Source organism: Zonotrichia leucophrys, chromosome 6 (genome assembly GCF_028769735.1).
Source record: "Zonotrichia leucophrys gambelii isolate GWCS_2022_RI chromosome 6, RI_Zleu_2.0, whole genome shotgun sequence".
NCBI classification, from domain to species: domain Eukaryota; kingdom Metazoa; phylum Chordata; class Aves; order Passeriformes; family Passerellidae; genus Zonotrichia; species Zonotrichia leucophrys.
This window is the reverse complement of record NC_088176.1, coordinates 19,397,222-19,513,633: the sequence shown is the minus strand read 5'-3', so window position 1 is coordinate 19,513,633 and position 116,412 is coordinate 19,397,222. Positions and strand designations below refer to the sequence as shown.

The 116,412-nt window shown below is 42.1% G+C and overlaps 4 protein-coding genes across 4 annotated transcripts; 2 read left to right on the top strand and 2 right to left on the bottom strand.

Annotated features, from left to right (window-relative positions):
- Positions 1–7,417: 7,417 nt before the first annotated feature.
- On the bottom strand, positions 7,418–49,563 carry TM9SF3 (transmembrane 9 superfamily member 3). The gene is made up of 15 exons (XM_064716255.1): positions 49,421–49,563; positions 41,253–41,448; positions 37,654–37,776; positions 32,826–32,986; positions 31,417–31,494; positions 30,369–30,500; positions 29,693–29,859; positions 27,236–27,330; positions 24,736–24,866; positions 17,099–17,238; positions 15,484–15,552; positions 15,246–15,392; positions 15,005–15,088; positions 14,820–14,896; positions 7,418–10,341 (listed from the first exon to the last, which is right to left on the bottom strand). Exons 1-15 carry the CDS (start codon positions 49,496–49,498, stop codon positions 10,274–10,276), a joined length of 1,746 nt encoding a protein of 581 aa, XP_064572325.1. The 5' UTR covers positions 49,499–49,563; the 3' UTR covers positions 7,418–10,273.
- A 3,963-nt stretch (positions 49,564–53,526) lies between these two features.
- On the bottom strand, positions 53,527–87,657 carry PIK3AP1 (phosphoinositide-3-kinase adaptor protein 1). The gene is made up of 17 exons (XM_064716254.1): positions 87,523–87,657; positions 81,514–81,930; positions 70,877–71,025; positions 69,879–70,023; positions 68,228–68,370; positions 66,953–67,085; positions 66,075–66,271; positions 63,699–63,888; positions 61,261–61,356; positions 60,568–60,747; positions 59,733–59,795; positions 58,861–59,066; positions 57,237–57,309; positions 56,749–56,904; positions 54,934–55,004; positions 54,642–54,751; positions 53,527–54,253 (listed from the first exon to the last, which is right to left on the bottom strand). The coding sequence occupies exons 1-17, from the start codon at positions 87,533–87,535 to the stop codon at positions 54,199–54,201; spliced, it is 2,397 nt and encodes a 798-aa protein (XP_064572324.1). The 5' UTR covers positions 87,536–87,657; the 3' UTR covers positions 53,527–54,198.
- Positions 87,658–91,117: 3,460 nt separating this feature from the next.
- On the top strand, positions 91,118–102,056 carry NOLC1 (nucleolar and coiled-body phosphoprotein 1). Its single transcript, XM_064716985.1, has 14 exons — positions 91,118–91,309; positions 91,393–91,448; positions 91,523–91,644; positions 92,655–92,770; positions 93,547–93,688; positions 94,198–94,301; positions 94,948–95,098; positions 95,655–95,789; positions 96,184–96,273; positions 97,521–97,667; positions 97,893–98,453; positions 99,149–99,261; positions 99,639–99,719; positions 99,966–102,056. The coding sequence occupies exons 1-14, from the start codon at positions 91,199–91,201 to the stop codon at positions 100,122–100,124; spliced, it is 2,088 nt and encodes a 695-aa protein (XP_064573055.1). The 5' UTR covers positions 91,118–91,198; the 3' UTR covers positions 100,125–102,056.
- Positions 102,057–103,361: 1,305 nt separating this feature from the next.
- LOC135449503 (2-hydroxyacylsphingosine 1-beta-galactosyltransferase-like) lies at positions 103,362–116,195 on the top strand. The gene is made up of 6 exons (XM_064716588.1): positions 103,362–103,457; positions 109,768–110,615; positions 113,340–113,479; positions 113,650–113,726; positions 114,116–114,335; positions 115,258–116,195. Exons 2-6 carry the CDS (start codon positions 109,770–109,772, stop codon positions 115,571–115,573), a joined length of 1,599 nt encoding a protein of 532 aa, XP_064572658.1. The 5' UTR covers positions 103,362–103,457; positions 109,768–109,769; the 3' UTR covers positions 115,574–116,195.
- The last annotated feature ends 217 nt before the right edge of the window (positions 116,196–116,412 follow it).

Here is a 116,412-nt window from a genome sequence, read left to right as displayed (position 1 = left end):
TTTCCCTCAGGCGGTAACTTCAGGGGCTGCCAAAGAGAATTAGCCCGTCCGCCGCCGGGAGAATCAACGTTTCACATGGCAGCCTTGTAACCCCCGTGTAAGTGGAGTTGTCACACCGTGGATGGAGAACGGTGGGGAAGAAAAAAAATCACTCCAAACTAAAGAATGGGAGAAATTAAGAAAGATAGGACTAATCATCAAGATGTGCATTTATCCCTCTCACCTGCTTTTCACAGGCAATTAGGCTGTTACACTATTAATTTGAGCTTTGGGATTATCCATATACTACAAAGCCTGGGAAATCAGGAAGATGGATCACGTGCAAGATGCTCAATTGCTTCAAAATCTACACCTTGGTATCTGATCTAGTGGCTGTCGGAGCCTGTACAGTATCTTGGACAGCTCTAACAGCACAGCATGGGATAACACACTGGAAAGCATCATACTTTTAGGGCTGCTGGCTTGTGATGGAGGTAGATCACACAGGCACGGTGACTCTGCACAGTGACAGGGAAAGGGCAGAGACCCAAAGCCCAGCCATCTCACTGGGTGCTGAATCATCTTACAGATAATCTCACAAAGGCCAGCCAGGGGGTTCCACGTGAATTCAACACTGCCTGGCACAGCCTCTGGGCTGGCAAGATGCTAGGCTGAGGCTGCAGCAATATTTCCAGGTGGTCCCCTGTGCTCGTGCTGCTGAGCAGGCACAGCATTAGGCAGAGAGGGCTCAGCTGGCATCCCGGTGAGCAGGGGACAGCTCACAAGGGTACAAGTTCAGTGGGGTGAACGTGTATACACAGTCTCCTGGTGCCAAAACTGCTCCTTCAGCTGTGTACTTCCCAGCTCCCACCGCAGGATTGTCAAGCAGCATTTCCCAATACAGCACGGGCTCCAAGCCCTCCCTTCACTCAGACAGATAATCATTTGCCATCCATAAATTTGTCCCTTCTCTCTTGCAGCCTACAGCAATGAATGATAACTCAGCACAAAAGGGCACAACGTGATTCTGGCATCTCCTCAGCAGCAACGCAGTCTACTGCAAACTGCTCCTGACTCTTGTCCCCGCCACTCATTTAATATTTAAAATTGTCTTCAAACCTTCACAGAAGCCAAAAAGGCTGCATCAAACTCTAACATGAGTGGTGAACAGCTCTGCTACTCAAACATACAGCAGTTTCTTACAGCTAGTGTTCAATGAACCAAGGATGATCTAGGTTTCAGGCAAGCTTTCTAGCAGTGAAACAGGAAAGATCTGGAGCAGATTGCCACAAAGAACTATTGTCATCATATTGCAAAGCTCCCATTCCTTCTTGGTGACTTCTCATGGGCAACTCCTCACAGCACAGCCAACAAACTCCAGCCCTCTCCTCACCCAGCTCACCCACTCTTTTGTAGCACTCGTCTTCTTATTGGACACAGCTGTGGCTTATTAAGGGCAGGGCTGTTCCTAATCTTTGGTGATTGGTACAGCTGCAGCTCCTCAGGTGTGAGACTGCCTTCTGCACTATTTTCTTACATTCTATCCCTCCACAAAGAACCAGGGAGTTTCCATCATTGTAGGTTTTTGAAGAGTGTAGACTAACAGCCATCAAGACTAAACTTAGTAAGGTAACTTTATCCATTTCCTGAGTTTTATACTGCCCATTTACACACTATCTACTTTTTCTTTTTTTGTATTAGGTTGCTACTTTCTCTGATTTTGTCAGGTGGAAGAGCAGTCTAATGGTTATTTTTAAGAAAAAATCTTTAAAAGAAAAGCTGATCACCTCTCAGTGCTTCAGAACTCCCAGTGGGATGAGCACTAGCTGCTCTTTTCTCTCGGCACAAAGCCTGGCAATAAAACTTTCCGACGCTATGGGAAGCCGGAAAACAAAAGCTTGAACCTCGTAAGGGTGGTCAACATCTTCACTGATCAGGATCATGGACCCTTGTCATCCCTGTGGAAAGCTGGGCTGTCACCCACTAAGAACAGTCATTTGACCACGTGGAAACTGCTTGTTAAGCTCTTCCAGCATGACAGTTTACACAGGGGAGCCTGACCCCTTCTGCACACAGAACCTCCATTATAGATGTGGGTGGATGGATGGATGGAGAAGAGGACATCCTACAGCTTTGAAGGAGGAAGAGAGCAAATTAAAATATGGATCCTTAATTGTGCAATTAGAGTGAGTCTGTGAGGGAGTTCAGAGAAGTCTGTCAATATTATCCACACACAAAAAGTAACATTGCCCTACTACAAGAAACTCTGGAAGTCTCTAACATGAGAACTGTTCAAACCTTCCAGAAATAGTTCTCAGTAACAATCCTGGAACTTTGCAACTGGCAGCCAAGGCAGTGTACCCAGAGCAATGACTGCTCCAGGTACACTACACCAGGTGTTTAGGAGATCAGCTCATGTCATCTTGATTGGCAGGGCCACATCAGTACAACTAAGGAACACAGCCCTGTGAAAGGATCTTTCTCATCTGAGCTGTTAAAAGTCAGTGAAGTCTCACAGCAGCGAGCAACTCGTGACACCAATAGTTAATTATCTGGAAAGAAAACAATCCATATCCATTGCTGTCAAAGGCAGTCTTTTCCTTTGCAGAACCCTCTCCTGCCCAACACACACATACAAAATCCACTGTCCTTTCAAGCCTCGCTGAGCAAGAATGCACACAGCTCTTTCTGAATAGCACCCATGAGCAAAGCTATGTGTGAGCTACTTAGTGCTAATGGAATATCCCTGCACACAATATGTCCTGAGGCCAAAACACACACAAAGTTTGCTCGGTCTTCCACAAGACCAGCTTCTTCCCTCTTGCCAGCACTTGGGGTCCACCAATTCTTCTAACAAAGTGTCTGAGGCACCACTCCCTTGGAGCCTGTCCCACTGCTGATCCCACAGCTGCTGCCCAGTCTACCAAAAAACAAACACACCAAGGTGTTTGCATCACCAATGCAAGGGCAGATAGAGTCCTGGAGAGACGGAGCAGGACTCTGAACCCAGAACTCTTCTTCCCTCTGCATTTTTAGTGCCCCTCACTTCTCCTTTAGATTCTTTCATTGCTTCTCTTCATGGTAGGAAAGAACTCCTGCTGCAGGTGTAGCCCAGTGAGCTGCACCATGGGGCCCTCTGCAGAACCATCACCCTCCCTTTGCTTCACCCCTTCTAGCAGAGGCTCATTTACTCCTAGAACCATTGCAGGCTTCCTACCCTGACAAAACCTCACTTCTCCAATTCCCTTTTCCTCTGACTGTTTATATCTAGCAGTCTATTGCTCTCACACTCCTTATCACTCCTAGAGCTGACCACTCTTGGGACCTCCCTTCTTCCCTGAGCAGTCACAGACAAATCCAGGTGATAAAGTAAGGGTCAACCCCTGCTCTCTCTTCCTTCCATCACCCATTTTAGTTTCTTGTGCAGTAGATTGGGGGTGGGCAAATGTTTTATCAAGTTTATTGCCTTACCACCCAGGAAATACCTGCATAAGGTTAAATTATTTGCTGCCTAAAAGGAATCTTTCAAGATGCTGACACATACATGCTTAAATGTCCCAGGGGTTCTGAAATCCACTGTAGAGAGATCACTGCAGTCACAAGCACATTCACCTGTACATTAACAACTCAAAGTATAATTAACAACAGCCTTGTCATAACAGGCAGTGACACTTAGAGAAACTAGAAGTAAGCCATGGCTAGAAAATTCCTTTTTGTTCACCAAAGTAGCAGCAGGAAGGATTTGAAGTCACCCCACACAAAAAAGCACCAAACATTTTTCCCATCATTAATGCAATCCTTGAACTATGTGAGAAAAACCAAGATGCTTATGGAGTAATTTTGAGTTGTATAGGGACAAGCTGTGGGAGGCAGGGAGAGAAATCTGTCTTATCTGGAAGCATGAATTTTGGCTTGACCACTGTCTCCCAAACTGAGGCATGTCAAACTGATGTTTCATTACTTCACTTAAAATCCATTTTCAGGGTTCACACGGAAGTCAGTTATGCTTGGGAAGCATTGAGCAAAGCTGGTGGTTTTGGTGATCTCTGCTGCAAGGTTAAGAAGAAGGGCATGGGAACATCTTTGGAAAAGCATCTGCTGTTAAAAATTTGAAGAGCTGAATCCATTGGTTTTTCCAAAGTGCTTTTTGCCAAAGGAAAAGTTCTTTTTTTTTCCCCTCCTCTTTATGCAGATGAATAAATCTGGGAAAGTATAAACATATCTCCAATCCTCTGTTACATGATGGGATAATTGCATTTCCCTGCTCACAGGCAGGCATCCTTTACAGAGGCTGGACCATATGCTACCTGAGTTAAGGCTGCTTGACAAGTGGGTAGAATTTAATGAATCTCTCACAAAAGATGTTGCTCCATCAAAAATTGCCTTAGAGAATTTTCCCAGTTACAGCTTCTGCGCAGGATTTCTGTACAGAGAATAACTATAGTAACATCTTCATCAAAACCACAGACAGAGAACATGCAGGCATTCATCTTCTTAGGTAAGCAACACGTTAAAATAGGTTAATCTTACAGGTCACTCTTTGGATCACTAAAACCAGGAACAGTAATTTCATTTTTCATTATTTATTTTGTTATACACATAATTAAAAATTATGGTAATTTCAGCTTCAGACAAAAATGAGTGTTTGATCACTTTCTGGTAGTGAGATAAACAGAAAAAAAAATTCTTAACAAAAATCACCTTTTATCTTGCCAATTAAAATTACTCAAAATGATTCTGCAGAATCCAAATGCAGAACTTAACCTAACGGTATTTCTTCAACATTTTATTATACAGGTCTTCAATTCTTGCAAGTAAATGGGTGCCTGACTCTAAAACTGTCACATCTTTTTAAAGCAAACAGTAGGTAATGTTCACTATTCACCTGCTAATGTCTGGTCAGGCATTAACAAAATAAGGTGAATATTTCCACCCCAGTCTTGTAGTGACTCCTGTATAGCAGAGCAAGAGAAGCCTCACACTAAGTTAATTACATAATCCACTTTTCTCAGCCCAATAAAGTGATAAGACAAATTATTCAGAATTTAAAAACAGCATAAATTGAAATCCAAAGAATTACATATCTAGCAGCAGAGAAAACCACTGTACCTTGCTTCGTGCTCTAAATCTGAATTTCCTGATACAAACCTTTCAAAAATGAGAGCGAGCAGCCACAAAAGCTTCCTTGAATTCAGCCTCATATAATGTTCTCAGCCCTGTTTCGAAGCTGCTCAGAAAAAGTTACTACAGCGCTCAAAACATTTCAGAAACCAAATAAAAGCTTGTGACACACAGGGTTCAGGAAAAAAATAAATTCACTGTGTGGTGTCTAACTGTAGCGCCTTTTTCCAGGTTGAGCAGCTTGCTACACAGAACTGCTGGAGACTGGCCTTTCTCACCCAGATCCAGCATTTCCAGTTATGGGACTTAGGTCCAAGCTGGAATCTATCTAGGTAATCACCGCATCATATGGGTAAGCACACCTCACAGTATTAGGAGAATCCTAAAATAACAGTTTAGTAAAAATAGGTATTTTGTTAATTGTACATAAACTCCCAATCCTACAAATACATGTGTCTTCTGGAATGCTGTAGTCATCCAATGCCAGCTGAAGGATAAGCACAAGCTTGTGAAGGAATGCTTTGGAATGCTCCAAGCCCATGGTCCTGAAGGAGATCTGTGTAGAATGTAAAGAAAGTTCAAATGGGTTTGGTTTTCACAACCAAACAAGCCTCAGCATGGTAGGACCTCCAGAGAAATTTGACAAGTTGTTCTGCACTGTATTATTAAGAGCTGGCGAGAAAATCAATACATCAATAAGGCAAAAATGCTGGTACCAGGCAATATCACCCCCTAGTTCACAGCAGATGACTCCTTGTTTTTTTGCAAAAGCATTGCACTGTTGGCAAATAGACTGATGAAAATAAGAACACTCTAACTGGTACAGGGCATGACATTGTTAACAGCATATCTGTTTCAAGGTCTGCCTTTAAAATAGGTTACTCCACCAGATAAAAAAGCCATTTTCTTATCCTTTTCCTAAATGAATTCCTGCCCTTTAAAGTGATTCTCTCCAAGAACTACACAAAGCCTGCCAGATTCATGGGTCCTCCCATCATCTTTACAATTTCCCCCTACAACCCAAACTCCCAAAATTGGAAGAAAAAATTCAGAACCACTGAATGAAAATACTGAAAGTAAGGAAGAACCCCTTTCTTGAACTGAAAACACACTCTTGGATAAAAGCACACTACTTGCAGAATGCACATGCAGATGTCTCCTCTGCAATTTTTGAGAATTTTCTCACTGATGCCATTTAGCAGAATGAAAATGTTCCCTTGAAAGGCTTTGGAAAACAAATGGCACCAAAACTTTATTTTTTAAATGAGCTATGATGCTCCCAAGAATGCAAGTCATGAACTACTCCAACATTGCTCCAACACTTTCAAGTGTGGCTTTATTCCAACAGTCCAACAAGAGCAGGGGCTTTTGCTCAGGGCTAACCCTGGTATGAGACCCTGACCTTGGATGGCAGCAGTGCTAACAGCTATTGCAGGGCTACTCTGCCATAGAGCATTAACCTGGAAAAGATCCAAGGGATCCCAAACTGGAATTTTTCATCAATCTACAGTTCCAACAGACTTGAAATGAACCATAAGCTGCAGAGTCAAGAATTCATTCAAGAAAACAGGAGCCCTAAACTCCAGCTCCAGCCATTCAGTTTACTCATCCACAGACTGGAGGAGACTTGTCTTCTCCTGAGCTGATGCCTTCCGGACACATTGCAGTGGAGAAATTCCTGAAGCACTCACAGTTGCAGAATTTTGCTGTCTTCAGTGAAACTGTGCATATACACTCCCTTGGGCAAATCTGGCTGGACACTGGTGATGTTGAAGTTAGAGCAAAACCTAACTTTCTCATTTGTGTTAGCTCTGCAGTAATGATAGTGATAAGAATGTGCTATCACTTCTGCTGTTTTAGTGTTTTGGGTTTGTTTTTTAACCTGAAACTTGTTTAAAATAAATACACCTAGGACTATTCTACAAAAAAACAATTTTTGTGCCCTTTATACACTTTGGAATGTAATTTTGGAGAGGAATTAATAGACACTGTGGCTTCAAAACATTCAGACATCAAAAAGAGCGTAATGATTATTTACAGTGTCCATCCCCTCCAATCCAGCATTCATATATTTTCATATATGAATTACAAGAGGCACTTTCGATGTTGCACTCTGCCTCCCCTGAAAATATTTCCAATTATATTTACCTAAAACATTTGGTCAAGACTGGCTATTGCTTATGCAACTATTTACCCAAATCCCTGGCACCTGTATCAAGAAATGGGAAGAAAAGCACTGAGCAGCCAACTCAAGAGTTATCAAAAAGCCTGAATTCAAGGACCAGAAACTCTTAAGAAACAACCATGGTAAGAGGAGTATTGTCTGTAAGATCTTTATTTCTTCCATAAAAGAGGAAGGACTACATCATCTAAGCAGAGAGCTTCCAATTTCTATTAAGCAAGATGGTTCAAGCTATACCCACATTTTTGGGGAGGAGGGCAAGGAGGAGGAAGGGGAGCAAACAGCCTTGCCCCAAACAGCAACCATAAAGACAAGCTTTTGAAAACTGGTCACATTTTGCACTCCTTCAGAAACCAAAAGGGAGAAAACAAAGCAAACTCCCAACTTACGTGCTAGGGTGGCTGTATAAAAATGTCAATTATTTAAACACAGTACTTCCCCAGAGGAACCTGCTTGCAGAAACAAAAGCAATGCCTGTGCAGTAAGTATCTTTCCAATGTCACTTTAGAAGATATACAATCCTGTCTGGATATGCAAAAGCCAGTAATACCAGAGGATAGAAAAAGCAAGTAGGCAACCCACCATCCTGTGGCATTAAAAAGCGATTAAATGAAATTCACAAATGGTTTAGTGAAGTTTCTGATAGACTAATCACATAGCAGGGCTCTAAACAGAGAACCAGACCCATTATCATAACATTCCCTTTAAAAAAACTTTTATCTTGGCAGAGTACTTAATGTATTTATTATATGGAGAAAATGGCTTCTCACTTCAGATTTAGAAGGAAAAGAGGGCTTCCCACAGCAAGTGCTAGTACAAAATCCATTCTTTGCTTTAAGTCTCCATGTTTTGGAAGAAAGATGAACTAACTGTTGACCCAGTTTATAAGCTCATGTTAAAACTGGCCTGTACTTCAAAACAAAACAGACAAAAAATTATTCTGCTGTGCAGCAGAGTGTTCACCTACAGACACCAATGATTCACTTGAAGCAAAACTTAATTATTTTCTGACAGATTAGTTAAAATTGGCCAGGGAAATCAGAGCTAAAAGCTCAAATACTTTTCAGAAGCCATATGCAGCAAGGATGCACTGCTTCCCTCTATTACCTACCTGTACAGTTCACCAAGCTAAATACGGATGTTTCTCATTGTGGCTACTGCATTACCTGTACTTTTTATATTGAAACAGTACAGTGCTAATCAATACAAATATTTGGCTCATTTTTTAAATTCAGGGAGTTTCCTTTTACATGGCAGGTGCTCTATTTCAGATAGCCACATTGATGAAAACATTCCTACATGGCAGATATCTAAAAAAAATCCCATGAAAAAATCAAGCCCAGTGGCTCTCAAATCTGTCACAAACACATTCGGGATATTTCTAAGTAAATACAGTGCATAATTAACAGTCATCTTAGAAAGACTTAACCTTTATTTGCCCATTTATTTCAGTCCACACTTACCCCCACTTTTCCCAGTACACTGGCTGGATCACAAAACACTTTGCCACAGCCAAGAAGAATCTTTTTGGGTTGGTCACTCACTTTGGAGTTGTATTGTACAATACAGTTGTAAGCAAATTCTGAATTCAAAGCAAGGGGGATTGATAGATGAAAACCACGCTAACATTGTATACAGAAACTGGTGCTCAGCAGTATTGCCTTTTCAAACATTCTCCATTGCAAACTCATCTATTTTCACAATCAAAACATTTTGTCTGAAAAGTTTATTTTAGTTTTCTGAACACTCTAAAGCCAACTGTGCTTTTGATGTTACAAGTGTTCAGATAGGATTAACAAAAATTAAAATGTTCTAAATTACAAATTTAATTCCTGTAAGAGCTTGAGAAATAGAACAGAAAAGCATGACATACACACATTGTGAAGAAACCCCAACTTTTCATGCAATGGCAGGCAAGATGTAAAAAGCCACCCGAATTCACACATTTTTACACCGAATCATCAGAAAAAGTACTCTGTAGTAAATCTGTACATCCAAATACATTTGGGATCTACACCTAAGTTACATTATTTAATGTTATATACACTTATTACCCCTTGTATGATGTCTAAAGGAAAATCTTCATTCAACCCAAACCCAAAAAAAATATGCAAGACTAACTTGGAGAAAAGGAGAATCACTTTAGACATTCAGTTAAAACGTTGGTTTTGTTTTAATCTAGACCTCAGAGTGTTTATTAAAAAACAAACAATCCTCTTCATTTAACATTTTGCTTTCTAACTGTACAGTAAATTGCATTGCAGAGAACACATCCCGTCTTCAGACTGTATTTTCTTTGGATGGATTTAAGATGTAGCTGGATATTACTTTAAAGATAAATAAAGGGAAGTTGGTCCAACTAGAGCAATAGCTGATATATTACATGCATATGGGAGTTTTATATATGTTTAAATTATTTTTTTAACAAATGAGTGTAGGGTAGTTGATATTGCAAATAAACCAAAAAGCACCTGGAGTTGAAAATACAAAACATACCTCCTATCCTGGCAATGGCAGTAAAAATCAGAAGAGTAATCTTTCTGGAACAGCATTTTTACATAATTTAGAAATGTTGAGTACCAGGAAGACTACTAATCAAGTAGTTTTAGCAGCCAAGTTTCCCTCTTTATATTGAATGGAACAAATGCTTTAAACAAACTGTTTGTCCTCTTCACTGAAGAGAGCTAGTCTATTCATCTTTAATGAGCAAGGTTTTTTGTTTTTTGATGTTGGTTTTTTGGGGGGGAAAGATTAGCCACATACTGTAGTAATGCCTACTGCATATAATCCAAGCATTTGCTGTGAACAGTTGGAGAAAGCAGTCAGTAAGAACCTAGGATCAATGAAATAGATGTTACTTTAAGCCATCCACGAAACGGAGACCCATATAGTGCCCAGTGTTAAAACCCAAATCTCTTCTCGCGCTTTTTGCTGTGCAAATTCATCCCCAGGAAAACAGGAGCTGATCCATAGTTCAATTTTCTTATTTCCTTAGTCAATTTTCACATTAGTGTAGATTTTACGAACAAAGGCACTTGTTCCCATGTAACCAATAGCTCCTGCAAAAGAAACCAAAAACATTCCATGTGTTAGAGAGCTGATCATCAGAACAAGCCAGCGGCATAAATCACGCACACTTCAACAGAGAAAGTCACACAAAGCACTTACTCTGCACACAGAAACTTCTTACCTGCAATACTTGTTCTCTAACTCTAATTATCCATGTTCCCCCTGAAAGGCTGACAGGAACTTGCCCTGTCTAGCAATCCAAATCCATTAAGCCATCTTACCAAGAGGCCATGCTCACTTGGCCTTGATAAATATAGCAGCCCCCCTACTGCTGCCAATAACCAAGTCCATTTTTTCTGAGCAGAGGGTAAAAAACATACAATCACCCACTCTGCAGGGAAGGTGGATGGGAGGGCAGGTTTTTATTATAAGTTACATGCCTTCTGGATGACTGTTTTATTGGCAGATGGCTTCTTCCCTCCCACAAAGCACAAATAATAATAGATCCCCATCCCAGGAGTCTTACACTCCAAGGAGGTCTGTACAAAGACATTAACAAGTAGCAGTTAGTAGTTCAAGAAATTGCAACCTGTGGTTTTCAAATTAGTAAGAGTCATGAGCAAAGCATGCATTGTCACAGCAGTAATAAAAGAACAGGTCACTGAGTTTTTGATAGGGGCAACAGTTTATGCTAAACCCAAAATACTGCAGTATTAAGGACATCCAGAAAAATTAAAGAAATGCACTGGACTAAGGCCTCTTCTCAGAAAGAGATTCAGCAGCCCTCCTGGTCAAACCCAGAACCTCAGGTTTGCTAGGCTCAGTAAATACTGTGGTCTTACAACATCAGCAGGGAATGTCTTCATCTCTTCCAAGCAAAATGAGAGTAAGTCAATTTGGCTGATCGTCATGTTTGAAGTGAAGTTGAAAATCAGGCAAGAATTAGAGACAACTGCTGTCTGACTGCCAACACAGTCGTATTTTACAGAATGGATAGAGAAGTCAGGGTCTGTAAATCACTGCAGAGAACTCCTAACATTAAATGCTTGGATGCTTGGTAAAGAACACTCTTAAGAGAAAAAATATTTTTCCTTCCTTGAAGAAATGAAGAAAAGCCCAGAACAAAGCATTGCAGTGAATTATGATGCACCAGAACTGCAGAAGAAATGTTAAATATAGAAGTCTAACCCATGCTAAAGTTTTAAAGCCAAACTTTCCAGTAAAAATATAAAGTGGTTGTTTTGCCTTTACATATTAAATCTGTACAGACCTGCAGCTGGCATTGCTGACTATGGAATTATTCAGGTTCTGAAGAGTTCTTTAAATCCTGGAGACTGATGGGATAATTTATGAAGTCAGCCATTAAGCTGCCACAAAGTTTTGATTTTTAGACCCTCAAAAGCCCAATATTTATACCCAATCAAGAAATCTGCACAAAGCAAAACTAAATAACTAACAATAAATCATTCCAGCATTTTTGGAGCAGTAAGGAGCTTGTGGATTCAGCTTCTGTACAGGACTGCATTCCAAGTTGTATAAATATCATGGCAACCATTCCACTGGCCAGCAACAACTAACCTGGGCAAAGCAGAGTTCCATTAAAGCAAGTACAGCCCACACAAGATCAGGTTGCTGCCTGCAAGCAAGCTGGGGATGAAGCAGAAGGAAGGCCTGACTGTTCAAGGAGAGACCAGTGCAGCACTTGGACAGACCCAAGTGCAGGCTGTGAAGAGGTGATGAGAGCTTGGAGTCATACAGAAGCATGTGCAGACTTTTCTGCAGCTTGTCAAGAAATTAATCTTCTGTCTTATGAAGTAAATGAACAAAATAATGGCACTGGACTCCTGCTTTAAGACTCACCAGGCTTTTCCTGTTAAAGTAAACCCAGCCGACAGATCCAATGCCCATTTCCAGTGCTAAACTGAGATACACTCCAGAACTTGTTCTTTAAGAGTTCTTCTAGTGATGTGATGCCAGGTATCACAGAGATTTGAGAGAACAAAGCATTAACTGTGCTTCACTTGGGATCTAGAGAATGCATGAGGTGGAAGTGAGGGGGAGGAGCAGAGAGCAGCAGTCACATGAGACCACAAGCTGTCATCCCCATAAACAAATCATAACCTACTCTGAATCAGAGAGGTGCCTTAGCCAGCAAGGCCACTAATGGCCAATACCCAAGGCAGGGGTTAAGCCTCAAGGCTACTTCACAGGCATTGAATAAAACATGGGGCAGGGAGGCAGAAAACCCTGGGCAATGAGAACTAAATAACATCCTCCTAAGTCAAATGCAAGGCAGCTGGCTCATCTGAATTTAAAAAAAAAAACATAGTAAAGGGAAACATTTTATTTGTTTATTAAACACCTTAGCAGATGATATTTATAACCTGGTTATGGCCTATTTAGGTTCAGCAGAAATAGACTGCAAGCATATTTCAGCAGAACAATAAGCTTTTAAATAAACAGAAAAATCCAAATACTGAGGAAGAACAACCACGCACCAAAAAGAGAATAATTCCCATCTATTACTTCAAACCAATTACTATAGTTGTGACTTTGTAAGCACCAATTTTTTTTAAAAGCTCTTTAAGCACACTTAAATGCTGAAGTTTGGTATTGCAAGAGTTCTTTCTATGTTATGTAGCCCCTAAGCATTCCACTAAGTTGGGAAATGAGTCTTAACCTTTTCTGCCACTAAGAGGGAAACATGAGGAGCTCAAAAGGTTTGGAAATTCTCATGGGCTCCCTGCTGTCCGGTCCCAGAACTGAGATGCTCTGCAGAGAGCAGCAAACTTTGTGGATCAAAGCACCCCACTACATGTGGGATTGAGTTCACCAGGCATTGTCAAGGGCATTAAACCCAGAGCTGGATGATCCATTCCTGCAGAGAGTTTCCCTGTGGCTGCTTTGGGCCCCAACCAGTTCATCCCACATCCAACTGTGATGCCCAACACGCCCACTCCTGTGAGCCTCCAGAGAACAGCTCCACACCCTTTTCACAGACCTACAGGCAGTAGCACACACACTGCACAATTCTTTAACACAAATGTTTTTGTTAGACCTCAATGGCTGCAAGTTCCCTACACAAATGCTTTTTGACAGGGGATTTTTCTTCTCCACTCTACATGCTGAAAATGGCACTTCTCAGTAAAAAGGAATCTCACGGCTTCTCTCCCCAATCATTTAAAAAGACAAAAAGAAATTTCAATAGCGTTGTGGAAATAAAGTTTAGTGTGCTGAAATATTTCTGGTTTTAAAAAATTTGGATTTTACATTAATATTCCATCAAATAGTGTCCTACCATGAGAAGAAATAATTTGACAATCTCCCTTTTTTGTGTTTTAAAACACATTTTAATTACAGAAACTGGTGGACAAGCTTGGCTTCTGCATCACAGACATTTTAATCAATACTGGCCTGAGCACTTTTGAAAGAAAACATTAGAGCTGAAAAGTATAAGCCTATTAAAGAAAAAAAAATGGCTGCAAGACTACTGAAACAGCAGGGAAGTCTTGTAATGTGCCAAGAACCTGATGAAGCAAAATTACATTGTATGAGAGAAAAGAGGAGCAGGTACTCAGCTGTTAAATGATGAATTTCCTTCCCTTTTTATAAAGCATTGTGGTATTACCCACCCTTTTGAGATATCAAGAAATACATACTTTACAGAAGTAAGAAGTACAGAAGAAGTACAGAAGATATCTCGTGTCTCAAATATAACTCTAAGAAATCTTCCCACTAGCTATAGGACTATTCATTCACTGCTAAGAAGTATTAAATTAAGATCACTTACCAAAAAACCAACATTATAGAAAAGTGCAAAAGAATCAAGAAGCACTTGCTGAAGGTCATAAAGGAAATGATAAAAATAAAGTTAACATGTGAACAAGTTTTTGGCCTTAACAAATGACCTCCCTGCCATGAACTATGTTTTTGTCTAAACATCTGTCAAAATAGTACCTTAAAAAATAATGAAATCCAGCTGCACACAGGAGCACCCTGCACTCTCCTCACCTGTGAATATTGCAATACTTATTCTCAATAGTTACTGCAATAATTATTTTTCAAATGTTATCCTCCAGCTCTCAGTCCTCTGTCCTGCTCACCCTCATATATACATGCCACAAGACACACATGGCCCTGTCATCACTGATGCCTCAATGGGTGCACCTAGCTCCTTGTCTTGGGTGACAGTAAAAAATCCAAAGCAAAATGCTAGCATGGTCTCAATTTCATTTGGAATTTATTTTGCAGGATTTCTTGCCAAATACTGAGTCTTTCAAGCTTGCACAGAGGGTGAAATTCCCTGCACAGTATATAAATTATCTTCCTATCAGAAGACACAATCCACAGGAATCTCCTATATAAGGCAGGAACCAAGTATAAGCAGAAAACTCTTCAGATTCATCTTAAAGACTTTTTGAGCAGATCTTGCAGACATACACATTGTACCACCAAAACCACAAACTAAGGTCAGAAATATGAGTCTGAAAAAAATTGTTAGAAAACCTTCAAAATATCTGGAACTTACCACACATTATTCCCAGAGCTGTGCTAAATACTGCCATATAACCAAAGTAAAATGATGTTTGAAACAAGCCATACATCCTGAAAAAGAAAGATAGAAATTTATGCTAGCCGTTTCCCGTTTTTTATTAATACAACTGATTTGGCAATGCAGTAATCTGATATTCAAGCAAGAAAAGTATCACTTACTTTGTCTTGAAAAAGTAGTAGTAAAAGGAGTACATGTAAACATAAATCGCAGTTGATGCCGCAGAAAGAAAGCTTGTCCATTGCCTAAAAGCAAACACACATGTCCATCATACAACCAGCCAAAAGGCTTCCCAAGAAGATGCACAATGCACTTGGAAAAGACACATTTAGACTGAAGAAACACTGCTTTTCCACAAAAGTCTCCCAATGTGGTTACCTATGAAAACAGTGCAACACTTACCACCTGTAATCCTCTGCGTTTAGCAGGAAATACGTACAAACGATGGTCACACAAACTGTCACAATGCACAGGATAACCAGAACCAGCATCATAAAGCCATAAACATAGTAGATCTTGTAAGCCCAGAATGAAGTAAAAATGAAATACCTGAAGAGAGTAAACAAAATTTGCAGATGATATTGTAATTCAACTTAAATTGTAATTTTTAACCAAACTGGGAAACAGCTGAGGTACTCACATTTCAATAAAAATTGATCCAAAAGGGAGGATTCCACCTAGGCAAACAATAACAGCTGGTTCCATGAACCTGAAAGATATTAGGATTAGTTTAGGGACAACTGAAATTTTTCATTTATAAACATATTAAGACCAGATTATTAATATAGCACAGAAGATTGTTTAAAAGGCATGCTAACAAGAACACTTCTGTCTCATACCAGCAGATTAGAAAGATTCCCTCAAAAATGTCACATGTATGGATAAAACAAGAAATTACCCTTGGGGAAAGCTGAAACAAAACATGAGGCTGATGCCTATCACCTACAGGCATAAGATTAGCCCTCAAACCAGCCTTAAGGCCACAGAAATAATCTTTCTGGAGAAAAAGGGCCAAAGCAATCAAGTTCCATGACATCCACTAGCCCTGCAGGAAGGCAGTGAAAACACAGTGCTGTTGATGGCTACAGATACAGCAAAAAGCACAGGCAAAATTTCACAGGATAATGGTTATATAGATAAGAACCAGTGTTCATTTTTAATGCTATACTGAGTCATGAACATATAGTTAAAAATGAATACCCAGCTACCTGTAAAAGACACTGTCACTAAAAGGTGACCTCTCTTTAGCACTTGCAATGATGCTGAATCCAGCTAGTAACCAGTGATTTCATTTGCAGCTTCTTTTATTATTTATAGGGAGACTTGTCTAAGCTGACGGTGTGTTACTTCACCATCATCAAGAGAAGTATTTTTAACTGCCATGCTGATCCAGAAAAATCCATCAGATTTCCAATATAGTCACAATATAACTTAAATTCTAACACCTGAGCTGCACAACCCACCACTAACAAGAGAATCAGCATGCTGCACTTCTTGGACATTACAGGCGTACATGTTTCAGTGCCCCTTTCACTTCATCTGTTCCATTCCTCTGAACAGGGAAAGCAAGAAAAGTCTATTAAAAAAATCCTCTGAGGATATTTTAATTTCCGTAGCTTGCTGCTTTCACCTCAGAATTAAATTAATAGGAAAAAGTGATTGCATTCATAATTTTCCAAAAACCTAAGTATAATTTTTGAGACTAGGCACCACTTTGCATTCACATCAAAAATTATAAAGCCTTCTTCACAGTTCAAACCATATACCTGTAATATTTTAGGCTCTGTGCCATCAACAAAAGTACAGAATTGGGAACAGCATTGCAAGCTTCTCCCCACCATAACCCTGCAAATATGTCTCAGTTTGTGTTAGGAGACCATTAATCAGAGCAGTTCTGCCTCCAAGGCACACTCAATCCTAAACCTGTAAGAGGCATTAACTGAAGCGGAGAGGTTTTAGTGTCAATATATCCATACAAGAACTGAGTTGGCACCACCCCCTTCACACAGGGACTAAAGAACATTTCAGGAAAAATGTGAATCAGTGATCCAGGAGTGTAAAATCTGCTACAACTATTAACCATGGTGTTTTAATTCAAAAGAAAAATCATATTAGGAAAATGTCAGTTGAGCGGTTCTTCTAGGCATAACTCAATTTAAATTAAAAGGAATTATTCCATTAAAGCCGAAGACCAGAAAAGCCATTTTAAATGTATTGAAGTGAATATTTCTAGTTAACATTATGCTCGTCTTTACCATTTCTTCTCTGGTATAGGACGAGGCACTGCATTGACACGACATGGGAAATTAGGCTGTCCTGACAGATTTCGGCCAAGAATAGTCCCAACGAGGTTCAGTGGAAGGATGACAAAGAAACAAATACAGCACACTGCCACCTGCAAGCAAAAATTTACAGTTGCAATTAAAAAAACAGGTCTAAGACAACAATATAAGATAATCAACCAGTATTAGTCCTTAGTAGTTATTGCCGTAGAATCATACTCCTACTTATGAAGCATTAGTCACCATATATTTTATCAAATAGAAGCATTTTTTCCCCTGAGAAACTTTTTAATAAACATTATTAAGCCTATTTTCATCCATCAGTTGAGAGAACAGAACCATTACAGAATGGTTTACTGTTTCCACCTAATTATTATACTCAATACATTGCACAAGAAATAAAAGGAAATCTTCGTGGTAGTTCATAACAGAAAGTATTGTCAGCGTTTATTACAGTTTTGCAGAGAGCGCAAGTGGGAATTTCTCTGGGAATTAACATCTAGCAGTTATGTAGTTGCACACAAAATTACAACTGTTGGGTGCAGAATTTTTAATCCAATTAAAAAAAAACAAAAAAACAAGCCAACCAACCCAATAACAATCACAAAACTATGTAAGAATGCTACCAATTTTGATTCAATTTTGGGTTCAATGTTTTCCACTATGCATCAACCAGGCAACTAAGAACATTGATTGACAAAGAAACCAGTGACCACTGGTACACAAAGATACATAATTTAGAAACACAACAAACCTACTTACATATAGAAATCAAGTTTATGCACAATACAGGAAAGAAAGGTCAAGTCAATGCTCCAGCTCTTTCCAGTGGAACAGCCTCTCTAAAAATCTACCATGAATCTTTTTCTGCCACTATACTTATCTAGCTCCATTTTTTCTATTCCTTAAAGGCAACATAATTTATCTCCCAAAAATAGGAAAATTTCAAGTGTGAAGTAAGACATTCTGAATTCATAACTCTTCAGCACAAAAAGAGATAGCATTAGACAGTTTGGTAACTTTTTGATATTGATAATTAAAGACAGAACAGTTGCCCATAATGCAATCACTACAGTACTGAATATTGACCCTGTGACCTTTTCTATGCAAACATATGAAAATATTGCCTTTTAATGGCTTTGTTGCCTGAGGCTGTGTGTACACCCTGGTGCCTCCTGAGCAAAGGAGCTACATTTGCCTTCACTCCAGCAGAATGCAAAGTCCAGCAAATTAATGCAAAACAACAGAGAGCAGAACAGATCTAAGAGCACACATTGACTTGCTTTAGAAGCAGTTACTCAGAGGATAAATGAAAGCTGCTCATGTATGTTGTATCTAAGAAATCTACAGCAAGCACCTGAAAAGAAAGAATTACATTAGTTCAATACAAACTTAGCAATAGGTGAAACACACAAATTTAAGGCAGCATTTGACTAAAGTCAGTGGGTTATTCTTCTAGTAATGGCTAGCTTAGGTCAGATGTGAAGGGAAAACATTGCCTGGGGTTGGATGGAGCAAGCCTTCATGCTTCACAGGAGGGGTACACCAAACTGGTGGCTCAACAAGCAGAAGCACTTTCCACACTGCTCTGTATATCTTTGAGAAGAGGTTATTAAAGAATTACTTCATGAGCCACTAAAATACGAAGTGTCACTGGTAAATAAGGAGACGCTAAGTTGTACTTATACTTGAAGTACAAATAATATAATAACAATAAAGCAGTTTTTACACAATTAATTTAGTATCTCCCATTTATCTTCTTCCATTACTCAAAAAACACAGGTAGGTAAGCAAGCATAATGTTTTAAGTAGGAAACTGAGGTTGCCTAAGAAGAAATTTCAGGAGAAGCATACAACTCACTCAATGGATACAGGTTCTGCCCTTGAAAACTTCTCAGTCCAAATGAAGGAGCAGATGAGAATTTTCAGAGAAAAATGTCAAAAAGTATCAGAAACATCAAAGAACATCATCTTCAGTGCTACATTTATTAAAATCCTCATCAAAACGTCCCAGCTTGCTTTAGGTGCAGTGGGTAGAAGACATTTTCAAGAATTAAGGCTTGGATAGTATCCAAAAAATTTCTGAGCTGAACATACTGAAACCACTTCCATTTTCAAGGACAGTGTGCTCTGCTTCCTGCAGCAAGGCCCTCTGGATGTGTCAGGTGGTCCATCCAGCTCTGAAGTGGTGTTCCAGCAGGCAGCTTTCACACCTGGCTGAGGAAGAAAGCTCAGACCCAGGCAGTGTGAAAGGGTATCTGTACTGCTCATGCAGCCATAGCTGTCATTTATAGTGCAGGTTTTAAGATGACTGTAGCTTAATTTCTTGATCCTAAAATTTCACTTGACTGGGGACAGTGGTAGAAAGAGAATCCACTGCTTTACTGCATAAAGAAACTGCGCAGGAACTGCCTTGGGCTCTAAGCTCACCTGGAACAACACTTAGCATCTTGCTTTTGTCCATCTTGCAAAATGTGTCTATTTTACAGAATCCACACAGGAAGATTATAACCCTGGACAAGGAATCAAGCAAGGAACATCTAGGCCTTAATTACTGATTAGCTGGCAAACTCCTGGATGAAACAAGGCTGTCAGTAGCATTTCATTGCAGTGACACCCTCAGCTGAATGGCTTCAAACCAGTAGAGAAAGGAAAGGACTCAACTTGACCCAGCAGGGTTTGGCTGTTGTGTTATCCAGGAAACTGAATCAGCAGTAGCTTTGAAATCTAAAATGTTTATCTGCATAAAACAAGCTGAGACAGATCAAGGTCCCTTGAATAATGACTTCAGTAAGTACAGTCAAGGTATCTCTAGTACACCTATAATTGGCATCCATCAGAAAAATCTGTGGTTTCATTATCAGATCAGTCAAATTATGACTGATAATGGTGTAACACCTCACATTCTGTTATCCAGTTGGCTGAAAAATTAACTGATTTCAAACAGAACAGCCAGCATCTTCAGTGATACCAAGCAGCAACACTAGATAAAGTCAATATTTTGGTAAACAGTGAAATGCCACCTGTCTTAATGCTATCCTCTGTTCTGAGGACATGTGCAAGTGAAGTACATTTTTTTCCTTTTATCCTGGAGCCACTTCAGGAGTCTAGAAATTATCTGAGCTAAGTCTGGGGTGCAAGGAAGACACAACTGAGCAAACAAGGATGAACCATAGCAGAGGCTCAGGAATGCCTCCTACTCCCACCTGGCTCTGATAAGCTGTCCAGAATGAAGATGTGCATGTTCTTTTTACTGAGACAAGACTATTTGAGAGACAGCAACCTACTGGCCCTGGTGAGATGGCCAACAAAACCAGTACTGGTTGTACACACCAGGTTGAACTCAGCAGCATCTTCTTTCTTGCTTTTCACTCACTGACTCACAGGTAGTCTACCAGCTCAGATTGATGACTGGTAAAAACACTTTCTTCACTCTTGGCAATAACAAGCCTTCCCTGGATGTAAGAGATGACTGGAGATAGCTGGTGGTTTTCAGGCATGTTCCTCTTAATTACAGGGCTGAGGTAAAACCAGCGGCCCTCCTCTCAAATTACACAGGTAGTGCCCATAGCCACAGATGGCAAGGACAATGTTTGCAGGCTGGGCAATATCCAAACCTACAGAGTCTAAATCCCAACTGAAGCAAACACAGGCTACTGGGGTAACAAGTGTCTTAAAGGTGAAGTAACAAGACTTCTGCCTAAAAGGTTTCCAAGAGTAAGACTATAATGGGAAAAGCAGTTCAGGCACTTAATGGCCTCCACCACCACAAATGGAAAGGAGAAATGAAGACGAGACCAACACACAAACCTGCTCTACCCTCCTGCCAAAGTCATTGACAACATACTAAAAAATCCAATCCCATTAACAGCAGCTGTGTGATAGGCAGAGATAAGAAAGTTACATCTTTCTGAGTGTTTTAAGAGTTATTACTGTAACATCAGCCAGGGGGAATTCAGAGAACCGTTTTAACGACTACTTCATAAAGCACAAATTATGCAAAGAGGCAAATACATCAGATCTTCAGACCTGGTTTTTCATCAAGCAAACAAGAAGAGGTTCTCTCTAATCCATGTTAACCAAAACAAATTATGTGAGTTTTTGTCCCAAGCCACTACATTAAAAAATACTTCTTTGATTTTGACTGCTGCAATTTTGTTGTACAAAATATCTTATACACTAGCAGCCAATTTAGTTTGCAGGTTTTAGTTGCCATAGAAGAGACTGTCAACCTCACCAAGCCTGCATTCCTTCTAACTCCTTTTTTGTTTTGTTTTGATGGGGAAAGAATATTCTACTGCCCTTGACTGAATGTGCAGAATTCAGTTTTCCATATTTGAAAGAAAACATTGTGAAGAGGGATATAATTTATTTCCTAGTGCCACATGTTTCATATTTCCTGACAACTGTAGATTAAACTTCTTTCAAGGGTGATAATTAAAATTTTTATGAGCATATCTAATATTAAACAGCTACTGGCAGGCTATGGTGCCACGTCTGCTTAATGCACATGGAAGAAAAGCAATAAAAATTAACTGTCAAAGCAGCAGCTTGATCTTCCCTGTCAGCTACCAACATGCACTCTGAGTCATGAGACTCCCTCCCATATAGAGGTTACTAAATTTCTGTAACACAACAGTTTTCCGCAGATTGTCCAAACATTACAAGAAAAAGAATAAAAGGCTTCAACATAAAGTGTTACAAGTTTTATTACAACTAAGTTGTTAATCTAGACTGTAGTTTTGGGTAATAAATTGAACTGTTGAAAACGTAGGCAGAAGAATTAATGGGTGTCTATTTTTAGCAAAATGAAGGAGTCTGACCAATGGTTACACAGTCACTTTCTGCTGAATGCATGTAATAGGATTTTCTCCCTTTTTCAGTGAGGTATATTTCTTTATCTGGCTGAAGGCATGAAAATGGTTGACACTACCAGGTCCCCTTTTTTTAGTGGCAGTCAATAGTCATATCAACTCAAAGCTGTCAGGGAAACCTGCAGCTTGGATTAAGCTATCTGTTGGAGGAAACACTTTTTTCTTTTCAAAACAAGGTACAAAAGATGCAAACAGGGTCTCAATCCCAAGAGAAATACTGTGTCCTTAACCTTATTTAATTAAATCATTAAAAATGCACTGGAAACCTTAGCCACAAAGGAACCTACTGTTCAAACAAAACAAAAATAATAAATCTTAAAACGGTTAATAGAAGCTGCATAGATTTTGCAGTCAGAATATTACATTAGTCATAGTAGCCTTAATGGAAATCTTTAAATTATGCATCACTCACAGAACAAGGTAAGCAGTCACAACTTATGAAATGCCAGAATTAAAATGGTCCCTTCAAATTCAATCATGCTGTACTCTGTAGAAATTCTGCATTAGTCAGTATATCTGCACAGAACGAGTAACATACTCCTCAAACTTATTATGGAGCAATCACTTCACATACCATTATTTTAAAACTCTTCTTAAATCTTCCACACTCCATTTTTTACATATCACTCACACACACACAAATATAAAGACGATTGTTAAATATACCAGAAGGACTGATAAACATCAACAGACAGTAAGTCAAGATGTATAACAACTTCAGAACTCAATGTTCACTAGTAAGAGGACATAATAAACAAAATACACCAAAAAATCAAATTTGGACTCCATTGCATTCCTATAAAGGTGAAGGGATGAGTGAAAAAAGCAGATTTTCTATCTTCATATGATCCGGAAAGCTTCAACATTAAGTTTTAAAAAGGTCTCATATTTGAATAAAACCTGTCACATTCTTGATATTCTGAAGGGAAGGACAGCTGAAAGCTACCCCAAGGAAGAGATTAAGCCTTTGTTTATGCTCATGGCTTATTTCCCTGCAGAAGGTTTGGCATTCCACAAGTAAGATAGCTTGCAAGTATTTCTGAAAGGGCTAAGGGCAGAGTCACAAGAGTGAAGCCTGATTTCAGAAACAAACTTTCCATTTTCCCAAACTTTTCATCTTTAAGGAGATCCCAGACACCAGGAATGAGTTATACAACGTGAATGAAGTTTTGAAGTTCAAAACAGACTACAACAATGCACGAAGGTCTTGAAGAGCCCAATCCATTTGAGGACTCCAAGACAAAGTGTAGAAAAACAGATACCAGGCAGGTGAAAGACACAGAACTGAGTGTCAGTTTGGATGTCCTGGATTTCATTCTATCAGCTGCCTTTGCCTAAATTCCCTGGGAAAACTCCTCTGGACAGAAGAAATAAGTCACAGAGACTACTTAGATACTTCACTGGAAGTGGCAACGCAAAACTAAAGTACAGGATGACATATTTAAGAATAGTCTCTTAGCAACCTTTTTGCTATGGAACTTTTTTCAGTAACTCAGTTTCTGCTTTTTCCAGATTTATGGCAGTCAAGATGAAGGGGCAATACTTGCCAGCAATTTAAATCAAGGAGGATGGTTTCAAGACATGTCAGGGTAAAGGAAGTTATTTCTGTATTCTAATACATTTAGGTGGCAGAGGGTTTTTTTCCCCAAGAAAGCAGCAAATTTGCATTAGACAATTCTGGGAGCCTCTTTACAGTGAAAACAGAAGTGGAAAGACACAAAGGGATCTCATCCATAAAGCCAGAGGGCTTCCTGGGGACTTCAACCTGAAGCATAACATGGTAATTGCAAACAATTTCCATTTCCTCCTACAAACCAGCTTGTTGATTTGAAGCCATTAGAGCGTTGCTCATGCTGATGAAGTTTCCGATTCATAACCTGCTCGCCTGCTAACTCCACTCAAGTTTTATTGCCACAGTCACAATGATTCAAACACTTTCATAAAACCTGGCAAACATTAAAATCACTCTGTATGGAGAGTTCTAACATCCTGGTGAATTGAACCCTGAAGATTTATATATCAGTTTGCTTTTCCATGCACATGCCCACGGTCTTAAAATACAAATCAGTCGAACAGATTCACAAGAAAAACTTCAGTACACGTGGAATCGCCTTCCCTCAGCATTCCTGGCCTCCAAATGAGAATACAAGTGAGGAATGGGATACCATAACTGCTGGCTTAGCAGTAAAACAGTCTCTTTACACATATCAAAGATCAATGCTGTAAACTTTTATGACAATATTTATATAGCTGTTAGCATAGGAAAGAAAAAAATAACACAATATTGCTTTGGGACACATTGACCAACTAACACAAATATACTCAAAGACAGAATTTTAATCTAATTTCTCAAAGAAGAAAATGAGAAAAAATAAGTGAAGAGTTTATAAACATGTTTAGCTTTATATTACATTTAAGGGTTTTACAGAAATGAATTCGACTCGTAAAAAGCTGGTATTTAGGCGTGCTTTGAAAATACTACTAATGAGGAGGTGACTAGAATCAGCAACATCACTTTAAGCGTCACTTTAAGCAGAGATAAGACTGTTTTTGGCATCCAGTAGCTGTTGCTATTCTGATTAAACTTAATTATATTTGAAGAACCTTAAGCCCCCTCCCATGATAAACTTCTAATTAGCTAGCTCTAAACTATGACTCACAAATATATTTCTATTAAAAAAATAACATTTTTCTGTGTGTACAGTGGAATTTAAATTTGCCAATGAAACAACTCACCATGGTTGCAAAGGGTATAGCTCTTGAAGCATGGTAATAGATGGCAATGAAGTTGATGAAGAAGGCAGTTCCACACACCATTGCTGGAATAAGGAAGGCTCCGATGAACATCTGCTTTATCCATCGCCTTCCTGTAAGAAGGGACATTTCAATGGGACTGGTAAGATACAGCACATTGAAAAAAAAAGGACTAGCAAGCACTCCAGAATTTACATGTTTGACTACTTCTCCCAAAAAAGGTAAAAGAAGTAAGTAACAACATACTACATCAATACAAGAGCTAAGAGCAAACTAAGTTTCGGCTGACTCTGGTCACTCGCAAGATGCAGCCCATTACTCAATTTAGTGGGCCAGGTGAAAAGAAGAAAAGGGATACAGCATGAGAACATTTCAGCTGAAGAACAGCTTATGCAGACTAAGCCGGCCAAAGAACCTGGGGTGTGAAAGCTGAGGGTGCATGTAGCTGCAGATGAGAAGAGACAGAGATAGCAGAGCTGGCCCTGTGCAGCACCTGCATTAGACAATGCTTGAGGAGCACAGGAGAGCTCAGCACCGCTCCCAGCACAGCTCTGCACCGCTCCCAGGAGAGCTCAGCACCGCCCCCAGCAGGGCTCAGCACCGCCCCCAGCAGAGCTCAGCACCGCCCCCAGCACAGCTCTGCACCGCCCCCAGCAGGGCTCAGCACCGCCCCCAGCAGGGCTCAGCACCGCCCCCAACAGGGCTCAGCACCGCTCCCAGCAGAGCTCAGCACCGCCCCCAGCACAGCTCAGCACCGCCCCCAACAGGGCTCAGCACCGCCCCCGGCAGGGCTCAGCACCGCCCCCAGCACAGCTCAGCACCGCCCCCAACAGGGCTCAGCACCGCCCCCAGCAGGGCTCAGCACCGCCCCCAGGAGAGCTCAGCACGCCCCAGGAGAGCTAGCACGCCTCCAAAGGGCTCAGCACCGCCCCCAGGAGAGCTCAGCACCGCCCCCAGGAGAGCTCAGCACCGCCCCCAGCAGAGCTCAGCACCGCCCCCGGCAGGGCTCAGCACCGCCCCCAGCAGGGCTCAGCACTGCAGCTGCTTCCAGGCAGCTCCTGCTCAGGGCTGCCTCGGTCCAAGCTGGACCCAGCCAACCCAGACACACCTTCAGGATACATTAAGGAAAGGGCCACCCCAGCTAAAAAGCAAAATGCCACAGCATTTAACATACAGGAAAACTGGACTCTTGACATTTTTAACAGAAAAGGTAGAAAGAAAGTGATTTCTAAACTCCAATCATCAAGGGAACAGAACACCAGTTAGCAGTTATTACTAAATTTAGAGCTCCCTGAGGAGATCAAAGAAATCCTTTTGGGCAACACCTTAAAAATTTCCCCCATCTGTACTCTCTTACTTTCTATGCTCTTAAAAACTCTACATTTATACACTGTGATATTAACATGCAGTAAGTAAAAAATATTTTTAAAAGCATATTTTTTCAAGATAATCATATGTATTTTCACCATGTGCCCACATAATCAGCATTTAATGGTTTGATACATGTTTCCCTGTAAAAAAAAAAAAACAACTTATCTGGCTCAACTACAGATCACAATATATTACAGCACAGCAACCCCTTTCTAAGTAGATCTGGTTTTGTACAAATTTCTAGGTTTATAAACAAACCACATGAAAATAAACTTCCAACCTCCAAACTCAAAGTAGAGTTGAGATTGAACATTAACAGGTATATCATGCTAAAAAGATACAAATTTTCTTTTGTGAACTTACCAGAATTATTTTTTTAAGCACTCTAGAAGATAATCGATATTGATTATTCTTTTATTGCAGCATAGGGAATGGATGAAGCTAGTGCACTGCAAGAATCTAACTGGTCATAACTCAGAGGCATAGTGGAGAGCATTTGAAGACAGCCTGTTCAAATCTTCTGTCAATTTTACTTGGCTTCTGCTCTCTACTGATGCTTACTTTGATTTGCTAAGTATAAAGCTGAGCAATACTGGAAAGTAGAACAGCTTTCTTTAAAAGATGATATAAACAGTTCTCCCCATCTGCAATTAATGGTCTAGTAAATAATCTATACTTGTCGTTTTTGTGTTAGCCTAACACAACCCCCCTAGTACATAAAGAAGAGGACCATGTAGGAGTCAACTGGAGAAGATGACATGAGCTGTTTAACAACATGTTACACTAAAGGGAAAGGCTGTTATACTCTGTGGATGTCATGAGCCAAAAATCATATACAAGAGTATAACAAGCAATTTGGAAATCACAACTGTTAAAAGTTCTTTAGCTCTTTTAAATTAACCTAAGACTTCAGTTACCTTTTTAGAAAGCATAGCCAGTACTGAGTAGATAATATGAAAGTTAAATACACTCAAAATATTTCCTGTTTATTAAGAATCTAATGGATTCCATCTAACTCCAAGAGGACTCTTCTACATTGGTGCAAATCAGAAAACAATAACTTCTCAATTTAACAATGCAATGAAAATGCTGAAACATGAAAACAATTTACCTCCTTGTCTAGCATAAAGGCTTCCTCCAAAATATCCATTCACTGGTGATGTTGCAGCATAAACAAATATAGCTGTACTAAGCATTGATCCTCTCCTACAAGAAGGGATATTTTTGGTGAATTACATAATGACATACAAAACCAAACATGATTAGAGCAAAAAACCCCTGTATTTTTAGCAAAAGCAGTTATTTAATATTTTTATGTACTACAAATATTTAGAAGTGCTTAAACTGTAAAATCTGCGTAAGAATGGGAATTGTTTGTACACAAGGCTTTGGTCAAGTCTAATTCAATGTGGGAAAGAGAGTTTTGACATACTACAGTCTTTCCTAACATGCATTTATTTTAACTGGAGTACAGACTCTCACCTCTGATAAATATACCCTGACATTTGGATGTGTGTACTTTGTGCATAAATAATTATTTACATGACATCCATTAAGTGTAAGATTCAACTGCAGATAAAATGTCAAAAGGCCAGTATTAACAAAAATATACTAAGATTGTGAATAATGTTTCTGCCATCCCCCAGAAATTAACTTTTAAGATGGAAAGTGCTCATCTGGCAGAAAATTAGATTTAGAAACTATAAATACTATAATGAAGTCACAAATCAGCATTAAGTAGTGCAATCAGAAGAGCTTAGTAATTTTTAAATGTCACCCCATTAAATGTTGGACTACTAATTTTGGCATAATTTTTCTGAAATTTTACAAGCAAAGCTAATAATTTTAAATCAAAGAAGCCATTTCCAAATACATTTTAAAAGATCACATCTAAGAATAGGAAGATATAAATGTTACTCATTAATAGAATTGTTTCCCCACATCCCTCTGCTATTCTTCAACAGCAAATAACTGTAGGTTTTCAGCTGACTTACTGTACTTCCTTCAAATTAGTTGCTCTGAGAGATTCTAGTTACTGCCATTTTGGTTTGTGAGGAACCATTCCTGGATGCCTGCTGTACTCAAAGAAGCAATCTTTAGCACTTAAGCTTCCATGACAGCATGACCAAAGCAAATATACCTGCTGATCACACACACTGAAGGACTGTTCTACCAGTATTTGTTTTTTAGAAATTTCTTGTAACTTAAGACAATTTAGAGACACATGCAAAACCCCCAAGAGCAGGCACAGTCTGAGATGGCACTGCCACTGTGTAAATCCAAACTACCAGTAAAAACACCAGACTTGGTGCTGTTTTCCTAAACATAACAATTGTCTGCACCACATTTGGTCAATTATTCCACTACACACCCAGAATTAAATTCACTTTGAAAGTGACAGAAAGGCCTATTGCAATAAAAGACTAAGTGCACACACCTTTTCAAAAAACACTATTCTGATACATTTTACAAGTGACATGACTAACCTACAGCCTCCCTACAGGGCACATACATTCTGAAATGGTTTCATTTTGTCCTCTGAAGGGCTGATATGCTGCACAATTAAAATGTGTATGCATTCCTGTCTAGAAATACCACCATGAGACACAAGGAGGGGAATAACACCTTATGGAAAATGAAAATATGCCAAGATTCTGGTACTACAGAGCGGCTTTTTAAACACACTAAACTGAAAAGCAAGAGTTCCCTCCAGTGGCACATTAGAAGCATTACAACTTGCTAAAATCAAGTTACAGGTGATAGAGACCAAAGTCTAGTCACTGCTTAAAACAAATCACTTGTAAAAACCCCCCAAAACCCAAACACAAGCCAATAATTCCCTCCAATACCCAAAACACAATCACTACAGAAGCAGATGAAGTCCACCCAGTAACCCAAAAATCTCAATCAAATTAAGAGGTAAAGGAAGAAAACAGGTGAACTACAAGTAGTGTGTTAAATTTAAACTTGACTATTATTTCTTTTCTTTAATTGAGTCTTTCCAGTCAGGACCTATTTCTGGGGATTTTACATCAACACAGGCTGAGCACAATGTGTTCAAAAGAACTAAAAGAATTACATTTTCATTCCCAAGCAGACTTGTGATAAGACTGACTTAATACTGACTTGTTAGCAGAAAACAGGACTATTCACAACAGAGCACACTCTTATTTCAGTCTTCACAGGACATGGTGGGGAAATAGGGCCAGAAATATAGTAACATCTTGTCACTCTGGATGAAACCAGGAGTGAAATATGTACCTTTGAATACATATAATTCCCATATTATCTACTAGTGATTCTGCAGAACAACAAACTAGTTTCAAAATAAATCGTTCAAAAAGCAAGCACTAAAAGAGAAAATCAAAGGAGACTGACTAACGTGGTAACAGTAGGACAAAGTTTCATTACAAATTAAAAGAGCACTTCTTAATACTACATCTGATCTGCAGATTACTACTAGAGACTCTCAAACACTTTTTTTCAGGCCACTTAGAACAATAACTTTTGTAATTATTTTGTTCACTTAAACATTTATATATGGAAGACATGGGACAATTATACTTACTCTGTGTATAAATCTTCTATCATTGCAACAATAATAACTATAAGAGACACAGCAAAAATTTGACAGCCAGACCCAATAAGCGATGAAAATATTAGAGGATGACTGGATGGTCTAAACACATCTCCATGGACCTGCTTCCACCCATACTCATCACCTAGATCTCTGTCCTGGGAACAACAACAACAAATTTTAAGTCTAGTCATGACAATTCAAGACAAACACACAAGCTACATAAAAACAAAAGGTCTGATTTAATAAAGCAACTTCAAGTGAAGTGTGTCTTGTCTTCTAAATGCATCAAATCAAAAACTTTTAAGATGCTTATGAAGACAACAAATTACTACCTGAATGTATGACACAATAGAATCTACCAGAATCCCTGTCCCTAAAGCCTCTGAGGTGCTTAGGAGTATATCAGGCTTTTACTACAAAGTCAGAATGGACCTAGTTAATCCCAAGGTTGGATATGAACATTAACACAGTGACTAGAGAGAGATTTTTGGGTCGCAACCTAGAAGCATGTTATAAAGAAAACCAGTAACACTTCCAAGACACACAAAAGGCATTTTCTGTCCAATTGAAGAAAGCCATTCAGACCATCTAACACAATGAATGTACAACAGGAAAACAATAAGCCTTAAAAAAGGAGTTTTTAAAGCATGGATGCAGGTCTTACCATATCATCCATTTCTTCCTCCTTGCTGTATCTTGCATAATCTTTTCGCAAAGTTCTCATTAATATCATAGACACCAGGCCAACCAGAAAGATCACCATCATAAAAGAATTGAAAATTGAAAACCAGTGAATCTACAAAAAGAAAACACACACATAAAATTTAGAACTGTAAATATGTTTCAAATTGTTCCAATAAGGATAAATTGTTGCCTATAAGGACAGCTTGTCAGCACTAGCAAAGTAACACTACATTTTCAGAGAGTGACACTAAAACTGGCCTGTGAAACACCACTCATAAACCTTTATATCAGCCAGCCTCCATCAGGACCAAGTTATCACAACTTAGTTAAGCAACAGCAAAGTTTGAACAATTGGCTGTGCATGCTCCCTTGATAAGCAAAAGGCAACACCATGCACTGCTGCCTTCCTAGAGAAGAGGCTCAAGTAGAGAATCCAAAGGAATTACTGCTCTGCACAGGATGAAAACGTGCAGCAGCATTATTTTTGCTCTCAAAAGCATATACTTCTGGTTTTCACTGAGCTCCAAACAGAATGCAAAGTCCCTACTTTCAGAAAGCAGCGCAGCTCAGTACACTACCCTTAAGGAGATTACAACCTCAGATTTAAATACATCTGATAGCGCCACAACTGATAACTGGCTTAGTTAATGCTTTTTGCTCTGCATTTGCTTCAGAATAAAGTGTACCAATGGCCAACTGCATTTATTCAGCTTACATAGTTGCACAGTCCTGTCCCTGAAGTGTCATTGTTTCTGGCCACCTGAAAGGATTTTTTTGAACTACACTATATTTTCTGCAAGCTTGAGGCTTGCCTGCACACTTATGGAAGCATTCCAAAAGAACGGAGCCACCCTATTTTAGCAGCAACACTGCCACTTAAACAATAGTCAGACCTCCCTGCTTTACTGTTCCAGAGCACCTGGAAAATATGAAAATTCAATGATGTAATCCAACAACTGCATGACATCTAAACTAATGCAACCATTGTAAAGGGATGTATTGTAAGGCTGTCGTGGAACAATACATACTCTGTGCTGAAAGAAAGATGGGTCAAGGTACTTGTCAAAACGGTCTTCAAACTTCACATCTGATTTCTTCCATTTCACCTGAAGAGAGAAATGTTTATATTTGAAAAGGTCCTTACAGTATTTTTAGCTATACTCAATGCAGAAACCCAGAATACATATTAAAAATCATCCACTTTAGGGGTCTTCTTCAATATGAATGGGGTTTGGCAAAAAACAATGGAATGATATTCTTAAAGACTGGCACCTACAGGTCAGGCACAGAATGAACACCAGCCTCCTCTCCTCATGGATCTAATCTTGTACATGCTTGTGTTAAAGAACAAGGAAGAATTAGTCTTGTACTAGCTCAGTTCTCTCTAAGGGTTAATCTCTGTGACGTTAACCACAGATACAGATTTGTAGTTGTCAAATACCACAAACCTTTTTCATGATTATAGAATCTATACAATGTATATATACATAAGTATACACACACACATACACGTAATTACTATGAATCTAGACACTTCAATTGCCAATAAATTACTATGAAACCAACTGGAAAAGTATGTGATTATGGACAGACTATCACAGGGTAACAGCATATTAGAGCTGTCAGTTCTCCACCAGCTGCAGAGAGGACTGCTTTTGATTTGGAAAATGTAATTGCATTAATGAACTATATGGTGCTAATATGGTAGCACAGAGTATTTTTGTCAATTTTTGCAAGACTGCATTTAAAAATCAAAATAATTTGACAAACTACATACAAACCTACCTGAAAATCTTTTTCAAAAGCATGCCAAAAATTACCAGGATTTTTAGTGATATTGAAACAAATGTAGCCCCCTTGTACATACCTATTTTAAAATTCATGAGAAGTAACTATCCCTTCCAAAAACTGTTCTCTTACTGAGTATAGAAGAAAGCATATAAATGTAGATTGAACACCCCAATCACTCACCACAGTCCTGAGACATGTTAAAAACCCCAAGATGCCAGCACTACTCGCTTTGAGGTTTGATATTAATGTTCCTCAGTTCAAATTACAACTTTGTTCAAGATTAGTAGCTTTCAAAATTGTTTCAAGCAGATACATTTCTCATTTGAGCATCTGCCACTATGAAGCACAGTTTAGAACAAATCCACCAGTGACAATCTGTAAATTAAACACCACACACAGGACAGCCCAGCAATTGCCCGGCGGTGCCAACAGAATTTGATAGAGAAGTCCTGAGCTTTGCATGCTAAAAAGTCTTTTAAGGGAGTATCTTATGTTATTTTTATTACTGGCTGCTACTCAGTTTTAAGTTGCTGTCCAACTTCAAATTTAGAGCAAAAGGATACTATACATAGTATACAAGTACCTATTTCTAAGTTATTTCACCATGTAGAATTTCTTATTACATGCGCATCACCAAATTACTTACTGAATATGACATCTGGATTTTTGTGTTTGGTACCAATTTCACCTTTCCTTCACTGGTCAGATTAACATCTACAATTCTATTTCCATTGAAACCAATTTCAAGTTTTTTGTAAGTCCAAAGGTAATAATCTTCTCCATTTTCATCTGCTTCTCCAACAATCCCTGCATAGAAAAGAAGTGCAAGCATGTATTATAGCTATGCTTTTCAGATATTTTGCATTTACTTTTTAAAAACATGCATTCCAAAGTTTTGCCAACTAAAAAAGCAACATAAACAAAGAGGACACAGAAGACCATATACTTTTCTTCTCAACTCTAGTATCTGGACTCCACTTTCAATCCATGGGTTACTGAAGGAAGCATTTTGTAATGGCATTAAAAGAAAAAGCTTGCAGCTACAAACACTGCAGAAGACCCAACAACAGTGCCTCTACTTTTATTTGCAATTCTTACCAGATAAATAACTAGCTAAATAGAGATTCATTCTTCCTAGCAGAACTTAGCCAAGACCTCTACAATTTGCCATCTTCCAACTATCTATTTGCTCGTTTTTCTTCCTCTTAAGAATTTTACTTTTTCTCTGTAATCCTCATTAGTTTACTTCCCAACAAATGCTTCTTGCTCTCATTTGCACACAAGTTTCCAATGCTTGCCAAAAATGTGGTTTTATATCAGGAAGAAATTCTTTACTGTGAGAATGGTAGAGGTTGCAGGTTGCCCAAGAGAAGCTGTGGCTGTACCATGATGAGCTTTATGCTCTCTTCCATATCAAACCATCCAAACCATCCTTTGATTAAGTTCTTAATTTTCATTAAGTTAGTGCAAAATGTCTCATCTACCACAGAAGAATTCCAGAGACTGTGCTATGTTGGGTGAAAATAAAAACTTTAACAGTCAACAAGTTCCCAGGCTGTAAGTGTCACCTTTGATGTCAAGATCAAAGATCACATACAAGATGTACAAAATGGTAAGTCACAAAAAAAGCAGTACTCAAGATACACAAGGCTGAGGGGAATGGGAGAACAAGTAGGTGAAGGATATGGAACAGACTATCACAAAGCACCAGGGATATGAAGGAAGGGCTTTTGTGCATCACCTGTGTTTTTTAATTTTCAAGGTGGTATTTCTGTCAAGTTTTTCACTATGCTCATCTGTCAGGATTGCCTTGTATATGCCATCTACACAAAACATGTGCCAGTTTGTGCCTCCACCATATAGCCTGGCACCTGCCATGCCATCTGTTCCCATGGTAGCATCCAGAACCATGACAATATAGACCTCCAAACTACTTAAAGAACATTCTGATTAATCACTCACTGAAGGAATGAACTAACACAGTGCTTCACATAGCTAGGGAATGTCCTGAAACAATCAAGCCTAGTCTCTCTCTCCACTGTGGGACAGCAATTCAGGAAAAAATATAAAATGGAATAATTTTTTCTGAATGCACTTAGAAAGATCTTGTTGCCTTTTTCAGATTAGAAAACAGTGTAAACCTTACAGAGCCCTCAAACAGCAGTTTGATGTCATTACCTTCAGTTATCAGCAGTTAAGAAAGGTTAATTTATGCCTAGTCTCTACTGAAAATAGAGCAGTCCTTACAGGGCTTGAGGACTTCCAGGGTGAATTTTAAGAATTAGTGTTTGTGCATATGTCTGGTAGCAGTAAGCCTTAGCAAGGTGGAAATCATAAAGAACATAAAGGATGAACTTAACTAAAGTTTGCCAGGAGACAGGAGGAGTGCCAGGAATGCATCTGGTGGAGCCCAGGGAAGTGAAAGGTCTGCTTTAAGAATAGAATTAAAGAGAAGTTGCCTAGAATTCTCAGCAAACATTAGCACCATCTGAATCCTTTTCTTTTACACTCTTCACAGAGAACTTTATTTTGGCAGCACTAAAAAAGGATTCCAGCTATCTACATTCAGGGAACAAAATTTTGGTTTAATCCAGCTACAAGATGCAAAGCAACAATGAAAAAAACCTGGATACTGGATCATACAGTATATTCAATACATGCTGGCCAGTGAGGTTCTCAAGATAGGTAATTCAAATAAAGTGGATCAAGATGAGAGCCTTCACACAGTAACAACAAGTCATTCAGCACAAGCTATTTTTAATGCAAGCTGAGGGTAACCAGCTCTGGACATTATCCCCATGAAACCAAAAAACCCTTCTCAGTATTCAGACTATTTCAGAGATGCCATCATAACTACTTCAGATCTTACTTCCATACCCAAGTATCTTAAACAGTCCTAACAGTTTCCTTCATTATAATTACTGAAATTTAGTAACTATTTAGAAATACTTACAGCTCTGAAACAACAATCAAGCAAAAGATATTTGCTTTCTTCAGTGTCTCTACCTGCCACCACATTATGTGGTACTAGACAAGTCTGCACAACACACTCAAAGGCACCACAGGCTGGCAGAGGCGTGTGTACAGCATCATTCATGCCATATTTATAACAGAAATACTTAAAATAAAAACTGCTCAGTTACCAGCAAGTCTCAGTGCTTTAAGTTTTAAGCAGCACTCAGAGCCCAAAACATTTCTGTTGCTGAACAGAGACCCAGGAAAACCAAAATTATTGCAGATAAACTATATTCCCAGTTTTCTCCACTGTACTGGGAAAACAAAGGTCTAAAATACTAATTCAGACTTGCAGATAAACTCTTCTAATTAGTTCAGGTGCATCCACTCCTTTCTCAGCTCCCCACCAAGAACTCATTTTAATTTTTTGTATATAAGTCAGGCTAATATTGACCAACCTGCAGTCCTGCTACTTTCACCTAACCTGCAGGAGACACAGACCAAAACTGTCAGCACCACTTGCCTTCACACCTGATGTCAGATTATATCCTTACATAATATTACCTGTACTTATGATCCTGCAGTCCCCATTATGTAGCACAGCTTGAGATCCTGGTTCCAAACTATCAAAAGAAGCTTCTTAATATCTTAGAAAGATAATACCTATATTCTACGTGTTTTCTAGTTGACTTCTTGTGCATAAAAAGCATACTACTGGGAAACATTAAAAACACTCAATCACAGGAAACCAGATTTTTTAGCTGAGAGCATAACATTTGTCATATGTAGATTTAGTAGGTATGTTTGTTTTTTGGCATTTTGGATGACAAAACATGACCAGAAAAATAAATTCCAAAAAAGAAAGCCTCCAAGACTTGTTAGCCACACAGGATTCCAAAGAAGTCAGCTTAGCATCCATCATACCTGGGCAATTCAAACCCTACATACCTGCCACTAGTCTAGAAAAATAATTCACTGGTCTTTTGCTGAAAGGCCAAAGCCATAAAAATATTGTAGCAACAACTGTCACTCATGCATGCTTTTAAAAAGCCTACCAGCAATTGCACAAGCAGTACAGTAAAGGTCACACAGAATAACTCAGGTCTACTCCAAGCCTGGCTACAGAGCCATTACACACAATAAACCAATCAGCTGAAAAGAACAAAATCAATACTTAAGTACTTCTCTTCAGGCATTATAACAGTATCTCTTAAAAACAGACACATTAAAACAAACCCAGACCTTCCTGACAACCAGATAAATAATAAATAAATGAAGTGTTAATATTTCTGCCATGTTCATCTAACAGATATTTTCTAAAACATATTAAAATAAGAAAGAGCTAAAAAAAAGCAGCCTTTGTCAAAATGAATTAATGATGGATAGCCTTATTCACACAAGCTATCAAAGAACTTTTCTTGCATGACTGGAACTGCGTTACTGCAGGTGCTGGGGGACTTGGTTTGGTTTGGGCAGGTTTACCTCCCTCATGGAATGCAGGCAACAAAGAGCTTATGGCTGCTTTGCATTTCCTTCCAGTTTATATATCTACAACAGGGAGATCAGGCCTTGGAGAGTTTAGTTGATTGCTATCAGTGCAAAGTTCAAACTGCAGAGCATTCCTTACTAGGTATGTGATCACAGGTTATGAGGGAGCAACAAAACACAGAGACCTTAGGAGACAATGGCAATAAAGATACACACATTTTTATTCAAGACACAAGCACTTCTAAACCCAGGTAAATAATACTCAGCAAGAGAAATTCTGAGAACTGTAAAAGAGTGAGTAAAATAAAACTCCATATAAACACAGACAACAAAGCAACACTGTTAACAGCCACTAAATTACCATAAAATTAAACCAAACAGTTTTTGCATGAGTAATAAAAAAAAGTAGCAAAATGAAGTTTCAACTCTCAAATAAGCTTGTTATTAATGATCAGAATAACATGGCCCTTACAAGTAACCTACCTAATTACCACCTACTTGAACATCTGAACAAATTTAAACCTAAGAACTTACTGTTATTAAATCAGGTCTTTAGAAACAAAACAGCTTTTCACTGTTTTTGTATTTCACTAGTACAGCCATCCTACTGTTCTTTCACTGAAATAAGCCATCAACTTATTTCACACAGAATTGATTAGGTTGGAAAAGGCCACTGAGTCCAACCTACGACCCAACACCACCTTGTCAACTAGACCATGGCACCGAGTGCCACATCCAGTCTTTCCTTACACACCTCCAGGGATGGTGACTCCAACACCTCCCTGGGCAGCCCATTCCAAAGTCTAATCACCATTTCTGTGAAGAAATGCTTCCTAATGTTCAACCTAACTCTTCCATGGTGCAGCTTAAGATTATGTCCTCTACTACTTTACTTCAAATTCTTGTGAATTAGACTTGCATTTCTTGTGAAATTCTTGTAACAAAGCTTAGTCATTAAATGACTCCATGAAACCCACTAGTACAGGGCTTGTGTAGGTGTAATCCAATCATTAATGCACAGTATCACTCACCCCATATTGGCAAGTCATCAATATACATCTGGTACCAATAGTGATTTTTGATAGCATACACAAATGCATCTCTTCTTCCCTTGTCCAAGTCAACTTCACAGTAAGTGGTCTGCATCACATCATCTGCAAAAAAATTGAAGCACAGTTGAAGATTTATTAATGAGCTGGCTCAAAGTGAAGGCAAATCAAAGGTAGGAATGGACAGAGCTGAAGTCTCCAAGCCCTCTTGGGTATCCTCAAGTAGATAACAATAAAGGACATTTTAAAAGGAAGCATTAAAGCAAATGCATGATTGTGTTCAGAAATCTACACTTCTGCATGCAGAGGCTTCCCACACACGTGGCAGGGAAAGGTTTCACAGTATCCTTTTGCTGCTTCACTCACACTAGATTAAGGTAAAAAAGCTGATGACAGATTCACCTGAACAGATAATGAGATCTCTCTAACTTTAACAAGAGATATGAAATTATTAAGAAATACCTAAAACTGTTTACAACATTATCTCTGGTTTAGTATAATCGGCTTCACTGACTAGGAATAATGTTTGTAAAAAAACCTAAAACTTTTTAAAGTTCTCAGCAGTTTTGAAGAAACTACTCTAAGGAAGAAACAAAGCAATCAAAGTAAAGACAGAGAAAAAAAGGAGAGACGACAAAAACAGGAATAATGCAAAGGACGCACAAGAGGCTGTGTTTGGGAATAAAATAAATCCACCTCTTTCACCCAGGAAGTTATTCTTCCCCATCTACAATTCCTAAGTTATACTGTTAGCAGCCATTCTTTTACATTTCTGAAGAAGTACAAAATGCAATTTTGTTAAATCATCCTTTTCCTCTTTACATTCATCTTCTCTAACAGCACAGTATGGTAATATCAAAAATAAATTTTCAAACTGAAGTTACCATGATACCAATGTTCAATCCATTTAATAATTTATTAGGTCTCAGGTGTAACAGAGGATGTCACTCAAACACTTGAGTAAAGAACTTGACATATTAATTAAAAAGCATTATTATCCTAGATTTAGCTTGACAAGATAATTAAGCCAACTGAAAACTTAAAAGTTATATTACAATATGAGTGTATGTTACTATTTAATTTCTTCCTTCACACAGGTATTTAGACAGATTTGAGACCTGTGATGTAAGAACATTGTTCATATTGTAACAAAAGGAAAATCCAACTATCTTGTATGACTGCATGTATCCTTTCATACGCCACACTTAATACAACAAGAAACACTATTTCATGGAGGCTTGAATACACTGCAGATTCGCCCCACCAGTCACCACCATGCGAGTGCAAGTGGAAACCTTCACCCTCAGAAGGGCACATTTCTGCAAAATCATGTTTTTATTCTAGTTCAAAAAATACAGGCAATGCCTACTGATTCAAATGCCAGTTTTACTTACACAGTTTAGTACTTCAGCTAATAACAGCTGTAGCCTAAACAATTCTTTGAATATGATGAACAACATGCAGCTTCACACTTACCTGCCACTGCTGCCCAGTCAAACAATGTTGAGAAGGGAATTATTTTTCATTGCAGAAGCTAATTTATTAGAACAATTTTATTTCCCTTTTACTAACTTTAGAGAATAAAAACCTAAGAGTACAAAATCTAATTTTGTAAACTCATGCAATACTTTAAAGAGAAAGAAATGTCTGCAACTGTTAATCTTGCCATAATGCCAAAGGCACATAAAGAAAAGCACAGATGCCTGTAAACTCAGAACTTAGATATGATTCACATATTCATGAAGAAAATCTGTGCAAGTTGATAACTTATTATCTTAATTATTTCAGCTGCAGATTTTAGATACTCAACACTCCTTCAAGCTGTATCTTTTACTTAAGAACACATGAATCTATTGGTACCAACCAAGCCTCTATCTGCTTACAAAAAGAAAGAAAAAGGAAAACAAAAACCAACCAAAAAACCAAATCACCCCAAAAACACCAACAGCCCTGTTTCAATTTAATTGCAGCAACTCCTGGAACACTGATGCAGAGCTGAAGCCAATATCAATCACACTGAAATAAAACTTATCCATTACAAAAACATTTTTTCAATTTCACTGATACAACCAAGTTACAAGGGGAAAAAATAAAAGTGAACACCCTTTCTGCACAGAACAAGGTCTACCACTAAAACGTCACCAAAAAACTGAGCTACCATCACAATTTAACAATCTAACTGGAAAGGAATTAATTATACAAATGCTAAACAGTAGAGACTGGTCTATGAAATCCAAATTTTACAATACATAAATTGGATACAAATTGTACTGGGTTTATGACAACTTCTAAGCCTCTAAAAAATGAATAAACTTTATTAATCTTCACCAATTATTGAATTGCTGCCAGTTGCCTTCACTGTCCTTTCCATTTTGTGTTTCTGAGGACATTCTATGAGGTTTGACAAGAAAATTATTTCTGCCACACTGAGTAAAATTTTCACCATGCTACAAGTGTAACAAACCAGTAGTAAGAGTGTTTCCCAGTGTTTGTACAGGTACTCTTTCTTTCTTAAAAGAAAAAATTCAACTCTGAACTCCTTTAGTGTGGCAGTGCTATCCTCTATGCAAATTTTAAAATTATGAAGAATTTAAGATATTAACAAACTTTGTAAAAATCTTTTATTCAACTTATCCTACTGCTAGCAAAAACATCATTAGCTCTTTTATTTTACAGATGTCCAGTTCTGGATAAAAATTTACAGCTTACAGAAACTAAATCCCATCTGACTGTAAATGCTCAGACAAGAGATACTATGCTTAATTTCTCCATCCAGTTAAGCCCAAGTGATGAAATGCAATGTTCTGGAAAAAAGATACACAGAAACATAAATGGAATTAAATTAATAAATGTTAAAATTCAAGAGGCAAAAAGAATCTATTACTATTTGAAGTTCTGCAACTACTAGCTACAGACATCTGAAAGGACACACAGAGAGAAATTATGCAATAGAAGACTCAGGCCTTAATACCAAGAAATATATTTGCTAAAGCAGTTAAATGTCTTCTCTGGAACAGTATGGAAAGATGGTGAAGACAGAGAACAACAGGAAAAAAAAAACCAACAAACCAGCTTCATCCTGCTCCAGCCTGACTGGCATGAGTTAGGGACAGCGCTACAAAGGTATTTGTCAAAGTTATTCTAAACTAGACAGTAATCAGAAGGATACAATCATCAACTTTGTGTTGAGGTGGAACTCTGAGATACTGAGCCCTTGCTACTCCTTTGCAATTGCAGTAAGTCTACAAGTATTCATCATCACAGGAAAAAACTACATCTTCAGAACTGGTAATTCCAGGATATTAATTCCAGTAAATTATCAAACATTCATATGCAGAAAACTTAGTTTTACTTTGTAAAATGATATCAGTTACTTCAGAAGCAATATCTGCTGCAAGCATTTTCCTTCAAGAGCACAGAGATGGAAGTGCAAACTCAAAAGCCAGTGGTAGCACCAATCAACCATACAACATACCCTCAGCTGCTAGCAGCAAGAAAATTTCAGTTCTTCTCATTAAAAGATCAAGTTTGAAGAGTTTGTGTATTTTTTTAAGTGACTGAATGCACTTTGAATTACTTACCTTTAAATTTGATGTCAAGCCCACTAAATTCCAGCTCAACTCCTTGAAGTGCTTCCCCTAGGGTTTCATGGTAATGGCCAATGCTTTTTTTTGATCCCACACAGAAAGGGAGAGAGAAGTATTTGTACGTTTCTTGGCGATTGTGGTAGGGTCCTACAGTATTCATCCACAGAACAACTTCCTCTTTATCTTGGTACTGAAAAACAAAGTTATTGAGTTAGATGAGAAGCTCAGCAGAATAAAAACGTTCAAGAAGCTCTTATTCATATCAACTAGCAGGGCAGGATTGCTCAATCACAGGCAACAGCTACATTTAAAGACAGCTGAGCATTTTTGTCTTTTGCACGACAGGGACTCCAGGATAAAATTTCAGCCTGCTTTCATAGGGAGAAAAAAAGCCAAGTTGATCATACAGTTTCTTACAGCATAGCAGCGAAGTATCAGACGAGGGGGATTTAAGAAAGATGTAGAAGATGCAGCAAGCAGAAGTTTGGAAAATAAATAAGCTTTGACTAATTTTGTAAAAACACAGATCAGTTAAAAGCAAAACTCTGCTTACCTCAACTGAAATAAAGGAAACACCAAATTAATGTCTTGCTAAACAAGACTTTAGCAAAGTAGTCAGACAATCTACCCACACTGCCAGGTATTTTGTATTTTCCTAAAATGCAGCTCCTTTTCTTTTTAGAAAGGGTATAAACTGCATTCAAAATTCCCAGAAGAGCACAATGCCTCACAGGAAGCACTAAAATTAAACTGTTGTGTACCTATAGCAGCCAAGAGCCAAAGTCAGACAGAAGAACTGTATTTTGATGCATTTCCAACATTCCCACAGTGAAAAAACAGAACAGCAAGAAGTCTGGTGGCTGCCATGAAATTCTCTCTGGGAACGTTTACTCTTCACTTTCCACAGCTACTGTTAGCCAGAAAAAGATATTCCTTGTCTAGGAGCCAATATTTTTTTCCAAGCCCTTATTACTTCTGAACAACAAAAAGAGGTACTTAGAAGTCATTAATCTATCAATATTCAAATACTGGACAAATCCAGGAAAATTAAATGATCTGAAATAGTAATTTGCATTATATCTGTATGCATCTGGATGAGGTATCAGATTTGCTGATTACTACACAAAGTCCCTCACACAACACTACTTAACCTATAATTTCAACAGAAGCAGAGGGACAGGGACAGCAATGTAACTTCTAAGGCAGGAAAAAACCCTATTTATAATTATATACACATAAAAGCAAATTGCTATACAGGTCTTGAATTTTTTTTAGGTACAGAAGTAAAAAGTACTGTTATAAGACCAAAACACAGACACAGAATACCTTGGAGAAGAAAAGAAAGCAAAATGTTAATTAGACGTAACTATTATATAGTGCACAGCTGAAATAATGAACACAGTTTTGTATCTCCCTTTTTAACAAATGAACAAAGGTTGTTCAACTCCATTTATTCTGAACAACCAGAGCCATACCAACAGGTCAGTGCAGAAATTTTAAAAAAAATCCAGATGAAGTGTTTAAAAGTTAAACTCAAGGACTTAAATAAACTTGCTTCGGAAAATAATTTCATCCCTTTAAACTAACACACCATCTCAATTAAAGGCTCATCTTTTTTTGTTTACAAAGATGTACAAAGGTCATTCCACCCTCCTGTGTGAGTGATTTCCAACAAGAAACTTAAAATATCTTAATAATTTCATTCTGAGCTGCAGCAGAGACCAAACACTTACTGGTTTCACAAACTTGCCCCTTTGCAGAGCACACACTTCAGAGCAGTTCTGACAGCTAAAGAATGTCAAAGAAGCATCAAATAAAAAGTAAACAAGAGAAAGCATGAGAAAGTTGACATTCCTCCTCTCTGTCAGCAATCAGAAAGGACATACCAGTGCAGCATAGTTGTCCAAAGTTGGGAAAAATAAGAGACAGAAAGCAAAATCCCAGTTCCAATCCCCTCAGCTGCAGAAACAGACAGTGGAGTCTGCACTTGGAATCCGCCTCTAGCTCCTGCCAAGAGAGCACGGCACAAGCTGGTCCATCTCTCTTCCTAGCCTGTTATTTCTATCATGTCTTCTGTTTCTTCCTCTAACAGCTGCAGAACATATTTCCAGCCCTTTCTCAAAATGGTCTTTACTTGTCAAGAGCCCACTTTAGCACTACTTACACCAACAGTTTACACGTGAGCTGACCTATGTCTCTGCTTAACCTTCAGTAATAGAATATGACAACATCCTTGGGTCTGTCAGTTCATCACTGACAGCCTGAATAAAGAAAGCACTGACCACTGCTTTCCTCAGCTGTTCCTTTCTGACATGCTTCACACTGAGCTGGCACCTCCACATTTTTGGAACTCATGACAGATGAGGCAGAAACCAACAGATTTAGAACATAATATGCAAAATCTTGCTATGTTTTCTCATCTACCAATGTAACTAAATAGTAATCACAACATCTGCAATAACAAATCTGGTTTTTGCTTGTCTCTTATCTGCATGTGGCTTAGCCCCTCTTCAGGGCCTACATGTTTTTCCCACAATGACTCCAAGATGCCATCAACCTACTCTAGAGAGAAAAGGGGCCACATCTAATAGATGCAAAGAACTCAGTCTGCATTTATTACTTCCTCCTTTCCCACAACCACCCCAGAACAGCACCAGATAAATCTTTTCAGGATTGCTACATAAAGAAACACAACACCTCAGCCAGCCCAGGGTACACCTCACTCACACAGTCCTTAGGCACAGCCATCTGCCATCCATCAGGTGCTCCCAGTGACTCCCTCAAATTAAGGGCATTGTAGTAAGTAAAACAACTTAAGCACCTTCAGCTTAAATTTGGGGGTGGTGCCTAGCAGAAACGGAAGGACATTTTCTTCTCTCTCCATTTGTTGGGTTTTGCTCATTGTCAATTATAAGGACGAGCTTTCACATTTAAATACATTTCTCTGACACATCCTTGCATTCTTAGCCTAGTGCTAGGGTAAGATGTTGGCAAGAACACAGTGCTATTAAAGAGTTCAAGTGTGGCAGTTTGATGGTGGGCTTTCTGTCTGGTTTCTTTTCTGTTCTGTTTCATTAGGACCTTCATAATATCAAAAAGTCCACAATAAATAACAATGCCAACACAAAGGAAAACTTATTTAGGCAAGACAAAGCACTAGAGTATTTTGTAGGATACTGTCCTGTCACCTCTTTAGGAGGGCTGCTAAGTTGTGAGAAGGCTTACATATAACACACCTTTCAGCAAAAAGGTCCCACTATGAGAGAGAGAACATAAAGTAAGCCAAGATGAACATAGTAAATGACAAGGCAAAGAAGGTCAACAAATAAGATGCAATCTGTACTCTGGTATATCTCAGCAATCTCTTCTGGTTTTGGTTCATATGAAGGGATAATACACTGCACATAGCTCAGAGATCCCAATTATATTCACAGACACAAACATTTAACAACTTGGTCACAGTGCCACAACTCACACAGTTCAGCACTTCCACACGTGAGAGAAGGCTACAGAACACAATTTTATTTATGTTTCACTTACTGTAATTTATGAAAAAAATGTCTGTAAGCTTCACATATTTTTCTGCACTATGCTTAATATCAGCTCGGTAATTTCTGTAGCTATCTGGAATATATAATGATATATTTATAGATGCAGCCTGAAAAGTCTCAGAATAGACACAAGTTACCTACCATATAGCTGTTAAGCTAAGGGGACAAACCTTCAGAAACTTCTTTCTGTAATTGCCAACCAGGTGGTGGAGAACCAATCTGCACCTCAAACGCAACTACATATCAACTACAACCCTCACCCCAGCTGAGGACATCTGCTCCAAAGCAGCACAATATGGTCACAGTGCCTGCTCAGAGCACTGGGCTGCAGGGGTGTGCCTGTGCAAGCTAAAATCACATCCAACCCACCCACAGTTCTTCCTCATTGCCTGTATTGATGGGTCCACTCTAGCTCCCTCCAGAGCACTACAGTGGCAGGAACCCTGTGTAGTCTGACATGGCCAGGAGTGCACATCTTCTGTGTAATACAACTAGTGAAAAACTGGGGGGGTGCACCACTTTGAGGCTTAATATAGACAATTTCCATAGATCTATACAATTTAGAAACTATTCAAGTATAGCAATACTGCCTTCAGTACATGCATCTTTCTTTCCTGTTACCCAACAGGGCACTCGTGGTATGGAAAGCAACTTTATGTTCTCTTTGCTCAACTGTAGAAATTAGCATGCTAACCCTAAAAAGAGACTATTTATTCTAAAAAATAATTAAGGCTAGATGAAGTCAGTTACAAAAGGTTGCAGAAATAGAAATGAGACTGTTGCTGATATTCTTCTTTAAACCAGGAAAACATTTTGGAAAAAAGTGATGGGAGACAAAAAGAGCTTTACATCTGCCAAACATGTGATGATTCAGCAAAATAAATTCAAATCAAGACAGTTTCTTTCAGAAAATATGTGATTTTACTCCTTTCCTCGAATAGAAGTCTGGAATGGCATGCCCCACAATGCACATCTTGCAGGGGGAAAAAAAGAACCAACATTATTTGTTACTGGCAAAGCAAAGATGTAGAAGCAAGATAAGAAATACAGGAGGCAGCAAGCAAGACTCACCTGGCAAATAATATCCCAGGCTTGCAGTCCCCAGTATCTTACAGATATCCCATCTATTGAGCACTGTGATAATTCTCAATGTTTGCAGCTCACATCCACACCCTATTAAACTGTGGGTTTCAGCCTCAGGCTCGCCTTTGGACAAAGCAGGCTATTTCCAGTAACACTTCTTTATTTCTCTCTGAATTTTAGGCCTCATCAAGATGTGTCTAGAACTGTACCAGTGGCACAGGCTGAACTTCTGTACATGCAGTACTTTTACTGTTACACTTCCTCGATGCACAAGATTGCTCAGGCACACCACGTCCCGCTTCCATGACATTTATTTCACCTCTTCAAAATGGAAACACAACTTCAAAGAGGAATCAGGCCGCTCATCTGCACTCAACTTCACATGCAAATAAGTATTTTACATGAACTGAAATGTTTTCCACAGTGTTTCTCTAACAGACAATTTTCAGATACTATACAAAGTTCCTAATTTTACATACTCATTTTAAATAAGCCTTACATTCTCAGGGTTTTAATGTATTTGATCAGGGTATAAATCAAGCAAAAACGCTTTTCTCAACCATATTAAATTAGGAATTTTGCTATGTAATATAGGCTTATATTATACGGTTTTGTTTATTTTCAATGTTTTTCATGTATTTCCATTCTTAGAGAGCACAGATAATTAAACTGAAGCAACATTAAAATTAAAATGCTACCTACTCTCTAGACCATTCTCCTGCAACAAAAACCACAGGATATTTCAGAATGTTTTATGGTTTGTCTATTACATCATCAATTTCAACAAGTCTGGCAACAGAAGATGTGAAAGCAAAGGGCAGGCAGGAGCCCCCAGCCCTGTTTCTGCAGGATCAGTGTACATTGTGATAAGGCCACCAGCACCCCATTGATACTATCGCTTCCACAAATAAAAGGACAATTGTCAAAAAATGTTGCAATTGTTATAATACAGGCAGTGAGCAAGTACATTACATGCTCTGAAGCATGAAAATAAGTTAAAGAATCACCAGACAAGTTTTCAGTTAGTTCCTGATAAACTGTTCTGTCATGGTCTGAAGTTATGCTGCTGTACTGTCTTTAGACAATGGAGATTTTAAATACTGTGGCAAAAATTTCTCTTCACTTACTACTCATTTTAAATAACCATCTCTTTATCTTATAATTGTATTTAAACTATTCTTCCTCCAAAGAAAAGCAAATGTGATTTCTAAAGACTAACTGAAATTTAAGATAAAGGATATAAGCTGTTGATTCAATGACACAATCCATACCTAACATCTCCAGAAACAATAGCACAAACCTAGAGTTTCATGCAGAGTCCTCTCACAATTACCTTTTATAGTATTTGCTTAGAAGTCCACAACCTTAAAATAAAGGACACGTGTAATACATATTACAGCACACAGTGCACACAATTCCATGTTACAGCAGCTTTAAAAGTTTAAGACAGCACTTGTGTATGTCCAGCATGCTGAGCCCTGACAACACCCTGCTCAGCTGTGTCAGCGTGCACCAGCACACCTTCCCCCAGGGAGCTGCACACCGAGGAAATGGAAGGACAAGGATGTGTATGCCTACCAACAGGTCTCGAGCCTTTAAGTCAGTGAAAATTTAGTTTGAGCTTATCAAATCCTGAATTTCCCTTCCACTTCTCCAAAAGTGAGCAGAGCCTTCAAAATGTAGTAAAGCACTTTGATTATAAGAAAATTAATCTCCCAGCTGCAATCATATTTAAAAGTGAAATTCATTAAAATGCAGTATTTAAGGAATATTTCCTTCAGGTTCTTTATCTTAACACCAGTACACTACTACAAAACCCTGGCCATGCTTCATTCATGCTATTAATGCTTCCACTCCAATCTCCCACACACAAGATTAAAATATCAAAATACCCAAGTAAGGAGATAGCCTTCCAAAAAAAGATACCTGTCTTTCTACACCAACTATTCCTAACCTATCACATAACTTACCCAGTTAATAAACTGGACACTATGTGAACAAGAATACTGAACCAAAATAGACTTACAATCCCTCAGAGTTGAGTAGTTTAAATGAAAAAAATGACAAGCCTTCAAAAGGAATTTGTGATCTCCATGGGTAATTGTTTAGGTAATCATTCAGAAGATCTAAAACCATCACAGAAGATCTAAAACAATCACTTCTGAAGAGAGAGTTCAAACTCAAATAAATTCAGTGACAGCTTTATTTTTTTCCCCTAGAAGACTACCAATATTAATTTAATAATGAATAATCCCTCAAGTCAACCAGCCCTTAAAATAAACACAGTGCAATGCTGAAAACCATCTCACCTCAGCAGAAGCCTCACTGTAAAGCATATGTTGAGCAAGAAAACTGGCACCTAAACTAGTTCAAAGAATATCTGTTTCTTGAAAGTACTGAATATTAGATTAACTTTTCTGTCATCAACTGAAGAACCAATGAAGTCCTTTCCCTTTCAAAAAACAAACACAATCCTAATCAGTTTTAAAGTCCTCAAAAATAAACGGAATGAGGCAACTAATTAATGACCCCTTATACAAAAGCTATCAACACTATTTATCTGTTTCATTAAGAACACTTGGTAAGCTTTACCAACCTCACCTTAAGAAAACTATGTTAAGAAACTCGGCAAGCGTTTTACCAGCCAGGCTGCTCAAGAGCAAAAAATGTCCTGACAGTCAGAGAGAGCCAGTGTTTAATCACAGCCACATTCTAATACACTCCACTTGCAGAAGAGATGATTTCTAGGAAAGTCTTGTTCCAAAATCACATCTTAGCTCATCACACAAACCTCCATTCTCTCACACTGAAAGCCACGGGAAACAATACTCTGATGTAAAATCAGAAACTGATGAAGCACTAGTACTTTTTTCCTAGAGATTCTTTTTGGATAATATTGCGAGCCCTTGAGAAAAACTATCCTCATGCCAATGCGTGAGCTCTCAGATCAGTAGTATTTTCTGCACCCATTTTCCTTGCGGGTCCGTGGCAGTGTCCCCGTCCTGCTCTCACTCCCCAGCCGATTCCCACGCTATCCTGCCTTTTCCCGAGGGGAGCTGTCAGCCCCTGTCCCGCAGGGCTGTCAGAACCGCTCCGGCTCGGACTGAGCTCTGAAGCCAGAGCAAACATCCTCCCGGGAGGAGGGCAGAGCAAACAGCGCTCTCCAAACAAAGCATGCACGGTACCTGCCGGGCCGTTTATCTGCTCCAGGAAAAGGTGGGACACCCCGCCCGGCCGCACAAGGATGTGCAAACCGGATCAGAGAACCCGCCGGCCCTGCCCCGAGCGCCCCGGCGTTCCCCGAGCGCCGAACAGGATCGCGGGGCCCGGCTCCGCCCGGCGCGGCCGAACAGCCCGAGCAGCGCAGCGGGCGCGGCGGGAGCCCCGCGGGGCGGCGGCCGCCCGCTCCCCCCGAGGCCGCGGCCCGCGGCTCCCCGTCCCTCCCGCCCACCGAGCCGCGCTCCCCGCGCTGCCGCGCCACGGGGGCCCGGCCCGAGCGCCACTCCCGGGAAGCCGGCGCCGCCTCACCGTGTGCTCGTGCTCGTCGGCACGGGCGCGCAGCGGCAGGAGCGGCAGGAGCAGCAGGAGCAGCCCGGGCGCCGCCATCTCGGGCCTCGGCGTCCCCAGCAGGCCCCGCCGCGGCACCGGCCCGCGCCCGCCGCCGACGCCACTTCCGCCCCGCCCGCCACGTCACCCGCCCGGCCGCCGGAACCGCGGGGGCGCTACGGGAGCGCTACGGGAGCCCCGCGGGGCGGGCGGAGCCCGGCAGGGAGCGCGGGCATGCACAGGGCGGCCGCGCCCCGCGGGCCGGGCACCGAGCGCGGCCCGAGGGAGCGCCATTCTTACGGGATGAAATTGTAATTGATATTTCGTTTTGATCGATAAAGTAATGGAAAGGTCTTTGGGAAGGGCGGGACACAGGGCAGTGTACAAGAACCCTCTAGAGCGTAAGTGTTGGGAGCAGCATCTGAGGGAGCTGCGGTGTTTGAGCCTGGAGAAGAGGAGGCTTAGGGGAGACCCTTATCACTCTCTGCGAGTGCCTGAAAGGCGGCTCCAGCGAGGCGGGGTCCGTCTCTTCTCCCGGGGAGCCAGTGACAGGACAAGGGAAAGGGCCCCAAGCTCGGACACTAGGCGCAATTTCTGCACGGAATGGCTGAGCAGATCTTGGAAGGGGCTGCCCAGGGAGGTGGTGGAGTCACCTGGCCTGGGGGTGTTGGGTGTTTAAGGAAGGACCGGACATGGTCAAGTAGATACGGTGATGTTCAGGCCGAGGTTGGACTCGACGCTCTCAGAGGTCTTTTCGAAGCTCAGCAGTGAAATCCACAGCCCCATTCTCTACAGCCCTCGCACCAGCAGCACACGGAGCCGCAGGGCCCAGGGCAGGCGCTGAGGCAGCACAGCCACACCTGGATCTTGTTCAGGGTAAGGTTTCTGTCAGTGCAAGATGAAACCCACAAACCTACCTCAAACTACAAGTCCACAGTAAGAAAAACCAAGCCAAACCAAGCCATCAATGCAAAAAGCTCATGTCATTGAACACTGATTCATCAGACAACTTTAAAATTAATTACAGTTAAAAAATTTCAGAAGTTATCTTACATATTCTCTCAAAAAAAAGGGGGGGAGGGGCTATGCCATCTTCTCAAAGAGAGCCAACAAATAAGCAGACAGACAATAAATGATACGAGCAGAAGGCAGGAACTCTGTGCTGTTACATGTCATCCTTGCTTTGTAGAAATTATGCAGAAAGCAGATTTCCCTGTTACCATCATACCTATGCTAAAAGCTTTTCCTCTTGTGGTTTCACACATTCAGTCTACCTTCCCTGCACGTATTTCAAAGGTGTATTTATCTGAAGCCTTTTCCAGAGATGCAGGAGATAGTGCATGCACTGTTTCAGTAGAAGTGAGGTCTCCGTAGAGACACTTGCCAAAACCCATGCAAAAGCCATGCTTGCATTACACACACACATAGAGATAAAAAAAAAAAATCCTAGACAGTTTTGATAACACCATATGTTTCTTTCTAGTCATTGCATCTCAGTCCAAAATAGAGTAGCTTACCCTTGGGAGACAGAGAGAGGAGGCTTCAGCATCTTCAGTTTATTCAGTACTTAAGTCTCTCAGTCAGCACCATGGCCAACCAGAGCCATCTGCTGCAGCAGGGTTTGCAAGGCATGCTGTACAAAGAACAAACACTGTCCCCAGGCCTGCCAGCTGGCACCTGACTTTGGTGGATTGGTTGATGCCCCTACAATTGGCCAGGCCACTTAAGTTTTTACAAGCAATTTTATTATCTATTCAGTCCTTGAACTCTAATATGCATCAGAAACACTTCATATTTCCCTTTACACTTTCCCTCCCAAGCATATTCTTAAATAACCAGCAATCTGCATGCACACTGTTTCTTCTCTGGTCTCTTCTGAACTTCAGTTTCAGTGCATTTCTCATCCTGGGTGGAATTAACACACACCACATGCTCACCAGCACAAAAGACAGATACAGGGACTGCATACAGTGAAATGTAAGAGGCTGAAAGCAACTAGATGAATCCAACCTGTGTGGAACACACTTTGGTGGCTAAGCAGGTGCATTGCTGTTGGCCTGTAAGAGGCTTGAAAGACATGACTGCATCCAATTGTTTACCTGCATCCAACAGTAAAGCCATCTTAGTGCTGCTCCTTTTTTCCTCAATAGGGTGAGAGTCTTGCAGTGATTGTTGGTTACTGAGCTCCCTCACTAACCCAGCAGCAGTGAGAGAGGAATGCCTGAAACCACAGCTGCATCTTCAGTTTCCCTCCCCTGAGGAGTGCAGAAGGGGCCTGAACAGAATGCATTTATAGTGTGGCTCAGCTCTCCTTTTCCCAGCTCGCCTCTCCCAGAGCCCCACCAACACTTGGCTTTAGGTGATGGGTCAGGCCAGAGTAATGAAATATCTCAGCTTCAAATGGGAGAGGGACTGAAAGGCTACTTATGAGCTACTTTCAGTAATTCAGATACAACCATCTCTGCACAGCACACACAAGAAATATCCAGTTCACAGCCATGGTATTAGTCAAATGCTCAGATAAATCCCTCCCATAGAGGACATCTGGCTATAACATGGAGGGGATGCAGAATTAAAAATTAGCTTGGAAAGACAGATCCCAGGGCTCCTTCAGTCCAACAATGCTGAAAGAAAATCTGCATGACACACATATAATTTGCTCTTCCTTTCCTGCCTTACTACAGTTTTACCCACATCCTACAATTCTACTTTATGTTGTACCTGGCAGATGTGAAAGCAGACAAATTCATCTTACCACATCACAGCTCCAAAGTCTGGGGCACAGCTGCAGTCAGCACCAAGATAGGGAATTTTTGAGCAAAACCAGGGAGCTGTATGCAAACCAAAGCATGTGACAGCTGAAGACAACCTGTTTATCTTCTGTCCCTAACTTCTTCTTATCCTTCCTACTGTTTTCCCCATTTCAGCACCAAAACCTCCTTCCCTCCTTCTAATTTGAGCTAATAGAGCTGGAAATCTTGTTTCAGTCCAAGAAGAGCACAGGAGGGCTGCTCTTACCTCACCGTTCCCCTGGCTACAGTGAAGGAAAGCAAACTCACTGAAAGTCTACAGTGGCAGTCACTGGAGACAGCACTGAGGTTCCTTTAAAAAAAAACCAAAAAACCAACAAAACAGAAAGGACACCTCTTTATCTGTTGTGCTGTGTATGCAGCACAGCAACTGCATCCCTCTGCCATCAAAAGGAGAGGATTTATGAACTGCATTTGGAGTCACCCAAATCCTATGAGTCTAATGCATAGATGATATTTAGCATATGTCTATATCCCTGAAAGGAGCAGGGGCTCCTCCACCTTCATTCAGTGCTGGTCAAGTCACAGTTGTTGTCACTTGTGCAGCTTCACACATTGAGTTTGCCACCCTGCAAGAGAAAGGAACTGCAACTCTGTCACCTGCTCTCCTGCCGATGAAGGGGAGCTGACATGATCAGACAGAAGCTCTACATGTCCTGCCTCTACCTGAGGGATCACCTAATACACATGTATGTCTGTTTTTCAAGTCATTCCCCCCTCTTTCATCCCTGAAAACCAAGTATGTAATGATGTTTAATTCTCTACCCTGAATGTTATCATTGCATATTTCCAGCAGTGTCACTCATGGACAACCAGAGCCCTCAATTGTCCCCCAAGGGTTGGGATATGCACAGACAATTTCAAGGTCTGGAAGAGAGCCAAACCAGGAAGTCTCCTTAAGTTTGTAAGCCCTCAGGCAGAAAAAAGGCTGGACGTAGCTGCTGCAGGTTCACATTGGTAGAAAGGGACAGTAGAGCAAGCAGAGTCCAGCTCCCAGGCTGTCTGTTCCCTCTGCAGCCAGCTAAAATATGGCTGGTATTTGTGAGGGGTGTGCCCTGGTAACTGGGGACTCACTACTGTGCCAGAGTATGAAGTGGAATGCCTTCATATTGCTGCAATGACCACACGTGAAAGACACAGAGCACAGCACTGCCACAAAGGCCTTCTCTAATTTGAGAGCTCAGTCATGTGATCTTTTAACACCATATCTGCAACTTGCATGAAAAAACTTAAGCCCAGTTGGTTTGTGATACAGAAGGTCCCTTACCAGCTGTCTTGGGAATTTTCATGGTAAATACAGGACACACAACACCTTGTCTGTCTTCCTCAGGAAGTGAACAGGAAAAGGAAAGGCATTTTCAAGGCTGTGCGCAAAATACATTCTTGAAGAAAATTTCTCATCCCCCCCATGGTTTAATGATTGCTAAAGGGGGATGCTACACCTTCTGAAAGGTCAGTATAATTGTATACAAAATGTTATGCTAAGCAGTAGTACATTCATCTGCTTCCGCTGTAATGAGCATTTTTCAAACATCTTATTTTCTTTACTTTTTAAGCATGTTTTCCAGTCAAGCCCTGATAGACTGTATTGAGAGGTTTGGTAACAATGCTTTTAGGACTTAGTTCCTAAAAGGACACATGTGCTTTCTTGATTAGATGGGATCTTCATGTTGATGCAGGGCTCCCAAGACACACATCAATGTTCTTCCCAATGATGATACCTTTTCTTGAAGCCCCAAAGCACCAAAATTCTTCCAACTAAAAAAAAAGTTATAAAACGCCAAAAGGTCCCAGTGAAAATCATGGGAAAAGTCACCAGAGCTTCAGGGAGGACGAGGGGGATGAAATCATTTGGGTCCCAGTTATAAATAATTTAACGCAGCCCAAAAAAATCTGTACAAACACATGTATAAACAAAAAAATTCTCATATTCCACAGATGTTGAGAGATTCAGCGACCTCTTGGGGGCACAGGTGGAGGATAAAAGCCTTCACAGCTCACAGGCCTATAAAAAGACAGATAATGAAAATGTATGAAAAAGTAGTAGAAAACAGAGTTCTGGAACAACACATTGCATGCAATAAAATCACATGAAAGCATAGTGTACAATCAGTAGTCATACAAGAAGAAAAACAGGCTGATTGAGCAACAGAGCAGATGCCAAGCTGCCAGAGCATTGTTCCTGTCCAAGCCATTTCTTCTGTTCTTTAGTTGCAGTAAATCTACTATTACTGGAAAGAGATGCTAAAATGGTTGGTTGGAGTAAAACTTTGAGAGTTTGGTAGCTTTCTCAAAAGCATACTTGCTGCCTTTGCTAACTGCCTTGCTTTCTGTCCAAGGCTTCCATAAGGATTAACTGAAAGCACACATTTTGAGCTGCATTTTAGTTTTACCTGCTTGCACCTCGAGGAGGCACTCTGGGAGGCCTTTCTGGGAAAGGAACCCTCTCTGCTTGGTGAGGAACTGGGCTGCGGCTCCTTGCTGTTTCTGGGACTTCACTGTCCTACAAAATGAAAAGAAGTGTTTACAGACCAGCAGAATCTGGTTCTTGGTATTCTCACAAAAGTGGCTACATTTTGGCATTTCTCTAAATGCAATGCCAGCTCTGAGCTCTTTTTTCAGCATGAAAACAAAGGCGTGTACTTAAGGACAGCAGAGCAGTACGTAGCAGAGGTGAGAGCTTACCTCAGTGTCCCCTTCCATCCCACTGCTGACACTCAGGATACTCCGAGTGCTGGAGCGGTTACTTGCACTACCTGGAGGAAGCAAGAGAAAAAACTGATTAACAAACCCTGGGCATTTAACTGCAAATTCCTAACTCAGGGCTCTTTCTAACCTCATGCTTAATTCTTGCAAATATAATTAATGCTTGTTTAGATTAATTTATTTTCACTGGTTTTTTCATATATTTGGGATCCAAAAACAGCATTTCATACAACAGAAACCACAGGCCCAAGCAATTCAATTATGCTTTCTTTTTAGAAGATCTCTGCCTTATCTTTCTTTATCCAGTCTTCTGGTCAAATACTCACAACCACAATCTATTCTTTATATGTGTCATATCATGTAATACTAAAAGATCTAATGCTAATATCATCTGGAAGTCAGGCAAATATTTTCACAAGGGTTACACACCCAACACTTACGTACATTTAAATTATCAGTCCCCGTATCTTTAACAACTGCATGAAGATAGATGGCTCTCAGCACTGTCACATATTCCTTCCTGGACTGACTGCTTAAGAAGTTATTGTTCCAAATAAATAACCGTTTACTACTCCCTCTTAAAACAATCCTCCATCACCACAGAAATGTTTCCTAGTCTATTTCCAAGCTAAAAACAAGTTTGTTCAAACAACCTTCAGCACCCATCTAAGCAAACCCATTAAACTGTCATGGACTCAGAGTAGGGATTGTTTTTTCAATCAGTCATGCCAATTCCAAAGGTGACAGGAACTCACAAACATACCCTATACTGCTATGGCTGGTTTCAGTACTAAATAGATAACATTCTATAGGGCTGTGAAATATGGGGATACTACTATTCAGAAACCTGTACACTGAAATGGTGGTAAGAGAGGTTTTCTCCTAAGATGCAGTCCCTCCCTGCTAGCTTTGGTAAGTCTCATCAGCTGGTACAAACAGCAGCACTTCAGAGTGCTAAATCCTGTGCTAGGGTCCATTCTCAGCATCACCCCGTGAGAAAGAGCACCAGGCTACATACAGCGAGCCCTGCAGACTTGTTAGTGCTTCTCTCACATGTGCTTGTAGGCAAGTTACTGGCTCAGCCAGCTGCCTCTGGCACCTGTTCTGGATGAATGCCAGCTGCACCTTGCCAAGAGTCACAAAGGTGGCAACCTAACAGGAAGTCAGGTTTCCTTTCAAAGGACCCAACTGGTCCTAAATGATTTCTGCAAGAATTGCTCAGTCTGCAGTAAGAGTAGGAACGCAGGGATTTAATTTGCACAAATTAAATGTAATGAAAAGCAAAGATAATAAAAACGTGCTGACTGCCCAACCACTCAAGAGATCCCACAGTTACCAATGAAAAATGCTGTCCTTTATGTAAAACAATTGAAGAAACAACATATAGAGACTGGCTTCCAGCCCTTCAGGCCAGAAGAGCACATAGCCTGCTGGCAGTCACAGCATGGGAGCATCCTTTCCAATAAGGCAGCAGCTGCCATCTACTTTTACAAACTGAAAACAGGTGGCATGCCTTCTCTGAGAAGGGCTCAAGAGAATCTTTTGCTCAGCTTTCAGGTTCTCCTCCTGCAGAGATGCAGACAGAAGATGCCCAAACCACTTGATGCACACCTGGAATTGCTTTCACAGTTTTGAGAACAGCTGGCCTGAGGCATGCAAGGTTTGGGGTGGCATTGTCAGTGCTGGGATTCAGGAACAGAAGTCCTGTCCCCTGGGTTGACCCCAGGGTAAGGCTTGGGAAGTGTGTTCCATCCAGCTCTCCTGTAGGGACGCTGATGCTCATAGGTTGCTTACTTGTTGTGCTGGATGTGCTTTCTGTTTTCCAGTCTCCTCGTTTTAACTCCCTTTTTGGTGGAAAAAGGTTTTTCCTGGGTGTGTATTCATATATTCCACATTCTGGTTTCCCCAAAGTATTACGAGAATGTCGAATGGGTACTGTAATTTCCAAATCTGGAAGGGAAAATGAACAGCTCAGAAAGATCTATGCAATTACAGCCTCCAAGAGACAGTTTTGCACTTAAGGACAGAGTTAAACACAATTGCATAAAGACAATCAAAACTGTGTATGAATGAATCAAGATGTACTCCACAGATGGGGACATCCTTTTCTTGGCTGTGAAAATAAGCAAAGCACTTTCCTTAAGTTTTTGACAACTGGCACATGGATGTGCGTATTAAAATATCACAAAACCACAATACACATGGACACACCTGCTTGAAGAGCTTGTTAATATGGTTAGCTGTTTCCTTGCCAGAGAATTATCAGAATCAAAGACTGTTACCTGCACTTTTGTCTCTTTTTTGCTTCTCCATTTGCCTCCTGGTTATGCTGTCTCGTAGACGTTTCAGATTTTCCTAAAATCATCACAAGATATTCTTTTCAGGGCTTTGGATAAAGAAAGATGAGCAGCTTTCTGACAAAACCAGTATTACATTTTTGCTAACTTTGCTAAAGTTTATATATAAAGTCATTATATTTTAGCTAGACTTGCTTTGCAGTCAAGCTGTAACAAAGCTTGCTAGACCTGGCTGAAGTCCAAACCATGTCAACAGGTTTTAATCTATTCCTTTCAGAAACCCATGTGTGCCTTTCAAAAGCCAAGGTTTTTTTCTGATGTTCATTATGTATGTTAAGGTCAAGTTCACATATGGGCAGTTGCACATAAGCAGCAAATTGGATTTAGAACTCTGTATTTTCTGTCTGCACTGTGACACTGGCACAGAAAAATGACCCACAACCAAGTAACTGCACTGTTCTTTCTGTACCAATTAACAGATTATTGTGACTGCAGGGACAGAAAGGGCTCCATGCATCCCACAGTGTGAGGTACAACTCAGAATTCAGGATATCCCCAATGAAGAAATGTAGCTGGAAGCAAAGACTTCACCATTGTGAAGCATATTACACCTTACAGTACAAAAAGGTAGGGGGAAAAAAGACAACTTTTTTCAGCAGGGAAGTCTGTACAGATCTGGGAGGAGGAAACTCCTGAAAAGCAGAGGAAGGAACTGCTGTACCATGAAGCAAAATCCAGAGCAGAGACTTTGAAAGCTGCTCATGGCATGGGGCACAGAGCATGCCACTACATCTCTTCAACATCAATTTACTCAAGTAGCACTGTGTTCTTCTCTGGGAAAAGAAGGGACTGTTTCTGGGTAGAGAGGACCTTTCCACGAGGAGAAAAGCTTTGCCTCTTTTGGAAGTTGTCAGCAAAATGTCACCCACTGGAGACTAGACTGCCACAGCATGAACAAAAGGCTCCAAAAGAAGCAGGCACTGGTTTTAAAGAGGGAGCCAAACTCTAACTTGAGAATGAAAATGTTAAACTACAACTGATAGTTCCACCAGTCATTATGTCACTGCTGCCAACTGACTCCCTCTCTTTGTTTAGGCACCCAAACACTCTGCTTTTACTAATGACTATTGCTAGACCTTGCCCAGCTGCAAAGAACAGTCCTGTAGCCATCAACAAACAGTTGGAGAAATCAGATCATCTACCAGCTAGGGCTTTACAGCCAATACATCATCTGGGACACATCTGGGACACTGATCTCAAATGGATGAGAGCCAACAAGTTAAATGTTCATCACAGAAGTCCCCTGCCAGCAGGTAGGTGCTAGGTGACCTCTAGAAAGGTGATTTGGCCAACTGGATTTGATCCAATTCCTTGTATACAGATCTTCAAAAGCTGACATTATTACTGCAAGACAAACAGATCTGTAAAACTGCTTGCTGCTTACTGGGAACAGCCTTCCCATGGCAGGAGAGAACTCTGCTAGCTGGGGGGGACTGTGTTAGCAGTCTTCCTGCTCCAACCAGGAAAAAAAATGTACCCGTGCTGAGAAGCTTGTGATATATACCTAGAGAGGCAGCTGTATTTCCTAAACAGTAGCCTAAGTCTGTACCTGCTGGAAGCGGAATGATTCTGATCTCTTTTTCTGGTTCAGTTGCCACTCCTTAAAATGAAGTACAGCTTCATCCACAGTGAGGATGCCCATTTTCACTTGCTCCTGTAATGTAATCAGCTGCCGCTGACCTGGGGTTTTCATTCCAGCAAATGGATCATATATACTTGATTGAGACAGGTCCCTCACAGGCCTGACTATTGTCTCTGAGGAGAGAACATCAGCAAAAATATTATTAAACTTGTGGATCTACCTTCCTCACTGAATACAAAGAGAGCAAGTACCCTTGATCCAGCAGACATTTAAAATAAAGAAAAAAAGAGGAAAAAAAAGTATTACAGACTGAATGTTTCCTAAGTGTTTTCTTCTTAGGCCATCCTAATAATTGTCACGTCTAAAAGCCCAGCTGAGGGGTAACATTGTCCACAAATATATCCCAGGGATAAGCTCTGCTCTTAAAAAAGTAATTTAAGTAAAGAGCACAAAACATATTCCTTAAAGCACCTGCTTCCTCAGCAATTCACAGAACAGTGCTTTTACCTTAGCAGTCACAAAGCTAGATTCTATCTAGGTAATCTATGTAGTTTAAGCCCAGAAACTGAAAACTCATTCCACTGATGCTGGCATTTTCCAAATCATTTGTAACATAAAGAAGAGCTCCCCAGACAGGAGATGTGCTCCCCTCACACTCTGCACTCATAAAAGTTTCAAGTGTCACAAATGGTCAAAAAGATTGGGTCATTCATAGAGGACTGTTATCCCCAGAGCTTTGCAAAACAGTCTATTCTGTCATATTTCACACAAATGAAGCTACCATAACAGATCTGCTTTTGGATTACTGAAAGGATTTTCAGGGTGAACTTCTGCCTTACCTTTCTTAACCCTTCCTCTAGGGACATAAAGATTCTCAGGTCTTTGAGCCTTCTGTGCAAAAACTGCAAAAGAAACATTCTTTAGATACTGAAATCCATCTCATGAAGACAGAAATAGCAAGGATGAATACAGCAAGCATACACAATTCTGCACTGCCTTACAGCTTCTGTTACCCTTCTCAGTCCATTGAAGGAAACAAAGATTTGTACAGCAGAATTTCCTTTCTATTGACCTCAAAGAATTTAGCTCAGCCACCTCTAAGAGAAATCTGGACATGATTTCTCCTTAGCTCTGTCACAGCGGGAAGAAGTCACAGAAATTACTCTCTCACATGTCATTGTGGTTCTTGTTAGAATGGAAAGCTTGGTCATATATCATGAACAAAGCTGCCTAATGAACTAGGAGGAACAATCTTCAATTTCAATAAAACCCCACCTCAGAGGGAGATACTGAGGTATAAAATCATGTCCTAGACAGATGCAGTTGAATCAATGATAGCATTACAGATCAGCAATGTCTCAATTTGTTAGCTCGATTGTGTCCTTATATCAGGAGCTTTCCTACTTAGTTGGACTTGTTTATACCATTTGGGGTTAATCTGTCATGCTACTGCTTTCAGGAAGAGCAAGCTTAGGCCAAGATCTTGGGATATAACATCCCCACATTTTCAGAGTAGGCAAAAGATGAAAAAACAGATATGAAATTGGATCCCAAAGGTAACTTGACTCCAGAGTCAAATAATCCAGGGATCCTGGCATTTATTTGGCAACTGGAGCCCATGTCAATTGTATCCTACAGTTTACTGGTCTACATTTCCACTGATAACCAACTCACTTTTGGAGATGTACAGTTCATTGTCTGGCTGTGGAGAGCTAGATTCTGGTCTTGGAACAGGAACTGGAGGTCTGTTAGCCATTTCCTGTGGAAAAGGGTCTTGTTCCACTGAGTAATACACGTCTTCACCATACTGCTCATGACCTCCTTCCTCAGAATCTGGCACATCCATGCTACCACCTACAATGAAGCAGAGTTTGTAAGAATAATAACCTGGCCACTTCACTGAGCACTGGTTCCCTCCAGATGCATTATGTACCACATTCTTACCAAGCTGGTCATTTCAGAGCCAAAACAACCCAGTTTTGCAGTGCCTTAGATGTACCAAAGACCTTTATGACAGGACTTGATAAAGTCATTAACCTCTAGTAGCATGTAACTGCCACTATGCCTGTACCATCTCTTTAGAGAAATAGTGAAAAATCTCCTAACTCTCCTTAAGAATTTGAGCAACAGTTAGTTTAATTAATTTCAGTTAATTAACGTACTTTAATAGTGAACAAATCAAACAGACCAATGGTTTCCAAAAACTGTGTGATGGTCTACAATGTACTAAAGAGAATTAGTCCTTTGTCTGAAAAAAGCTAACTATGTGGGCTATCTTCTATCCCTAAGAGATCATGAAGAACTCTCTGGTTCTGTTTAATTGCTTTAACTGTGCTACTGCCATCCTTCCCTCAAAATAGGTCTCACCTTCTAAAAACTTGCGGAGCATTGAGTCCTTTGTAGTTAAAGAAACTTCATCTCCAGCAACTGGAGTGTCTGGTTTGGATTGAAGCATCTCTACATCTGAAAAAAAAAAACAACCCAGAAAAATGAACCTGTCAATTATATCCTTCAATACATGGAACAATGTAATATGACATAATGAACTGGACCTTTACTTTATGGCGACAATCAAAGCAGCTGGACAAATGACCAGACATTCTCCTTGAAGAAGGCTTCTAAGTTGCTATGTTCAGTCCACTCTGCACAAATTTTTTCCAGCTGCCTGATGCTTACACTTGAGGGTGACTAACAATCCTATTGAGAAGTTCTGACAAGGCTTCAAGCAGGCATTGAGTTTTGGCTATTCTTGAGCGTGTGTTGGCCAGGTGAAAGTTTTGACCTCTGGACATTGCCCCAGAGAGGAAACCATGTGCCTTGGAAAAACAAGACATTAAAGGCAATTTTCCCATGACACATAAGATAGTGTTTATTTTATTTATTGGAATAAAGTCAAAACAGTTGCCTGAGTTAATTACTTGGATCTGGAAAGTGTTTACAGGGTCAGATGATAATTCAGCATTGAGAAAGGACTGACAGCAAACAATAAGATACTTTGTTAATTCAGTGTTTTGACATAAAGAATTCTGATTTTAAAGAAAAAGGTGAGCCTCATCATAACACTAATACTAATCTTAAAACTAAAATAAAATGTTAGGTAACCATATTCCTAATTATATTAAAAACAAGAGTGATATCAATGGATTGCTGAGGCTTATTGATATAAGTGAATTTCAGTGAGAGTTTGCCTGTGTGCTGGTATTCTAAATGATATTGAAACACTTTCACTTTGAGAGAATCAATCCAAGTGCTGATAATTGCAATTTAAACTTATCTGTTATGATACAGGTAGATTATAAGCACTGTTCAGACAAGTTGTTAATATTCTTCAGGCAAAGTCTAACAGACCAGGTAAGGAAAACACAATTTCAATAAAAGACTCCTTAATGGAAGGCAGCAGAGCTTTGTGTGCAGAAGCAACACACTAGAACTCCAGAAGAAGCAGGAAAGAGAGGCTTTCAGAGTCCAGTTCAAAAGTGCTAAATTACAGGGAGCTCAATTTGCAAGAAAATTCCATGCATAGTTTCTGGGAGATCTGGGCATTTCAGGCCTGGAAGAAGGGGAGTTTGGCTTAGTAGTGTTGAGCCTGTTTTCTAACCATCACAGGCTTTGTCAATCAACCTCATTCAGAGGTCACTGATTACCGGCAGACCTACCAAGCATCTAAAAACTCTCATCATTCCTGCAAACAAGAGCAGCTTTGTTCCTTGCCAGTCCAACCTGATTTGCTGCTTATCTCCACCTGAAGACAGAATAACCCTGGTTTTGGTAGCAAAACTATCCCTGCAGTGACCAACAACACTTAGCAGAAAAGAGTTTATGATTTCAAGGAAAGAACCAACATTCTTCTGGACTTCATAAACAACAAAAATGTGTTTTATAGTATCATTTACTCTAAAAGAGGAGAAAACAGTCCAATATAGCCCATAAGCACAAGTGTTTCAAAAAGAAAGCTTTTCCCCTGAGGCAGCACACTTAAAAATTGCAGAAACACTACAAGTCCTTAAGTACCTTAAGGAGGTACTTAAAATATAGGAAGCTAAATTTTCTGCTTATTATGGGAATCATATAATAGATATCAGTGGGATTAAGTCAGACCAAACAGATAGGTGAGTAAGAACAGCAAATTAATTAACAGAGGTAATTAATTTGGCATTTTCAATTGGCCTCACTGAATATTAATGAAATAGTGAAAAATTTAAACATGTGCATATTTATCAGAATTAGCTCTTTATTTGTAGCAATAAACCAATCAGATTAGAATAATGATTTTTCACTTATAATCTTTTCGGTATACATATTTCTAGATCTTCACTTTCTTTTGTTCTCAAGCTGTTGCACTAGAATCTCAACTCTTGTTTTTCAGTTTCCCAGTTGTCAGTAAAATCACATCTGACAGTGTTCCTTTCTGTCAACATCAGTTCCTAGGTACCAGTCCTCAGGAGGAAAAAGCAGGACATTGTAGAAAATTTAGTCTCATTTCTATATGTTAATTTATTTGCTCAGGGTTCAGGGAGTCCTTAAAACACTGAAGAAACAGCTCTCGATCTTGTACACAATCAATTAAGAAAAGGTACAGAGCAATTTTGTCAGTCAGCCAATGATGGAACTGCAGCATAGTTTCCTTGTGGTGAGAGCAGAAAAGCTGTAACTGAGGAACTCCTGTGTGTGAGAGAGATGAGTATTGAGCAATCTGATCTAAACACACCTCCCATTGCAGAGGGCTTGGACTGGGTGAGCTTTAGAGCTTTTGAGCTTCCAACCCAAACCTTCCCATGATTCTGTAACTCTATGAATGTACATACAAAGATCTTCTGGGGCACCCGGGACAAATCCAGCCATGGATTCATAAAGCTCTTCATCGGAGCCTGGATTCAAGGAACATTTCATTAACAGATCAGTGGACAGGTGAGCCATGGACTCATAAACAGACTCATCCTCCTCGCCTTGCATCAGCTCTTCCTTTATGTGACTCTTTAGCATATCTGCAGTTTCCTGGAGAGGAAGGAGAGCAAAAAAAAAAAATAATTAAAGTCTCTTTTAAATAAAGAAGCTAGAGAATAAAAGCAAGCAAAAGATATCTCACTTTGTCATCAGTGATAAAAAAAAACAAACTCTGAAGACAGCTCATTCCCAAAGATTAAGGCTTCTCAAGTGACTTAAATCCCCACTACAGCTGTCTGGGTCAAACTTTTGAGATCTTTATTGTATTAATAGGTAACAAAGGTGAAACAAGGACTGCTGACACATTCTGAGTAGCCATTGCAGCCTCTCACCCCACCAATTTCATGTCCTACCCAATATCTGCAAAGTCCCAGAACATAAGCAGAGCTCATTCTAAAAATACAAATGTTTGTCAAAGGCTATTTTGGGGCACGCATAGCTAACCATAAGGGGGAAAGTTTATCACATGCAGAGCACCTGCAAAATAGCAAAGTTTTAGCTTTGATGTAGATTCAGTTTCAGTTTCTTGGCATTAGCAGCAGCATGTAACACCCAGAGTGGGAGTACACAGACCCTTTTCTGTGATATTAACAGGAAACCTCATAGCAGGCAGCAGTTCATGCAATACAGGCAACTTCTGATTCACAGGAGAGCAGAATCCTTTCTTTTGCATTTGCAACACAGAGCAGGGGGGAAGGCAGAGCTTCACCAAATCACAACACAAGGAAGCAAAAGGTAAAGCCTCATCCCATTCTCCTTCCCAAATTCCAATTATGTCACAAGCACCATCTTAACAACCTTAAGTTGCAATACTACAAGATACTCTTCCATTCCCAAATGCAGACTCATGGGCCCTCAATCCACAGGGCATGTGTGTCAAAGCTGTCTACACATGCTTCCCTCCACAGTCAAAATGTGTCAGGCCAATAGTTCACACAATGCTTCACAAAGGTGCAGAGGAACCTTTGCCAGAGAGAAAATCAGGTGAGTAACGGGGTTTAATGGGATTTTCATCCATACTAGTGATAGTAGTGACACTATTGCAGATGTTTGTGTGCTTTGTACTGTGCTGCACTGACAGTTCCAACAGGTCAGTGACGAGGACCTGCTCTTAACACAGCTCTGTCACTGTGCTGCTGGAGAGAACATGGGAGGAGCACAGTACTGCAATGAGAGGTTGGAAGGACTTCCTGCACATCTCTTACTTACCCCAATGCAAAGATTGTGATCTCACTATATTACAGTTTTTACAGCAGTCCTGATCTCACTATATGGAATGGCTTTTATTTAGCTCTAATGTATAATTGTCAAGAAGCAAGGCCCAAGTCCAAGAACTACCCATGCCTCCTAAATAGGGCTCAAACACTACAGTAACTGGCTGGCAGAACCATGCTAAAGCTACCAGATTTATCATCCAGCACTCAGACAATGTTAAGGACAATTAAACACAACTTTTCAACCTAAAGCAAAGGCAAATAGAATTCAGATGTGGTCAATGTGACCTGAGTCAAGGAGCTCCTTGTTATTTTGAAGGATACAAGCCAGAAGGAGCTCAAACTGAAATGAAAGGAGAAACTCTATGAGTACCCAAGTACTGCACAGAAACAATTGCTTGGTGCAGCTGGAGTCAGGTCCATGTCATAATCTGGAAAAGTCAGAGTGTATTTTCTGGGGGTGGGCTTAGCTCAAATAGAAATGAACTGTCAGTTGGGATCCCTGATAGAACAAACAGGGAATGGACAGGTATACCAATGCAGGGAGAAATGGGTATCAAGTCAAAGAGGCAGACTACACAGATCAGCTGTGAACAAGCTAGTAAGCAATCCTGCCTATACTAAAACTAATAAGAGAGCACCTCAAATTGTATCTTCCTAAACATATTCTGTTCCATATTATTCCCTAAAGTAAGCTGGATGAAGGGGCTCTTTCCCAAGATCAGAACTAGAAGAATGCAGTAATCACTAACCACATATCCTCAGAAACTTCATTAGATGGATGGAGGAATGGAAGCCAGCTTGGCAGTCTCTACTTCCATCTTACTTGCAAAAGCCCCAGGAATTTCCCTGGCTCCAGAGACACACCTAACCCTCTAGCCTGAAAGCTTGCAGTGTGGCTGGATGTCTGTGTACCACAAGACACTTTATCACCCCAGCACTCCTGCTCAGGTGACACTGAGTGCCAAGCTCGGTGCCAGAGCCTGGTGTGGGAGGCAGAAAGATGGCTCAGCTTCCCCTTACCACGTATTCATCAATGAACTGGCGCAGATCCTTAAAGCCGTGCTTTTCTGCGATGGTGTTTGGATAGTGGCCATACTTGTTGGCTACACTGTAGGCCTGCAGTGCTCCAGGGCACGTAAGCAGCAAGGCAGTAAGGTTCTTCAGCCCGTATCTTGCAGAGAAGTGAAGCAGTGTTGGCAACTCCTCATCTCTCTGATCTGTGAGAACAGGAGCCCATTAGAACCCAAGTTTTTCTCTAGTAGCAGCAGAGCCAGTAGGTGAGAAACAAACACAGCAATCACACAGAACAAAGCAGCTGGGAAATCCCTGGAAGTATATATATGGTTTGAAAAGCAAGCCAACAGCACAAATTACCTTGTGCACCTCCAGGCTTAAGTCCTATAACCTTTAGTGGGGAATATGACACTGTAATAGCTTAAATGCATGTAGGATCACAGATTTGCAAGGACTTCTTAGACCATCATTACAAAAAGACAGCATACCAACCCAACTACTCAGTGCCCACTGTGTATCTTAGAAGTTATGGGGTTTGGAGAAAAGGACTGGGCTGTGGAGAAAAGTCATGAGGCAAAAGAATAATGCAGAAAATCTGGGAGACATTTGGGGAGAACCATCTTTTCACTCTGGTATGAAGCTGTCTATATAGCAGCATCTGCCACAGTGCAGGGAAGTGAGAATGACAGATGTAACATAAAAGGGCCACCTGACTCAAATGGCAATTCCCTTTCTATAGACATCATCAAAATTTAGCTTCCTGGCTGAGATCCAAGGTTTTTGAGACAGTCTGTGCAGGTACCATCCACTGCAGTGTTAAAAGTGCTTCAAGGTAAAACAACTGATACAAAGAAAATCTATAAACCAAGTGTCTTTAAACTTACTTGCTGTCATATCTTCTTCTTCCAGCTGGTTGATTCCAAACAGGTGTAGACCACTAGCAGGAATGTTCTTCTTGAGTGACTCAGTCAATAGTTTGTCCAGGGCTTCTATGCTGTATGGCACAATTTTAAAGGCCTACAGATAAATGGAAAGCACTTTTGTTTAGTAGAATCTGGAGATTCAGTTAAGGTGAGATTTATATGGTGTCGTTATTATTTAACACAATCAGAAAACAGTAGGCACAAATACAAAAGGTAGGAATGTTCAGGTCAAACAAAGAACTTGGACAGCTTCCTGGTGTATAATCAAGCTCAACAGAGTATCATCAAGCTCAACAGATGAGAACTGTATACTCCACAAGACAAAGCACAATGAGAAAGTCACTCATGCAACTGGAAGCACAGAAAACTTGCTTCCTACTTTCTTGGCAGGTATACACTTACTTCTGAACGTGTCCAATGAAATATCACTCCTGCTTTAAGTATGCACTGGTCCATTTTGAATTGTACTCATGCTGAGCTCAGCTTTTGGACTGATTCTTTACCACTGGGAAACAGGCACACTCCCTAAGCAGAGGCATCAACCAGTACCAACTGCTACACAACTTGAGCTAAAAAGCAAGGGAAACACAGTCTCCCCTGCCCCAGGTATATTGATGACTAACAAGGCTGCTCTGTAGGCTTCCATTACATGCCAGATCAGGAACATGCAGGCAGGCAACAAGGCAACGCTGCAGAAAACTTGCTTGTGCAAGCTTTACCCCTCTAATAGGGTTCAGGTACCCCAGCTGGGCAAAACAGAATAGGAAAGCTGAGTGGCTGTATTGAAAAAGTGTTAAGAATCAGCAAATCCTTTTATGTTACTCTGCTTCGTCCAGCTAATACAAATCTTTACTACTATTTACTTTTTTTTTTTTAATAACACGTAGGTACAAATTCCAAAATGTTTCATTTCTTTATGGTACTTTCTGTTATATCAAGTTCTGTCATTCCAACCTTTTGAAGTCATCGAGGTCTAAATGTAGGTGTTGATTGACTGCATTTTTTTTTCTTAGTTTGATAACCTGACTCACCTTAGCCAGCTATGAGCTCCAGAGACAGAAAAAACAGCCATGCATTCAATAAAAGGGAATTTGAGAGTTAGGTGAAAATCCCTAAATAACCTTGCATTTCTTCATTTCAGAAGAGCTACTTCATGGCAAGCACTTTTGCTTATGCCTGTTTGTGCAGCCTCTGAAAGAGCCGGTTTCCAAAGCAGCCGATTGCTAAAGTCCTTACCTGGCACATGAACTGTACAGGGTTGGCTGCATTAGCCAACAGATTGCTGATTTCCTCCATGTCAGTATGGTAAGTGACACTTGTTTCTCCTACCATCAAGTCCCCTGAATATATCTGCAGGGTCACTGTCCCAGAGGTTAAATCTTTGAAAAGGAAGAGCAAAAATAACTATTAGCACAAACAACGGGCATGAGTTTGCATGACGTACTGTGAGGACAGGAGGAGTTTGGATATACCACCAGATGGCCACCAAAACAGTTTCTGCTATATTGAACTCATGAGAAGTCATGAGAAGAGTCAATCTTGGACCTCTAGGTAGGAAAGTACTTTGGAACTACCTTCTTTATGGCTGGGTCAATGCACATAACCTGCTAGGTCCTCTGCTACCAGTAGACTGGACCACTAATGTTAAAAGAACTCCACCTTGAATAGAAAGCCACACATCTCTCCACCCCTGGCTTCTCTGGAGCTGTCTATAAAGCCATACCATAAATACAAAGAGCTGGGGAAGAAAAGAAATCAGAAAAATCACTAGAGATTTTGCAATCTCTGTCAGCCTCACTAGACTCTGAATAAAATCCATGAAAAGGAATTCCAGCTTTGCAACTTTACCCATGCACAGGATTACCTTATACTTGCACCTTGGAGGTTCTTGATGTTTTGCTTAATATGCATTTATAAGTCTGAACTTTCTCTTTGAAACACAGATATTTTGAATCCCACTAAATTAGTCTTTCCCTGTTAAGAACTTGGGATATTATGAAACCATTAATAACACAAAGGAATTAATTATTTCTCTTACTGTTAAAAAACTTCAGAGCTTACACTGTACACTCCATCAATGTGAAGGTCATGTTTATAATTCATAGTACAAGTTAGTTTTCAGGTCAGTGTTTATACTGTAAGACTTAAGACATTAAATTAAGCCCTTATATGTTCATGAGGTCACCTTCTTTAAAATCAACTCACTTCACTGACTTTAGGGTAGTTGCTTTAATGACTGTTAGTCTCTATTCTCAGAGAGAATGGCAGAATGACTCTTCAAGAGGAGAGACTAAGGTAGATTAAATAAAATAATGCTGGGAAATAATAGCAATCCTTAAGGCTCTGAAATGATTCTCTTAAAGTTCAGTGAACCTAAAGTTTAGGCAACCTTCACTTTTGTAAATGTAAATATTTAGAGTGACAGAACATATCTAAATTAAAAGCCAGAATAAATAGTCTCAGCTCTGATCACAGAGATCACTACACATTAAACACATGCCATTATAGTCATGTAATTATTTACTGGCACTTCCCTTCTCTCTTGGTGCCCTGCCAATACTAATAATGGTGGTGGTCATAACACACAGCTAAGTTCAAAGTGCTCTACAAGTCTGCAATGTGTTCTCAGAACTCCCAGCAAGGTGTTTCCACCCTGCAACCCTACTGCTGCAGAGGGGAAAACAGAGCCCACAAGCAGCAGTCTCTCTCAGTTCCTCATCAAAAGTATCACAGGTGAGAAAGCAAGTTCAAGATTTTCTGGACTCAAGTTTTTCTGCACTGCAATCTTTAACCTTATGCCCCTGGCACTTCTCAGGACAGGCAGGTTGAGATAGAAAGGCAGCAATAGGGAATGAAAGGGGAAAAAAAAAATCTCAGTTCATCTTACTTGGAGCCGTCACAGATATTGTGTACTCATTCTCCATCTCAGCCAGCACACGCACAGAGGATGCATTCTCTGGAGAAAATTCAACTTCAGTTTTCATTTCACCGTCTAGTTTACATTTCATGATAATATAAACTGTTGTCTGCACCTAAAACAAAAGGCATTACAACACAGAGGTTCAAAACAAAAACACTTACTTGGTTAAGTCCATTTTCTAGGGATTTTGTTCTCATTGCAACTAACACATCAATTATCACCTATCATTTTCACAGTTTTGATTTGTTTTCAGGAGCATCTTCCAGTCACAGACTAACTGGGCAGGTGGCTTCTGCTACAGCTTGCACCAGTATAGATACAAGCATTAAACTGATAGAACTCCAGATTTATTAGATAGATTTATAAACTGATTAGGGCTAGATTTATAAAATTATTTACTTTCAACTCTATCCATCTCTTCCCTTAAGCAGCACAGCCACATTCTAAACAGAAACAAAAGAAAGAATCTTGGACTCTTTCCATCTGAGGAGTTGCTATACTAAAAAGTGCTGCTTTTCAGACAAGAAGCCATGATCCAAGCTTTTCAGGGTCACTTGCAAGGCATGCACCAGTATTGTCATATTAGACTGGACACTGACTGTGGAGCTAATCTGTTCATTACAGTCATCTTACTCCACTTGCCAGCAGAGCAGAGGAAGGGAAGAGTGTGAACCTGTCTCACAGCACCCAAGTCAAGCAGCCATGTTAAAGGGGCAGTCATTAAGTGACAGCACAGCCTAGGCACTGACAGCACTAAGCTCTGCACCAACTGTCACCAAGCTACTCTGGGCCTAGGCAGCCAAGTCCATGAAACAGGAGACATGGAGGACAGGGGGCTGAGCAGGAAGGTGACAGAAGAATTCAGGACTAATTTGCAGGCCTGTAAAGCTGAACATTACAAAGCAGCATAGTGGGCTGCAGCAGCTCACAGTAAGGACACAGCCCAAGGAGTGGACATACAGTACCCCACATTGTATGCGGCTGGGCTGCACCACTGGACAGTCCCCAGTGCTCCTGGATGATCCATGTTCTTCACTCATGGCAAGTCTGTGGGAGTCAGCTGGATTCTTCTCGTCTTCTGTTTCTGTATCAGTCACAGAGTCACAGCCTGAGTCTAAAATAAAGTATAGAGAGTCCTGTTGCCTCACTCCCCTTTGCTGAAAATGCTTATCACACCCATCCATCCTGAAAAACAGCTGTGAAGGTGGTGGGATGGAACTTGCTATTCCTCTCAAAGTAATGCTCAGAAAAGGGGATCTAGTTGAAGAAAGGGAAACTAGAGAGTTTCCTCTTTTTTTCCCCTTAAGAGGATTTGAGGAGGAAATTACCAAAGACATGAAATCAGTAGAGTAGCACTGAATACGCTTACGGAGCAAACAGTGGCACTCCGCTGAGCTGGATAGTCCCCCATGTTAAACAGGAAAATCAGCATGTGAATGTCTAATATTAGAATGATCAGCATCTGAACTCATCTGACTCAAGCAGCACTCTGATATACTCTAAGAATGGCAGCAGCCTTTAGTCTTACTTTCCTAAAATAAAACATGAAAACCATGTTTTATTTGTCATGTTTGTCATTTCAGTAGCATCTTTAGTTTTCTTAGTGCTGCTTACCCCAACTTCCCAACTTTGATTATTGCATCAAAAAATAAAACATGAAGCAGTAGTCTGAAGGGGTTCTGTTCCTTGGGCAAGAACCATAAGCTCCAGTATCTACACAAGAGTGAAATTGAAACCTTTGCATTGAAAAGTAACAGCACTTTACCTAAACAGAATCAAGAGCAGAATTAACACATGTAAGCCAACAATATGTGTGTACAAAACAATGTTCTCACTCTCATTTCCCAAAACCAGCATGGATATTGATAGAAGTGCAAACAAACTGAATTGATACCACTGGCTGAAAAAAATTATCTGTCCCTGTCAGGAAATACTTTTCTCAGCTAGAGAAAGGAAACCAAAGACAATTACGTAGCTACTTCGTACAGGACACTTTTTTAGCCAGTTTCCACTTCTTGATTCACATGGTTCACACCATCCTCCCCCCATCTCCCAGAACACAAGGCAAAAGTCACTGACTCCACTTTGTCAGAAGACTATAATGACTTCTTAAACTATCCCCTGTGGTCAGAATTTCCCAAACTTTGTAATCCTGTGAATCAGTCAAGGATTTAAGACAACATTTTGGAATTTACATGTTATTTACTACTTAATAAAAAACCAAATCTGTAAAGAGTAGTACAAATTATTTACCAGATAAAATCTCAGACTTGGACAGTCATTGTTCTTATATTAGTAAGAAATATTCTATTTAAAATGCTCAATTCTGATGGGAAAGACATAAGTGAGAACTGGGCTGTCAAACCTATGGCATCCATGCAGTGAAGCTGCCAAGAATTTTACTCAGAATCCTCCAATCTTCAAGCACATCAATTTTCCACAAATCAAGAGAGACAAAATAATTATAGATTGGGCCACCATTAGGAGTTCAGATCCTCCTAGCTTCAAACTGAAGCTAGAAGCCAGTCAGACACTTTAATGTAGACACCTTCATAATTATTATTACCACCAAAGACAAACTTAAGATATTAGAAATGCTTTGTCACACAATTCTTTAAAAGGTATTTTCAATTCATTTAAATGGGATTTTAGGAATTATAAGAAATCAACCTCCTTGCTTTCAGAAGAGAAATTTTAAGCCACAAAACTTTAGCAAACTATTCAGGTGAAATTTTTTTCACAAATTTTGGTGCACACACACTTAACTAAGTATGGGAATCTCTCCACATGGTATAAAAGCCTACTCACATGAGTACAAGTACATTGCTGCATTAATGTTTGCTGTAGAAAGAAGAGAGCCAAAAATCTGCAGCTCTGAAGCTTAAATAAGGCATGACCACTAACACCAACATTTCTTAAACAAACCTAGAACAGTATATGTAATTGAGCAAACAGATTTTAATGCTGAACCAAATCTGAAGATTTGGCTAAGCAACTGCTTTGACACAAGGCTGAAGGCTGTACTGAAGGTGGTCTTTGCAATTTTCAGACTAACCCAAGTATTAGAAAATTAACTGAGGCATTATATTCCTTAACTCAGGGTTTCAATTTGTACTGTTCAAAGTCATCAGCTGCAAGAACCAGATACATTTTGGGAATCCTTCTCTTAGAGAAACATGGACTACTCCCACCTGGGAGTCCCAGGCTGTCCTGCTGCATAGAGGAGAAAAAGCACTGGTCCCACATCCTTCCCTTACACGATAGCTATCAATTCAGGTGTTTGGCATATGCAGAGCAAGATGCCATGCCTTCTGGGGAGAAGAGGCAACTGTTACTCAATTAGTGTCTCTGTAACCTCTGTTGGTTACTTCCAATATGACTAAGTCAGAAAGGGTTCACTAAGTTCACAGCAGATGAGAGACCCTCTTGCTCTACAGTAAGATATTGATGTTCCTGCAACATATGCACAAATGGACACTTGCCAGCATCCTGATCCTCAGGGCTTCATCCCCACCCAACACAGAACCATTAGTGTGTTAATTTTTACCTCACTTGGCCAACGTAATTTTTCAGAGAAAAATCAAACCAAAGCTATGGATCTCAGCTACAATATACACAGCAGGCAAGGATAAGAGGAGTGGCAAGGAGGGAACAAGCCCCCTAGCCTCTCTGCCTTAACAGTGTTATTTGATACTAGAAACCATTTAGCAAATAAAGAATAACTAGAGCTTTCAAGAAGTTCTGGCATTGCACTTCTGCATTCTTGTAACAGAGTTGACTGCCTGGAGGTCATGTGAACACAGAGCTGTTAGGTAATACAGGAAGAAGCACGCAGTGTTAATCAGTAATTGGATTAAAAGCTGAAGGAACAGGCATTCAGTTCAGGTATGAATTATTCATCTGTTTTTTCATTCAGAAAATACTGAAATTGCAAAGTACCAAATTCCCACACCAGCAGTGAGGTGATCCTATGATTCATGTTGAAGTTCCAGTCATGTGCTAGTGACTGACTCATGAACATGCAAGGTCTGGAAGAGGAAACCATCCCATAACACTTGATAATATCCATGCTCTAAAGCACTGTTAGAGCAGGTTTCCCACCCACTAAGATACTTGAGTAATGACAACCCATTTGCATACACAGACTCAGCAGTTATAACACTGCAATTACGGTCTAGAGAGGCCATCACTGAGAAGAGCAACAGACTTATTAAAGTTAAGTGAATACCTGAATTAAGCTTTGCCATGAGCACGTGCTGTAGGTCAACACTCATAGTTATAAGAGGTTCTCCTTTTCTGCTCCCTTTGAAACAAAGGCTCCCTCAGGCCTCACTTGACGGTCTGTGAAACATTTGTGAGAATAGCAGCAAGGGGAGGAGATGTGGTCCAAGAAACCCAACCACATTTCCCCTTGAAGAAGGTGCACCCCTCCAGGATGCATCAGCAGCTGAGCTGCAGAGAGCAGCCTCATGTTCTTCTTGCCTGCTCTGCTGGGCCCCCTGCACAGCTGTCCTGCAGACACTCAGCCCAGGGAAAAGCCCAGGGGAAACACGTGTGAACATGTGCTTCAAGAGCCATTTAGCAGCTTTAGAAACTGCCATGAAGCAGCCAGCTATTTTGACCTGCTGCTGCAGAGCACACAGCTCTCCCTATCATCCATTTCCTCCTGGCGAAGCTGGCGGGCTATCGGCATGGAGCTGACAGCTGTGGTTTCTCACAAGTCAGCCCTCACACCAGAGGACATGTGAATGCTTGGAAGAAGTCAGCAGTCTGTCCAGAGCACTCTGTCACCCAGATATTAATGCTAATGCCACAACTGGGCAACAGCTTGTCTCAAGTTCCGTGTGGGCAGACCAGCCCCTCGCTGACATCTGCAAACACCTCCCACGCTGTCCATCAACCAGTTGAGACAATCAGCTCTCACAAGGCCTCACTATGCTTAGAGCAAGAGGGAAGACCCTAAAAGAGAGCTCCTGCTTTCACCTGAAGCTTGCAACTGGCCAGTATCCTTTCCCAAGTGCTTGTAAGTCTCCCAGAGCAACGACAGCTACATTTGCAAGAAACAGACAAAGTACTGACAAGTAGTTGGGGAAAGCAGGGAAAGTTATCTCTCATCATGCTAACATCAGAGCCCCTGCTTCACCAAGGAGATAAACGCGCATCAGAGCAAAATCTTGTGATAAACCCTCAGAACTGGGCGATACTGTAGCAACACTTCCCGTTTCAACTGAGCGGAGAGAAGCGTGCAGAAAAACAGCAGTGTGAAAAACAAAACACAGAAATTTAGGACTTTGTAAAACTGTCCATGCAGAACAAAAAATGTATGCGACATCTCTCCCTTCTCTCCAAACCCCTCACCCCAAGCAGCTCATCTACAAGCACAGCACCTACAAACAGATTTTCAATTCTACGAAGAGCAGAGTCATGTTTCACATGTCGTGCAAAGTTTGAAACTACAATGAACTATTTCTCATCCTCCATCAAGGAAACAAGGTATAGTTGACTGTCAAGTTTTACTAAGGTTCCTCCAGGTCTAGCAGTCAATTTGTGACTGGATCAGGTGTATAAACCAAAAGAACTAGCTGGGGTGCACAGGAACAGGACAGAGATGGGGAAGACATTGAGGAAGAAGCAGGGTTCTGGCTACCCAGACAACAGACATTGTGTACGTGACCAAAATCTCAAGCAAGAGAGGCTGGAATAGTTCACTTCCACTACTTCTGGCAGAAAGAGACAACACACACTGACAAGGCATATGCACACCTCTTACGAGTCTCAAGGGTGCCAAGAACCACACGATATCCATCACTGATTCAGGCCTTCCTGAGAAGCCACAGGTAAGAAACATGAACATCCAGACTGCTAATTCATTATCTCCTCTTGCAGTACCTCCTTGCTTCAATTTAAGTGCAATGTGTAACGCTTGCATGACAGAAAAGACAATCCCCATAAAAGCCAACAAACCTGGAACTCCATCTCAGAGAGCTGGGCAGCAATTTGGAAACATCCCACCAGTCACTGTTTGACTGAACATGTGGTTCTATAAGTAGCTCCAGTAGATCTAATATCACATTACTACTGCAAGGGCAGCCATGCCTTGCCTCTCCTTCAAATAATTTCTCTTGGAATACCGCCCTTGTAGTCCAACACCACACCCAATCAGACAGATGAAAGGTGGAAAATGAGGCAGACACTCTTTTGCAGCACTTCATGCTAAGGTCAGCCTATGCCACTGGTCAAACTTCCCCATGGGAAACTCAAGATACACTGTTATTTTCAAGTCACTTTTGAAAAACATGTCAAAAGTTTTCTGAGGTAATAACAAACAGCCATAAAAATCTTACAAAATGCAATCAGGGAAGTAAAACAACTGTCTAAGAACACACAAAGGATCTGTGAAATAACCTAAACTCTGTTCCATACATCTCTCCAGACCTGCTCTCCAAAGCATCTTTTTCTTGACAACATACTTCTACTGAGATTTTCAGAAATGACTTCAGCTGCTCCAGACTTGAATATGATCAATGATGGCCACTGGGCTCTTACTTTAAGCAAGTATCTTAAAGCCTTGCAGTTCTCATTCGCAGATACCTAGAATTAGTCTGAGACCATAAAGCAACCTGTGAGGAGATTGTCAGAACCACAAGCCACAGAGAAATACGCTTAGTATTTACAAGGTGCATAAAGACTATAACAGCCTAAAATTCTTAACCACAACAGTTTGTCCTTTACTATTTCTGGGCTATCACTGTCTCTATTTAGAAAGCTAATATGCACCTATGCTAGCACTGCTTGAATTTTATAATGCCATGAAAGAAAACCCATGATGTGTTTTTATGTAAATAAACTGGGACTTTATGAAACACCTTGATGACAAACAATCAATTCTGCAGCTGCGAAGATTATTTTAACTGCTTGACCCCATATGCTACAGATGGATAAGAACATCCACTCATTTCTCTCAGAGAACTCTCAGTACCACTTGGGAGCTTAGTTAAGGTTTCTCCAATTGCTTTAAGCAGCTCTCTAAAGTGTCTGATTTTCCAGCATCAGTCATGCATACCCATGCACAGAGAGGCATGCAACCAGCACGTTCTCTCAACCTGAACTCCTGTGCAAGACGTCACAGTTTCCTCTCCTTGACAGGCAGTGAGAACCAGCCAGGCTGCTGAGCTGCCATATAACAAAGCAGGCTCTCATTTGCACCCAGAGGCTGACTAATAGCTCACCCACTCCTCTGCAGTGAGCAGGGTCAAAGAACCACATCTTATGTTTGAACAAGATAGAACAGAGAAAAATATTGCTTTAAGAATTCATTTAATTTTACCCCTTCAAAGAGGAGGGAGAGAGAACTGCATGCTACCACCTCACATCTTCGAGACCAATCAGCTGGCAGAAGTCAATGCTGGATGTAATTAGCTGAGATAGAACTACTCAGAACATATTCCTCTACAGAGCACTGAGAGTGGAGAAGTAAACACCACATGATAGTTCCCATCAAGTTTAAAAATACTTTGTGAATTTAGGTCTCTAGCCCTAAATGGCAGCTATTAGCAAAAGTAAACAAATAAATCAAGTAATTACAGAAACAAAAAGCTGTAAGGAATCTCACATGTACTACAACTTCACCTATCTGGGTTGAGAACATCTGTCCAACATGACCTTAAATTCTGAGTAGCTTATTCCAAGGTTTATCTTTACAGCTTGAGTCCAGCACAGGACCATAAAGATGATTAAGGAACCACAGCATCTTCCATAAGAGGAGAGGCTGCAAGAGCTGGAACTCTGCAGCCTGGGGAAAAGAAGACTCAGGGGAATCTTATATGGACAAGATAGCAGAAAATGAAAAAGAGGGAGCCAGACTTTTCCATAGTACTCACTGACAGGAAAAGAGGCAATGTGCACAAACTAAAATGCATGAAGTTCCATTCTGAACACAAGAAAACATTTTGTTACTCTTGAGGGTGGTCAAACATTGAAACAGGTTGCTCAGAGAGGCTGTGAAGTGCTGCAGTCTCCACCTGCAGAGACATTCAAAACCCAACTAGAAATGGTTTTGGGCAACCTGCTTTATTTAACCATGCTTGAGCAGAAAGTTTAGATGATATCAAGAGGTCCCTTCCAACCTGAATATGATCTCAAGTCTCATCTGTGGTTTCATCAGTGCAACAGAAGAAAGCCAGAAATTCAATTCAATTCCTTGACATGAACAGGAGGAAGAATTATACAGCTTATGTGGTTCTTATGCCATTTCCCTCTCAAAAAAGCTTTCTACCATGGTCTCTGGCATCTGTTAATGAGCTCCTCTGAAAGTGGCATAACATTTCAGCTCTTCCTGACCTACAAAGTTAAAAAAAGTTCTCATCTTCCTTCTACTAGCCCAAGGCCCTCCATCTTCACCATATGTTTCCTTACACTGACTTCTGACCCTCTTACTTCACAAAAAGTTTGTTGGTACTCATCTTTCATTCTTGTCTCTTCCAGTGCACAAGAGCTCTGCTCAGCCAAGGCTGTGCTTGTCCTCCAGCAGCACAGTTCACTGCTGCTGTCATATTCAATTACCACCTCAGCCATCTCAGGCACATGTGGACATCCCCGTGTTTTTACCCACAAGAGATGGCTTGGATGCAGAGAGCTCAAAGCCACTGATGAATTAGTAAATGCTTTGGAAACATCAGCTTTTCAAGTGGGAAATTTGAAATGTTTCAAAGCAACATAGGTAGGGACAAATACCCTGAAGCAATTGAAATGTCACAGGAGCTTTGAGAACACATGAGGAAGAGAAAGATCACTGCCTCAGACTGTGCCTCAGACTCCCAGCTGCTCAATGCACAGCACAGCTGTCACAGGCCAGGCAGCAGCTGGTCACTGCACCCTGCTGGACCTGAGCTGCTGTGTACAGACATCCTGAACAAGATTGTTTAACCTGGAGAAAATGAGACTCAGGGGGAACTTTCTGCTTCCTACAACTACCAGAGAGGAGGCTGTAGACTCTCTCAGGTAACATGCAACAGGACAAGAAAGAGTTTCAAGTTGCTTCAGGGGAAGCTTAGATTGGATACTATGAAAAATTTCTTCACTGAAAGGGTGGTTGAACACCAGAACAGGCTGCCCAGGCAAGTGCTGGGATCACCATGCCTGGAACTGTTCAAGAAAACACATAGATGTGGTATTGAAGGACATGGTTTAGTGGTACACATAGCAGTGTTAGGTTAGTAGTTGGACTCCATCTTGAAAATCTTGTCCACCCATAATAATTCTATGATTTCTATCACCTTAGCACAGTTATTGCATAGTCTGAAAAAACTTCACCACAGATAAGAGGAGTACCTGCAAATGCAAACCTTCATGTGCTCTGTAGTTTTCCCAGAATTGAGAAACTTTAGAAGTAAAAATACCACATCTACAAGAGAGCAAGAGGCAGCATCAGCACACAGTTGTCAACAAGGCTAGATAAATGTTTCCTCATTTCTGAATTTCTACTAAAATAATAAAAATTAACATAAGTTTCAGCATGTGGTGTCTGGGTGCCATAGTCCCATGATGCCCTAAACACCAACAGCTGTGCTAGAGGCAACAGCACAGCCTGCACAGGGCCAGTGTGCAGCCTCTGGAGAAGAATTTGCCCTGACTGCATCCTGCAGCCCTGTACCAGGCCTCACTAGCTCAGGAGTCAGCAATTTCAAAGCTGAAGCAGAGTAATTTTAGCATCAGGCCTAGTTTTGATGCTGCTGTTAGAAGTACAGGTGAGTGCATGTGAAGAACTTCCCAGAGGAAGACACCCAGACCCAAACAATTTCAAATATGGTCATGAACTTTCTCTGCTAAGTGCTGTAAGAATTAAGGGCTGCCTTAATCAGGAAAAATTCAAATTTAACTAAGACCAGAGCAGAGGCTGTGGTTCTCTGTGGGAGAGGTCTGCTGTCACAAATATTTTAAGTTACTCATGCTGCAACCAAATCATGCAGCAGATTTTTTTTTTACCAGCCAAGAAGAAAGTTTTCACAGTTTCAACCAAAAAAAGAACTATGTACACCTGGGGCTGTCTTCAGAGGAAACATCAGAACATTTGCATTTGAGGCCATTCACAGAACTTGTATAGAAGCACACAATAGAAGAGGTTAGAGTCATTTTTTCCCCACACAGAAGTAGGATCTGATACATTAATCCAAATACTTTGGCCATGAAAGCAGCCCACCTTAAATAGGTTCTTCCTTCACAAGAACCACAGTGACAGCAGATGGCTCACCTTTGCAACTGCTCTGATTTGCACAAACCAAAAACTTGACATGGCATGCAGGTGACAGCCACATCAGCTATGACTGCCATAACAGTAACCAAAGCCCAGAAATTCTGAATCTTTGTGTACCAAACTGTCTGGAACACGTTACAGAAAATGAATTTAGTTTTACATCATTTTTTTTTCTCCCAGTCAAGTGTTTTCTAGATATGCTGAAATCAGTTTGAGATCAATGTATGCTTATTAAAGTGAGAAAACAGAAAACAAGCTGATTTTTTTTTTTTGTCATGTAGAAACAGCAATAATAGTCCCAAGCCCAAACTCCCTTTCAGAACACCTACATAAAGCCAAGCACAGCTTGTTTCAGCCCATGCTAACTTGCAGCACAGGTACAGAAGGACTTTAGAAGTGAGAAGTCAGACTCCAGAGCCTTTATGCACACAACATTAGACACACTGCCTCACTTATGCCATGGAATAGAGATAAATCTTAAGCCAAGATGCAACCACAGGATTCCAGTCCTGCTGAGGCTGACAAAGAACACTATAACCCTACCTATGGCAATGCCATAAAAATACCCAGGCCACCACGACTGCCCAGAGCTCTCCACCTTCATTTCAACAGAAACCATGAGAAAGTAATTCTACACATTCTTCTAGAGTTTAGGAAAATTTGGAATCAATTAAAACCCAGTATATTGGGTTTGTGTGGTCTCCAGCTCTTAATACTTCTCTGCTAGTAAGTACTCTACATTAGTTACAAGGGGATCACCTTCAGACTGGCTGGGTTATTTTTAAGGCCACCAGTGGAATTCTTCATTAATCTCTGCCTTTTCATCACAGATAACAAAGTGATCTGCTGCCAGTATGGTTACATCTTTGATTTTAGGCCCAATGTTAAAGAACACATACTAGACTTTATTTTGGTTCTGGTACGACAGAAACAAGTCTGAAGAAAAAGATAATCCTTTTCCCTAAAATAAATTTTAAAAAGACAATTTTCCATTGATTTGGGTCAATAAACTACAGAATACAATATTTACAGACAGAATTTTAAATATAGAAAGTCTTCATTTTCAATTTGCTTCAAAAGCAGCCACCCAAGACAACCTCAAATTCAGAAGTTCTCTGTGAATTGCTGGTATTAGGGACCAACTGACCAGGCATATTGCTGCTGAATTAGGGACCAACCAACCAGGCATAGAAAAATTTGCTTGCATAACTTTCTTATTTACAAGAGTTGGACAATTTGCTTTAGTTTGCTCTTTAAGTAAAGCACTTTACCAGTGTAAAAATAAGAATAAACAGCACCACATATCGCCCTCCTCCAAGAAGAAAGCACAGCTCCTAGCTATGGTCTTACCTTCTGAAATAGCCCTCTCAACAGCTGCAAGGTAAGCATCAGGCTCATCATCATTTGTGAGTTCTTGCCACTGATCCCAGTCCTTGAAAAAGGTCAAAAAGTCATCACAGTCCGTAACACCACAGAACAGCTTGACCACTTTGCACGGGGGCCATAAAGCTTCCTGAAGGCTCTGCTGGATGTGAGGAATGTAAAAACTGTGCACCAGCTCAGCAGAAAGCAGAAGGACGATACTCCGACTCCTGCTGAAGAGGTGCAGCTCCTGCTGGGAGATGGCAGAGCTGTCCTGCAGCCGGTAGCTCAGGATGCGCTGCTTTCCCACTCGCCAAGTAAAGAGGAAGAGGTTCTGCAGGTACTGGCACCATTCAGCGGCGTCACCTGCATACACAATCAGCACATCATATTCTCCAGGGGCTCCTGTACAGGTGCGAGATGATCACAAGAGAAAGGATTAAATTCAAACCATGAACTCACCCACAGCTTTGGAACACAAAGCCCCACAGCACTGTCTCTAATTCCCATCAGAAGCTACAAAGCATTTCAAAAAAACAGTAGCTCTATCTAAAGTGAGGTGTTCACTGCCACAAAGCAACTCTAAGGATGAATTAACTCCTAGTTGCATCTACTCCACTAAATTTAAGTAGTTTTTTCATTCTTAAAAATGAAAAAAATTAAAATGGTCTTCCTATAAAGGAGAGCATTCCCTATGTAGTTTCAAGAGAAAAAAACTACGCAGAGATTTACAGATTTAAAGCATTCTGATAAGGAAAAAAAAAGCCACAAAAACCAGACCTTCAGAACAAACTAGCTTGAAAAGGGGAGTTCACTCTCACAAGAAAAGTTAAAATCATTTTAGGCAATTATATGGTCTCTGCAACGCAACTGCAGATCATTACATGCCCAAGCAGACACCAAAAATAACAGCACACCTAAAATAACAAATGAGGTCACACAACGCCTACAGGAAGTCACTATGGCCCCCGTGGTGTTAGATATTTGCTCTCTTTGCAGCAGAAAGCAAACTGCCTGAAAAGCATGCATGCAACTGAGGGAACATCAGCCCCAGTGCTTGCACCACAGCCACTCTGTCCTTCAGGCCTCAGACATTCCACAGGGCTGTGTTAGAGTCCTTCCTCAAAATTGCCATCAAAAGCTTTCCCAACCATTTTTAGAGTGACAAAAATTCCCTCCCTTTAGAGGGAAAGAACTAATACAATGGTGGTGGCCATAAGACAGGCCAAAATATGCCCACCAAAGTTGACTTCTTCCACAATTCTCTAGAGACAGCTTCTACCTACAGACTCATGCATTTCAGTGCTCTGGCACAAAAATATTAACAGCTTGCTAAGAGTAGATGCAAATTCAACCAGTGTGACATGATGCAGTGCTCTCCCACCAAGCTCAAGGAAGCTTTTAAGTCTAAATTTAATTTTTCTATTTACTAATGAAAAAGTTTCCTCAAAATTGAAGTTTATAGCTCAGGTCCACAGTAAATTTCAGAGCTGAGCATTTAAAGTCTTGTTAACAAATTGTCACTAATTCCAGTTTGACTATTTAAATGTCAACATTTTCATCTGCATCATGATGCAAGCAAAGGCAATTTTTTCCAATTAAAGCAGAGAGCAATGCCTAAAATTTGGCAGCCAAAAAGAGCATCTGCAGAGTGAATTTACCTGAAGATGACAGTTTAACAGTCACCTTAGAAAAATTCAACCAAAATTGCACAGACTCCAAAGACTTGGCTCCATCACCTTCCCCAGAACCTTCATTATGAAATTAAGGCAGAAACAATGTCTAAGCTGAGGGACCCCAGCCCTAAACTATACAATTAACAGCTTTAAACAGCAGCTCAGCAGAAGTGGTGCAACTGAGAAGAATGGAGATGTGCTCAGTGCTTGACCAACAGCGTTCCAGTTACCTGCATAAATAAGGAAGTCTCTAGCAGTGGAAGGATGATCTCCTACCTATGGAGAACGTGGCCAGGGCAGTACTGACACAGTCACTAGGACAGCTGCATGTTTGGGAATGAATACAGAACCACAGATGGAGGCTTGTAGGAGACAACATTCCCAAAGGAGAGGATCCAGCAAACTCAAAGTGGAGTCCTCGGGACTCAAAACCTTGGGGTCTTTAACCGAAGAGTGCAGAACTGTGGTGAAATAAGATGGCTTTCACACCAGTGAACACACTCCCATGGCCAACATATCACTGATGGTGGCTGAACACCACCAGGCAAAACCAACAGAATTACATGAGCAAAAACATGAAAACCAAGCAGAATTCAAGTTTTATTCTAGAAAGGGAGATATACCACAGACTTCTGCTTCCACTGCGCTGGGCTGATTTGCATGCAGGACAGTGGGAAAGGACAGCACAACTGTCTGCTGAGAATGGAGCCCACGCATTGCGCCTCGGCCAGATAAGCCCAACCTCAACAGATGAGGAGACCACACAATGACTCTCTGAGGTGTGCCCAAAGCTCTCAAAGTCCTACCCTGGTGCTCTCTGCTCTGGCAGCAGCCCCACCTCCAGTCTCTGGAAGAATTAGTAGTGGCCTCCTGGGCACTTTAACATTCTATAAAATGGAACAACTAATCCTGCCATTCACTTGAGGAAGCACAATCACACAGCTTCCACAGCTCCCCTTGTGAGCCAACACGCCCTTCTCCAGGCTTTCAATGAAAGTAAGCAGCTGTGCTTGGAGACAGAGTGGAAGAGCCACTGACTTTAAACAAGCCTTGCACTGCAGGGGCACTAAGTATGCAAGAATCCCTCCCTTCTCTGCTAGGTAGATAAAGGATGCAAACTGGACAGACTCACTGCAAATTCCCTGCCAGTGCAGGGCAACCTTTGCATCCAGCAGGAAGGAACTTCCTCTGGTGTTCAGGAAAGGTGTTGATTTCCCAGCTAGCACCGCTCTACAAGAACACCATTCCCTTAACAGAGCTGCACCAGCTCCCCTCAGGCCTTCTTCCCTCAGCTCCTACAGCCTTTTACACACATGCAATCAACTGAGGAGCAATGCTGCTAAAACGAGAACTGAGAAATAAAATTACTGACTCCACATGTAGAGCACAAGTAACGCTCCATGTCCATAAGCAAAAATACTGGAAGTGGGTCTTGCAGAGCTAAATAAGCTGAAGTCAGCATTGGGACTGTTTAAAAAATTCCCCAAAAATCTAGAAATAACTTCAATTGCAACATTCTCCTTTAAAAGAAGAATGACTCAGGACTCTCCTTCCTGGACAATGCTATTATTTGTCTAACCAAATAGCTGCTTTTGCAGCACTAACTACTGTCCAGTCCTCAGGGAACCATGTAAAAAGAACACAGAACATTTCAGGGAGGTTTTTCACAATTCCTCAAACATCAGAAAAACTCAAGAGAATACAGTTCAAAACATAATGTATACTCTGCCTCTCATAAGCATATAGGGAAATCCTTTGGTGAACACCAAACATTTTATTTCCTTAAACCCTGCCCTTAGATAGATGGTTTGACAATGCTTTTGACAGATTGGTTTCGGGAAAGTCTTCAGTTAAAGAAAGAAATATATGAACACTATATAAAACAGCAAGATGAAGAAAAATGGTTGGCTGGTGCAAGTCTATCTTTCACACTCTCAAGTGTGATCTAGTTTAAATTTTAACAATACCTTGTTACTGGATTACTAAGCTTAGAGTATTAAAAATACTTTTGCCTCTGTTTACAAAATGTTAGCATTATTAACAATACTGCAGGGCATGTTCATTTACTTCATAGAAAATCGTAAAGGCACAGTTCTGTTGTAGTTTGCAGTGATAAACCATAACCTTTGGAATGCTTTCCAGCTGTAACTGCCTCTCCAGTGTTAAACTGCACCCTTCACTACACAGCAACGATAACAAACTGATGAGATTACAAACCAGTACCATAGAAATGCCTAAGACCTATAATTGAAGTGTAAGCCCCACAAATTAAACAGCACAAATACTGATAGAAAGCTTTCCCTAGCTCACAAACCACACATAGAATGGAAGAGGATGAAACAATTCAGTAAAAATCACATATGCTCATGGCAAGCATAGAGAAGTATGCATGACCATGTCATGTCTTCACAGTCTCTCTCTGAGAAGCAAACAAATCAGGCTCATATCCAGACTATATCTGCACGTAGTGAGGTGATAATCTTTAGGCTCAGCCCAAACATGTGATAGTGGCTTATGGCCATATCATTAGGTTCTGATTACCACTGAAATAGCTAAACAATTCTGTGGGAAGCTGGCATATCAGCTCTGGGTAAAACTACATCTTACATTATCCACTGTTATTATCTATTATTTCATTCCATAAGCCAAAAGGTTTGACCCTTTTTCAATTTACAGATCATAAACTTTTCCATTGTACTTGTGGGCCCCATAAAGAATATCCAGGGTTTGCAGTAATACAAAACTTTTCTCTGTCATCTTTTACATACCTCTCATAAGTAGACCATGATTTCTCCAGACCAGGAGACAATCCATGATTGTCCACAGACCAGGTTAAAAAACTGAGACTAAATCCTTCATTCCAACTCAGAGGACCATATGCAGTGGCAAACAATTTATTTTCATCTGCCAGAAAAAAATCCATCTCCAATTCTGACTACATGAGAAAGGCACTACGTAACCTGTTGCAGTGTGATTTGTGATTCATGTGTATGGAGCATACAGAAATAATACTGTCCAAAACAACAATCCTTGATAGATGGGAATTCGCTCTTCATGAGAGACAACTGTCCATGGTATAAAGGAAACGCAACTCAAAGAGTCTTAATAATTAACTTCTTAAAAGAGAGAGCACTTCCAGGAAGTGATAGAAACTGCTGGTGGGCCGTTAAGAGAAGTCCTCAGCACCTTCCACATTTCAGTATGTGAAGTGTGTGTATTTAAGTGATGTATGATGAAATACATGCATTCTCTGCATGCACGGAATGCACAGTAATGGTGATCACATGAGACTTCTTACCTTGACTGGAACAGAAAATCTTCACTTTAAATAAAATGCTGTAAACAAGCAAAAGGAAATAACAGAATCAAAGCAGACAAAATTTCTGCAAACCAAACTCCACAGAGAAGAACAAGAGATTTGCATTACGATACGTTAATCTAAAGTTGTTCTCTTTTTAAGGGTCTGTGTGAAATCACCTTCTGTTTATAAAGAGAAAAGTAGTTTTGCCCACAAGTCTCCTGAGGCCTCCATTTAGCTTATTTTTACTTCACAAGGAGATATGGGTCAATGAAACGCAAATGTTACTTCACACCCTGAGAATGGCACGTTTTTTCCTTTTTTAGATAAAACCCATATGCTTCCCTGCAAAGAGAGGAACTTGCAAATTGGGCATTAGCAAGACTTACACAATACAGGCTAAACCCCTCTCCCCTTCAGTCTGCAGCTCTTGTTCTAGGTAGTTTTACCTGCACATATGTCAGCTAAAACACTTTCAGTTATGGCAAACCAGCTCAGCTTGGGATCCTGGGCCACTGTGGCAAGGAGCACCACGTTATACCTCCAAAATGAAGTGGTGCTAAAGAATAAAGCAGTATTTAAGAAAAACTGACTTCTCTATGAAACATCACAGAAAAACATGCAAGTATAGTAAAGGCGGACAGGGGAAATTACCCTACAGAACACCCTCCCTCAGAGCTCGCTGATCTGCCAAGCCGAAGTGCACTTTAGACGCAGGAAAGCTCTACCAGCAGCAGCCCTGAACTCCAGACAAGCGAAGCAAGGCGAGCTAGAAAGCGCTGCAGCCCGGCTAGGAGCGCAGGAGGCAGCGCTGCTCTGAAGAGCGCCAGGGTTCCCTGAGCGCGGAGAGCGGAGCCCCCTCGCCCTCTGCCCGCAGCGGAGCGCCAGGGGCGCGCAGAGCCCTCAGCGGCACCGCCCCGCGGGGGAGCGGGCAGGGCTCCGCCACGCTCCGCTTGGCGCGGGGCAGCTGCGGAGAGCCGCGGCCCGCCGGAGCACGGCGCGGAGAAGCCCCGCGGCACCTACCGGGGGCCGCCATGGTCCGGGGCTGGCGGGGAAGGGGCCGCTGCCCGTCCCTCACATCGGCGGCGCAGCGAGGCGGTGCCGCATCCCCCCCGGCCGCTCCCTCGCCCCCGGCGCGGCACGGGACTCGGGACTCGGGACACGGCCCCGGCTCCTCCCGGCCCCGCCTCCCGCCCGCGGCGCCCCCTGCCGAGCCGGGCACCGGGCGGCCCCTGCCCGGCCGCGCGTCGCCTTTCCGGTGCTCGGCGGGACTCTGCCCCCAGCAGGGAAACTGCCCCCTCCCGCTGCTCCAATCACACATTCCCTAGGGGGCCGAGGAAAGGCTGTGTTACAGTAATAACAAGCGATACCTGCTTTATACTCATCCCTAACTTAGGTTTTGTCATGGAGCAAGGAAAACTCCAAGGGAGGAGCGAAGTTGCCCTCTACAGAATGAAGTAGCTCGATGTTCTGTATTTTCATTGAGAACATGCTGCTTTCAAATGAAATTCACCCCTTTCTGTAAGATGTCCATGTTTGAGTACAGACACAAAAAGCAGCAGAAAAACACGATTATTGTTAAGAGAGTAGGACTCAACTTACTAATTTTGTCACTGAAGACAAAGCAACAGATTCTGCCTAAATTATTCAGCCTATTCCTTTGCAAACTTCGAAGAAATACTTGTAACCAGTGAGATCTTCCATTGATGCACTTCAGCACAGCAAAAGCTGACCCCTTACAACCTGGCTTCCCAGTCAAGGCAGTCGGTGAACATTCTGTACGCAGCTTAGCGTCACCACTAATGTTAGAACAGAGGTGCTTACAAGCAGAAAGGAACCAACTATTTTCCACTAACTAATTCTATCTTAGAAGTTAGTCAAACTCTCTTGTTACCTCCAAATCTTTCTTTACTCAAAACCTACTTTAAGCTTACAAACCCTGTGCCACTGCCTGTCTTCCAAAACCAAGGTGTTTTTTCTCTCAATAGGGAAGTACTAGAACAAAAAAGCACTTCCTGATGATAAAGCCTTATGAGTAACTCCAGGTATGCAAAGAAGAAACTTTCCCCTTTGAATCATCCCAAAAAGATACACTAGAATAAAGAACACATGGACACTGGACAAGTGTGCAAATACAGAACCAACTTGGGATTTATGTGAAAGACAAAAGTTAACTAGTTGGAAACGAGAGTCTATAAGCCAATTATTTTACTATTACAGAACAGCAAGTATATTTTAAGAAGTATTTTAACAGATGGATAACCACATGTACAACTTTATGACTGTTCCACATTTTCTCTTGTTAAGCTGTGTATTTTCCAACTTCCAGTATAAAAAGTTAAAAATAAAATCATCTTTCTGATGCTAGATGAGAATTTCAGCATGCTCTTATGAAATGAGCTTTTAAATTCTCTCTCATTAAAGCCTTGCAGTAACACAGAGAGGGTAAGCAGAGTCAGCTTCCAGGGAACCCACAGGGCTTCTCCATGTCAGTCAGTGTCACTTAGGATACTCTGCATTTTATTTAATCAATGCAAAGCCACTTCAGCATTTAAACTTCCCAAGTCTCTAAAGTGAAATTAATGTGCCTCCACAAATGAGTTGAGTAAAATAACTGCTAGTGTGTTGTTTCAGCAACCTCCAACTAAAAACTCAGATAGCAAATCAAGGCAAAAGCCCCTCCACACCCTACCACAGTAGGCAGGCCTAACAATCACTTACAAATGTCCTAAAGAAAAAATTAAAGAAGAAAAAAAAGAGAGAAGAAATAGAGGGAGGATTTCATCCTACCTTGCCCAAAATTGACAGTACAAGTCTTTCCTCACTTCAGTTCACTGCAGCATACGAACACAGCTGCATTTGTGGCATTATTCTCAAGGGTCTGTCTTCTCCCTGTCCAAAGAAAATGACTAGATTGTTCTTTCTGGAGCCAATGCTTTTTTTGCTAGGTGCTTACAACCAGTAACAAGGAAAGGATTGAGTATGTATTTGAATACTAATGCTACCTCTCTTCACTTTTTCTTGGTCATGGAAAGAGTGGAATGGCCAGAGACCCCTAATGGAAATGTTCTCTTCCGAGATGAGCTGGGAAATGAGAGGCAGGAGAACAGTGCTGCAGAAACAGACCTGGGTGATGGCAAACTGAACATTAGCAGCAGTGCCCTGGCAGCCAGGAGGGTCAAGCCTGTCCTGGGGGGCATCAGGGACAGCATGGCCAGCTGGGCAAGGGAGGGGGTTGGCCTGCTCTGCTCTGGGGCCTCCTCACCTCAAGTGCTGGGGGCAGTTTAGTCACTGTAATATTTAAAAGATCCCATGCATAGCTCTCCCTGCAGCCTTAACAAAAGACACGTGGCAGACAAGGGAAGGACTAAAAAGACTTGGGAGTAGGTGAGGGGAACAAAGGAATTCACAAGCAGTAACATAAATCTCTTGCATTTGCTTGCCTTTTAGATCCTAGGATCTCTCAATACTGTCTTGAGGAATACAAGGACAAAACAGCTTTCCCTGCCAGGTCATCTGGACAGCTGCAGGCACAACACAGGGGAACACACCCGGAGAGCCGCACACCTTTGAAGAGCAGCTGCCACACAGCACAGGGAACAGACGAACTGGCAAAAGCCAGGCTGGAGAGGGAGATACTCATTAACCAGAGGAGAAGCGAAGTGAGCCAGTGAAGCAAACACAGTTATTTCCCTGCCTCCTCAGGGCAGTTACTTCACACAGCGGGGCTTAAAGTAACCACAGTTTACAGCAAAAGCTGCATCTTTTCCTTTCCAATGTAGGCAAAAGCATAAAAGTTTGCTGAGCTTTGCAGATGAAGCTTGCAGCCTGTAGGTTACTGTAGAGGGAAACTCCAAAAAACTAGGAAACATGAGTTCCTGCGAACAGTTTCTTTTCTGCAACACAGTCTCACGTTAGTTCATACATAAAAGGATTTAGTAGGAGTATTCAGTACGCTTCTGTACGGGTCCAGCTGCTTCACAGCCCATTTTCCTGACTACCGGCGAACGCCGCTAGCAGCGCTGAGCCCTGCCCGCCGCGCTGCCCGAGCGGGGCCGGGCCGGGCTATGCCGCTGAGGGCCCTGCCAGCGCCAAGCGGGGCCGGGCCGGGTCGGGCCGTGCCGCTGAGGGCTCTGCCAGCGCCGAGCGGGGCCGGGCCGTGCCGTGCCGCTGAGGGCTCTGCCAGCGCCGAGCGGGGCCGGGCCGGGCTGTGCCACTGAGGGCTCTGCCAGCGCCGAGGCTGGCCGCAGCTTCCAGCTGCTTCTCCTCCCTAGACCAACCCAACTCCTGCTCTCCAGACTTCCCTCAATATTCTCCTTCCGGTGATTTAAAACGCATTACAAATAGGAGTAAGCTGGTGAGGCTTAAGCGGACTTAAGTTTAAGTTTTCCCGCTTCCAGAGCCGAGCGGGCACTGCTGGGTTCCCAGCTCCGCTCCTGCCTTTGCACCACAGGCAGCCGTTCGGCACTGCGCGTTGTCTTGGCGCAGGCACCAATACCGAGCGGTTCTATGCCCACACGCCGGGAGCGCAGCCTCCCGGTCCCAGCCCGCGCTCCCATAACGCCCCGGAGCGGCGCCGCGCGGGCAAATGAGGCAGCGGCAGGGGCGGGGCCGCGGCGGCGCGCACACGCAGGCATGCACGTAGGCACGCACGCAGGCGTTAGCGCGTGCGCGCGCAGCACGTGTCGGCGTGTGCATCATGGCGGAGCGGCGCGCGGTGCCCAGTGACCTGTTCCCCCTCGTGCTCGCGTTCCTGCGCGAGAGCGGCTGCCAGGGCGCGGCGCGCGCCTTCGCCAGGGAGGCGGCGGCGGTGAGCGGGGAGCGGGGCGGGCGGGACGGGACGGGGGCTCAGCGATTGACTGACTCTGGCTGACGCGGCTTCTCTCGCTTTAGAAGGAGCAGGACCCCAACGCGGCCTCGCTGCTGGACATCTTCACCTACTGGCTGCGGTAAGTGCCCTCGCGGTGCGGGCCCCTCCACCCGGCCCGCGCCCCGCAGGCCCCGCTCAGCCCTTCTCCCGCAGGTCTCCAGCGGCCAAGAAGAGAAAGCTGGTCCCGAACGGCGCCCAGGCCAAGAGGAAGCCGTCGGCCAGCAGCAGTGACAGCTCCAGCGAGGAGGATGAGAAACCCCCGGCCAAGAAGCCTGGTAGGTTTGTGCGCGGCCCTGTGCACGCCGGGGCTGTGTTTGGCGCTGGCTTCTCACGTGCGTTTAGAGCCCAGCTTCAGCAGCTCTTGGGAGGCCTTTCAGCAGCTATCAGGATTAGGCTTGTATTGACTGATCTCGATTTTGGTTGGTCTTTTGCCCAAGGCATGGAAGATAGCTTAATTTTAGTTAAGAGTGATCTCTGTATCTTGCTAAAATTTAGGCACATCAGTTTGTGTCCCATGGAAGGTTTTAGCCATTCCAAAGAAGTGCCAGGCATCCATACTCACCTGCTGCCTGTGTGAGGTTGCTACCCTTTTTCTTTTAGAGCTCGTGTACTAGTGCTACCAAAAAATACATCCCTTTGCTGTGTGGTGAGCTGTATTTTTCCATTTTATCTGCAAGTGTTCTTGTATCATTTATTAATCACTGTACACAAGGTTGTGTGTGTCTAGCTTTGGTTTGACCCATCCTAAAGCTGCATTTGAACTTATATCTGATTTTTATTTGATAAGGGCAGTTGTAAATATAATGTAAGACAAAACTTTTTTTTTTTTCTCCACATTACTGAAAAGCAATCAGTAACCAGGAAATGGATTTGGCCAAAACACATTTGGGTGTCTGGAACCTTAACACAACATTGCAGTGGTTCTCTTTGCAAGCACCTGTCTGTACTTGTTCAGCAGCTTCTTAAACTGAGAGGTGTGCAGACTCAGCTAATATTATCTCAGTTTGAGGGGTGCTCTTTCTTTGTGGGCTGTCATTTTTGGTGATAGAAAACTGCACTTTAATTTGTGTGTGACAAAGATAAATTCTAGAATGGTTTTATCTTTTTGCTTACCCATTTTAGAGCAGTCTCACACACTGCTCGAGAAACAAAGTCAGTGTTGTGAACTTCAGTTATGGTTTAATGACCTTTATATATCCTTTAGCCCTAATACCCACTAGTGCAGGATATAGGTACATAAAAAATGTCAATTAACTTATCAATATATGCTGTCCCTTATTTGCAGCTAAAGCATCAGCTGTGCCCAAAGCAAAAGCAGCTCCTGCAGCCAAGACAGCAGAGAGCAGCAGTGAGGACTCCAGTGATGATTCAGACTCGGAGGAGGAGAAGAAGCCAGCAAAGGTTGGCTTTTCTTTCCAGCAGCCTTAATGCATGTTTGACAGTGATGAATAATAGCAAATTTAACCAACAGAATTGCATGGGATATTGAGCTCAACAGTCCTGAACTATGGAGTGCCTATGCTGCTGCAGATACAATGCAAAAAGACATTTCTGTAGTGCAATTTGGACTGGTCCTAGGAAAAATAAATTTTTTGTCCTGCACCCTTGTTTCATATCCAAATCTGGTCCTTCTTTTATCCTAAGACTGCCAGGGCTTACTTCCTTTGCAAAGAAAGATCCGGGTATATAAGTTTGATCTTTATATATGTATATATGTGTATGTTTAGGTAAAAAGAGGTAAAAAAAAGCTTTTTCTTGCTGCGGTCATGGTCTTAAAGTGGAGGCAAGGAAGAATGGTGGCAGGGGAGGAAGAGTGATAACATTGTACACTAGGGGAGACCAGCTAGAGTTGTCAGTATTTTCAGTCTTCAAGCTAGTGTGATTTGTAGAGGGAGGAGAACAGTGCCAGCCTCAGAGCTGCCCCATTTTAAGGAGGCAAAACTGAAGACTGATGTGCAAAGGAGGTTTCCAATGCATTTCTGGGAGGTTTTCTAGCGCAGAACTGTTATCCCAGAATTTTCAGACCCTGACCACTAAGCAGATTGGTGTTTTCAAATCTAAATGGTAACATCTGTGAAAGACAGCTGTTTCTACACTCTGTGCATGTGTCCATCTTATTAGCTTTGTTTTCTTTTCATGACTTTGAGGGTTTATCAGTTTTTCCTGCTGCTGTTTAGAAAGGTGCAAAACCTGTTGTGAAGCCAGCTGGAGCCAAAATCCAGCCTCAGAAGAAAGCAGAGAGTTCCAGTTCTGACTCAAGCAGCTCGGATGAAGGAGCACCAAAGAAGCAACCACCAAAACCAGCAACACCTAAATCAGGTACCTGTTATTGTGTATCATGAGTGAAGTACAAAATCAAAAAAGCAGGGGAGGAGTGCTGGGGACTGCACCTACCTGCAAAGACATAGATATTAACATAGCAGTCTGAAAATCTGCTTTCACTGCCATTCCACTCCAGTCTAGTCTGTTCTGACACAGAGGTGTAGAACTGAATGCAAATAAAACATCTGGTCCTGAGCACCATACTGTTTGAATAACTGTTTATGTTTTGCATTTGCCATTGTCTTCCCCTCAAAAAGCAGGGAAGATCTTTACTAAGCCTTTAGTTTTGGAACTTCCCATGAGCTAAAAGACAGTTTCCAGAGAACTTTCTCTAAGGTTGCAGTAGGATAAACCAAGAGTTTTGCAGTACTACTGCAAAAGCAGTACACTTAATCTGCTCTGTTGGCTTCTGTGGGTCTTTTTTCTCTGAGATACTCACTGCTCAATGTAATTACCCTCATCTACATAGCATGTTTTGCAGTGTGCCTTTTTACTTCTCTCAAAAGGAAGCAAAGCTGCCCAGGCAGCCACCAAAGTTGTCAATGGAAAAGCAGAAAGCAGTAGCAGCAGCAGTGAAGATTCTGATGAGGAAAAGGCTCCACCAAAAAAGGTAAATTAGACTATTAAAAACTTCATGAACAGTGTAGAAGTCTGGTAACACTGGGTATTATCTTGCAGGCGCAGGCTACACAGATGCTGTGCTCAATATAACTCTTACACCTGCTTCTCCTTCATATGCTGGGATTATGTGTTCTGGCATCTCTCCATGTACTGCCTTTTTCTTCCCTAATACCTCCTTGCTACTTTCTCTGCTCCTTCCTTTACAGCAAAACATCTTGTTGTGTCATAACCGTATTGTGTCTCCATTATAGAAAGTTGCTTTGTCCTGACTCTTTCATGTTTAGCTGTTACTTTGAGTTTTCCACTAGCAAGCATTTAAAAATGTTTCCTGCAACACAAAAATAATCATAGTTGTTTTTAATCATGTGGCAGTTGCTAAATTCCAGTCAGTCCTCTGCCCTTTTGTCCAGAGGAACTCATCATTAGGGGTTCATGGAGCAGAAAACGATAGCAGAGGAGCTAGAAAGATAATGATACACGTGTGTTTCTTAAAATTTGCATTTGAGAATCTCTGTTAATCTTCTTCCCTTTGTCTTGGGAGTTTGCTCTTAAGTGAGGCACAGAATTAAACAAGATCCAGTTGTCCCCACAAGATTTCTGAATTTCCTTTTGTAATGTATATTTCTTTTGATAAGGCTGTTCCCAAGAAATCACCTCTGCCAAAACCTGCAGCCGCTCAAGCATGTCCGGGGAAAACCAAACGTGCCAAGGAAAGTTCCAGCAGTGAGGACTCATCTGACAGCTCAGATGATGAAAAGCCCCCTGCAAAACAAAAGCCAAAATCTGGTGTGTAAAAAATACTAAATAGGGTTTTTTTGTGAAGTATCCAGGGCCATTCAGTTGCAGTTCAGCTGATGGGCTAAATGGGCCTCTGATCAGTGTGGTATAATGTCTTAGGCTTCCAGTAGAGAGCCGGTCTGAGTAGAGGGTCAATCATCCAAGGGTCAGTCTGACTCTCTAACCAGAGGATTTGAGAAGGCAGTAAATGAAAACAATGAAAAATTGACATATCTGATTTTTTTTTCTGTAAAAGTTTGCTGGCAAGCTCCCATTCTTCTAAAAGTGCAGAGAAAACTTCTGCAGAGATGGTTGGGTGAGCTGAACCCTAAGAGGAGTAGGGTTTCTACCCTAAACTCAGTAGAAACAAGGAGGTAGCAATGGGGTGGGTATAATCTTTCAAATTATAAGCTAGTGTTGGATTGTAGCTACAGTAGGGGAATAAATGGAAGTGAATAGCAGAAGTGCTTTATTCTAACTACAACAAACACCTTGTGCTGTTCACATTATCATGCAGGCATCTGTGTTTCTCTTATCATGCAGAATGCTGTGTTTCTCTTTGTAGGTCCATACAGTGCTGTACCACCTCCTCAAGGAACACAGGCAAAGAAGGGCCTTGCTAAAGCTCCTGCAAAAAAGGCTGAGAGCAGTGACTCTTCAGACAGTAGTGATGAGGCAGAGCAGGTGCCCTCAAAGGCAGGTATGTTGTGAGAAGGAGAGGTGCAGGGGAAGCACTACATTGTGCCAACAAGGTTTTTGCAAGGTCTTGGCTTCCTTGAAAAAGCTGTTTTTCTTTGCTCTGTGTTGCTATTTGCTCTTCTGGAAGCTTCTGACTAATTTGAAGGCATTCCAAACAACACTGTGTAGAACTTGTGGATCTGAACTGTGGTCAGGTTGCATTTGCACACGCTGATTTGAAAAGTCATTGGGATCTAGTTTAGTGGGAATAAGCCAAGTTCTTGCGTGGCTTCCAGTAGGCTGGCTGAGTGGCTGGTGTACTGAGAATGGAGCTTTTTCACTTCTGCTGAGGTTTGGATCTTGGGACAAAGGTGTGGTGTGGATGTGGCCTATTAATTTTAAACTTGCTTTTTCAGGCAAAGCAGTAGTAGCTAAAACACCCCCTGCCCCCCAGAAGAAAGCTGTGACTACCAAGAAGGCTGAATCCAGTTCTGACAGTGACTCAGGTAATTCAAGAAATCAAGTTCTGATTCTTTTGTGTTAATGTTTTTACTGGCCAAGTTGCTCCCTAGTAATGTATCCAAAAGCCTTAGTGTATGAGCTTAAAAGCTTCAGAGTCTCCAGGAATAGCAAGATACAAAATTGAAAACCAGCAGCCTACAGTTCAAGGGGGAGTGTGACCATGAGACAAGACCATTGGCAAGTGTAGAAAAGTCCATATTGCTGGATGGAAAGGGCAGGGAATTGTGAATCAGGTTTCTTACAGACGTTTAATGGTTAAACTGTTCTTGAACATCTGTCTTGAGATTTTTGGGGTTTGTTTTCCATTGTTTTTGGAGAAGTATCTGAAATAAAAGTGTGATCACCATATGAAGTTCAAGCTAGACTTAGAAGATGTCTCCCTTCTGATGTGGCCCTAGAAATGGCAGCAGTACTTTGTCTCTGGTGTCAACCAGGTTTCAGGTTTGGTATTTCCCGTGTAAGTTCCCTATGTGCTGCAATTTCCCTCTGAGTTCAGGATGTCCTGTGGCATATCTCAGCATCTCTGGTGGCATGGCAGCTGCCAGTCTGTCTGCAGACAGCTAGCCCTAGCACTAGGTTGTGTGACACTCCAGTGAATGTCAGCTGTTCTGTGTCTCCTGGTTTTGTTACCTCGTTGTCAAGTTTTTGATTGCTGTTGCTAAAGTGTTCAGCAATACTGGAATAGATCAGGTTTAATATTCCAGATCCATGTAGCACAAACAAAGGTGTATTTGTACTCAAGAGTCTCCATTTTCAAACTGCTGCTTCCTCATCTGATAGAAGAATTAGCTAAAATGAGATACTGTGCTGTTGCTGCCTTGCTTTGCATGCTTTGTCAACTTTATCTCTTAATTTTTTATATGTTTTTTCTGACCCTTACCACATAGATTCTTTTTTCAATGTTTCTTCTCCCCACATTTAACGATACTGGTACTTTCTCTAAAATTCCTTATTCAGTACCTCTTCTCCTACATTATTCTCCAAATATTTACTTCCTTGTGCATGCATTAGTGAACAACTTAAACTGTTTCCACTTTCTCCCAACAAAGAAGATGCATGAAAAATGAATGCTGTCCCTTGATTGTTCAAGTGTTCATCAGATGCTTGCCAGTTGCCTAGCCTTGAGCCATTTTGCTTTTACTTACCCATAAATTACATACAGGTTACCACTAAAGTAACTTGCACATGAAGCCTCTTAACTTGAAGAACTTTTTTTTTGGTTTTTTTTTAGATTCTAGCTCTGAAGATGATAAAAAGAAGGTAGGGAATAAGCTCCCTGCTAAACAACCTGTGATAAAGAATACTTCCAAACCAGCAAAAGTAATTGTCAAGCCTGGACAAGCAAAGAAAGACTCCAGTTCTTCCTCAGACAGCTCAGGTATTGGAGTGGGAGAGAAGGAGAATTTCTATCTGCATGTTGTTCTTGTTCAGACCTTTCTGTTTCTGGGCAGGGTCTGAGGATGTAGTTGGACAGGAATACCCATTGCAATGTTGTTTCAAGCAGATGATGAAGTGTACTGTGCATTAACACTGAATCTGAGTGCTGGTCTTGTAATAAAGGAATGAGACTTAGCCTTGATTGCTCTTTTTCTTTCCATTCTAGATTCTGATAGTTCTGACAAGAAGGCAGCTCCTGTGAAGCCCACAACTAAAGCAGCAACCCCTGCAGCAAAGAAGTCTCCAGCTGCCACAAAGAAAGCACAAAGTAGCTCTGATTCAGATAGCAGCTCCAGCAGTTCTGAGGATGAGAAGAAGAAGAAAGGTCCTCCAGTTAAACCAGCTGGCAAAGTGGCTAAGCCACTGTCCAAACCTTCTACTCCAGCTCCCAAAGCAGACACATCTGACTCTGATAGCTCAAGCAGTGAAGAAGAAAAGCCAGCAGGAAAACCAGCCACCAAATCTACAGGGGCAGCAAAAGCAGCTGTGGGGAAGAAGGCAGCTGCTTCTAGCAGTAGCAGCAGCTCATCAGACAGTTCCAGTGAAGAGGATGAGAAGCCCAAAAAGGCAGTGAAGGGGGTGCAGAACAGTTCTAAAGCCCCTGCCTCCACAGAGAAAGCAAAAGCATCTGCAGTAGCTGCAAACAACGTGAAGTCTAAGCCAGCTGGTGGCAGCAGTAGCAGCAGTGAAAGCAGCTCTGAAGAAGAGACTGGAAAAGTCAATGGAGGTATTACCAGCAGTGTGGGAAGTGGGTCTGTCAGGCAGTGTTACTGAGCTAAGCATGAATGGAAGACTTCATGAATCAATACTTATTCTAATCTCTGTGTGTTTGTGCCATTTGGTGCAGTAGTAAGAGGGAAGGGCTAGTTTTGAATTTGGTGGGATCTTTTTTGTCTGCATTGCATGGCTGCACATTACCACATTTGTGGTAATGTGAAGTACATGTCTGTGTAGTTGTTGCCAGTTGCCATCTGTGCATGCACATGATTTAGTGACAGCAAAGCAGACTGCTGGAGGACCTTGTCTGTGTGCAGTGGGACACCACAGTTGATGCCCCAGTGCACAATCTCAATCATTAACCCTCCAGAAGGAAAACAACTAGTGATGCACTACTGATGTGTGCAAGTGCATATGGTATGAATCCAAAATCTGGCAAATTTTGGCTAACAGAACTCTCTCAGGTATGCAAAATCGTTCATATAGGGCTATCCTATTGCATAAAACTTTATCCATTAGGATAGGATGAGGAGTCCTTGCTGACTCAGAATTTGTTAGTGTCTGGTACAGCAGTCTGTTTTGTGGGTGAAGTAATGCAGACACCAGTTCTCACACCTGTGTCAAACTGGGTTTGCTTTCTGGGGAACAGAAGCCATTACTTTTCCCAACGCTGCCTTTAAAGTTCTGCTGCTGTACGTCTAACAGGCACAGTCGGGAAGAAACAGAAGAGGGAAGATGTTCAGGAGCCAGAAACACCACACAGTAAAAAAGCAAAGATCAAAGCCAAAACACCACACACAGTTCCCAAGGTGAAACGGGTGAGTGAGGGTGGACTGTGGCAGCTGGCTGAAGAGGCATCTCTGCCTTCTGAACAAGTAGAGGTTTTTCTGGGTGGTTGGGCCCACAGGATTATTTGTATTTTTGCTATCTCCTTAAGTACTCTAACCTTGTCTGGAGAACCTTGGGAGTGCACATAACATATTATTCTGGCAAAAGCTGATTTGATATACTTGCACAGGAGCACTCCTGAGCTGTCTGATCTGAAGTGGGGAAAGAATGGTGAATCTGAGAAACACTTAAAGATTGAGGTGATGTGAATAGGGTTCTGTATTTGCAGGGCAAGGAAGGAGGTTGTTACTAAAGGAACATTGTATGTTTGTTTGTGATTGCTGTTTCTCATTTTCTTTTCCAACAGCCGTCCTCTCCATTCCGTCGCGTAAGGGAAGAAGAGATTGAGGTGGATGCCCGTGTGGCTGATAACTCATTTGAAGCAAAGGTAGGGCTAGGTGGTGCCAGAGTGGTAACAATTGGTATCTGAAGTACCTGATGCAGAGCAGGCTCGGTGTGCTTCTGGGGAGTGGTTTTGGTGAGACCTTCTTCCACCAGGAGGCGCATGGGAGAGCGGTATCTGCTCCTGTGCCAAAGTGCTGGGCTGTGCTGGGTACGGGGAAGTGCAGAGCATTGCCCTCGCTCTCTTGGGTACTGACTTGAATTTCTTTTCCCCCCCCTCCATCCCTCACAGAAAGGAGCAGCTGGCGACTGGGGTGAGAAAGCTAACAACATCCTGAAATACACTAAAGGCAAATCTTTCCGTCATGAGAAAACAAAGAAAAAGCGAGGCAGCTACCGTGGGGGCACTATATCAACCCAAGTCAATTCTGTCAAATTTGAAAGTGACTGAGAATGTTGGAGTTCATAAACCATCTGCTCACCAGAACACCTGGGATGGGCATGTGGACATTATGGGTGTCTGGAAAGCCTGTCTGGAATGCTACCTCCCCATGGCCCTTGTGGGGCAGGCAGCTCCAGTGTAGGGATGTGGGAGAATGGTTGGATGTTTCCCTGTTTTATTTCTAAATTTTAGTCTCCTAATTTGAAACCATCCTTAAGCTGGTGTTATTGGCACCACTAGGGTGGCCGCCAGGACTTATATGTTCTACAGTCTTATTTTGAAAGGCTGGCAGTGTTTTTTACTTTTGGTTTCCTGCCCATCTACTAGAAGAAAGATAAATCATTGTCCTGTATTTTAACCTCCCATTTATTTTCCATCCAGTTTAACTCTCATACCTTTGAAAAGGCAAGTATTGTCACTTGCCTCTGACAAGTTACTGTAAGAACAACTGATTTGAGTGCTCTGGCTGTAATCCCCAACCCCACTTGACATTTCAAGTTTACCCTTGTACTGTGACCGGGTTCCTTTTCTCTTTTGTTTTGTGGTTTCACCTTGCAGTAAATACCTACTTTTCTCTTCCTTGCACTCCTGTGGAGGCCACTAACCAGAGTACATGGAGAAGCAGTCTCTAAACATGGTTTAGTAGTTGAGTAACAGTATCAATTGCAGTTGCAAGGTGGGGGCTATTGTCAGAAAGACCAAGGTCTACAGTACTGCTGTGGCCGTCCTAGTAACACTTCCATTAGTGTAGCTGGGGAGTGAAGTTGTACAGAAACTGGACTGCATGGGGATTGTGAAGTTTCACTTGATAGGAAGGGAAAAGGAGACTGAGGAGATGAAGGCCTCTTAGCAAAAGGCAGAGGTGGATAAGCAGTGTTACTGTTTCAGAGGCTCTGGCTGCAGTGGCATTACTCCTTGTTCTGTCTGAACATAAAATGTGCCAGCTTGCATTTACTGCCAGCAGTGTGAGCTGTAGCTTGTTAGGAGTCAAGGGGAATGTATCATTAATGCCTTAAATTTCTGAGTTAGACCACTTGGTCTTTAATCTGTTTTCCATCTGTTAAATCCTTCTTGAGAAGATAAATGCCAGTTTCCCCCTAGCACTAGGGCAAACCCTGGTGCTGTAAGGTTTGAAGCATGAGCTAAAAGTGTATGTTCAGTATGGGCAGCCACAAAGAAGTTGAGAAACTTGCAGCCTAAACTGAGATTTCATGAGCAATTGACAGTGTAATGGTGTATTGAGGGGTGAGCTTGCATTCACTCAGTTGTGTGACTGCTTCCTCTGGTGCAGCTTGCATCTGGTAGAAAATATTCCCCCTCTGTTTAGGTGGGTTAAGTTAACTAGTTTGAGGAGCAGTGGGTTGAGCCCACAGCCAGTATGAGGTGAATAGTGGTAGTGCATGTTTGGGAAATGGAGTAGTGGGCTGTGAAATATGCTTACCCCACATGATGAAGCTGTCAGCCACTGAGAGGTAGTGCAGGGCCTGATTTCCATGTTTCCATTCCCTCCCCAAAGGGTGCCAATGAGAAGAGCCTTGTTGTAGGAAGCTGTGTTTGTGTGCAGAGCAGTGTCACCTAATTGAGGGTTGGGATGAGACTTGATGAGCCACCCCCATGTACGTGAGTGGCAACTTTTTCCAGTGAGCATTTTTCAGGACTTCCCCCAGCTTGCACAATCACTGGGGCTACAGTGCAGAGGGGCCCAGGAGACCATGGTTATTACAAGAAAGTAAAGGTTAGAGGCCAAAGGAAGGTGGGAAAGAGTATTTTCTGCATGAGGATTTGAACATCATCTTTGTCATTTGCCCTCTTTTTTCTGTTTATCTGGAACTTACATTTGAAACTGTTTAAAATACTTTTATGCTTTGAAGTTTTTAAAAAAGTATAAAATGTGAGAATTTAATGTGTCAGAAAATAAAGATTGCTGCCTTTGTAGTCTGAGTGGATCTGATAGTTAAAGATATGGGACAATGGGTGGGAAAAGGGACAGTACCAGTGCTTGGGGATAACAGCAATGTCTCTACATCTGTCTACAACTACTTGTCATCTTACTTAAATGATTGTGGACATGTAACACACATTCAGAAGTAAAGAGTTGCTTGTGCAGCTGGCTGGTGAGTGACTGAGAAATATGGGTAAGATGCTAGAAGCTTATATCAAAAACTGAGGCTCCACAAGTCCCTTCCTATCAGAATATCTCCTCAGATCTTCTCAAATATTGCTGCCAAATCAACTGTATGGTAGTTGGCCATATAAGCACCAGTATATAGAAAAAAGAAAGAATAGGCATAACTAAAAAACCCTGTATAGATCTAGTTTAAATAACTGATTTGTGTCCCCTTAGATTTCTTCCCCTGTGTGTGCAAGGAAAAGCAACTTACCTTGTGGAGATCTTGAGTGCTGTAATGCTCAATTTTATCCCTCACACTGTGGTTCTCTGGAAAGAGTGGGATAATGCACCACATGCATTGGGCTCTGTGTTGCTCTGTAACCAACAGTCTTTGCCACAGCCTTCCACCTTGAACGTGATGCTGTAGGAGAGGTCATGCTGTCTGAAATTCCTGCACAGAGAATGTCATTAGCCTTGCTGGAGATCAGCACCTGAGTGAGCAAGTGCAACAAGCATTGGGGTGGGAAATGATTTGTGAGACTCTCAAAGTGACATGCTTGACACTCCTGGGAAAAAATGGTCCTTTCACAAGATTTTGCAGCTGCTAGACATACTTAGCCTACATCTCTGCTCTACTGCTGTCCTGGTGTAGAGGCCTGGTTTCCCTGTGCAACAGTGGTGCAGCTACAGCTGTTATTAGTGCTGGAACTGGACCAACAGGACATCCCCGTCTGGTGTGTGCTGGAACAGTGTCCCTCACATCCCGATTCCCTTGTGCACCGCCCATTCCCTTTTGCTGTCCTGACTATCGAGTTCGGCTTGCCCTCCTCTCAAGGGGGTTCTGGCCCTGGCCGTGTCCGGGCAGCGGTCACTGGAGAGATGCTCTAAGGGCGATCAGAGGCGCTGGCCGGGCCGGAGGCACAAACTGCAGCGCTGTCCCGCTGCCCGTCGAGCTGCCGGGGCGGGGCAGCGGGTGCGGCTCTCTGTGCCCACCGCGTCCTTCTCTCGCCCCGCCTTCGTGCCACAGCCCCGGGCTCGGCTCGGCTCGGCTCGGCCCGGGGCGCGGCCCGTGGGCCGGGGCTGCGCCTCCCGGCCCCACCTGCGCCCGCCGGCTTGAAAGGGGAAGGCGGGCGGGTGGCGGCCGCATCCCTCCCTTCCTCCCTCTCTTCCCTCCCACTTCCCGCACCGCCGCGCCTCTCGCTCGGGCCGCGCTCCGCCGGGACTCGCTGCAGGTGGGTGCCGGCCCCGCGGCGCAAGGGCGGGGGGCGGCCGGCCCGGAGGAGCTGCGGCCGGCGTGTCCCCCGGCGGGGCCGCTCGGCTCCGCAGCGGCGGCGCTGTCCCGCTGCCGTGCCCTGCCGGGCTGCCGTGCCCTGCCCGGGTCCTTCGCCCTGCGGCGTGCCTGCGGGGGTCGGTGGGACGCGCGGTCGGGGGCTCGGGGTGGCCGCGGGCGGGGGCTGCCAGCTGCGCTCCGGGTGAGCGCTGTAGGGCCGGGCTGGGCTGATGGCACATGAGCTCTGCCCGGCCGGGAGACGGGGACAGGGACTCGGTCCGAAGTCTCGGCTGTCAGCCTGGCCCCGGCTCTGCCCGGACGCGCGTGTGCAGCCCGGTTTGCTCCAGCGAGGCGCGAGTTCAGCATCTGCTTCAATGCACAGGACTGGAGCCTTGGCACACGGACGCGCGTTCAGAGCGCCTTTGTGTAACTTGCTTCATCTTCCTTTAGAAGATTACATCTCAGGAGTATCTTCCATCTCCTGTTCTGCCTCCTCTTCCTATGCAACCCTCTTCAACCTCTGTTTACGGCAGCTCAGCCAGGTCTCATTCCTCTGGTGGGCTCAGAGCCAAGAAGCTCTTTGGTTTGATTGTGGGTTTCTTTTACGTGAGGGCGTCAATTGTTTCATTGAAGATAAGACTCATCCCTAGCTTCTCTACTCTTGTAACTCTGTCAAATGTGATCAGACTTGTCTGTCAGGACTTTATCAGTCCCCATAGCTTTCTACACAAGATTTCACAAGCTTCTGAGGTGTTTAATAACTTTTCTTTAAATGTGCTGCTTCTCTGCAGAAAGAAGTTGAAATGACAAGGCAGTTAATGAGAAGATTCTTTTCCTTCCTCCCCATTCCTCTTGACTGCTTCCCTAAGGTTTGGTGCACCTGCATCTTCCCAGTTTTCTCTGCAGTCTGAAGAACTATTTAAATTGAGTGTCATACATTCTTCTTAAGACCAAATAACGCTCTGGCCTGTCATGTGCTCTCACTTTGAGGTCTATGGCTCACACGACTATTTGGAAATGGCCCCAAGCTGTTCTTTCTCTTTCATCCAGGGATTACAAATAATGTTCTGACTTGCTTCCACATGGCAGACCTCAGACCACTCACAAGGGGCACAGTCTCACATCAGCTGCTCTGTCTTGCAACCATGTTGTAAGTGAGAGAAAAAGGCTGTCCAGAAGAACTTGTTATTGCAGAGCACCCTGTGTCACAAACCATCTCTGTTGCTTTCACAAGACAAACAGGAAGCCTGTGAATATTGAATGGGGGAAATATCACTTACTTCCTACACAGATTTAATGTGTGATGAGGGGCTAGCTGGGGAAGCAGATGTGTGGTGTCTGACACCATCCCCCAGCTCAAGGTGTGTGTAATTTCAAATACTGTGACAAGCTGAGATCCAGATCTTTATTTCTTTTCTCAGTCGTTATGGACCAGTATTTCCTTTAGTGTCATGGTTCCCTGGCACTATTGTCTGGAAACCTCCTGCTAGCCCACAGATTCCGACCTTGCTTGTAGAACTTCCTCCATGTAACTCTAATGAGACAGGAAGGATGTTCAAAGTGGTCCAAAGTACCAAAAGTTAGGAAGTGTTTGGGGACTGCATCAATCTTTGTCCAAAAGAGATCAGCCAGACTACTTCTGGTGTTTTGTGGCAGCAGTAGCACCAATGTGGTGAAAGGTATAAATCATTCTGATGCTGACCTGATCACTGCTGTGATTGTTCCCTTTGGTCCTTCCAAAGGGATCTTGGAAGAGTGATCTTGGCTTCCTTCATTCTCTGTGCTTGCAGTGGGCTTCTATGAATATGTAAAAGGAAAAATGCTAGAAAGGTATGTTGTTTTGAGCAAACCATCTGTGCCCTATTCAGTCTGTGTGCAAACAGCATTTTAAAAGACCCTCAGGGATACAGACTGCCAGGGGATGCTTATATCTGAAGGGGTTTTTTCCTTTATCTTTGTTTTCTATACTAAAATACTAATACTAGTATTGGTATACTCTGACATTAGTATGCTATAGTGTTAATATAAATGTTTTAGTGTTACTGTAATTTACCCAGGTGATTCTAGTTAAGTCAGAGTCTGTGATAAACCAAAATCAGAGCACAGAAGCCTGGTTAAACTTCCCTATTTCCACCTGTGCTTTATTTGCTTTGTACAGTATTGTATCCTCTAGGTTTTTACTAGGAATTCCCCTGGGCAGCCCCTGCTGATAGTGTAATATCCTCCTGCAGTGACAAAGTTGCTCTTGGAGCTGCATACCTGCCTGCTTTCACAGTCTTGGCTTCCATAAATTTGCTGCAGCTAGGCTGGCTGTCATCAGCGTGATGGTAGCAGAAGATCCTGGGTTTTTTTGGATCATACCCAACAGAACAGGCAAATCTCAGTATCTTATTCCAAAAAGAGTTTAGAACATCCAGGTGAAAGTATCTTTTGCTTTTCAATTAATTCTGCTGCTTTGTTAACTCCTGAGAAGTTTGCAGTGAAAACGTTTCTTACTGTGGGCAAGAGCTGCATAGAGACCAGAATGCAGGAGGGGAAATAATTCAGTCCCATGTATACAGGCCTCCAGGTCCTGGGCAGATACTAGGTAATATAAAAAAGTGAGGGAGAGATACAAATGGCAGTCCTTGCATTTGAGCCTGTTCATAGCCCTTTCTTTGTGGGGTTCTTTGCCTTGACTGCTTGCTGTGACAGGTTTTAGTACTTCAGCCTAATAAAAGGCATCTGAATTAAATTGGAGCTGTGGCTGTTTGGTTATTTCACTTAAGTTGATTGGTGTAATTTTCCATCAATACCGAAGCCATACCCTGTCAAACATGTTAAATGGGGCAAAATCATGGGACAAATTTCAGCCTAGAAAGAGGTTTCTCAGGGGCATTTCAGAGGACTGTGCCCTCTCCACTCCTTTTCTGCTGCCTCACATTTCAGCACCAATGCATTGCTGTGGTTTTGAAAGCAATCTCCCAGCAGCTGGAGGTGGACAGTTGTGCAGGGTAGGGGGGATGCTGCTGCTTGCTGTGACAGTCTCACTTTCCCAGGTCCTGCTCCCACTGAGGTGCCTGCTCTGCCCTGAATACTGCAGTGGTGAAACTGCAGTGGTGTGGGCTTTTCCAACAGTTCCCTTGAACCCTGACTCTGGCTGCCAGTGTTAACTGTGATGTTAGGTCCATTGCTCTGTGTAGATCAGCCAGCTGGCATGGCTCTGCCAAGCACTTGTCATGAAAACAGGGAAGGGTCTATTCTCTCTTTACAAGGCTTTCCCTTGCAGTGGCAGGATTATTTTTGCAGTATTCATGTGATGTAGCCACTAGGACTTCCAGACCACAAACAAGGAGATGGTTCCGTCTACTCTGCTCTCAGGCCTAGTGTGCAATCTGTCATTTACCTTTTGTCATTTACTGGATTTTGCACCTCTGACAAGGCACAAACCATGAATTCACCTTCCCAGAGAATCACAATCCCACGTGATTGAAGATGCCTGAAAATATCTGAAGATCACCTGCCTGCAGTAGCTGAGCTCCCATAGCCAGAGAGCTGGGCTGAACTGACTGCACTGGCCACAGCAGCTGCCCACGCTGCAGAGCTCATGGAGCAGCTCTTTTGTTCAGTGTCAGTAAGAAGTAAACCAGCGAGGTGAGCAGGTGAATTTTGAGTCTTCTAAACTGGGCCATTTAGCCCTTTTATAGGTCTGGGACTCCCTTCCCCTTTGCCATCAGCCTGAGACTTCAACAATGACTAGCTGCTGAACAAGCCCTTGTTCCCTTTTTGCTGATAGTTAGCCTTTGTTTTATCCCAATAGCACTAAAATTGGATGTGTCTGGTGCATCCAGCACAGCTCTAGGGCTGAAGCTATGACCAGGGTACCTTTCTGGGCATGGACAGAGCAGAGATTATCTCTGGAGGTACTGAGCTGAAGTAGAAAAAAAGGTCTCTTCCTGCAGCCTGGCATCCTCTCACATCTTAGCAAGATTTACAGCCTCCCTTATTGCTTGGGTAGGGAGAAGAGGTTCCTGAGCCAGCACCTTTAGGGATTGCTCCTGATTTGGAAGAGATGAAACCACCAAGAGCAGTTTGCAAGTCTCACTGAGTCAGCATCTGCCCCTGACCTGAGGGCTGAGATTTGACACCTTACTTGTCATTTGGATTTTGGTAGTCCCCAGAGGGTCTTAGCTGAGCTGAGGGTCTCAGCAATGTCTGGCATGTAGGTCCATGGCAGAACACAGTCCTTGGCTGAAGATGGGTGACTATTTTTTTCTTTAAATAACTATACCTTTTACCGGGACTATTTCTTCATCTTTTTTCTTGTTGCCCAATAAGAAAACACCCTACCCCATATATAAAACCTCTTTTACTCTTCTTGGCATACTTATGTGCATGTATGACCCACTAGGTGCCCCAGGGAAAGCCTGTCTGCTTCTCTCCTTAACTCCCTGCCATCCCAGCAGAGATCACATGGCTGCCATCCTTCCCTTGCTTCCTGGAAGCAGCATGTGCTCCTGGATCTGCTGTGAATGTCATAGCCAAATGCTTTACCTTCCCTGGTGTTGGGCAGGATAAGTTCCTTTTGGGCCTCTCAAGTAATCTGAGTACCAGACCAGCTTTGTGGGCTGTAGCTCTGTTGTGACCAATGCATTGTCACAGGCCAGCCTGTTTCCTGCTGTTAGGGAGGCAGGATGCTGGGCAGATCCTTACATTCCTTGCAGAGCTTATGCTTTCTTCTTTCCAGCCCATCACTTTTGTCTGTATTCTCCTGGAGCTCTTGTTCTGTGGGTCCAGCTACCCTCTTGGTATCTGTTAGCTTTTTCTCATGTTTCTTATCACTTGTGCAGGCCCAGCCACACAGATGACCCTGGGTGGGAAGGATGGGAGTCCAAGCACTATCAGAAATTGCCTTTGAAACAAGGGAGGGTGCCAACCAGTAGCTGCTCTGTTTGTTTCTCATGCCTGTCTCCACGTGGGACAAGAAAGCACTGGAGGAAGAATAGGGCAGTTTTATTCTCCCATGTCTTTGCTTTCATGTGCTTAGTTTAGCCAGAGAGAGGCCTGCTGAGGGCAGTCTGAACACTGTATTTAGCAGAATCTTGTTCATTACTTTCTTTCCCACCTCTTAATTGATCAAGCACTATCGGCGGGGCTGTCAGAAGATCCTGTACCAAATTCCACTCTACCACATCCCTGCAGCCCCACTGGGGCTTAGCGTGTGGGGGTCATCCAAAATCTACTTCTAGTTGTTCCCATTGTAACTTCTTCCTCTTCCCACTGCTGCTTCCTAGCATGTCTGAACTGGGTTCTCAGAAAACTACTCTGCTTCTGACTATTCCCAAATAATTATCACATAGTTCTTCTCCCAAAATAATGCTAGGTGTGGGTGAGGCGCATTCGCTTCCAGTGATGTAGCAACATCCCTTACACAACAGAAATCTTGGGTGTTTCACCAAACTGCAGAAGGGATGACGGCTTTAGGAGTGTGACTAAGGGGCGTCAGTGTGCCACAGGTGTTGCATGTCATCTCTGGGATTGCTTTCTGGGTTTGCCTTCTTCTAGTGGATGAGTATCCTGGCACTCGCTTTCCTTTCCCAGCCCTTTCCCCAGAGCCTCCCATGACTGAGCCGTACTGGAGCAGCTCTCTGTCCAGACTGTAGCTGTGCTCTCTGGGATTGTGGCTCCTCTCAGTGGGTCCTGCTGTGACCTGGACTTGCTCCTGCCTTGTTTGTGCTGAGCAAAGTGCCTTGCCAGCCATGTGAGGGCCAAAGCCAGAGCACACCTCATGGCCTTTCCACCAAGCTCTGCAGGCCTCTCTGCCAACTTGCACAGACATTAAGGCTTCAGAGAGAACCAGCTGTTCTGGCTGGACAGAAATAAAAATAAAATCCAGCTGATCTGGTTCCATAGGGGTAAACAGGGACTGAGCAGCAAGTGTCCCTGCTGGTGCTGTGACCCAGCATAGCTTCTCCAGCCACTCACCCTCAGTAACTCTCTGTGAGTCAGTCTGCTAGTTTCTGAGCCTTAGGAGCACAGAGAAGAGATTTTCTGGAAAACTCCCCTGATATCTGACTTTGGTTGTTGGGGTATTTCTGTGGGATTGTTTCTGGTTTGGTTGGTTTTTTTTTCGGGCAAGGCAGAGTGGATGGGGATGGATGTTCCCCAGTGAAAGACTCCAGACTGCTCTCCTGTCCCAGCTCACAAGTCCTGGCTTGCAGCTACAATTCCAACTATTATTACTGAGTGCATGACAGAGATACTGCATTAATGGCATGTTTGTCTCCTTGCAGTGATGAAGATGATGAAGGTGCTACCATGCCCTGCTGCTGCTCTTCTCCTCGTGACTGCATTCACTGTGGAGCCATCTCACTGTGCCAAGGTGCTGATCATGCCCACCATAGTCTTTGACAGCCACTTGCGAGTCTTCATGCGGGTGGCAGAGGCACTGACTGACCGGGGCCATGACCCTGTGCTGCTGCTCCATGAAGGTCGGGATGTGGAGACCTCCCTGCCCGGCTTCCGCGTGCAGAGGTACTGGGGAACCTTCAGCACAGAGAACGCAGATGCCTGGGTGCAGGAGAAGATAAAGCGTATCTTTCAAGGGAAGATGACCTCCCTGGAGGTGTTTTCATTTTTGGAGAAGTACCTGGAAAACTGTGACCTAGTACTGGGAAATTCTACCCTTCTGCAGAAACTCCAGCTGGAGCACTTTGATCTGCTGTTGGTGGACCCCAATGAGATGTGTGGATTTATCCTGGCCCACATCCTACACATCAAATATGCTGTGATTTCCACTGGCTTCTGGTTCCCAGCAGAGATTGGTGCCACCTCCCCCATTGCCTATGTCCCTGAATTCAACTCCCTGATGACAGACAGGATGGGCTTTTTTGGTAGGACCTGGAATCTCCTAGTCTACATAATCACTCGTGTGGCTACAAAACTGGTCATCCTGCCCAAGTTTGAACGTCTCATGGAGAAGCATAGTGTGGAGCCCAAGACATCCATGTTGGACCTTGTTCATGGAACCAGTCTGTTCTTCCTCTGTAATGATGTGGTGTTGGACTTTCCCCGTCCAACCCTCCCCCATGTCATTTTCACAGGGGGGATCCTGGCTGAGCCTGCAAAGCCCCTTCCAGTGGTAAGTGCAAGAAAGCTTTGATCTATGATTGCACATCAACTAGGGAGGCTACTTAGTACAGATCTTCTCTGGGAGAACCTTGTAAAAGTTCTGAAGCCCCAAGTGTCTGGAAAGCTGTGGTGTTTTGGTGCTTGTGGGTGCATTGGTGAGACCGGGAACACTGAAGGTTGTCAGGCTGCAGGGAGGATGTAGAATTAAGTGGGCCACGCTGAAGTGGGATTTGGCCTCACTGTCCATATAAAATGGTGTGTGGAGTTTGTAAGATGGAAGTGCTGCCCCTGGGACTTGAGAATGAATAGTTTGTTTGCTCCTGTGGGAATGGGAAGAACAATTAATCTGCTTTGTTTCATCACTGATGTGTTAATCCAGAATTTCCTCCATCCTATTTCTCACAGAGCATTTCTGCCCTTGAGCTTGTAGTGTTAAGAAACCACAGGGGACAGCTGTTCTTGTTCCTTCATTAAATTGAGTGTAGAATCCCAAACTGTAGAAAACTGCAGGGTATCAACCCCTTTTTCTCAAGATTCAGTCCTGAAAATTCCTCTCAAGGCTTTCTCCAGCTTATGCCTTACTAATCCCAGGAATAAATTCAGAGGAACAAGCTCCTAAAACCTCTGGCTGAAGACAGTATTGGAAGAGAGTAGGACTTGTCTTACCGCTTTTACAAACATTGAGGGGAAATAAACCTGGATAATAAAACTTGGGCAGTCAAGATGTCCTAGTGTCCTGACTAAGGGTCTGAAAGGGAGATAAGATTTCAACTTTCAAATTATTAGAGGCCTCTCAAGATCTCTGATGGCAACTTCACTGATGCTGTGGATACCAATATTTTTCAGTTAAAAAAGAGGTGAGATCAGGTGCCTTAAAAAGAAGCTCTCCAGATGTGTCTGACTGCACATGAGCCTTGCCCATGTGGCACGGCCTGCAGGTAATGAAACGCACGTAGGGTGCTCCGAAAGCTGTGTCAGAGGGTGGCTGCCTCACAGCTCTTGCAAAACTCTGGCTTGGTCCAACCTGGCCACGTACACACCTGCCTTATAAAGAAGGGAGTTGTTTGTTAGGGCATTACTCATGTGCTTCACAGCTTCCAGAACAGATCCCAGGGCACTTAAGGAAAGAATGATGGAGATAAGTTTGGAGCCCTGCAGTAGGTGGTGGCTGTCATGCTAGCAGGAAGGCATGTCCATGTCCACATCATGGGATGCCAGCAGAAGAGAGAGCCTCTGTAGGTCTAGGTGTGCCTTAAAGAATGTTCCATTTGAAATGTAATTAAATGCTTATTTCCTCCTATTTGAAACACTATGATTTTGAATGCTTCTATTTAGGACTTGGTTAAATATAGATTTGTAGTTGAGAGAACGTGAGAACATTTGGTGGTCAACCATGCTTCCCTGGCAGCTTCAATGCTGTTTCTGAAAGATAAATGTTATGGCCCAATTATAATGGATAACATAGTCATCTGGTTTAGGAGTCATTATACTTTTATTTAGAAAAGGAAAACCAGCACTTTCTCTTCTGTAGTAGTTTCAGTGGTTGTACTGCTCAAAGGATGTAAAACTCAAAAGAATGGAGAAGCTAAAATATCTCTATTGTAAACTTCTTGATTCTTGTTTTAGCGCACTCTAAGCATTTCTGAAAAGGCAGGCATGAGTCTCTGAAGCATATAACAAAAGAGAAGTATCCCCAGAGAATAACACTAAGATGTGCTCTGTAACTCTTTTGTACTCTGATCCCCTAACTTTTAAAATACAATTAATATTCTGTATTAATCACTTTAGTTTTCTCTTTTAATAACATTTTTTTAAAATTCATTTTCTCCTGCATATTTATTTTAGGAAGTATATATATTCAAAGATAGATTTTTATTAAACTTCCCTAAAATGCTCCTGACTGAGATACATGGGAGACTTGAAGAAGGACATAATTCATCCCAGCCTGGCATAAGAGGGAATAGTCCATGTTTGCTTCACAGTAGCTGTGGTTGCTGATGTCTTCTCCCTACTACCTTCTGGCTTTGGTTAAAAAAAGTACAGACTCTGTTCTAGATACAGACCTGTTTATGTAGCATTACAGGTAACCTCTAAATGAAGGACAAATGACTATGAGTTTTACTGGATCTGTAGCTACCTTTCTGTCCAGTGATCAAAAACTAAATCTGCTGTCTGCAAGTAGCTATCAAGGATGGTTAGAAGTCTCCTGTCAATATGGCAAGACTTTCTGCCCCCTCCAGAAGACTTTGACATTGGAGAGTTGTAGGAACTTTCCAGGAAGAAGTTGTTCCTGACTGTGTGATGTTTTGTCTCTTGTATCAGCTTACATCTAGAGATCCTGACAGGCCTTCTGTCTTAGTGGTAATGGGAAAATAGCCTCCCTTTTTTTGCTCCATTTTCTCTCTCTCTCCTAGCTATTCCTATGTGGTACCTCTGTTTCCAGGACCTTTCTTGTCAAAGACTAATTGTGTTACCTCCAGCAGGAGATAATGCCATTGGTCACCTCCCTGCAGACTCCCAAGACCAGGTGGTGCTCAAGTAATTTCTGCCTGTCTGGGTGCAAAAACCACAGTGGTTTTAGAGTTCGTTGCCTGGTGAAAACCGTGTAGCTTTGTGCTCTGGGTGGATTTGGCTTCATCTTCTCTGTGGACAGTTTCTACTGCCTCTGTCAGAGGGAAGAGTGGGAAGGGCCCTTCTGGAAGAATACTTCAAGGTAGCTGTGTTTTGCCCACAGGGTCTGCGTCTCTGGGTGGAAGCAGCAGAGGCAGGTGTCGTTGTTGTCTCCTTTGGCATCGGGATCCGAGCTCTTCCAAGCGATTTGGTGGAGAAGATGGCTGGTGCATTTGCTCGCCTCCCGCAAAGGGTGGTGTGGAGGTGAAAAGGGAATGGGATTCATTTTCACTTGAGTTGGATGGAAAACAATGTTGAGGGGTGATTCATTTCAAATCACAGAGTTTGCTTTCTGTTTCTTGATCTGATTGAATTTACTCTTGTTGTCTGTGTTTCTCTTCTCCTTTTTTCCCTTGCTCTGTCTCCTCCCACAGATATTTTGGTCAGAAGCCAAGAAACCTGGGTGAGAATACGCTGATGATGGGGTGGCTGCCCCAGAATGACCTGCTAGGTAAGGCTGGGTTCTGTGTATGTGTGTGCCACTAGCAACACCCCTGGAGTTTAGCCCAAACCACAGCAAAGGTACATAAGGATAGCAGCACCTGTGTGGATCTAAGTCTGTTGCTTCTTGTGTGTCTGATCTGTACAAAACATGTTCCTCACCTAACACCTGCTTGAAGCTGCTTGGCTCCTATCTCCCTTCTCCTCCAGGCTCTACTCAGCAATTCTGGGCTGCAAAAACCAGATGTATTCCCAAAGGAATCCTCTCTGCTTAACATCCTCTCTGCTTAGCATGCCTGTCTTTCCCTGAACATACATCAACATTGTGTGTTAAGGAACCCCTGGTAGCCCTGTTGCAACGTGGAAGGCACTGATTTGCTACTCTTCCTTTACCTGCAGGCCATCCCAATGTGAAAGCCTTTGTCAGCCACTGTGGGATGAATGGTATATTTGAGGCAATTTATCACGGTGTGCCAGTGGTGGGATTTCCTTTCTATGGGGACCAGTTTGACATCATGACCAGAGTGCAGGCAAAGGGCATGGGTATCCTCATGGACTGGAGCAGACTAAAAGAAGAGGATCTTTACCAGGCTGTCATCACTGTCATCTCTGACCCCAGGTGAGGCATCTGGAAGCATCAAGCTCCTCCTTGGTGCAGACAGTGTGTAGGGACCAGTGTGTCTTTGTGTTGACCCCTACACCACCTATGATGGCTTCTGTACCAAGCACAGTGTCAAGCATTGCTCAGCTGACCAGATGTATCAGTGCCTCAAAATCCTTAGATGCAGCACAGGAGGAGATACTCCAGCATTTGCTTCTAAGGAGTGTGATCTAGTCCTGTCTGGCTGTAATGTTCTTAGAAAGTTTTCTGAGCTACTGGGGAACAGACCTCTTAATGCCACCCTGTCATCAGGGAGGGTGAGATCACAGCCTCCCATTGGGACCTCCCTGAACTTGTCCAAAAAGCTTTCTGTAGAAACAGAGAGGGAACTGCAGGTAATGCTCCATCTGCTCCTTCTGTCAGTCATATACTCTGCTTTTTCCTAGAACTGAAGCAGGAACAGAAAAGTGACAAAGGGCTCCTGTTTTCTAATGGGACATGTGCAACTGCTGATTTTTGAAATGCTCTCTGAGAGCTTGATTTTGAAAGTATTTTGTATTTCTTACCTATTAAGAGGTGTTGCAGTTTGGTATCTAGAAGGGTTTGGCCACTCATCAAGTGTATAGCTTTTGCTTGATGCTGGGTGAGGTCTTGGGGTGTAAACTCCCCTCAGAAAGTGTCATACACATGAGCTCACTGAACAGGTACTTGCAAGCCAAACTGTCAGTGTTATAAACAAAACACAAAGAAAAATCCACTCTGGTTTGTGCCTTCATAACTGGCCAGTGCCATCAGAGTGGGTTTCAGAAGAAGAATGGGAGAAACTTGCCCCTCTCCCAAGGTATTATTTGGGACTTCAAAGCATCACTGGATGTGTCAGGCCACTTCTCAGTTTGAAGTTTCTATTGAAAGGTAAATGTCCTGTCATCTTCCCTTGCAGCTACAGAAAAGCAGCCCAGCACATCTCAGCCCTGCACCTGGACAGACCGATGCATGCTCTCAACAGGACAGTGTACTGGCTGGAGTACGTCCTTCGGCACGATGGGGCGCCCTTCCTTCGCCCGGCTGTCTACGACCTTTCCTTGTATGAGTACTTCTGCCTGGACATATTGGCTCTTCTCTTGCTGTGTCTGGCTGCTATTGGATTTGCTCTCTACAAATCTGTGCTGTGGTGCAGGAGGAAAGGGGCCAGCCCTGCGTATCAGAATGGCAATTGCATGAAAGGCCACTTCACAGATGAGAAAAAACTACAGTAGTGGCCGGTGTGTTCCAGGGCATATCCCATCACTGTGAAATGAACTGCTGCTGTGCCAAGAAATGTATGGCATGCAGGCATGGAGAGAGGTGAAAGATCTGCAGGTCTGGATGAGAAGAGAGTGGGGAGGGAGGAGTATTGCAAAGGCCTGTGTCTACACCTCTGTGTACAGCACCTGTGGGCGGGGGGGTGAATTCAGGCGTGGGTGGGAGCACTTGGCCAGGATGCTGGGAATGGGGCATGGGTAGGTAGACTTCCAGGGAGGAGTGCAGGTTGTTCCCTTTGTATTGCACGTTGGTTTAGATGCTGGAGTTGCTCTTCTGGCTTTTTGGATCATGGAGGCTCTGGAGGCAGGAACAGCATTTCATATGCAGCAGACACCATTTCTCCTCTGCCTTGTTACTAAGAGCCTCAGTAGTCAGGATACCTTTATGTGCAGATGAGAACTGAAGCAGAGGTGTGGACAAGGAAGGGCACTGAAAGTATCATCTACAAGAGAGAAAAACTGGTCTAAGTTCTGTGGATAAATATTGTTCTTCCAACTTCAGTCAACACTCTGCAATCCCGTTTATGTTTGAGCTAAATTATTATTTTTTAAAATAAACTTATATTCTTTCTCCTCTATGGCAGTTCTCTGGTCTTGGTTTAATGTGAATCTGTGATTCTCATAACAGGAAGTTGTTCAAGCAAGATGGAAGTGCTTTGTCCTTCTCATTACTGCTGCTATAGTCTCCACATACCTCCATCAGCAATGTTTTAGCCTTTCTGCAGGCTTTCATGTAGTGCCTTCTCTCCTGTCTTCATGTGGCACACACCCATTCCCATAGCACCTCCAAACCT

Excerpts from the sequence above, each read along its gene's own strand:
- NOLC1 (XM_064716985.1), top strand. The coding sequence starts at position 91,199 with ATGGCGGAGCGGCGCGCGGTGCCCAGTGACCTGTTCCCCCTCGTGCTC. Across the intron at positions 92,771-93,546 it reads AGGAGAAGAAGCCAGCAAAG|AAAGGTGCAAAACCTGTTGT; the intron begins GTTGGCTTTTCT and ends GCTGCTGTTTAG. Across the intron at positions 97,668-97,892 it reads TTCTTCCTCAGACAGCTCAG|ATTCTGATAGTTCTGACAAG; the intron begins GTATTGGAGTGG and ends TTTCCATTCTAG.
- TM9SF3 (XM_064716255.1), bottom strand. The coding sequence starts at position 49,498 with ATGGCGGCGCCCGGGCTGCTCCTGCTGCTCCTGCCGCTCCTGCCGCTG. Across the intron at positions 14,897-15,004 it reads TACTACTTTTTCAAGACAAA|GATGTATGGCTTGTTTCAAA; the intron begins GTAAGTGATACT and ends TTTCTTTTTCAG. Across the intron at positions 10,342-14,819 it reads AGCTCTGGGAATAATGTGTG|GAGCTATTGGTTACATGGGA; the intron begins GTAAGTTCCAGA and ends TTTCTTTTGCAG.
- PIK3AP1 (XM_064716254.1), bottom strand. Across the intron at positions 66,272-66,952 it reads AGAAGAAGATATGACAGCAA|ATCAGAGAGATGAGGAGTTG; the intron begins GTAAGTTTAAAG and ends CTGTTCTCACAG. Across the intron at positions 63,889-66,074 it reads AGTTCATTGATGAATACGTG|GAAACTGCAGATATGCTAAA; the intron begins GTAAGGGGAAGC and ends CTTCCTCTCCAG.
- LOC135449503 (XM_064716588.1), top strand. The coding sequence starts at position 109,770 with ATGAAGATGATGAAGGTGCTACCATGCCCTGCTGCTGCTCTTCTCCTC. Across the intron at positions 113,480-113,649 it reads CCGCAAAGGGTGGTGTGGAG|ATATTTTGGTCAGAAGCCAA; the intron begins GTGAAAAGGGAA and ends CTCCTCCCACAG. Across the intron at positions 114,336-115,257 it reads ACTGTCATCTCTGACCCCAG|CTACAGAAAAGCAGCCCAGC; the intron begins GTGAGGCATCTG and ends CTTCCCTTGCAG.